At 31.3% G+C, this 144,179-nt stretch overlaps 3 protein-coding genes and 1 long non-coding RNA gene across 7 annotated transcripts; 2 read left to right on the forward strand and 2 right to left on the reverse strand.

Annotated features, from left to right (window-relative positions):
- The first annotated feature begins 22,541 nt into the window (after window positions 1-22,541).
- LOC105203941 (phosphorylase b kinase gamma catalytic chain, skeletal muscle/heart isoform) lies at window positions 22,542-32,024 on the forward strand. 4 transcript variants are annotated; one of them, XM_039448890.1, is made up of 10 exons: window positions 22,542-22,867; window positions 23,232-23,295; window positions 25,398-25,567; window positions 25,686-25,970; window positions 26,052-26,142; window positions 26,705-26,841; window positions 26,938-27,035; window positions 27,528-27,611; window positions 28,836-28,994; window positions 31,195-32,024. In XM_039448890.1, the coding sequence occupies exons 3-10, from the start codon at window positions 25,504-25,506 to the stop codon at window positions 31,327-31,329; spliced, it is 1,053 nt and encodes a 350-aa protein (XP_039304824.1). In that variant the 5' UTR covers window positions 22,542-22,867; window positions 23,232-23,295; window positions 25,398-25,503; the 3' UTR covers window positions 31,330-32,024. The 4 variants fall into 4 exon arrangements, 3 of the variants coding, with proteins under 3 accessions (XP_039304824.1, XP_011171176.1, XP_011171179.1); XR_851189.3 differs by lacking the exon at window positions 23,232-23,295 and adding an exon at window positions 28,080-28,104 and having other exon boundaries at window positions 22,776-22,867; XM_011172874.3 differs by lacking the exon at window positions 23,232-23,295 and having other exon boundaries at window positions 22,776-22,867.
- Window positions 32,025-35,840: 3,816 nt separating this feature from the next.
- On the forward strand, window positions 35,841-96,131 carry LOC105203940 (max-binding protein MNT). The gene is given in 11 exon segments (XM_011172872.3): window positions 35,841-36,852; window positions 39,855-40,361; window positions 46,440-46,511; window positions 73,132-73,489; window positions 76,963-77,131; window positions 80,831-81,008; window positions 83,116-83,390; window positions 84,658-84,906; window positions 84,908-85,160; window positions 88,911-89,048; window positions 90,411-96,131. Coding segments are annotated over 10 exon segments (2,454 nt in total). The 5' UTR covers window positions 35,841-36,852; window positions 39,855-40,006; the 3' UTR covers window positions 90,818-96,131.
- LOC120357688 lies at window positions 87,736-90,413 on the reverse strand. The gene is made up of 2 exons (XR_005574698.1): window positions 90,277-90,413; window positions 87,736-88,042 (listed from the first exon to the last, which is right to left on the reverse strand). It is a non-coding gene; the product is annotated as an uncharacterized LOC120357688 (long non-coding RNA).
- A 12,041-nt stretch (window positions 96,132-108,172) lies between the features above and the next one.
- Window positions 108,173-133,006, reverse strand: LOC105203942 (gonadotropin-releasing hormone receptor). The gene is made up of 6 exons (XM_026139403.2): window positions 132,737-133,006; window positions 124,991-125,675; window positions 111,672-111,855; window positions 110,801-110,994; window positions 110,552-110,679; window positions 108,173-109,605 (listed from the first exon to the last, which is right to left on the reverse strand). Exons 2-6 carry the CDS (start codon window positions 125,672-125,674, stop codon window positions 109,485-109,487), a joined length of 1,311 nt encoding a protein of 436 aa, XP_025995188.1. The 5' UTR covers window position 125,675; window positions 132,737-133,006; the 3' UTR covers window positions 108,173-109,484.
- Between the last annotated feature and the right edge of the window lie 11,173 nt (window positions 133,007-144,179).

The following is a 144,179-nucleotide window of genomic DNA, read 5'->3' on the forward strand; positions in this document are numbered from 1 at the left end:
ATACGAGATATAGTATTTCCACTATCTCATACCTAACGACCACTCTCTTTCCTTTATATAAATTCCTATTAACATTTTGCTTATATTTCTTGAATAAATTAAAATATTAAATGCTTGCCAGTAATTTGCATAATTTACAATTTGTTTTAAGAAATATTAATTTACTTTTTACAGGTTTTACGTGTGTAGGTAATAATTATTATTTAAATTTATTTTAAATTGAACATTATTGAAATTTTACATAAGTTAATATAAATTTATTAGAAATTATATTATTAATTTAATTATTGGCAAATTAGTACTATTATTTATTATAAGTACCCAAAAAGTTAAACATGCTGAAACATAGAAGTAGTAAACCTTATCAGATTTGCTTGCTGTTTTTGTGCCAGACTAACATTAATGCAGCATGTGTCGTATACGAAATTTATACAAAAATTTATATGTTTAAAAGTTATGATTTTAATAATAATTGTATAAATATTAACATTGGCTTGTTAATGATATTCCAAAATGTTATTAAATTCAAAATTATTTTAACGTAAAACATTGCATCAATAATTATCAAGATTGATGTCAACACAGTTATTCATATTAGTGATTGATAATCAACTTGACATGTACACAACGTAGATGATATTGATAGGCTGATTAACTTTGTTGTAATAATCATCCGTCATACGTACATTCAATATTTTACATATTGTTTTAGGCCCGTATTTAAAACACGCTTAAAAGTTGGTAGCGCCTTTTTGTCATTCAGTTCTTGTTTTACTGTAATAAACAATAAGGATAAAATGACAAAAAATGCGATACCATTAAGGTCTATCTACATCTATCATAATATCAATCGTAAGCTTCTTACGATGATTGTAACATTTGTCCATATCAACAGCCGATGATCGTTTACAATTGAAGCGTAACGACAAATATAAACGAACATTTATGTTTATCAGCGCCTTCAGAATACGGGCCATTAAATATTAGCGATGTATTAGTTATGTTTGATTAAAAAAAAAATAAATTTTAAAAATTATAAAATTTAAAAATTTAAAATATAAAATATAAAATATAAAATTAAAATATAAAATATAAAATATAAAATATAAAATATAAAATATAAAATATAAAATATAAAATATAAAATATAAAATATAAAATATAAAATATAAAATATAAAATATAAAATATAAAATATAAAATATAAAATATAAAATATAAAATTAAAATATAAAAATATAAAAATAATAAAATATAAAATATAAACATTTTTAAATATGTTGAATCTGTCAATAGAATACATATATGTTTTTTTCCATGTCGTTACTTATTACTATATAAATCCGAAAGCTTGCTAGTGTTGTGAAAAAAAATCATGTCGCAATATGTCAACAACGTGTGTTGCTCACATGGGCCTCATATGTCGACTTAATAAATATATCGTCGACATGTCAATGCGCAGACGTGAGTGCACTATGTCAGCTCAATACTGACGTTTTGCAATTTGAGTGTATATTAAAAAAAAAAAAATACAACCTGTGTCAAAATATATCAAGAAAATATATCAATACAAAAGTACTTTTAAGATTTATTTAAATTTAATCAACTTGAATCGACTCGATTAACGATATCTTATCAATAATTAAAATCATTCAGAGAACTTACACAATTTTATTTTATCTAACTCTATTTCTTGGAAATACAAAAATTAATATATTTTCTTTTTTTAATAATATTTAGTTGAAGAAACGTGTTTACTTATTTCTGTTCAAATTTGTTCACTGATATAAGAGTGAATCGAAGTAATTGCAGTGTGCGCGTTTACGTTAAATATCGGATTGTAACACAAATCGCATGTACTTTGCAGCAAGATTAGTAACATCCGAGCGCACGCGTATGCGCGTATCAGATCTGTATACATATTTACACAAAAAATTTGTGATCTTTATACTGATTTGCATTGTCTCACCATGATGGCTAAAATTAGCGGAAAAAAGAGAACGTATATTGCCAAAATTCATGGTCTTTTCAAAGAAACGACTGATTACACGATTGCGACTAATGCTTGGGTACACACACGCGCAGATGTACACATGTATTTGAATACATCTAATCCGAACAGCAAGGTCCTTTAAGTCTTCTTATACCGAGAAAAGACCAGACTCCACGGGAATCTTCTCAACCGGGAGTACAATCTGTATCAAAAATATCCAACATTCTAATATTGTTAGACTATTGCAGATCCCCATATTGTGAAAAATGTGCACAATGTAGTTTTCATTTCTGCATTAGAATATACTTGAAAGCCAATTATTGGGCCACATTTTTATTTTTATAATTGTTTGTTATTATAATTAATCTTGTCAATAACCATTAATGCTAAGTTAATGTTTTATTATTTTCTTCAATATTTAGGAACAAATTCAATTTTTCTACGAAATATGCTAGCGAAGAAATGTAATAAATATTACATTTGTAAAGTGTTGTTATAGGGGAAGGTGGTGCAAGACAGTATTAGTTAAGATTTGATGATGAATAGAAGTTTTCAATTAACTTTATTTATCTTTATTTCTTAAATATTCTGTGGATATCAGTCTCTTTCAATATAACTATCATTAAACAAAATCTTTAAAAAATTATAACCTTTATTTTTAAAAAAATTTAAAAAGACATTGTTTCCCGTCTTGTCCCACAGATGGAGTAAGACGGGGTACTGTCTTACCAGTGTTAAATATCGCTGTAATAACGTAGTAATAATAATTTAATGTTTACTGAATCTAGAATCAAAATTATATGACATACTTATATTTAATATTATAATATATATATATATATATATATGTATATAACATTTGCATGCTATAAAAGATTAAAGAGGAATAGGGATAGCAATATAACCTAACACAAAAACAAATTTTTAAAAATGATTTTAAAAATATAAATTTAAAAAAATGTTTGTTATAAAATTATATATTTAAATTCAAATAAAAAGAAAATATTGCAGAATTGCATGTACAAATGTATGACGTACACATGAAATCTTCTCCGCACATGGACTGAAAATCAATAATATAATATATGTAATGTATACTTATACATTAGCAGTAAAACTACACTCAACTTATCGAATAACTATTTGAATTATTTTAATCTAAAAATTTTGAAAATGAGATTAGGCCTTGTTAATTATTCTGTAGAGGATATTGCCACCTTGACCTTGACATATGTTGTCAAGCATTATATTGATACTGATCACAGTTCGAAATCGTAATAACTTGGTTAATTAAAACGTGGTCAATCGCGACAACAATTGAGTTATTTTACACCTTTTAGGTTTCGTCCTTCCGTAGAAAAAGCGGGTTAAAGCTCCAGGTAAAGTTTACTTTACTAAGAAATACACATTTATCAACTCTCCATGATCACAGTAATTTACAATTTAATACACATTTAAAATAAACTCATTAATAACTTTTTACTAAAGGATGAGCGCTGACTACAACTTTCTGAAGGTCACTAGGATCATCACCTTGACGACCCTATATGTCAAGGTCGTTGGGGCAGCATTCTCAATAATGCATATTACTTTAACCCGTTGAAATGTTAAAACGCCCGCCCACGTTATCAAAATCCCATTATTGTAATTTAGCATTACTCAAAAGTTAAATTATAAAGAAAAGTATTTTCGTCTTTTCTCTACGAATAGAGATATCGTGATGCAAAGTTTGAAATGTCAATTTTTCATATAAGATACGTCATTATTGCCCAGAATTTTTTCTCCCTTTCACATTTTCTACACCAGATAACACTCGCCTAACTATTACAACGCTTGCCTATTTACCGAAGTCATCGCTTAACCGCGTTCAATTAGTTAGCGTTCGCTGCAAGTTTGACAGTTGGTGATAATGAGGCTTTCCAACTAGGATATATTGAGTCCATTTCCTTCTTATAAATATGAAATGGTGTACACTTTCTGCACTTAAGTGAAATAGATATATGTTTAAAATTTGATAAAAGCGAAAAGGAAAATTCTAATGCAATCAAATGCAGTCCAGTGCAAAAAACAAACCTATTGACATGACAATGAGCTCCAATTGTTATGTAAGGTTTTTATTAAAATATAATTACAGCTCTAAATTTAATTTTTGATACGCTAATGACTAAAACATAATTTTATTTCTATTTACAACTTAAATGACGTTTATTATAAATAAACATAATTACCGAATGTTAAACAAAAAATATTTTTGGAAAATTGATGACACCAACTTATTTTACAAGTCCGTATTTAGCTTTTTATAGCGTCAAACAGTGTAATATTTTGTCGCAATTAGAACATTTTGTGTTGGACACAATGTTACACTGTGTCATCCATGTATGTTGTTGGAAAACAATCAATGTTGTTGTATGTACAAACTTATTAAAAATTATCTCGTACTATTTTTTAGAAAATTTATTTTGGTGCACACATGTGCACTTACAGACCCCGATAAGAATACTGTGCAAATATTTTACAACAATGATATCACAAATAGACGATAAAATTTTGCATTACTTAATTGCTCTAAGATACATTATAATGCAGGAATTTTATCGAAATAAAATTTCTCATTAATATTTGTCAATTATTAGACAAATCTAATTCAAGATAAATATTTTAGAATTATTTAAAAGACCGTTTAAGTCTTTATTTAATATGTTACCATGTTTAATGTGTATTATTTCGTACTGCAATATTTCTACATTACAATTAAAAATTATAATCATGCATTTTTGTAAACATTTATTTGGATTAATTACATTTCTAAAATGTTTTACATATAACGCAGCTAAAATTGTTTTTTTTTCAATTGTTAAACAATTTCTTTCTAAATTTAATTTTGCAAATATATGATCCCAAATAGCAGTATAATTGCAAGTTGTTGACAACTTGTCACAAATATTCTTATAGTTGTCAGCAAAGCAACAGAAGGGGGTATCCTCTTATCATTACGTTCTTGCCAGCAATAGTTTTCAAAATATAATACCGGCAAGTTTCCAACAACTTATCAGCATTATACTTATCACAAGTTACAAATGGAAATTGTTGCTCACAGATTGCTGTAAACAATTTTCAATATGTAGTAATGGCAAGTTTTAAACAACTTACGACAATATACTTATCACAGATTGACTTCAATAATTTTTCTACATTTGCTCGACAGTAAAACTCGGCATATTGATACTAAATTGACTAAAACGTTTGATTGCATTAAATAAAAAAAAAACAACGTAATAGCAATTAACAAACAGTTTAATCTGTGCAATGGTTTGCTTTAGATTGAGTTATCATGTTTTGCTATCTGGGATGCTACCACAAAGATGAGTTGACATACGAGGTGTGTTAGAAAAGTAATGAGACTGATACTTTGTGACCATAAATTTTATTTTTTTTACACATCAAGGTTGTCCCTTTCAAAATATTCTCTTGGGCAGTTAGACAGCGATGGAGTTGTTTCCAGTCTTTGTAGCAGTTCTGGAAGGCTTCTGCTGGAATACCTTTCAGCTCGTTGGTTACGCTCTTCTGGATATTATCTAAAGTACCAAAGTGGCGCCCTTTCAAATGGTTTTTGAGCCAAGGAAATCAAAAGAAGTTTTTTTAACGTTTTTTTAACGAGAAGTCCTTGAAAAACTCAGGAAAAAGGTGGCACGTGTGCGACCAGGCATAGCACGCACTTGGATGCTGCATCACGACAATGCGCCTTGTCATAATCTCCATCAATGAATTTTTGGCAAGAAATAATATTCCTGTAGTTTCTCAACCCCCTTATTTGAGGACAACCTTAATGTGTAAAAAAAAATAAAATTTATGGTTATAAAAAATTAGTCTCATTACTTTTCTAACACACCACGTAGTATCGTCATAGTTTTGCCGAAATACTATTTCGAAATTATATGCGCAAATAGTAATCAATATTTTATAAAAAATCAATATTTCTACATCTATTTTTGTTGTAAATGTATCTACATAATTGGAAATTATAATTTTCATGCAAGATTTTGTCGAAGGAATAATGAACAGAATGCAAATGAAACTGTATTTTTCTTTCTTGCTGGGTTACATAAAAACAACATAGCATTTAATGCAAATTACATCTTATTGCATCAACGCATTTCGTTTAAATTAATTCGGTTATTATTTATTTATAATTAATGTTGATCTTAATAATCAAAACCAACAATATCAAAAACACACGTACATGCTAAAAGCACATAAACGTTCACAAAACATGTAATACTTTCACTCGTTGTTCCTTTCATTCATCAACTCCTGGAACATATTATATAATTTTGCAAACTCTTTTTTTAGTAACAGAAACTTAATATAATTACAAACAGAACATTTATACATTGAAAAAATGTATAGTTAATGTAAGTTACTATATAATAGTATAGACGTGGATAATATTAATAGGCATTAATATCTATAAACGTTTGTTTGAAACAATTCAAGAATCATTGATCTTCAAAACTCTGTTACCATTTTATCTATTTACAGTTTTAATGCTACAAGATAGAAGCTAGTCAATTTATTCCACTCGTTTTTTATATTCAATGTGCCTAATGTATTCAATGATTTTATATGAAGCAATAGTTTAATTATTTTATTCAATGAGATAAATACATAATATTAATAATTAAAATTTAGGTTTGATAAGACTTTAATATGTTGTAGTATAGATTAAAATAAAGGACCCGTATTTTTTTATACGTGTCCGTTTTCACTTTTATGAGGTGAAACATTTCTTTGAAGAAAATCGGTTTTTTTCTTTTAAAGAGTATCATCGAAACTATGAGAGATACAAAAAAATGTTTTTAATGAAAGTTTAATAGTTTAAAAAGTACTTTATAACAGTGACAAAAAAACTTCTTTAATTAAAAATTTTTTTAATTTGTTTTTGAAAATAAAAAATAATGTTTGAAATCATGTTATAAAGTACTCTTGTTGTTATAAAGTACTCTTCAGGTCATTCAACTTTCATTTAGAACATTTTTTAATATCTTTTATAGTTTCGACGATATACGCTTCGAAAGAAAAAAATCGGTTTTATTCAAAGGGTTGTTTCACCCCCTAAAAGTGAAAACGGGCACGTATAAAAGAATACATGTTTCTTATTTTGATCTACTTATGTACTACAATATATTAAAGGCTCATTAAAATCAGACGCGAATATTTCTGCCTGTTTGCCTATAGGTCAAATATCTCGTCATGTTTTTTAAAACAAAAAATATACATGTTGTTCAATGCTATAAAATGTGTAACATCAGTACAAAATTAAAAAAATAGGAAAAAAGAATAGCAAGTTTGTGTACGTGAGTCAAAATCATTATATCATATATTTAATTTTTTATAAATCACAAAATTGTGTCTAATTCAACCTAAGTGATGTTTTTAAAAAAATAACGTATGACATTTTTAACTTACACCAATTACAGAGAGAACTTATTGTTTTTTGAAATATATAACTGTTATACTACTTTTAACAAATATCCAAATTGTAGTATTTTTATATTTCTGTCTAAGAATCTTCTTATTCCAACTTAAGTAGTATGTATTTAAGGTAATTAAACTGCAACGAAAGAGAGAGAGAGAGAGAAAGAGAGACAGCGAGTCAACAACAGACTCAAATACACCCCTAAATTTAAATGGAATATCGTTATAAGATGTAAAAATGAAAAAAACCTTTTGTACATTTACAATATTTAATTATAATGAAATAATTTAAGAAAAAAGGAAACCTGTGTTTCACATAAATAAAGATAACCTCCTTATCATTCCTTGATAATGCGACGACCTACTAGAGATTTTCTTAATTCTCACAAAAATTTATAATAAGATCGAAAATATTTACCGTATAATGTTAAAATTTAAATCAATAAAATATCTTGATTTTATTTTTGCCAAATAATAATAAGATGAAGTTGAAGATTGTAAAAATTAAAAATTATTATTTAACTCAAGAACCGCTGTGATTGACATAGCCTTCTAATTACTCATGTTTTAATTTCCTCAAACCGATACAATTTAACTTATTATTGTTTATTATACGTTGCCTGAAAAAAAACGTTTATTTAACTTATATTGATTATTACGAAAAAATATCATTACATACCTCGATAGTCTAATTGCCCGCGCGCATTTCGATAGATCCATGTTCGAACCCTGGTTGAAATGTTAATTTTTTGCAATAAAATTTTTTATTGCTTTTTCGGGGAAGAGAAATTTTATATATGCTTCTAAAGAATTAATATTATATATTCCGGCGTCACGACTGTGTTTCAAATACGATGAATATGCGGCGCAGTTTGAATAAGTTGGAGATTGTAAAAATTAATAATTATTATTTGTCATTAAGAACTGCTGTGATTGACAGAGGCTTATTTCTAATATTTCGTGTTAAAATAAAAAGATTTTTAATGTAAAAAAACTTGGCGCCGTTAGACCTCAAAACATAATAATGCAATAAAATATATAATAAAAGAAAGCAATGAAAAATTAAGAAAGAATGCAATGAATATAACAATATGAAGCGTATGCGTATGTGTGAGCAATTCGAGATAGGTATGCGGACTAAGAATTAAGTATAGGCTAAGATAACATTTATACGATGTGCGTTATATGTTGTAAAATTGAATAGAATTAAGATAACTTTAAATTTAGATATGCGTACGATTTTGCGAAGTAGGTTTCTTATTCATAACCCATTCATCATATAAAAGTTACATTGTTGAGTGGAAAATTGCAACTAAAATTTATATAATATTTATATAACTCGATACTGTAACTCGATGTTTGCTAGGAATTTAATATTCTTTAAAGAATTGGATAATTTTCAATTTCAGCAAAATATTAAATTATCATTCAGATATTATCGTCACTTACAGAGCACAATATATGTAATTGTTTCGATAATAACACACAGTAGAAAAAAGGTAGTATTATAGTCACTTATTTACATTTTATATAATAACTATATTAATAATTAATATTTTAAATTAAAAATGATTATATTATCAAACTTTTTCAGCAGACTCAAAGTTATGGCATATTTATTATATTAAGTACTATTTATAAAAATGTAGCGACACTGACATAACAAATCAAAGAGGAATAAAGGTGATAATATGGTCTACCACAGGAATAAATTTAAAAAATTGTTTTAAAAACAAAATTAGAGCGTTTTGTTATAAAATTATATATTTATTTAAGATAAAGAAAAAATATTGTAAAATATATGCAAATGTATACACATGCACATAAACCTTCCGTATAAACTTGCAACAATATTATTGCAACGTTGCAGCAATGTTACAACGTTGTAGCAATGTTGCAACAATATTTCTGCAGTCTTCTGTGCTGTATGGAATAGACTGTAGTACCAAACGTACTGCACTTCAATACTATAGTACTGAAAATCTATAATACATGTATAAATGTAAAATATAGATTGGCAATAAAACTACAAGCAACTTATCGAATAACTACCTAGATATGAAAACTTTGAAAAAGGGGCGTATTAAGTCTTTTGAAGCGTTAGTAAGCAAAATCCCATGTTATTATTTAACTTTGCATAATTCGAAATGTATACAACTGAATAACAAGTTAAGTAACAAAAAGTACTCAATTGTGCATCGCACATTCCACATTTAACCGAGCACCTTTAAAACATTGTTTTCAATTTTTTTTTTATTTGCTGATGTATTCTACAGAAAAAAAACATGAGACACGTGTTTCGCAAAAAAACATTAAAATTTTTTTTTTGTGAAATTATTCACGCTTGTAAGTTGCAAAAATTCAGAAAAAAAACATTGCTCATATGAACATTCAAATTACTATATCACCGAAACCGATGGTCGTACAAAAAATTGCAAAAAATCGATTTTGAAGATCTTGATTTATGCTATGGATGGATTATTTTTAATTTGATTGTTTTATATAAATAACTTTTAGTTTGTTTATAATTTTTTTACATTTGTTGTCATCAATTCACGGTGAGTTGATGAAAAATGTTTAAAAAAATTGTAGACAAATTGAAAGTAGTTTATATAAAACTATTAAATTAAAAATAAGCCATGCATAGAAAAAGTCAAGATCTTCAAAATTGATTGCTTGCATTTTTTGTACGACTAACGGTTTTAACAACATAGTAATTTGAATGTTCGCATGAACAACGTTCTTATTTTGCAACATACAAGCGTGAATAATTTCATGAAAAAAGTTTCAAATTTTTTCCGCAAAACACGTGTCTCATGTTCTTCTCTATAGAATATGTGCTAATAAATTAAACAAAAAAATAAAATAAAAATGACAATATTTCAAAGATGCTAAATTTAACGTGAAATAAGCGGCATACACATATTTGTGTGATAATACGCTCAAGTTTAAAAGAAATTAGGACATATGTGTAGTTTAATGTTAAATTGTATCTTAAAAAAATTTCGAAATGCTCAAAAATAAAAATGCTTTAGAATAAATGTCAGCTATTGTATTATATATTGACATATTAGATCCACTACATAACAGCAGGCTACTAAACAATTAATTCCATAAGTAATTGTTAGAATACGTCACCTAATAACGGAGATAATAAGCGTGGCCGTGATACTTACTGATAATATCTATTACCTTTTTTTCTATCTAAGAAGTCTTAGTTCGAAATGTTGTTCCCGTGTGGAAATTTATCCGGGCGTTCCATAAGTTAGTACTGGCCCCGTATGGGCATTACTGAGGCATCCAAAATAAGGTTTGCCAAATTCAAGCCCGTTTAAGACCCAGTTAGAATAGTATAACTTAAGCCCAGTTACAATCCGTATAGGGCCCAGTTTGGTTTAGATTTTTTTCCCAAGACACTCGTACTTAGGCTTGCCCAGTTACAGCCTATATAGGGCCTAGTTTGGTTTAGATTTTTTTCCCAAGACAGTCATACTTAGACTTGCCTAGTTACAGCCCGTATAAGGCCCAGTTTGATTTAGATTTTTCTCCCAAAACAGTCATACTTAGGCTTGCTTAGTTACAGCCCGTATAGGGCCCACTTTGGTTTAGATTTTTCTCCCAAGACACTCGTACTTAGGCTTGCCCAGTTATAGCCCGTAATGGACCCAGTTTGGTTTAGATTTTTCTCCTAAGAAAGTTATACTTAAGCTTGTCCACTTGCAGCCCGTATAGAGCCTAGTTTGGTTTAGATTTTTTTCCCAAGACACTCATATTTAGGCTTGCCACTTGTAGCCCGTAAAGTACTTTTTTGGATTTTACTTTTATTCCAAGATAATTATACTCAAAAAGTACGTTTAAATAAAAATTTCTTTTTTTTTAAATAAGCAAAATTTAACTAAATTTATTGTAAATCTAAAAATTTGTAAATCTAAAAAAAATTATTTTTTTTACAGACAAAAAATTACTTTTTGTTTTAACGCATTAAAGCTCACAATCAGACCAGCAAAGATGGCTAAAAAATAACAATTTGAAATAAGCCCGGATTGTAAAAAAACATTATTGATATAAAGAGCACATTGCAAAAATCAATTTTGCAACTCATTTGTTTATAACAATGATAACAACTATAACAGTAAAGAAACGTCATATCTGTTTCTTTAGTAATTTTTCCTGTAGAATCGATTGGCGTAATCAGTTTTCCTCTACAGTCAAATTTTATTAATTTGTTTATTAACAATTAGTTGCAAAATAAATTTTTGCAACGTGCTTTTTACGTTATTAATGTTTTTTTCATACTCCAACACTTTTTTTAATTGTTATTTTTTGACTATCTTTACTGATTTGGGCATGGACAAGAACAGATTTTAGTTATTTACATAGTTTATATAGTTCATTTTTAAAATATCTAAAGCTAAACAATCAAAGGGCTAGTGAGAGTGCACATACGCGCAATACTCAACACGTAAATTTCTTGCTATTTAAATCAGCTTTAGTTCAAATATAACTTTTTATTAACGATATTACAAATATATGATTAGCAGCTCATTGTCAGTGTCAGCGTATTAAATTATGATTCCGAAGCTCTTGGGTTCAAATCCAGGCGACGCGTTTTCAAAAATTGTAAAAAAATGCTCAATTGTAGTTAATAAAATAAAATTTTATATTAGAAACAGTAAATACAGATATAAGCTATAAAGATAGTAAGATCTGTTAAAAAAACTTGAAAAAATTTTTTTTATTTTTGAAACTAAAAGAAAAACGAACTCAAACTAGGGATGTTCGATTCTCTTATAAAAATCGGTTCTTAAATCGATTCTGCATCGAATCATAAAAATCGATTCTGCAAAAAAATTGGAATCAAAAAATCGATCGTGCTAGAATTGATCTAAAAAATCGTAAAAATTTATATATATAATTAAAACGTACATTAATATTTAATTAATTATTAACGTTTTATCAATTTTAAATTAACTATTAGTAGTTCTAAGATTTTAATTTTGAAAACTTTAACCAATAAATAAAACAGGTAATTATGTAATTAAGCATTAAGTTTTTGAAAAAATAAAAAATATTTGTTAAAAAATATAGGTTGTTTTCACATCATTTTTTGTTTACATACATTCCTTTTATGTACTTTTATATGTTTTATTTATAATATAAAAATACATAATGTTTTTATAATTACTAATCCTTAATAGACACTGAATTTAGAAATAACAGCATGGCCGCGTTCAGAATATCATACGTAACCTTAATTTCAGTCTCTATTGTAAACAACGCTTTAAGGGCAATAGATAAAAAAAAAAAATAATTTTTAAAAATAAGAATCGGTTTTTTGATTCTTAGGGTAAATAATCGATTTGCAAAAAAATCAAATACCAGAAATCTGATTTAAAAAATCGATTTTTAAACCAAAAAAATCGATCTTGTAAAGAATCGAATCGGAATCGAACATCCCTAACTCAAACTCAAATTTTTGTATTGGCCAAAGTTTGAAAACCAATATGGGCCCTGAAAAAAAGCATGACAATGGTTCAAAGTTGGACCAAGATAGGTGTTCTAACTTGGGCTTCAACCAAAGTAAGGAAAGCTAATCTGGGCTAGTTTACAGCCTAAATAGAATTTCCACACGGGTTATTTTCTATCCGATACTTGATCCTCTCTGAGGAAACCCTGAAAATTATTATTGAATAATTAGAATATAAGTACATACATTTTTTTAACAAAATAATGTTAGTGCTGTCCCATTAATATTTTCAGACAAATTAGATTAAACTATAGAGTTTGTGACAAATTTGAAAATATTCTTGATTTAACAATACATTGATCTGGAAAAATTAAAAACAAATTTTTTAAAATAAAGTATTACAAAAGCCTACGACGGCTTTTACTTTGTAAATTATCAAAATATCTCAAAGTGTGAAGACCGATAAGGACTTGCTTTACACGTAAAAACTGTTGGAATTTTCACGAATGCGTTGTTTATATTATAATAGATCACATATGCAAATCTTTTTACGAGAGAATATTAATCCTTTATTGATGTTACGGACTGTGTCGTGTTTAATTGTCGTGCATTATAACATCGAGCAAATTTTTATTCTTAATGTAAGAATATATAAATGAAATTTATGTGTTACTCTTGTCCTAAGAAAAAATCAATCTTATTTAATTCGATAATATTGCTTTATTTTTTATACTGCATCAGGTTGCAATAAGATTGAGCATGTTAAAAATACTTTCCGTCTTGTTACTAGAAATCTAGAGATTTTCTGAAAGAGTACGAAAAGGTAGCAAACACGAAAATCAATCAATTAAAAATAGTAATTATAGACGACTACATATCGAACCTATTATTCAAATACATTTAGCAAAAATTCCGTGGTATTATATTGAAAAATGATGTATCATCTCTCAATTATAAATTCACTAGCTTTAGCCAATAAAAAAAAGTTTTTCCTTGATCTTGGGTCTCTTCGTGAATATCTTTTCTAACATTTATTCAGTGGACACAGCTACTCACTTATACAATATACGCTAAATGTATAAACAGAATGGAAGTTATATAAAGATGTTATGAGTTTTTTTTCACTAACAATAAGCACGCAACACAAACTTATTTAATGTTTACAATTATAATAGATAGAATAGCACGTTTTTAAATATAATACAATGATAATAGATAGAATAGCACGTTTTTAAATAAGCATTAATAGTTTGAAAGAAGCTGACGCTTCGCAACTACCGATAAGATATTATAAATGCCTTTAGTTTATAACATGAATCATATGTATGTTTGACACATTTATAATAAAATGAGTTGCAATGAAAAGAGCGTATCATTAAAAAGACAAAATAACCACAAAAAAAGAAGAAAAGAAGAAAGGAAATAAAGATCGATTCAGACAAGTAGAGTGTTACAAAATGGGTGTAACTAATTTGACCTGCTCGGAGAAAGTAAAAGAAAAATATCATTTCTTATAGTTTTTAAAACGAGGAATTCGATGGTATTAGTTAAAATTACGTCATATAACGAGAACGCATGAAAAATCTAGTTTAAACTAGGGAAAGACATAGCACTGCACTTACTAACGAAATCAATGTGCTATACTGATCAATACGTTGTGTATTGATCGGTGATCGCATCGCATTTTGATATTAAAAAAATATAGAATATCTTATAAAAATGCTATATTTATTAGTGAAAATATCCGATGCAACGTACGCCTATATAAACATGTTTTCCCGCGACGGTTTCCCCTACCTAGCAGACTATCGTAACGCGCTTTCGTACAAACGTACAAATTGTTATTAAATATAGCATTTTTATAAACTGTTCTGTTTTTCATGTTAAAATATAACAGACAATATTTATTATCAATACATGTAATGTAGCGTTCTGTGAAATTAAAAAGTACGAATAAGAGATTGTAAAATTTTTCGCATGGAATCGTATTAGTCTCATATATGTTTGGTGTAAGATGATCCTTGAAAAATTATGAAAAGAAAAGAATGACATGTACAAAAGAGACAGACGTGCACAAAAAAAGAAGATAAAATAAATTAAGGTCGATTCAGGCGAATAAATTTCTCATGTTTAAATTCTCACAGATTTTTTTCAATGATTGTACAATATGTATATATAATAATAACATTTTTTTATTCGGTTGTAAATATAAATTGAATTTTTAAACAAATAAAAAAATATTTCTTCAGAAGAGTTTATGTCAAATTTTGTACATTCTTCAGAATGCACAACGTATGTACATTTTCTCGAAAAATTTCTTAGTGATGTTAAAATACAAATAAAAGAAAAGTTATAAAATTTCTCGCAAAATTGCTTGTATTAATTTCTTTACGCAGTGTACATTGTTATTTTAGCTTTTTGTTTTGCATTAGCCCCAATAAAAAGTTACTCTGCGTGACGGAAAGTGGCGAGGAGATTAGTGACGGCACTATTGAATCTGAGACCGAGAAACGTAGAATAAGCTTCCCATAGAAATCTAGCCGGTGTATAAGATAAAGTAAGCTGAGTAGGGTCGATAAGTGTCTTTGGAACTTTCCATCACCATAAATCATCAGCAGCTCCTTGTCCTCAACTTCTCGATATTCGACGTCGCGTCAGTTCGTTGCTTCCACTTTTCTTATTCTCGCATGTCCCGCTAATAACGCACACGTGATTCACGTTCGCACGTGACAATATATAAATGTTTAATAACGTAGCAAACTGCCTCGACGCAGTTTCAAATGTGCAAGGGATTAAATGTCACCCGCGTGACAAAGAGGAAGGCCATTTCTGTCATCGCATTTGAAATGATAATTCTTACGAGCAAGCGGGTACTTGGTCATGAGAAGATAAGACGTACTCTTTGTTCATTGCCGATAAGACCGTTTCTACCACATATATTCTTAAAATGTTCCACAAATTTGTGTAAAACGTAACTGTAGCACTTGCGTTAAAACCTTCTTTTAGATTGCTAAAGATGACTTTGACCAAACTTTGACTCAACTTTTTCGATTATTACACTGAAAAAAAAATCGATTAAATTTTTAAACTTGATTAAATTTTTTTAGTTCAAATATTTATAAAAACAAACTAAAGGCATTTGATCAGCTTGAAAAAGTTAATTAAATTAATAATATTTTTTTCTCGGTGTAACTTATTTTACTAATATTGTTATTAATACTATATTGTTGTTAATACTCTCTAAATTTTATACAGTAAAAATTAAGTTTGTGCAATTTTTCTAAATGATCTACCACTCCGATAAAAATTAAAATATTATTCTGTGCTATATACTATAGAGTGAAAATTAGGTTTGTACAATTTTTAATACTACGAAATTCAGAAAATAAAACAGTTAACTTTTTAATGTTTAATATCTGAAAAAAAGATTAAATTAAAGACAATAAATAAAATAGTCGAAAATTTTACTTTTATTTCTGTTGATTGATTGTGAGTCAATAACCGATTAAGTTAATTCAAAAATCGAAGAGCAATTGGAACAAACTCCGCAGCTCGAGCAAATTTCACTTTTATGAAAGACTACATCTAGTAAACTGTATATAATTATACGTAATTGTATACAATTGTATATAATTATGTATAATTACATACAAAAATTTTTTACCAGGTGAAGAATTATCATAGATGACGAAGTGTTTATTCATAGGACTATTTTTTTAGAATTATTTAACAAAGGTCGTTTTTTGTAAAGCAAATGAACAGAAATAAGAATTAAATTAACGAGCAACATACGTAATTATATTGTATTCTTATTCATAAAAAATAATAAAACAATACGTATCGACTATACTTAATGAGCACAAATTATCGCACATATACAAAATATAAAATTCGACGAGTAGATGAGTTAGTGAATGAGTCTAAATAAACGAATGATTTAAGTAACAAACTTTTACATTACATTTTACAATAGAAAAGTTTATAAATTTATACGAAGTTTTTTAGAACTATATATTTTCAGAACCAACTCATTAATAAATAGCAATATTGAAAAGTTCAGTGTTTTATTTATTATTTTAAATCTCGCTATTCCTTTACAAAGTCCAAAAATCATTTTTAATCGTTGTCAGATTTTATATATGCATATCACTTGATAGACGTGCATTGTGCACGTGTATCGCAGATTTTGTGATCATGTGCAAAAATTGTCGCGTTATTCAATTATCATAAACTACTTGTGTAATAAAGAAAGTTACATGGACTCTGCAATATGAAATATTTTCTAGCCATTTTGACGTACTTTATTTTTCTTATACATTTTCGTCTTGCCATTTTTTAATTCTTTTCTTGGAGAACAATCTTTTTACATAATTATATATAATTATATATAAAAATCATGTATAATAATATATAATTGTATATAAATATATATATTAATATATATATTTTAATACATATAGACAAATTTTATATATGATTATATATAAAAATTTTTTTTCGGGTTACTTATTTGTTCTTCTATTTTTATTTATCTATTATTTTTAGTTTTTTCTTATAAATAACACAGGAAAATATATAAACGCACTTATCTTCATTTAACTTGTTCACGACCTAGATAATGATATTAAACGATTTAGAATGCATGCGTGAAAAAATTATCAATGTGTGACGCATTAATCTCTATTCTAATGCAAAATCAGTTCGATAGCATTTAATTTCTCATGCTTATTCATATGTACATTAGTTTTATTATTCATGCAGTATGCATGCATTTACGTTACATTAGTTTTATTATTCACGCAGTATAATATACATGATTTTTGTTTGAATGCAAATTTATTTTTTTAATCATAAAACAGTATGCTAATTTTTTAGATTGGTATTTTGATTTCCAATTAAGGAAAATTGAGAGTGAAAATAATTGCAACAATAAAGCTATTAAATGTTTATTATTAACCCATATAGCAAAAAACATCACTGTGATGTTACAATAATGTTGCTGTGTTGCTTTTTTTAGCTATTAAATACATATTCGTATTTTTTATTAAGTTCACAATTTACGCTATTATATATATATATGCGATAAGACGATTTGTTCTAGTGTTCTTTTCACATAAATTTCACGAAACTTCTCATCCTCCAAGCCATATCGTGCGACTGCACTAGGATTAGTGTCACGTGATACTTGCAGTTCGTTCGCAATCTGGTTTTTAGATGCTGCGGCTACGAAACGTCTCGTCTACCAAGCTCTTAGAAGACAACCGACTGTGCCATGTTTCCAATGGAAATTTCCATTTCAGTTGGCATGCCGCGCACACGGCGCGACCGTACAGTCAACTGTAAAAGCGGAGTCTACCATAAATGCTTTCCCATTGCCTCGTCTATTTAAAACGGCTGTCACGGCGCTCTCTCTATCGAGTCCACGACAGTTACGTCCGTGCCAAAAATTTGCAGATTACATGTGTCCTATTCCCATATAGCACACTAATAGTATATCAACATCTCAGTAATATTGAATCGCACGATTGCGAATATTGCAGCAACATTGCGAAATATTGATACAATATTAATAAGACATTGCAGCAATATCTAATGTCCCTTGAATCAATGTCTTATATAGACATTGATTTCAACATTGATATCAATGTCTATTCAATATCTATTCAATGTATAAAAAAATATCTTTTTGAAATATTCGTGTACATATTAATATAGTTATACCACATCATGTTAATGCAAAACAATATTTTCGCATTTTAAAACACATTTCTTGCAATAAAAAAAATTTCTCTTTTTGAGAATTTTTTTCAGCCAAGCAATTATCCATCTAATTGTAAGTTGTAATAATCGCGCTAAACGTTGCTGGACCTCTGCGACTTCTGCAAACTGGTTCCTAACGATGATCTATGAACACTTTGTATTAATGCCTGTATACTTTGTATTAATACCTGTATACCACTGATAGATCATGCCAAAATATACATGTATGTTATCGAAAAAATAAAACATGTATTATTAAAGCATAATATTTATATAAACATATAAAATTATTGTTTTTACTGATTTTTACAAATGCGGAATAGCACATATTTGGAATAACTTTTCTATCAGTTGTATAAATAAAGAATACAATTAGAAAAAAGTCAATATAACATAATAATTAAATTAAATATAACAAATTTTTTTTAAACATTTGTCTGATCATTGAAATGTAAATCAAGATTTTTTAATCCACGAACTTATTTCGTATGTCGATAATATTTATGTTTTTGGATTTACACAATTGTTTATTTTTATTTTTTTTTATAAAATAAGAAAAATATTGATAATAATTTGTTCAATATTGTAGTTTCAATATTACAGCGACATTAACAATTAATGTAGAAAAATTAACATAAATTCAATATTGAAAAAAACCTACAACATCGCAATGTTTCTACAATATTTTTATAATATTGCATTGCAATTTGCAACATTGCAACAATAGGCTTGTTTTCTATTCCTGCACTAGACTGCACTGGAACGTTCCTTCTTGCTTTCGCTAACATTGAAACATCTATCTATTTCATTTTAAGTGTACACTTATTTAGAGAGTTCAGGAACAGAAAACAAACGGTATGTTTCAATGTTTCTACAATGTTCTGTGCTATATGGGATTATTGTTTTTCTTTTTTTTCCTAGATTAGTTTTCTGACTGCGCTAGCTTATATCATTACCATTTCTGAATAATGAAAATAATTATAATTTATCATTTTATACTAAAGTATAAAATTTTGTATGAAAAAATAGTACTTATATATTTAATTTGCCATATTAAAAACTCCAAACTGTAATACTTTTTTCTCTTATTATATAATATTAGTGATGTTTTCCAGATATCGTTTGCATTTATCAGTCTCGTTTTAATAAATAAGCTTATATAAGAAGATAAATTACAAATTACAACATTGCCTATACAAAATGTTAAATTGCATAATTGCGTAACAAAAGTTTTATTAATAACAATATTGTAATCATGACATTGTTGTAAATTGTGCCAAGCAATATCCTTTCCTATATATTTAATAGATTATTTATAAATAATAAAACAATAGGTGCTTTCCATTTAGTAACACAAGTCGACATAAGCATCATTATTCTATCTTTGTTAGTCATCATTAAATGTTCAAAAAAGGTGGAATGATGCTTGCGTGTCAACTTGTGTCAACACTAAATAGAAAACGCCTAGTGCATATGATCGGTTTTTACACAGTTTCGAATATTATATATTGCATATCACAGCATCGCTATTTATAACACAAAAAGAATATTATTCATCAATTAACTAAATAATTTGATTTGATAAAAAATATGTTGTTGAAGAAATGTAATATTTTATTTTATTCTGAGATTTGTTAGGAATTTAGTTTTACTAAATTAAAGTTTAAAATTTGTTACCTATTTTTCGATTTTTAGTAAATATAGGATTTATCGGTAATAGATCATGAGCTTTGTCACGACATTATCAAGAGGTACCAAATAATAAAATAGATCTAGAGGACAGCACTGATAATATCGTTTTTCTACAATTTCTTTGCCAGATGGCACGAGACATCCTACTAACATCCATTTTAAGTCTTTTCTTCGTCTGTATGTCCAAGGACATAAAATGTCCATCTCATATCTGACATATATTTTGAATGTCCATTAAGACGATGCTGGACCGGTCTGTATAGGTGCTTATTTTTGTGCACAGATAACTTACAATTGGCTTTACAGATCGCAAAATCTTTTTACACAATTAGACAAAAACACATCTTGCTAGCTATAATTTAATACACAAAAAACGAAAGTTGATTAAAAAATTCTATTTTAATTATTGGCTTCTGCAGCCGACTCATGACAATACATATCCATATAAAAGTTTTAGACATTGTGTGTATGAAATAAGTAGCTAGCAAAGTATGAATAAAATCAAAGAACAATATAGTACTTGCAAAATAATTTTAGAAGCTTTAGTATAAAAGATATAAGTGTATGAAAATTGTTTATGTAATTTTCACGTGTTTAGTGCGAAGAGCAGAAATTGGGTTCATTGTAGTTCAGAGATCTTGCATTAGAGACGCTAAAGTCAAAAAACAAGGACAGATGAGTACGTTTGACAAAGTGTGCTAGCCTATTCCCCTTACTCTTCGCCTCACGCGCGACCCATAGTTCGTCGAAGAAAAATCTACAGCAATCTGCAGTACCGACGTCGAGTGAGTTCCACCGTCAGTGCAATAACGCCTAGCCAATTTTTAGACACCCTGCACTCATAGAATATATAAATTTGGAAATTAAGCAGGAAATGCACTATTAGCACGCAGGCATAACGTTTCATACGTCGTTTAAATGTTTATTTAATATTTATTTATTGTTCATTTAATATTTATTTATTGTTTAACCTTTAAACAGATTTTATCCGGGGAATTATGTTAATACATTTCTTATCTAGATGACCTCACTCAACTTTAAAAAGCTATAACTTTAATTCCAATCAATGTTTTTCAATAATTTTTTTTTTTTTAGATGAAAGTTTAGAATCTTAAAAATGTGATTGTATAATTGGCTTTACCAAAAAATAATTTAGTGTGAAGTTATAAAGAAAAAACTGAAAATGAAAAGCGAATATTAATAATTGTTTAAAAATTCACTTTTTTATATATTATATCATTGCAATAAAAAACGATTCTTCCAAATACACCACCCTAGCGCTTCCACGATCGATTAAAAATTTTATACAAATTGTATTTAAAGTGAGGACTAAAATATACGGGGTGATTCAAGTCGCTCGCAACAACCGACACGTATTCCTCATAAAAAATTTAGTCGAAAATGTTAAGAGCAAAATATTGAGGGGTCAATAGTTTTTAAATGGTGAGCATTTGAAAATATCCAACCACAGAGCGTGATGTTCGCGCTGTCAAGGGCGGGCGCGGGAGTGTCCCAGTCACGTACGACCTAGTTGGACATCACCAATCATAGCGGCCGATGCTTAGAGTATTTCCGTTGGTTTGGTTAGATTAGATTACGTGATTGGTGATGTCCGATTGGGTCTGTGCGCAACTGAGCCTCACCCAAAATTAGCTCAACATCAAAATTCCGGCGGGTCCCGATAGCGCACATCCTGATAGCACACAAACCACTCACAATGGCAGATGTCTAGAGATTTTCCGTAGGTAGGGTTAGATAAGTCAAGATGATTGGTTGGTGGGCTATCGGGATGTGCGCTATCGGAACCTTCCCCATTAATTCCAGTGCTAATACAAAGTGTATTTATTTTAATAATACTGTAAAATTAGGTAGTATGTCATTTACATAGGAAAATTTTTCAGACAGCAAATTTTGCAAACAGCAATTTTTCAGAAAAAAACCGAATTTTTTCTAGCTTCTCTCCAAGAGGTTTGTTCATATATCACATGCTCCATTATACTCCTACTCCATCGCGCTCTAATACGTTTGCAAATATATTGGAGCGCATTGGTGTGAGTAAGAGATATGTTTAAGCACGACGCGAACAAACCTAAAGTTAAAACCGTTTTTAAAGAAAGTGCACCGATGCAGAATAGAGGTTTACAACCACGTGACGAACACTCCGACACGACATGAACGACAGTGCGGTCGCGCGATAGGAACTTTGCTCATTTACTAGTAGTATGTTTCGATTGCTCGGCTGCGATCGGTGAATTTTGTTGAGTCTTTCTCGGGAGTGAATTGTTCTCGGCGAATGCACCATCGTTGAGATTTGTGTGAGAAGCGCAGCGCGTCTCTTATGAGCGTCGTAGTGCGTCGTAGTGAAAACGACACGCGACGCGAATCATGGCAAAAGATGAGGCGGATGACGTGCTGCCAGACAAGGATGCGGCGAAGGGATTCTACGCCAAGTACGAGCCTAAGGAGATCCTGGGCAGGTGCGTTGCTCCGCGTTGTATTCGGACAAATCACGTTTGCCAATGTTATTATTAATTGTTGACTCGCGTTTTTACAGTGCCTCTCTTCTATTCATATATTGTGCATTTTCGCGTGACACCAGCGATCGCCGTAAACATCGTTTGCAATGGATCACCTTTCAAGTTGATGATGATATTACATAATTAAAACAAATTTCGACAAGTTCTCGCACAAATCGCAAATATCAGAGTTATCTCGGCGGATTGGGATTAACGTTATTCATATATTTTTTTTTTACATTAACACTACTCCAGCCGTTTGTTTTCTGTTCCTGAACTCCCTGAATTAGTGTGCACTTAAAATGAAAAAGATATATATTTGAAGGTTAGCGAAAGCAAGAAGGGATGTTCCAGTGCAGTCTAGTGCAGGAATAGAAAACAAGCCTCAGGTGAAAATTCACTCACATAGTTAAAGATTTTTTTACATTTTTCTGTTTTCTGTTTCTTCTGTACTTTTACGTTTCTTTTTTTATGAATTGCAAGATGTTAGAGTAACTGAACAAATATATTACATGTTATTTTAGCCGTTACTTGCTGCTATATTTTTCTTTTTTTAATACTATTCCAAGTAAAAATTCACTCGCAATTAATTTTTTTATTCTTGTTAATATCTATCGATCATTTAGCTGCTTTTTTGTAGCTTGCAAAGTATTAGACTAACTGAATTCTAGGACTGAATTAATACAGTTTTAATGTACAAAAATCTTATTAACGTTATCTTAACTTTGCTACTCATATTTTTCTTATATTAATACTTTCTGGAAGATTTACACACAATTAAGACTCTTTATACATTTTTAAATATAAATTAATAATATTTTGTACCCCAAAAGCTATATTGTACGAATATTGTATTATTTAGTAATAGCATCACGTATTGATGAAAATTTTGAATAATTGTGCTAGATGATACGTTAGAACAAAGCAGTTTTGTCAAAATAAAATTTCTAAATAGTAAGTATTTGTCAACAATTGGATATATCTAAATTTGAGATATAAATATTTTACAAAGTAAACTTACTAATATAACATATAAATATTATTTTAATCTTAGAATGTTATTCGAATTTTTCTTACGTTAACGTTGCTCTGGACAAAGATTTACAAAACTAATCTTTTATTTATAAAATGAAGATTTTGAGTCCCCCATTAAAAATTGATCAATCTATTGAAATTTCTTGTAACTTTTAAAAGTTTCCTACTCCTTATCTACTTTACAAAAAAAATCATAGTAGAGATTTTTGTGTGATAGGATCGAAACTATTAGTTTCCCTATGAACAGCACAAACTCATTTCTGTGTCAAACTCCAGTGACTTCATTTTGTATGTTCACAACATTGCTGTTTTGTGTTATTAAAATTTTTGTAGCTTAAAATAACACTTAATAAGATTTTATTTACATTAAAATAGTGTCAGTTCAGTTATTTTAACCTTCCAGCTTACACAATAGAAATAAAGGGTAATTTTTTAATCCTCACAATGTGAAAATCTGCATCTTATTTATATAAACTGAAATATTTTGAGTCAGGCCATTGTTTCGTGTATTAAAAGTGGTTAAAAAAATCTAAAAATTTATAGGTATTAGGCACATGAAAATAATTTTCAATAAGAGACAAAAAGTAAAATTTTTTATTTTGTTACAAACATGTTTTCTATTCATGGAAAAGTTTTAATAAAATATTGTACTCATTGTACTTAAGATATTGAAGATTGTAATTGATTATTATATTATAATTGCTTATCGCGGGCAACACAACAAAATCAAATTTTTTTTATCAATTTTATTGCAATAGTTACATCTGTCTTTTCTTCAACTTCTATTGTTATTATTGTAATTTTGGTTTTTTGATGCTTAAAATTGCACAAAAATATATCCATAATGATTTTTTAAGTTTTTCTAAGTGCTTTTTTAAATGTTCTGTTATAATCTGCTTTGCAGATGAAGATCAGTGACATTCAAGCTTTTTATAAAATAATATCTATATCCATCCATATTTATTTTCAATCATATAAAGCATTGCTGTTAACGACTCCTTGATCAAGCATACCAAAGGAAAGCCTCATAGTCCATCACATTGTTTGTCTAAATATCAAGTAGGATTTATACAAAGAATCAAAAGTATTGGTCCCACTTTTTATACTATTATAACAGGAAACCTCTTTCTAGATTTCAAGTATTTAGATCTGTTTTCTCCTATTATTTTTCTTGCTTATAATGTGACTCAATGCCTCAACCCTGCTCTGCCAGTTTATTTTTCTAAAATAAGTGATTGTTTTTAGAAAAATAATTTTTGAATAAAAACAGATATTCAGGTATTAATTTAAAATGAAAATAGAATATTTTTATATTTATTTTTGCAAAATTTTTATTTTTCACAAAACATTGACATTGTGTACTGTGCTACATGTATTATTATGTGGAATTAGCACTTGAATGAAAATTTACTCACAGTAGTGTTCCAAGATTAATAATCTTCATGAAATATTTCAGGGGAATATCTTCCACTGTGAGGAGATGCATAGAGAAAGAGACGGGAAGAGAGTACGCGGCTAAAATTATAGACATCAGCAATGAAACGAACGAGGATGGGCATACTATGAAAGATGCTACACTGCAAGAAGTACAGATACTTCGTAGAGTAGCTGGACATCCGTATATCAGTAAGCTTGCTTTACTCATTTTTACGAATATATTACAAAACAAAAAACTTGTTAATTTATTTTAAAAGAAATATAGCTATATAAAATCATATTATTTCTTTTCATTTTTCATTTTCAGTTGAGTTGCATGATGTTTTTGAATCTAGTACATTTATATTCTTAATTTTTGAATTATGCAAGAATGGAGAGTTGTTTGATTATCTTACATCGGTTGTGACACTTTCTGAAAAGAAGACGCGTTATATTATGAGACAAGTATTTGAGGGAGTCCAGCACATACACAATCAAGGAATAGTGCACAGAGATTTAAAACCCGAGAATATATTACTTGACGATAATTTAAATGTAAAGATAACGGACTTTGGATTTGCCAGAATATTGAAGCCTACAGAAAAATTGGAAGGTCTGTCAATTAATTTTTTTTACTTTTATATATATTCCAAGTTTTAAAAATTAAATTTTTAATTTTTTATATATTTTACAGATCTTTGTGGTACACCTGGCTATCTAGCACCAGAAGTATTAAAGTGTAGTATGTTTGAAAATATGGAAGGTTACGGATTTGAAGTTGACATGTAAGATTTCTTCAACAAAAGTACATGCTAATTCATAGAAATATATATTAAAAAGTTAACTTAATTAAATTTTTTAACTTAATTATATTTCTTTAGTCCAAAATTTATGTATTTCAGTTATATATGTACTTGAACATCAATTGTGAAGTGCAATGGAAATTTACTTAAATATATAAACATTTGAATTGAAGAAATTTAATTAAAACTTGAAAATTTTAGGACTAGTTTCACAATCTCTGGTTAACTTAATCGATTGATTTTTCTATTGATCAAGAAACGTGTTTGTCATTAAATAGGATTGATGAGAATCATAATACTTAATTGATCGATTATGTTAACCGGAAGTTGTGAAACTAGTTCTTAGTCAAGAACATTTTAAAATGAAAAGAAAAAGTGTAATTAATTTGATCGTATCATTTTCGTGTAAAATTATCTTACACGAAAATATATTTTGTAACTCTTCTTCGCTTTTTTTTTTAGCTAGAAAACTTGAAATATATATTGCAGTTTTTTACGAAATACAATTCTATTATATTTTCCATTTTCGTTTATGATGTAACAGATGGGCTTGTGGCGTGATTATGTTTACGCTATTAGTTGGCTGTCCTCCATTTTGGCATCGAAAGCAAATGGTTATGCTTAGAAACATAATGGAAGGAAATTATTCATTCACCTCTCCCGAATGGACTGATATAACAGGTAAATTGTAATTGATAAAAATTGTAATTACAAAGAAAGAATTGAATTTTTAGGTAATTAAATATGTGAGTATATGTTTTATAATCTTTATTTCAGAGGCTCCGAAAGATTTGATAAGAAAGTTGCTGGTTGTTGAACCTAGAAGAAGAATTTCTATAAAGGACGCACTGGAACATTCGTTCTTCCATACAGTTGTAAGTATTTACTACTGAACATGTTAAAGTAAACGTTAGCATTTATAACTTTCAATTTAAGATAAAAATAAAACATAAAGATAATAAAATAAACTTTAAAGATCTTTTTAAATAACTAATACATATTTTATGCATATATTTTACTGCAAAATTATGACATCTCGCTATTAATTTGTCTCGCTTTATTATTTTTTCTGCTCACCCCATTTCAAAATATACTTACACCCATCTAAATATGGGATATCTAAGAATTATAACACATACAGCAAAGAAAATACATAAAATATATCATAATGATGTAATATGGGGTTTATGGACAAGTATATGGTGTATATGAAATTATTAATTTTCTGTTTCATTTTTTGTTTTTATTTTTACAATAAATTATTTACAATAATTTATTTTTACAATAAATAAAATATGGAATTAGATTACCGCGTTTAATAGATTATCATATATATACTTATAAAGTACAAGTTATTGACTTTACAGCTGTGGGATCAAGACATCGCTCCTCTAAAACGTTCTCTGTCATCTAATTCGCGACGTCTGAGTAGAATATCTCAATTAGCTTTGGTAATTAATTAGTTTTCTTTTTATTTTGTCCGGTACCTATGTTTACTTTCCATTATCATTATAAAATTTACTGATTATTATAATATTTTTTATATTTACTGTTATTAATAAATTAAATTTGTTTTTACGTAACAATTAACATTTATTTTTGTAACAATTTAATTAATGAGAAACGACACACTAATCGAAAGCAGTTCTTAGTGCTCAACATTTTTCTATTGGAATTTTAACTATGGCCGCCTCAATAAAGATATTCCACGTCTGTGTTCATATTACACACTCATATCACTCATCACATTGAGTGTATAGTGTGAACATAGACGTGTGGAAAATTCTTATTGAGGCTGCTATATTGGACACAAGTTAAAATCCCAATGTAAATTTACAAACATTTACAAGATTCTTCAAACTTCGCGCCGAATTATTTTTAAGTGCAGTGGAAATGGCTAAGACACTCTTCCTGGATAGTTGCAGAATCCAAGTTCAAACCGAGGTAATATTTTTCGAAATAATTTCTTTACAGTTTTTCGGGATTAGGGGTTATATAATAGAGATGTAAAAAAATAATTAAATATACTAGCAATTTAACTTCGTGATATTACATTTAAGGTCCTTCTTTAAAAAATCTGTGTGTTAAGTCAGAAAAAATAATTCGAAGTATAATGCGCAGTTTGAAGATGTTTGTAAATTTACATAGAAAAATGTTGAGCATTAAGAACTGCTTTCGACCGGTATGCTGTTTTTCGTTAAATTGTTACACTTCCCGGTCATATTAGGATTATTTGTATTTATTTTGTTTTTTAGTCGTCATTTATTGATTATATTAAAATCATAAACAAGATTAGTAACATTAATGTTTGAAAATTAATTGAGGAGGCAAACTAAACTATTTGCATATCTAATTAATTGAGCTTGTGTGTGTGTTTACATTTGCATACGCGTATATAATTATCTGATGTACTTATTTCATACAAAAATTCATTAACAATATTAAGAACGTGTGTTTAGCTATGTACATGTTTGATATTAATTTTTTTTGGTAGTCTAAGTGTTGAGTATTGTATTCAATTACATAGTATTACAGCTTTATCTTTTATTATATTTAGCGAATAATATTCTTTGTTTGACATATGTATATATAAAATGTTAATTTAGAAAGTTTGTTACTTTTTGTTGAATAACCAGTACATTTTTATCATATATAACTTTTTATTCGTTACACAGGAACTGAAAGCGAAATCGTTCAATGCGAGGAAGAGATTCCAGTTGGCAATTATTTGCGTGAGAGCTGTTATTCGTATTAAACGACTTCACATCACACCTGAACCGCTTTCGACCCAAGTAGCTTGTACGGACCCATATAGAATAAAAATTCTGCGAAAGGTAAATCGCTCTATATGATAGAAAAATTGTCGGTATTTAAACAATTTAAATAATGTGTAAATATGGTTAATAAAATGAACAAATAGTTGGATGCCAGTATAAAATCTCTTTAATTCCACATTTAAAACATACGGAACGACATTTAGATTCTAAATGTCGTCCCATATGTCGGAGTCTCCTTTTCAGCACGCATATAATTTTACATTAGATGGGAGAGATACACAATGATGATTATTCAGTAATTTAAGTTAAGACACAAATATAAGAACAAATCATATTTACAAGTCATTTTACATATAACATTATTTTTTCTTTTTAAAAATAAGTCGAAACAGTCGTTCCGTATTTTTTGAATGTGGAATTAAAGAGATTATATTTATATTGACATCCAATTGTTTGCTAGTTTTATTGGCTTTATTAACACATTTAATTTGTTTAAATTCCTACAAATTGGTTCACTGTCAGTATTAATTATTAGTATTTGTATTACTTATTATTGTTTCGCCTTTAAATATATGGATCTCTCTGAAATATAAAATAACTCCTAATAAATTTAAAATTAGTAAGTGCGTCTGTTTGACTCCCATTCTTAAAGTAAGTAGGTGAGAATAACAAGAGCTTGCGGCTCCGGAGCCAGCATGATAAACAAATACAGCTCTGAATGCCAAGCAAGTAAATTCTCGCACAGATGCGGATCCAAATTTGCAGTAAACGTAACAATTTTACGAATTATTTGTGAAAAATGTTATTTTTGTTAAACGTCCCCTTAAAAGATTTGTTGTAAAAGAGTTTGTAAGGAGCGTGTGAAACTAGAATGGTTTTTATTTCCCAACTTTTAAATTTTTTCCGTGACATCCCCCAAAATGATTTCATTTTACAAAAATTAATCTCTCAAATTTCAGCTCGACTAGAATCCATGTCTCCGGTTCCTTGAATATTTGAGTTCCCTTACATTAAAATTTTAACTTTGATTTTTAAAGCATATTTTTCGCTAAAATTGGACTAGAGCACTTTTCTTCTTTTTAATATGTCTTGCTTTTCTGTATAGTTTGAGACTTTGTATATCTTTAAACAATTAGATAAATTGTTAATGGCTAAAATAAAAATAAATAGTTCTTACATTTTCTGATTATTTGAGGTGGTATAATTAACCCATGGACTAAAAAAGTGGCATTAGTATATTTAGGAGACAAAATTAATTTCAAATGTGATAAATTTCACATGTTTTTATTAATAAAGTAAGTTTTTACATTTAATATTATATAGTAATTAATAATTACATTATAAACGTAATCGTTAGTCAATGGCATCACCTTAAATAGTTCCAAGTCACTTCCCATACAGAATGAAACTTGTAGTAATATTCTAAAAATAATGTGAAAAATGCTTTGTTTTATGGATAGTGACTTGGAATTATTTGAAGTTGTGCCAGTGTAAAAATTGTGTTTATAATATAATTATTCATTATATATTACATACAGGGATGGAAAGTTACTTGTAACGAAGTTACAGTTAAAGTTACTTTTTTGGTAACTGTAACATAACTTTGTTATTTTTTTCCATCTGTAACTATAACTTATTTTAGTTATATTTTTTTAGTAACTAGTAACTAAATTAATCTAGTTGCTTTTATAGTTACTTTACATATTTCTAACTTATTTGTCAATTTAGGCCACATTCGGAAATATTACCTGAGTGCCATCATGTATAATTTTATTTTTGTTTAACATTTGGTGAACAACAAGAATAAAATGATATATGCGGGCACTCAGGTGATGTTTCCAAACGTAGCCTTAATGTGATTGATTAGATTTAAAGGTAAGATCGAATCGTAATCATGCTACTTAGCCAATTGTTAGTGACCAAGTGTAATTGAATAAATGTTTAGCATCGGTGATTCTGTAGTAACACTACTGACAATGAGAGAGAGTCTTCATGATGAGACAATTAAATATTAAATTCTTTTAAAAATAAATATAAATTTTTATTAAAATTCTAAAATTATATTCCTTCTCTGTGGCTTTACCACAGAATCATTGTGTGTGTGCGCGCGCGCGTGCGTGTGTGCGTGCGTGCGCGTGTGTGTGTGTGTGTGCGCGCGTGCGTGTGTGTGTGTGTGTGTGTGTGCGCGTGCGCGCGCGCGTGTGTGTATAATGATAAGAATATTTTTACTAAGAATATTTTTCATCATTGTTTGCAGGTGATCGATGGTTGTGCGTTTCGTGTTTATGGGCATTGGGTGAAGAAAGGAGAGGGCCAGAATCGAGCGGCACTTTTCGAAAATACTCCAAAAACGGAATTGAAGAACCTATATGTTAGTAATTTAAATAGATAACTATTACTTTGCTAAACCATTTTAGTTAAATTTACTGGCATCAGAATCTCGATGAGCCTAATGAAACATATATCAGACAGATGTAATTCTAAAATATTCGAAAACAGAATTTTTTTTTAGATTGAACTATAGTGGATATTAGTCTGATCAGATTTTTACTTAAACTTATATATAAGGTTTTCTCTCTGTAATACCTTTCATATAATTTATTAGTATATTGATTGAAATTAGAATAGGAAAAAAATTTTGAAGTATACAGAATTTTCTGATATTTTTAAATATATTACAAGTTTTACAATATATTGTTACAATATATATTGTTATCACATATGACAACGAAGTAAAGTAAATTATTTTATTAAAGATTATTTAAATCTTTGTTCTCTATTCAAAATGAAACATGATATATTTAATTATATAAAAGATATAATTCTATAGCTATGATACTTTGTGACATACTTATTACGTAATGCAGAATGTATACGTAATGTTAACATGATTTATTTTGCAGAATGTAAAAATATTCCAGGTTACAACTACGTGTAAAAATACGTTTTCAGAAATTAAGGCTCCTGAGTACTCGTCGCGGCCATATTGAAGTCGTGATGTCAGAAGCGAAAAATAGCGTATAATGACACGTAATTTTGTCCGACCATTTCCATTTGTAAATAAAGCCAATTTGGATAAAACACTAATCAGATGGCTTTGAAACACTTCTAAATATCGACCGAGACTATCCTTTTTCCGCCTAACAATCAATAAATAGTCGTAAAAAGCATGTAAAGTGAAGCTATTAAAACAGGAAAACACACGGTTAAGTTAAAGTTTCCGACGTGCCATTTGTGAATAAAGACAATTTGGATAAAACAGACTAATCAGATGGCTTTAAAACACTTCTAAATATCGGTTAAGACTATCCTTTTTTTCGCCTAGCAGTCAGTAAATAGTCGTAAAAAGCACGTAAAGTGACGCCTATTCAGACAGGAAAACACACGGATAGCTATTGAAAGAAGTGAAAAATGTGCTTTTATGTATAAAATTCAAAGAAACTTTACTCGCGGTCCATTTTTACGAATTTGGCAAATATGAGACAAGTCATATTTTCACAATAAAACACATAATAACAAAATGACATGCACGACAACATCTCATCGTCAAACTGTCACGTTTCACGTCTATTAGTTCTAATTTTGTCCGCGACGGAATGTCGCTACCGTCAATACGGAGTTCTCGGCTGAGGAGTTAGGAGCCTTAACTTCTAGATTAATTTTTATTAGAGGACATACTACTTTATGTAAAATCTAGTCACAATTTTTGTACAAATAAACTGGTCTTAAAACACACATGTAAATTGTTTCTGTAAGAAATACGCAAATCAAACAAAACTTATTTTTAGAATTTGTAGAAAATCAATTTAATTTAGTTGTTTTTAAATTTGTTTTACAAGATTTTTTTGTAAGTATAGTTGCCATCACATGTTATTTCTGTAATTTACATTATTTTATCTGCTCTTCATGTAGTTAGACTATTATATCATGCTTGAAATAGCTGTATAATTAAACTTTAGAGAGGGGAAAAGAATGCAACATAAAATGTATAAAAAATTTAACCACAAAGAACGAATCTATATTATCTACGTATTTGTGTTTCTTTCGATTTGTCATTCTTCCCTAAATCGATTAATATCATCGGCCAATTAATAAATATTTACAAAGAATTTGAGAAAAAATGTGCATGACGAGGTGCATGACTACACAGAAAAATAAACATTTTTATTTTGAGAATATCTTTATTCTTGAAATAATGTTAAAACGAGATTATATAAAGAATGTTATATAATTTATTAAAGAAAAATATTTTCGTTATTCAATAGTAATTTTCATTAATTGAGAGAAAAAAATATCAAATAAAGAAAATATCTGTAAAAATTAGAATTTTTTAATATTTAATATTATTATCAATATAATCATATTGTGCTCTTTAAATGACTATTGTAGCATTGAAATGGAAATACAAAAAATATTTTGCTGGAATTTAAAACTGTTAATTTTTGTAAAAAATATTAAATTATATACTATAAGCAAGAAGTCAAATTTCTTATATGTATATACAATGATTGTACGATCAACAGAATTTGAGAAAATCTTTAATTTGATACCAATATTTTCGATACCGTTAGGTATACAAAAAACCTTATTTTCAAAATTATTTCAATATTAAATACTGAAATGAGATTTTGTTAAACAGACGTAAACTTGTTTACATGAAACATTTGTATAATTTCATCAAGGAAATATGTTTTTATTAAGGAGAAAAATAACAAACGATATCTTTAAACCATGAATAAGAATATTTTAAAACTGTTATTATCAATTATTCATATTGCGCTCATTAAATAACTATTACAACATTGAAATAAAAATATAATTTGCTGAAATTTAAGATTATCAAATTCTTGAAAGAAGATTAAATTATTTATAAACAAGATAATATACATATTAAGTAGAACATCAATTTTAACCCACTCCAGACACCGCTAAATTTCACTAGTAGTAAACATTATTGGTTGCTAAGAGAACGATATTTTTTTTACGTTTTGTGTTCAAAAAAATCTCAAAAAATTCTGATATACTCTTTCAACATTTAAGCGTATGATTTTAATTATTTAATCAAAGAGAGTTTTCTTACTAGTTTTGTACGTGTTCGAATTTGAGGCCGAATAATTCTAAATAGAAAAATTGTTGGGATTTCGAAAGACTCACGGTGTCTGTAAAGGGTTAATTTAATATTATTTTTTCTGCGTATAGCATAATGATCTGTCTTGCGAATGACTGCGACATTTCGCGTTTCTCTGATTTAAACTTGACTTTTCATGTGTATTATCATAATTTTAACCCTACCCTGTCACCTTTATTTTTGATTATCTTTCTTGCCATCCATGGGTCTGTGGAACCCTGTAACTTTGTCACGCTGTATCTTGTAACAGAAAACATTTTTTAAATTTATAATATGTGAAATCTATACTTTAGAGTTAAAGGCGATAAACGAGATCCGAATCAAAAATATTTTACTCTGAAGTCATTACAATTGTTTAAAAGAATTGTATTACAAATATTACAAATGATAATTACTTTGAAAAAATAGAAAATCTCAAATTTTTTAATTTTACAAAAGCAAAAAAACCAGTGGGATTTTTAGTTTACAACAAATCAGGATTTTACAATTATACATAAACAAAATTTGAGCAATATAAAATGGTGGATAAAGAATGTAATAAATATTATTGTATATATAATTAAAGAGCACGGATCTCGAAGAGAGTCCCGGAAATTTCAGTGTTTGCATACATTTATGCAAAAAGTAAAAAAATATTACAATACACGTAATAATGTGTACTTATTACTCTAAAATTATTTTTTTTAATTCTACAATTTTATGCACTTTTATAAAATCTGGAACCCAGTAAATATGTATTTAATAAAAAAAATAAAGGAATATTCAGAACGCTGAAAACTTGAGTTAGGCATGGATACCAGGTATGTATTTTAAAATTTTATGCACTCCCGTGTTGAGAATAATGCAAAAAAGTAGGGTTGACGATTTCATCCAAATCTATGGATATTCGAGTATCTGGATAGTGATATTATCCGGATTCTATATCCAAATATTTCGGATAGAATATGAAGATCCGGATATCCGAATCAATCCGGATTATTGTTTTTCATCTTATCTAAAAAATATTCGCTTCAATCGGATATTTAATCTCGGATCTATCTCTATCTCGGATATCCAAATATCTGGATAAACAGATAATTGTCAACCCTACAAAAAAGAATACCTCTGCTTATAACTATATTACAGTTTTTTTAAAATCTCAACCCAAGTCTTCAAATTATATTATAAAAAAAATTATAGCAATGTAAAAAATGGCACAGAGTATGCTTAAAGTTTTTTCGAACCTCAATCCAAATCTTCAAATTATATCGTAAAGGTTATAGCAATGTAAAAAAAATGGTACAAGATACGGTTTTTTTTTTCGAACCTCAAATCCAAGTCTTCAAATTATATTATAAAAGTTATAGCATTGTAAAAAATTGCACAGGATGCGACGTACTCATAGACGACGAGTTAGAGTTAAGCATCATTGAATCTCTCGTCTTAAGAAGACAAAAAGAAATGTCTATTGTATTTTTCCTGAGTACAGCAGAAATAAATCTTTTCGTAACACCCTACTTCTTTCATATGCAAGAGACAATGATCGTTAAACAGAAGATGTAAGTTTTAAACTTGATACTAATGATTGATACTGGTCCTTCTATGTGCTCTGTTCCCAGCAGCCGCGGTCATCTCGCAGCCTCTCACGACCTCGTGGGCGCGTGGCGCGCGCGCGCACTGGCGAAAGTAAACAATAGAGCGTAGCTCCGTGTCCGTCCGGCAGACGGTAGAGTAAGCGGCAACATCGCGAGCGGCGGGCGGGCGCGCGCGCGCGCGCGCGGCGTCGATCCATGTGACAGAGAAGGAACGTAACAAAAGGTGGCGGAGGGTGACGCCGCTGCCGCCGCGATCGGAGGCGAGTGTTTGCCCGGGCGAGCCGGGTGTCGGATGTGCTCCGCGCTCTCGTCCGCGTTCTCTCGCGTTCCCCGCGTACGTGCCTGGCTGCTCGTACGCCCTCGCAACGTGTCGCGCGACGTACAAAGAGGGAGAGGAGCGCAGCAGTGTTCGTGTCGTGTCGTGTCGCGTTCGCCAAGAGGTTCGAGAAGGTAAAACGGTCGGCCGCGAGACGCGAGTGCGCGAATTCCTCCGCTGATTCGCACCGCAGTGGCGACGACGAGACGACAACGATGACGATGATGACGATGACGATAACGATAACCGATCGACGGCGCGAGTGAACGACTCTCTCTCGCGAAGGGCAGGCGCTCCACGACAAACGTCTCACACGCCCAGCGGGACTGCTGCGTCACATGGGTCGCGCTCATTCGTCGATACAGCCGGGTGACGTCACGAGCCGCGCGACTATTGGCCCACACCGCCCGGACACGTGAATCGTGGCCGAGCAAGCATGGCAGTTTGATGCGCAGTGGTTTTCAGCACTTGTAAAATGCCACCGCCACGCGCCAGATCGATCAGGTTATAACCCGCGTTTCGCCGCGCGCTCCGAAACGGTCGGCACGTCGCGCGGTCGCGCCTCGCGATCGGCGGGCATTCCTCACGCGCGTCGGCCTCTGTGTCGCTCCTCGTCGTCGGCCGCATCCTCGTGGCGGAATCCTTACGACGGATCGGGGGCAGCTAGCCCGATTATAACACAGGCTCACATACACAGCGCGCGCGCGCGCGCGCGCACGCTGACAGGATCGCCGATCACGTTTTCAACGGCGGAGTGACTTTTGGCGGCGGGGGACTGAGAAACCGAGCAAGCGACACGATTGCCTGCTCAACGCGCTTCGTAGTGTCGTGTATACCTCGCCAGCGTGTCTGTGCACTGGGACGTCACGCAACTCGGATCGCAACGTGTTTCAACCTGTAAGTTTTGGCGGATGTATCAGCCCTTTCTACCTTTTATTTTTTTTCCTTCTATCTCTATTTATCCCCGTAGACCGTACCTTTCTCTCTCGCTCGAACCACCACGCCCGTTCAAGAGAAAGAGCGACAGGGACGGTGCGGGAGGAAGCGGGCACGCGCGCGCGAGAGAGAGAAAGACAGTGAGAGAGAGAAAGAGAGCAAGCGACGGAACGCGAGCGCGGGCGAGCCTCGGTGAACCATTATCTCCGTTACTAGCGCCTATTTAATTAACATGTGTATAGAGATGGTTGCGTGGCGTGTTTTCCATGCCATAATAGAGGTGGCCAATGGCGCGACGTCGGCTCGGTAACGTCACGGGCCGCGAGCCTCGTGATTGGCCGGCATTGCGTGCATCGTCGACCGCTCTAACGTGCGTGTTGCGCTTTGTCAATTTTTAGAGCTCGCCACGCTCCTTCGAATTTTCGCGAGAACGTACGCCGCTTGGACGAGCTGACTGCCGTTAGTGCACGTCGTCCCGTCTACCGTTGTCGGTTGTCGCATGTCGCTGCTGCTGCTGCTGCTGTTGACGACGATGGCGACGGCACCTCCGCTGGCTGGCTAATCGCCGCGCTGCTCCGCTCCGATCCGCGCGTCCGCTCTCCCTCCTTCCACTATTTTCGCGTGCCGACCCCGCGCGCCTCTCCCGCGGAGAATGCGAGCGCGACCGCGCGTCGCCGACGTCGTCCGCTTTCGCGATTCCGTCCGTTGAGATATGTATACCTCGCTTTTAAATCGGCACACTGAATCTTACAAGCTTTATTCCATTTCTAATGGCCTTTCTATTTTTTTTTTAACAGCTTATTTTGTTCGCGACAAATATAGTTTTGACTCTCGATGAACCGTACACGTATGTTTTTAGGAATTATTTTCCGTCTCCCTCTTATGTCCATGAGATTCTTTGCACAGTAAAGTGTCTCCGCGCGGTACCGTTGTTCGCACGAGGGACATACATTCGTTTTATTTTTGTAATGCGAGGATTGTACGATTTCATGCGCCGATACGACGTAACCGCGTGCATTCTCGTGGCCGTTTCGCGCACGCAAACGGCCACGTAACGAGACGCCACTGCCGGTCTCCCCTTTCTTTTTTTTCCACCACGCACGCTCGTGCGGCGGCGGGGGAACGAGGCGATCCGCGCGAGAGCGTTGCTACGTTTGCACGATCCCGTGAATTGTCGATTTCCGATCGGCCGCGCGATATCAAGAGCTCGTGCACCTTATCCTGAGAGAGGCCTTTATAATTTTCCAATTAATGGAGAGGCTCTTTGCCTCGGTAGATTTATATAAAGTTCCACAAGAATTTAACTATTTCGAGATAGAAAGATCGAATAACGAAACGTGAAAATCTGTTCAGGAAAGAACAGGTTTATACGCCGAGGCTGTGCTTTGTGTAGATTTGTCTGGGATTTGAATGGGAGGAGGGAGGTATTTTATTACAAATTTCATTTTGTTAACTTTCAGTGTCCACACTAGATCAGCGTAACCCAGGCCTATTTTCAAAGTTTTTTTTATTTTTTACTTATTGCAAAATATTTTTTTGTGCTACAACCTTTCTGACACCAAAAAATTCTTTTTTTTTTCAATCTCTAAATGATCAATTTAAAAGAAAATTAATATTATTATATATAACCCGAAATATAATCACACAATATTCCTACAATATTATACGAATATTATTAAAATAATATTAGAATAATATTCCGAGAATATTCTCAATATTATTTTAATATTATGGGAATATTGTATTAATATTATATGTCCATTTTTATTTGATATTCGTGGTTTTACTTTTTATTTGATATTCGTGGATATTACTTTAATATCCGTAGAATATTATGAAAATGTTCCGTGAATATTACTGTGGTCAAAAATTAATTATGCATAAAATATTCATAAATTTTATAATTATTTCATTTAAAAGTTATAATATTCTCAATAATTAAAATATTGAAGTAAATATTATTGACTTCTCATAGAATATTAATATAATATTATCAGGAGTGGACATACATATAACCATCTTTTATTAATATTTTAGGAATATTATTCAACAAAAGAAACTTTTTTTGAAGTGTGGGCACTGAGGGATAATTGTTAATATTACGGGAGATTTTTTTTTTGAAAGGATAAAAATACTATAGATCTTTTTATATCTTCCCCCTTGGAAATTTCTCTAAGCTTATTAACTCTGAAAAAATCCCGTGATAATAACAAAACTCAAATTTGGAGTAATGCCCAATCTGACAACTCTGGTCTCGTGTGCTTTGATAATATATCGGAAGTCGATGCGTTTGAAAAGCTGACTTCTTAAGTGTCCGATCTATATCTAAATTCTCAAGTGTCCAATCTATCTCGAAGCATCCTCGCCGTTTTCGAGCAGCCTGCCCGACTCGGCTCCAGCGAGCCGAGCCGGCAGCACGAGCTCGGGGATACGTGCCGTCCGTTCTGCGCTGCAGGAAAAAAAAAGAGCCGCCGACGCGCCTGCGCGATGCGCTCTGTCCAATGCGCTGTTGCAACAGCGACGACGTGTGAGTGGGTGGTTAGGAATTGTGGGGGAACGGTGGGGAAAGGCTTCCCGCGCGACCGCATTACGTCACGCATGTACGTCACGTGACGTACGTCGTAGACACACCGGTCATGTCCGCGACGTCCACGACACCCTCTAGATAAGCCCGATAACGTCGATTAGTCCGCCGAGCTCCAAACAAAACGTGGTAAATTGCGTCGAGATTTTCCCTCTCGGTCGCTCTCCTTTCATTTTTCTCTTGACTTTGGCAAAAGAGAAAGAGACACTACGTGACCGTAATCTTTCCTGTTTTCCACTACCTTGCGAAAAGTTATCGCCTAAATATTTAAGATTACAATTAACGAGAAGACTTTTAAACGCCTTTGAAATAAATCGTCACTTTTATCTGATACGAGTAATGCTTGTTTATTAATGATTCGTTTCTCCTTTGCACGCAGGCTTGTCACCCGCGTCGAGCAGCACAGCGGCAGCGTAGGAGGGGCGAGGGCAGGGGGGTCGGGCGTCGGGCTTGCGACTCGTTCCTGTCGATTCATCGCCGGCGTCCGGACCCGACGGCGGCTGCGGCCGCGGCTGCGACGCCGGCGGTTCGATGCGACGGAATCAGGACGATCATTTGGCGGCTGTTTGTGAATACAGAGACTCAACGGAACAGCAACAACAACAACAACAACAACAACAAACACAGCACCAGCACAGCCGCCATCGTCATCATCATCAGCAGCAGCGCGTACCCCACCCCTCTACGCCCGTCGGGATAGAACAGCAAACCGGCCGCAGGATGAGCCTGGAAACGTTACTGCAAGCGGCCTACTATGTCGAACAGGAAGAAAAGAAGCGGGAGCGCCTGGCGAGCACCTCGTCCTCCTCCTCCTCCTGCGATCAGCACTCGTTTGCGCCTGCGCCGACCCACTCCAATCACACTTATGCCTCTAGCGAGCCACGTGGTGAGTACCACGCGCCGCTTCTCCGGCGCGACCTTTTATGACGAGATGCAATGGCGTTACATTGCGTCGCGGTCATAAAAATGATTTTGATCTCACCAACTCCGATCAAGTTGATCAGGTCTGTTTGCATTAATGTAGATTATTTTTTTAATTTGGTTCAATTTATTTTCTATCTTTTTTCAATTCTTACAACAAAAAAGATGGAAAATAAGGTTAAACCAAGTTAAGCTACATTGGTGTAAACGCCTATTAAATTATGAGTTGTTAACTGCAAAACTTCAAACGGATAATATTTTATTTTTTTATCCATTTTCTAATTTATATTTACTTATACGTTGTGTGAGATGTGAAACATTTTATTAATAATGAAGTAATTTTTTAATTGAAAATACAATATAATAATTATGAAATAGATTAGGAATAATCAGTTTTAAGTTTTGCAGTTGGTAATTCATAAATTTTATTGTTCAAACGAGAGAAACGAAGAGAGACTTCATCGGAGTTGATCAGTCTTTGTATGTAGAGTTGCTTATATAATGCATTGATCGTCACGTCATTCGTGTAAAAATCATTTTAGTGTAAAATATAATACTGTAACATGAAATTTGAAATTTCATTTTTTTCCTCATTCGTCAAATATAAATTCCAATGTCGGAAATGAGAAGGATTGTGTATGAAATGACGTGAAAGACGTGGTCAATGCGTTAAAATTCTTTTAATCGCGTTGTTTTTCCTCGCAAACATAGATAACGATGTGAGTGCCATATGCGTTTTCGCTGCGCCATTGCATTATCAAGCGCGACAATTGGTTATATATTTTTCTGTGCCACGGTAATAGTCTCGTGGATGTAGTGAGTAATCTGCCGATAACAATAACGCTTCTTTTTAAACGCGCAGAAATATCGATCGAATTATTACGCGACAAATTTTCAACGTTTCAAGATGCACTGTTGTGTCTGCAACGTATTATCTTTATCTTTCCCCGATAATAAGACAGAGAAGTTTTAACAGTCGCATGTAAACGAAATATACGCAAGCAACGCGTTCGATTAAAGTTGTGTTGGTGCTCAAGCAGGCTCGTGTACTCTGTTATCAAATGTCTGTGAATAAGAATCACAATGTGGAAGGTAACGCATTACCCTTGTCTCTTTGATTAGATTAGATAGAGAAATCGATGGCATCGATAAAAGGAATTGTACAACTGCGAAACTGTGCAACATTTCGAGAGACATCTATATGATCTTCTGAATAATAGAATTTTTAGTTCTTCAGATATATAATAAATATGTATATGAGAGAGAGAGAGAGTTGTCTTTTTGAAATGATAAACTTTTCATACGTGCGATTCAGTTTTTGGTGATATTTTTGTTCCAAAGTTCAGTTATAACAGTTTTATCGCGAAATATTGGCAAAGTCGATTCAATTAGAGGAAATAATAAATATATTTTCTTAATCTACTCCTCTCCCCCTCCCCCTTTCGTCTCACTCTATCTCGCTTTCTCTACATTTCACATATAACTTGACGAAAACAATAACACATACGTTGACAGTCTGCTTTGAGTGAGAAGCACTGGTACACGCAGTTGCATGTGAGGACCACGCGTTCACCGCCTCCAAATTAGGTATGATTTACCTCGTGACAGTGTTTCTCAACCGTGATAAACGTAGGGAGAAAGTAACGAGGACGAACCCAGCACGTTGAACGATGTGCCGATCTACCTTGGCCTTGCATTACTTCTGTTCTTGGAGGCGTTCTCTATTTTTTTCCTATTTATCTTTCACAAAATAAAGATGTACAAAATGGTATAAATTACGTATTTTTGCGACTTATATTAGCTTCGCCCGCAAATTATTCATTGCTTATAATTTAAGCGTTTGTGAACAAGAAACTTTATTAGCGTCGTATTTTTTCGATTGTTATTATATTCTCTTAAATTGACTTAATTAGCCGTAAAAAAAAACTGTCCAAATATAGAGTCACTATGCCAATCACTGAACAATTGCCAGTAAATGACTAAGAAAAATGTTAACATAAGACTTTGAAATAATAAATTGCATATTAATATTTCTTAGATCTATTTTTCATACAGATTTGATTAATATCATTTTTTACTTGAAAATGTAATTGTTCTTATTTGTTCGTTGACTGGTTCAATGACCCTACGCAAAACGTGATGACGCGCGTTAAATTGTCGCTTTCTCTCTCCGTCTCTCTCCATCTTATCTTTTAAGTTTCGCGAAACGTTACAATTTTAACAAGCAAATGACAGTTTGAAGATTTCTCGCAAAACATGATTTACGACAAGGAAAACACCACTTCGTTATCCTACAACGATAATAATATCGTGAGTACTATCACGCGACATATATGCGTCTTGCCATTTTAACGTTAATCCCGTGTTACGAGATGCGGTCGTTAGTAAGTCGTGCTTATTACACTTCTCCCCCAAGAGCACCGAGGACGGTGGAATTTTCCCTTTCTCGTCATGTTGTAGCTAGACACGCGCGAAAGTGCATCGTGGATAAAGGTGAGTATTTACAGGGGTTACGAGGGGAGACAAAGAAAACGAGATATGTGAGAGGGGAGAGCAGACTTTAGGTTTACTGCTGTGATGACGGAGAGGGGAGCAGCGCAAGAAGCGCAAAGGATTCGACTGATTCGCCGTGCGCTTCGCATCTTTCTGCTTGCGGCGAAATCAACGTGCGCGCGCGTTCGAACCACTTGCATGTGGAGTAATGGAGGGGGGTGGGGAGAAAGAGGGCGAGAGTGGAGTTACGAGCGGCGCGGGAGGGAGAAACCTCGGAGGGTGGCGGAAGTCAGGCGACTCAGATGGAGGGAGGGGATAGACGGAGAAGTGCCGTAGGTATCCGACGAGGTCGAAGTCACGAGTACGTGTGGTGGAAAAGCGGCGCGAAACTCAGGGGCAAAGAGGAGAACTGATGGTGACCGTAGAGACGATGCAACGATGCAATGGTAGAGAGGGGGGATAGGGGTAGCGCTATAGTAGTGGCAGCGATGGACAGTGGTGGGAGTTAACCCGGGATCGCGCGCGTGTTCGGTCGCTACACGAGGGCAAGATAGGGAGAGGGGGGACGATCCGGTCACTGACTCTGAAACTACGGTGCGGTGGCTACTCGCGCTTCATTCATGAGCGCGCCATCTACTCGTGCGCGCAGCTGTTATGTGCGCTCTCTCTTTCTTTCTGCCTCCTCCCCCCCCTCTCTTCACTTTTTTTAATCTTTCAATAATATCGTGTAGATGACCCTGGAAGAGATTATTTGTCTATTAAAGTTAACAAAGCATAATCGACAAATCTGATGTATTTGTACTATTTGTATTTTGAATTATAAATATACAAGTTTGGTTAGTAAAACCTTTAGATGAAAAATTTTGCTATCTACTCGTGCGCGCACGCGCGCGCGCACTTCTGGCTGTAATGCGGATGATTTAAACGCCCTAATTCGCTCTCTATCTTCATGCATCCGGTCTGTTATCCTGGTGCGCGTGCTGCGCTGGTACTACGGTGCATGATTATACCTGATGTAACAAGCAACGTGTGTTAAACGACCATTTAAGACCATCTATCGTGCACGCAGCTGAAGGATGCAGTTCCACTTTATAACGTCGTAATGCAACTGTCTTCTTCCATATTTTATACCGTGTTAGGCAAATGCTGTCTCTATGAGAGAGAGAAATTATACAATTTCCGACGTCACCCTCAGTTCGTTTCGTTTATGTCTAATGAAAGACATGCAGTTAAATCTTAAATCCAAATGGATATTTGATTTCAAAAATGTTTTTATTACACATGTAATGGTCGGTCGTGAAACATTCATATAAATCAAGTTAAAATTATATATATATATATTTTTTTAAATGAGATTATTAAATTTTTTATTTAAATAGAGTTATACAGATCTCATCACGTTGACATAATATAAATACATACTTGGGTGCGCATAGTTTGAAAAAAGAATTTGAAAGAATCGATAAGCTAATTGTAAGTACTAGATTACTACAAAATAGATAGTTAATATGATGATCAGTCTCATGTATCAATTTCATTTTTACATAAATAAATAGCACAGTCGATGTAACTGCGATTGAAATAATCTCTAGAAAATTTCATTTTACGATAGTAAATTTTCCACTGTGTACATGTGTGTATATGTGAGACAGCGAATAACAGAAGGAAAGTAGTATGGGAACACGCAGTCAACAACGAACGATGAACACGCGGACAAATCGGCCGCTGGAATACGCATGCGCGTCCCCGGCTAAATCCCCACCCGGCGGTGACGGCCGCGTGGCGTCCTGATCAATTGCGGCGTTGCCAGTTTCTGCGCGGCTGTACAGGGGCGGCGGGCGAAGCGAATTGAAGCGAGACAGAGCTGCTTCGGCAAGTTGAACGCCTTCCCACCCTCGTGCCTGTTACACGCTCGTGCGGCCCCTACCAGCTTGATCACAGCTCCCACTCGTCGCGTTGTCCGGACCTTTCTAGGGGATTCTCCTCACCTAGCCCCCCAATCTAACACGTGGAGATACGCTTCTTTCAATTTTTCATGCTTTATCGACCTGTGGATTCACCGGTCGTCTCTATGGCGTGAAATGCTCTCACAAAAATCTGGGATAGATAGGGAGAGACGAAACACGTAAAAATACGTACGAGAAGATGCGCCCCCTACGCTTGTACGTTTGTGCGTATTTTCGCATCGATCCTTATCATCGGAAGGGAAAGAGAAAAACACTCTCATATAAAGGAAATTTAAACAATACAAATTTAACTTGCAATAAACAACCGTCCTTATTTTTTTTTTATCTCCATCAGGATTGAACAGCAGGTTTATGTTTATAAATTTGTATAAAATGTCAATTTATGCCATTTGAAGCTTTAGCTTTAATATTTAGCTTTAGCTTTAATAGAGTACATTATTAGAATTAATTCTGATTAATGAAACTTGACTGATCACTTTTAACGATATAATTTATCTTGACGCTGAAATTATAAGCATTGAGCATGAGCTCATGAATGAGCTCATGAAAAAGCATCTATATCGTTCCTGTTAATAATCATAGCATAAATTATGTTTGTGGAATCTAATGACAATTGGTAAAATTGAAAACAAATTTTTTTTAATTAAGTAATATGATTTTAGCATAAATACAAAACGTTTTCTATATTATAAATGTTATGTCTGACTTTGACCTTATCTAATTATCATCAGAAACGTGTAGTAATTATATTCGACAAAATATGACTAGAGTTAATTAACACATGATCACTCAGCAAGCCAAGATTTAGGCCAGTATTCACAGTTGTTACTGATTTTAAGACCGCCTTGAGTAATGTGTGCCTCAAGATGCTAATGCAGCTCTCTGATTGGTTAATGACATTTTGAGATGATACTTAAGACATAAATATAAGAATCAATTATGAATACCGATCTTAGTGGAAACAAATTGCATAATATATTGTACAGTTATGAGCTAAAAGGTTGCAACATATTTTCTTCGATGGTTTTTGGAATGTAAACTTGCTCATCGATCGGCAAATGTAATTGATTGGATCCACAGGTAAGAACCAATTACGTTCGCCGTTTGATGAGCAAGTCTACATTCCAAAAACCATCGAAAAAAATGTGTTGCAACCTTTTAGCTCACGACTGTACAAACCCTTAATATAGCCTCCAGACGGTCAGCAATATTGCAAGATCAAATAATTGTATAATAATATTGAGATTTAAAAATCGTTTAAATTGAATGAGAAATAGTAATATTACAATATCTAATCGACAATCAATTTAATAATAATGATGCTAACAAACATGTAGTATAACAATGCCAACAAGAAACCTCTTACACTCCATTTATTGCAAAGAATTTGTTGCGAAAAATAATATCTCAACCAACAATCGAATCTAAAATCCCTCGACTTTCTGAGACGAGTGTCTTTTATATAAAATACATAAGTTTTAATTTAATACTAATGTTTGATATTTTGATATTCTGTAATTTTTTAATTATGTTATATTATTGAAATACAATATATAACAAATAAACAATTTCTGTGTTCTCAGGTGCCAAATGTAAAAGAGAACGCACAGAGTCAGACGATCTCTTTTGTGAAGAGAAGATGTTGATCATCGATGGTGAGTATATCTCGTATTGTTAAATATTCAAAACAGCAATGTAAATTGAAGATGATAAGGGATGTTAAAAAATTAATTATTTTGAGGTACATAAAACATACGACAACATAAAGTAGATTGTTATACATCAGAATTTTTTCTTGGAAAAAATGCGACTTGAAAAGTATTGAAAGTCATGAAGGCACATTTCAGAGATAAGAATTATTAATTTTTGTTTTATCAAAAATTTGAAAAAACAATTACATAATCGCATTGAAAAGAGTCTTACACAATTTAAACATATTTTAAATGATTTTTCTGTTATTTTTTAAATATGCATCTTTTTTACATTTTTTAAATTTTTGATCCGCCATATTTGGTCAGCCATTTTGAATTTTGAGTTTTTCACCTCAAATTTGAATTCTATGACTTCAAGAATCTATAGATACGTTTCAGGAAAATGAGTTACAAAAAAATGTATGTGACCATGAACGGTGTTAATGCTATCAGAAAAACAAAATTTGATAGTAAAAGAGATCAATGCCGCTCAACGAGTTAATGTCGAGCTTTCCAAAATTCCCAAAATACATATTTAGATCTCCCCATCGTGTTAATAAAATTTGGTTAAATTTTAGTGAGATTTAACTAAATTTTTTACTAATTTTTACTAAACTTTACTAAATTCAAGTAAAATTATTCGAGATCCATGTTGTCTTACGACTGCCATGATTTTTGAGGATAAGAGAAAATTCTCTGCGTGTGGAGATCGCTGCAGTGCCCTAGATAGTATGCGCGCGACCGGATTCGGAATTATCTCGAGTGCCGACGTGTCACGTCGCTACGGAAGAGGTCCTTCGCGCGATAAGGACAGAGTGATCGCGTCGAGCGGCGACTGGAGGCGATTCTCGCGAAGACGTGGATGTCACTGTCGCGAAATGAGTAGGAGGGGAGTCGTCGCGCCGTTCGCGCCGCCGCCGCCGCCGCCGCCGCCTCCGCTGCCTCCGCTGCCTCCGCTGTCACCGTTACCGCCACCACTGCTGTCTGGCGAGAAGGGAGGCACGAGGACGTCATCCTCGGGCTGGAGGCGGCGGCACACAAGTTTAGATTTCAGTCGGTGCCCGCGACTCACGCGCGGTACGAGTTTCCCTCGATCGCCGACGATCGACCCGGTCGTGATCGTCGAACCTGGAACGGAGTCGCGAACAGCTGACTGGCGCTCGGACATCGCCAATCGCCAATTCATAAAGTGGCGCAAAAAGTGCGAGATCGGTCAGGCCAGTTTCTCTGGTTGCGCAAATCTCCCTCCGCAAATTGCAAAAATCCTTCCTCGAGTCCCGTTCCACATAGAACAATCTAATGCGTAGGATGTTCGACTGATGCAACGCTTGACCTCGACATGGGCCTCGCAGTTTTTATCGGGAAAGTCGCGTTGAAAGATGCTCGTTCGCGGATCATCCCCGAGGAATGAGGTGGACGAGCGACGGTGCGACCCTCGAAATCGCTCGAGCGGCCTTGCCGCTCCGCGGCGAACGGGTTTCGAAAGTTCAGGTTTTTCCTAGCGCGCCAGCGGCTTCGCCGTTGCTAGCCCTCACCGTGCCCTCCCTTCTCCGTCGCGGTCGCCGTCGTGACCGTAGTCGTCACCGTCACCATCGGGCGACGTCGGACCTCTCTCCGCGTCATACGTCTCGCATTCCCGTGACAGTTTCTCCGCGCGGCTTTCTCGTTCAGGTCCTGGACGAATTTGCTCGACGCGAGTCGGCAGTGACAGCGTTATCGGTCGTCGCGAAGCCTAACGATTCAGCGACGACGACGACGACGTTCGATGTCGCTTGCGATAGTAACGAGGAGACGGATGTAACGTCCGGTCGATCGATTTTCTCTGGAGCGAAAGCTTGAACGAGGAGTAGCTTAAACGGAAGTTCGTGCGCGGCTCAGAGAAGATGGGTGTTCTTCTGCTGCCGGATGGTATCACGTCGCAATCGGTAATGCAATCGCGCGCGAGCCTGAACGCCGTCGTCGACGTCGTCGCCGAGACGAACAACAACGTGAACGGCCTGACGGACGCGAATAACCCACCGTCGCCGGCGGCGCCGACGCAGGTCGTCGGTATAATCGACATCGTCAACGGCGTTGAACCGCCACCGCCGCCTCCGCCGCGGCCGCCGTCGTCACTGTTGCCGCCGCACAGTAGCGATTGGACGCCACCCCCGCCGAAGAAAAAATGGATACGCCACTACCTGCTTGGTGAGGTCCTCCCCACGTGCGTTTCCGGAAATGTTCCATTCAAGTGCCGCCCGAGTGCGTGCCGACGAGCGAGTCTCTCTCCCTCGTCCCTTTTCGTCAATGGTCTTTATGAAATTATGTCCGATTGTACTAATGCGGATTCATTTTAGTCTTGGTTTAACTTGCGTTTTTTATCAGTTTCTAATTTTTAGGACTAGAAAAAGATAAAAAATAAGTTAATGCAAAATTAAAGTTAATCTACAGAAAAAAAGTTTCTGATAATGACTATAATTTAATGGCACAATAATTATGGTTAGAAACTCCATTTTTATAGTTATTACTGCTAGGATTTTAGTAACGATAACTTTACGTTTATAGTTGTACTAACTATGAAAAAACTTTTACTATAAATTATGATAATTTTAAATATTGATATAGTAAAATATAAAAATAGCGAATGGTAGAAATAAAATAAACTTTGTAGTAAATCGCAACGACAGTGAATATTATTTTTTCGACAACCGGTTACTATTTGCGCAGTAATAATAACTGTAATTTGCATGTTAAAACAACTGTAAATATATAGCTGACCCTGAAAATGACTGAATTATAGTTCTAGTATGGTAATTATATTTTTTTCTCTGAGTGTACATTGGTAAAAATAAACGCTAAAGTAATTTATCCTCCGAATTTTCGGAACGACGCGAACATTATAAATATTAATTGCTTGGATTGATGTAGCCTAGAGGTATATTCAAACAGGTTGAATCGTTCGATTTTATTTCACGTGTTAAATGAAAGGACTCACAAAGAAGAAAAAACATTAATATCAAATTAAACCTAATATATTTTATTTAATAATGTATAAACAAGAATTGCTTTCTTATATTTGAAACAACGGTAATACTTGCTTATATGCATATAATTTAATCTTTAAAGAATTTGATAATTTTAAATTTCAGCAAAAACACATTTTATTTTTATTTGAATATTATCTTAGCATTTTATAATAGATATTTTGTAATAACATTATAAAACAATATAGTATTATAACAATATTATAAAAAATATAACATTAAAAAATATAAATCTTATTTCAATATTTTATATTTTGATAATAATGGTATTCTAAAAATTACAATGTTCTTTTTCTGTGCATTTTGTTATAATGTCCTAAATTTTTTGGAGTGGAATTTCATCCAAAAGAGTGGAATTCTACTCTAAAAGTGCGAAAATCCTGCCACTCTTTATCAAGACTGGCAGGATTTTCATACTTTTAGAGTGAGATTCCACTCAAAAGATTTTAGAGAGTCTATTTATAGTAAATACTACTTTCGCTGAATTTTTTAAATGTCGCCGTATTTTAAGTAAATCTTTGATTCAATCTGATGTAATCAATCGATTATAAATTACTTCGATGTGCAAGTTTATTTGAAATATCTAGTTCTGCCGCTTGACAGAATATTGATCAACTCTTATTTTTCGTACGCTTCTCGTGAAATAGTCGGGAATAATTTTGGAAACTGGTTTGGAGATGATAGAGCGTCTACCGTTTCAAAGATGTAACGGGATCTTCCAATGATTTCACACCGAAGATTTATTCTGTTTTCAATCGTTTCGCAAACAAGACTCTGATCAATGGCGTACTACCAAAATTTTATCTTTTAATGGGCACTGAGCGATTCCCGCCGTAACTTTACTGTCTAAAAACGTTTCTCTCTGCGCTCTACGTTAAAACTTTTCTCCGAGCATTTAATGGCATATTTGATTGCTTCGAGAAATTTTGCGTATACGACACAGACAAACTTTAATCGTTTGTCACGTATACAGTCTGTTTTTTTTTTGAGAGGCGTTCCTACGTTGGAAAAGTCGAAGTGAGATTGGATTGGGAAATTGACTCGTAACGTCACGTGTCCCAATATAGTCACCTCGATATGGACACTGTAATATAATCTATTGCGTTTAAAAGTATTAAATAATACTTTGAAAATAAATTTAAGCATTAAAAATATTTTTGTGAATTTGTATAATTCATAAAAATTGTTCAGCCTTGACATGTAACTTTTTGAAAATGAAAATGTGTTAAATTGTGGTCATTATTGGTACGTGACATAAGAAACCTAAAGATTTTATAAATTCATAATCTTTTGTAATGGTCGTAGAAAATGGGTTTTACAAATTTTTAGTATATTTTTAGCACGATTTTAGTATATTTTATTTAAATTTTTTAAACAAAATTTTATATTATAGAATAATTTAGATTAAATAAAGTCGAATTATTTTACAATACATATAAAATAGTTTGATTACTTTTTGCTAAAATTTTATCAATTTAATTTTACTATAATTTTACTAAATATTTGGTATTAAAATTAATCCATAATTTAATCAAATTAATTAATAACCGAGTTAATAACATTTTTTGTAGCTCATGATTTTGAGGGTAAATTCTAAGAACATTTGCACTTACAGACAACTCAGTTTTAGTGATGGAATTTTTTTGAGCCTAAAATTCATAAACAGGAATATCCTTTCAGAATTATTATTTCGTGCGTTGATAGTGTCTTATTTTTACATCATATAATTTTAGAACACATTTCAAAATCTTTTTATCATGGCATTAGTTTTTAATTAGTTTTCAAGCTATCGCATTTACATTTTGACGAAAAGTTTATTTTAATTTTTGATGCAGTTCCATTTTCATGAATATTTCACTTGACTGAGCTATTGATAGCATATCAACTCATTAGAATCTTATTTAAAATAATTGTAACATACCTAAAAATCGACTTTTAAATGCAATTTTTTTATTTTAAATTCCATATATTTTACTTTCAACAAAAATACGTACCGACATAACTTTGAACGCCCACTCTCTCCAATAATTACAAACTTGGTTTTATGTGATTCTGAGAAGAGGACATTTGAGACTTTAAATTTTACTCTACCTTTTTACAAAATACATTAATGACATAGCGACAAAGAAAAGACTATAGTTTTTTTTTTAACAATTTGACTAATAGATTATCTAATGCAAGACAGAACAAGAAACAACATCAAAGAAAAAATTCCTTGGTTTGTTATGCCATATATGTTCCTAGAATGTCGGTATAATTACCATGGAGCTTAAAACAAAAAATTTCATATTTTAGTTTTAATAAACTAGAATGTGTTCTCAAAAGGCAAAAATATGTTTTGGACAAATTTTCTAAAAAGAACGTTATTTATAAGATTAATTGTAATAATTGTGACGCGTTGAGTACACTAGCAGACAACTAAAAATAAGACTAAAAATAGAACAAAAGAATTTTATTAAAAGAAACTCTAATCTTCATTCAGTTATTACTGAATACAGAATTACTCACAATCAGGATTTTAGTTGGAATGGCATTTAAATAATAGATAACGAACGAATTTTAGGAAAAAGACTAGTATCAGAAATGATATTAACTCTTAAACGTATTAGGGGATCAGGGAGACCTTCTATGAACGCTTGCTGTGTGAAGACGGAATTAAATGGGAGATTCGGATCAGGGGATAAAGAAAAGTTTGAAATCTTCTTCAATTTATATGGTTGATCAACTTTATTGGTCAATTAGAATTTGAACGACACAGCAGCAAAGTTTTGTTAGGGTCTGTGGGACCACCATGTGACTGTAACTTTTTGTGAATAATCTTATATAAAAAAAAATCGGACAAAACACGTTCAAACGGATCCATTTGCGTATGTTATTATCATATACTGTCTAAAGTTAAAATACTATGTGCCGTGGAAAAGAAGGCTTCTGCGCGGGGTCCGAGATATATCACGAAACACATCAATTTTTAATTTTAGACACCTTGAATTAATCAAAAGTACCTCATTCGCCTTGTTACATAATTATACCTTTTAATAGGAATGACAGTGGCATAATTTTTTTTTTTAAGTATGACTTTTTAGTTTTAAATCGCCGTAACTTTTAAAGTTCTTAAAAGTTTTTTATTTCAAAGATGATTAAAAAAAAGTGGATTTTTTAACAATTTTTTAGTTTTGTTTAATGGTTTATCCTTTATAACTTTACAATAAATTATTTTTCGGCAATATCGATTATGTGGTCACATTTCTGAGATACTGAATTTTTATTTGGAAAAAAAAGATTGTTGAAAAATATCGATTGAATCCAAAGTTATAGCTTCTCAAAGTTGAAAAAATTTCCCAGACTGGAAAATGTGTTTCACGTATTTTACGGGATCGGTGTGTTTGAGGATTAAAAAAGAAAAATAGGTTAAATTTACAGTCTGATACGGAATCATTACAAGTTATGTTTCGTTATCTGACTGTTATAACGGAAACTTATAACAGAAAAATCTGTGACTCGTATACATTTGCATACTTTCTCTTTTTGTAATTGAATTCAAATATCAGAATTTGTTTATAATAATCCGTACATTGTCCATGGCTCCGACGTAAGTCATACTTAAACAAAAAGGTGCTTATATGTTAAACTGAATTGCTTCGTCCATCGCGGCGCACTTTTTGTATCGTCATCACTTGACCATGTAACCACAACGTACGCGACAGTTAATCTTTTCGAGAAGGACTTTATGTAGTAGCACGGGACAATTTGCGACCCTTTCTTCGTACATATTATGACAATTTGGTTATAGCACACTGAAGATGACTCAAAAATAAGTCGAAACGTTTATATGGATTTATGTTTTTGATTAAAATTATCAATTAAACTGTTGCGCCTTAATAATTGCGCTTCATACTTTTATTTACCCGCATTTTTGTATATTTTTAAATTCTAAGAAAAAATTCTCTCCAAATATATTTGCTGTTATGAGCTATTGAAAATGTCATAAAATTTATATCTTTATTTATTTATTATTATTAGTGAACGGATTTTCTTACATCACGTTTGATGGAATGGTATTGGGTTATTTCTCGGCTTGTGAATACGTGAACATCAGAAGTGAAAGAAAGAAATAAAAAAAAAACTCAATAAATTGAAGTTTATATATGAAAAAGAATACTTTGAAAAATGACAAATTTTTTCATATAATTAGATGAAGAATTATTTCTTTCTGTATTGATGACTGATTTGTTAAACACCACGGACGTTTTTATCTTCTGCAAGGCTTATAATTATCTTCGACACTCGGTCACTGGCGAAGTAAACAGCAAAGAGTATTGGCATGCATTTTCATACTTACTGTTATAAATGATATATTTCGCGAGAACTAACACAAAATCAAGTGTCGCGCGCGCGAATGGACGATGCGTGTCTGCAATATTATTTTCGCGAATCGTGCGAAAATAATATTTCGGTCGAAGCTGGCAGTGACAACGTTCGCGCGGAAAACGTGGTCGAGATGTCTGCAGAGAATCGTCTTCAATTTTATCGGGACTGAAAGATGGGAGAGCGACTTCTCGGATTTCATCTCGCAGGCAAATGTCGCACGTTACTGTGTGCTCGCGTTGAAAAGTTAAATTGTTATTCGCGAGAATTGCGTCGAGAATCCTAAGGCTGTGTTCATCCATACACAGTTCCTGTAAAATAAATTGAAATTGGACACGTGTTGGTAGCTGTACGCTAAATAAACTATATATACATGAAAATTGTGTAAATATTATAGTTTAAGAAAAATTAAATTATTGAAAAATGCAACAAACATTTTTTACATATTAAGTTCTCTAAGTAGTATTCAAGATGTTTTTATACAAAGTATCGTTGCGATTCTGAACTCAATTGTTTTTTGTAAATAAATAAATAAATAAATAGTTTATTTACAGAACAACTAATCTCTTATATCGTAATGATACTACATAAATTATCTTTAATACTTAAGGTATTTATACATTGAGAGAAAAATGTATTTGGTACTTGTGATTATAATTACATAGTAAAATAATAATGTTTATAAGCTCCACTTTTATAGTTTTGCTATAATGTTAGTAATAATAACTTTCTGTTTACAATCCTATAAAAAATATATAAGATTTATAAAGTCATAAAAACCCAACTAAAAAATTTTACTAATTATAATAATTTCAAAGATTAATATAATAAAATGTCAAGATATGCATGATAGAAGTACAATTTTAATATAATAAACGTAACACTATTATATGTATTTTTTAAACATTTGCTTACTATTTACATAGTAATAATAATTAATAGTTATTTGAATTACAGATATGTTTTTAGACCGATAATGTAACAACACAATGATAATAAGAAAGCCTTCTTCGGTCGTAGCTAGATCTTAGTGCCTATATTTATTCGTGTGATTTTATATACTTCGAATTCAACCAGAATGTGCGCCGAATTTTTTTCCGATCGTAATACAGCATGTCGAATAAGAATTAGTAATATCACGATTTTCATTAAATTAATTAATTTAATATAATAATTGATGCTATTTTGCATCTATATGCCCATTCCCCCCTGAAAAAAGTTATTATTTGTCTGATTAAAACAATTATAAATATATAGTTAGTATCGACAATAATTATAAATTGTGGTTAAAATATGGTAATTACATCCTTTTCTTTCTCTTGTTGTATAAAGAAATTTAGACTTTTTTTCATTAGTTATTAATTTTTATTATAGCGTATTTTTATTTTTTATTAAAATAATTCTTGACCTAAGTAGAAAATTATCACCAATTTTTTTTATATTTCTTTCAAATGCGATATGGGACAATTTTTTCGTTATTTTGAAAATATGTGTAATATACGTCCCAAAGAAATCGACGATCACTTTCGAGTTAGAAGTCATCGCGCGTCTATCCCAAGCGAAGAGTCGCTTGTTTAGATAATTGCACCCGTTCTCTCTATTACTAATCTCTTTTGACGAAACGTAATCTAAGAGAAAAGTCTATCTTTTGAAGAAAATACCTTCTGTTCACGCACACACAGGAATCGCTTGTATTTCTAAATATTTTCTTATAAATTTTACATAATGTCACCAAATAGGTCTATAATATTCCTTTGCGAATTTAGTCATTTAGAAGGATTATTGCACAGATTATCAAGTCAAGCGGACGATTTCACTGTATCATTTCGAAAACGGCCACGATTTCGAAAACGGCTTCGATTAGCATCTGATTATTATTTCTTTCCGCTTGTAGATCCGATTTCTTGCTGATCTCACAGCTGACGCTGTTATCACAGTCTTTCATCGTTGTTTCTTCGAATTACCTAGTTTGATTTTTACTCTCCTTGTTACCTATCGATAAAACATGCTGCAATATCTAGATAAATATTACTTTCGCTATCCTCAAATCTTACTTTCAGTTGGAAGTTTCGCTCGTTTTATCGTTACCTTGTGATGCAAGCATTTTCTAAAAACGGTACGAATTTGCCAGCGATTTCGACGAGAATCGTCAAGGGCCATGAATTTGAAGTATGTCTGCGGATACAAGATATGGAAATCGGACTATTTATAGTTCGTAGAATATTTCCAAGTCAAATAGCGTCTCTACCTTGCGACTATCGGATTGAGCGTGCGAGAAATGAGATATGCAAAGCGTAGAAAATGCGAGGAATGTAAATATTATGTTATACGTCAGTAGGCAGTAACGACTACCAATTTTTAAGAAAAAAAAAACTCAAGTTGGTTAAACGAAAGGAAAGAGGAAAAAAATTGCTTATTTGAGCTCGATATTCATAGATGCAACACGCTTGTGCCAACACTCGTGAATAATGCGAGATATTTTGTATAGTGCGAAACTGTTGGTGAACAGTTTCATCCAGCCTACATAATGTAGCAAATAAAATTTGTTTATTACTAATTATTTATTGCCAAGCGCAGAGTAACGGTTAACACATGTCTTTCGGTCTCTATTTCTTCTCTTCCTTCTCTCTTTAGCCTCCGTTCCAGACGTGTAAACGTATTAAATTTTTGTAAATTATTGCAATAATTCAATGTTCTGTTAATGTGACGTAATTGCTGACGGACAAATCAAGAAGACTTTTATTCATATCTTTTAACACAGGAGCTTTTGGCATTATCATCTTCAAAATAATAAATAATGGACAAAATTTCAACAGTGAGAATGATAATTTATTATTTAAAAATATTTTCTTTATATTGATATACTGATAAATATTGATGTGGAAAAAATTGAAAAATGATTGTTTATAATAATGATTTAAATGTAATAACAAGCGATATATTTTTACCCGTATGACGTCATATTTAAAGATAATTATATAATTGATAAACATTCTTACACGAAAATAATACGATAAAATTTTATTTTTTTAATTCCAAAATGTAAACTTTCTTTTGGACATAGTTTTTCAAAATTGCTACATTTTGTTTGCAATTGAATTATTTAACGACTTTTCCGTATTTCTTCAATGCTATTTTAGAAAGTAATTTAAGAAAAATCGATCAAGAATATGAAAAAATTAGAAAAAAATTTAGAAATGCCGTATATATTAATTATAAATTTATTTGATCAAGTTATATAATCTGAAGAGACTGCAAAACTTTCTTAACACAATAATGTACGAATTATATATTTAGATACAATTCGCGATTTTGTAATTTACAGAATTACACATATTCAGGTACAGAGTCCACAACAGTTTATACAAATTTTTTGCAGCAACGGATTTCAATGTAAATGGTGTCTCGTTTAATCGATAACCAACACACGTGTACTACAACTGATTATCTAAATACACGGATTATTCGCAAATACGCACCTATGATTGCAAGTGCACGCGCATTTTTTTCTCGTTAAGTGGAAGGAAAGGGAGAACGGAGCTGTTTTCTGAAGGACGTTCTAACCAACTCGGTCATTCTCACGAGGAAATCACATGTTACGTGAGCGCAAATGACGTGCATTCTCGAGCATTGCTCCCACGAACGGAATTTTTCTCGGTGAAATAAAAGTTTTGTCGATTGTCGGTAAAAATTGACGATCCATCGTAATTTATGAATGTCTTACTTTTGAACTGTCGACAGACTACACGAACAGTTTTTTTCACATTCCGTGCCCAATCTATTTTTACATTTACGGAGAACGTTGATTAACGGACTATTGATTAATGCATGGTATCTCGGACAACTGATATGATTGATAATATCCGCGCAATCTGATGTATGCAGATTCGGCATTGTTCTCATCCACTTATTTTACGTATTGACGTATTTGTGTCATCGTATTAGTGATATGTTGCATCAAATAATGTAACACGTCCTTGCATGCTAGAATCAGTTGTAATATACTGTAAAAATGGTTTTTGACTTAACTAAATTTTCAACTTGATTAAATTTCTTCGGTATTTATATTATTTAACTAAATATATAAAATACTTAAATTGAAATTTAAGTATTTATATATTTAATTTGAGTTTAAGTATTTATATATTTATTATATAGATGCTTATAATTTATTTATATAAATTATATAAATAAATATTATTTTTATATATTTATATATATGTAAATATTTATGTACATGTTAACTTAAATACATATATATTCGAACCGATGAAATAGAATTAAATTAAAAAACTTTGTCAAGTTAACAACTTTTTTTTTCATGTATGTGACACTTGTCAATTAATAAAATTTGCAATGGAATCACAATTAACATTTCACAGATAGATTTGTCAGCAAAACATGACTTGATTTTACGTTAATCCTGGTTTAAGAAATTTTTATGCAATTTTAATATATCATAATAGTAAAATGTTTTTTCCTCTCTCGCTCATCACTTTTTAAAAGGAGTTAGTAGTTTGAAAGGAAAATAGCTGTTTCTCTCAGAAATTTTTTTTAATAAAATAGTAATGAATCAAATCAAAATTTTCTTTAGTAAGCTTTCTTAGAAGTGCTCTATTTATAATATATTTAAAAAATTTTTTTATTTAGATTTATTACGAATAATAATTGCATCAACTTCCGATACGAATCATATTTATTAAAGATGTATATGTCACATCTCAAAGTATTACCGAAAACAGTAATAAGTTGAATATTAGACCAATGAGTGAATGATACAAAAAATAAAAGGAACTGCCATTTCTCGGTTGAAGCGGATTTTGCCGTTTAAGATTTCCATTATTAAATATATTTTTTATTTCTATAGACTGCGTATTGATATGATTTGTTGAATTTGAAACGCAATCATAAATTGAAGCTAAAAGTAATATCTCAAATTAATTTGATCGTTGAATTTTAATAACGATGCTATAAACATTTTAAAGGTTATAAAGAACTTATTGTGAAAAATATCTTAAGCTAGAGTGATGGTTTCAAAACGGAGTTCGAGTAATCGCGAGCAAAATTTGTTATTGATTAAATAAAATAGAAAAAAAAGTTTGTAGTTTGAAAATTTTCATAACTTTTAATATAGAGCTAAGACATTGTTAAAACGTACTTTTATGTGATTATTGTAACATTTCATGGAATATTTTAAAAGCAAAAATGCTTTAAGAATCTTAAAAAGAAAGTTTAAAAACTTGTCCATTATGGAATATTTTTGATTTAAGAAATGACGATTGTTTGAAGCAAAAGATGCGATTTTTGTCTAAAATTTAAGATTATTTTTATTAATAAAAAGACGATATTTTTATTTAAATATTCTACGAAGAGGACAAAATTAAATAATAAAGAAAGTACATAGAAAAAAATTAGTATCAAATTAACAATTTATTGTTTTATATTGTATAAGCAAAAATATAAAATCTTGAAGGAATTTAATAATCTTAAGCATACATAATTTGCTTGCATGAAGAAACAAAATATCTTTATATCAGCAAAGGTTCATTTACATCTGTCTTTAAGGTTTATCTACATCGATCGTAACGTTTTATTAACAATTGTGACAGTAAAGAAAGAAGCCGTTGTAAACATTAGGGGAGACCGGCTATTTGGAACACTTTTCTTTTGCATCTCTTGAGTCCTGTAGTCATATAAAAAATGTATTTATTAGACGGTTTGAAAGGTAGAATCTTGTCCTTCATAATGCCGTTATAGATAAAACACGGAATCGTACAGTGAGGTGCAATGATTCGAAGAGCCTAGTAGATGGCTGACTTATCGACGCCACAGTCTAACATTATATATGTTAGACTGTGGCGTTGGTAAGTCAGCCATCTACTAGGCTCTTTGAATTATTGCACCGCACTGTACTTGTTTTGAACTATGTATGAAAATGTCGAATAGTGCGAAATGTTTTGGATACCTTCGAACCCGGGAAAGTTCGAAACAAGTCCGTGATTATTCGGATATTTGCGTTTTAAAATCAAAGAATGTAAAAAAAAACTGTTTCTAGTTGTAAGACTTTATTTTATTAAGAAAAGGATATATAGTATTATTAAGAAAAGTTGCATACAATAAAAAAAGCTCTTAATATAGAATTTTATTGCTTCAGCGTTTTTGGAATAAGTCAGGGACGTCTATTCGTATTTCGTGTAATTACACCTGTTGAGTATTAAATTGTGTTTTTTGATACATAGAACGCGAATATGAGAGAAAAAAGTCATTCGAATAACGATTCGACATTCGATGTTTTGAATATCAATCGTGGCATCAATCCTGCGCATTATTGCGTATGGTCTACAAAAAATAGACATTGCACAGTAAAAAGTAGATACGAATGTAAATATATTCAAATAACACGATATATTCAAAGTTTTCGAAAAGAATTTTATTTTTCTTAAATTTTGAAGAAATGTTGACTGTCAGAAATTACTTTGACTGTCGTAAAACACATTTTTCACTGCCATGACTTCAATATGACGCCGTCGCCGACAAAACTTTATTGGCAGCGTCGTTAAATTACGACGCGTTTACAGTATTTAAAGTAAATTTTTAATACAAATTGAACAAGAATGCCTTTTACGGTCGCAGCTAGGTCTTCGTGCTTGTATTGTTTGTGTGATTTTATATACTTTCCTCAAGTTCATTAAATGCAAGTTCAGTAAATTTTTAACATGTATCTATACAAAGATATTTCCATTGTTTCGAATTGCCCCGTGTTCCGGATAACCCCGGTCTCCCCTATCTGTTTACAAAATCGACAAGGCGATCGTATGCGATCACTGTATGTATCATTTTGCATTATGAAAAGAGATAAATTAATTATTGCGTATTTTGTAGTAGTGATACAACTCTGTTTGATAAATTCAAAGAAAACGTCACTGAAGGTAGCGGGTCTGACTTATTAATTAATCTCGCAATGTTTTATCTAACCTTATTTTGTGATACTTTTTTTTAAAATAACAGATGAACGTGTAATCATAAGAGTTGAAGTTAAGTCAACTGATACGTCTGATAATACGAAGAGCATTACGATCGTTCCTGCTAAAGGTTTCCGATAGAAAAAATCCCATTGTTTTGAATATGGATTTTGGTTCGTAAATTATTAATATCGGAAAACGATAGAAAACGATCTATATTATTGAAATTTTCGATAAAAAGTGATAGAATAAAGACCTTATCGTTTTGAATATGGATTTTGTTTCGTGAATTCACAAATGTAAATAGTTTTCTATCGATTTCTGTTGAAAAATTTTACTAAGAGTCGCAAGGAATTTACGATAAACACTACGATAGATATAGATGGACCTCTATGGCTTTATGTCACGTTAGTATTGTGTTATGATTTTAGATTTTTTTATTATTAATATTGACGAATCCCTCGTCGATTGAATCTATTTCTTAATGTAATAGCGCAATGTATTATGACCTGCTTAAGGGTATGCTAAATCAACGGGCATTAATGACGTTTTGCCAATAATGAAAATCTTTAAAGTGACTTTATAAATCACAAAAACAACTTTGAAACAACAAAAATACGCACAAAAATAAATTTCGGAATACTAGATTTTATGAGAAAATCAAAAGAAAAGTTAAAGATTTACTTACCTTCGGCTCGTGCAGTTGTCACCTGAAGTTTTAATCCCGTGTTATAGAAGATTTCGTATCAGTAGCTCAAAATGTTTAAAATGAGAGACATCCGGGACTCGTGTAACACTCAGGAAGAAGGTTGGGCAAGTAAAATATTTGATGTAAATTACACAGTTTTATACATGTCAAATTTTACATTCTTAATTTTTTACATGTAAAATACATCGTAAAAGTTGTATGTGTCCTCAGACCGTTGCTGAAACTTTATGCCGTTTGTTGCCACTATCACATGTGAAGCCTATTGCACATGAATTATACAGTACAGCATATAACATAGCATAATAGCGCTTTCGAGTACAGCGGGTTTTAACTCAACCCGAGTCGAGTTAATGACGTCACATTGCTCTATTTTAAGCTTTGATTGGATGATTCTAGCATACGGCGTCATTAACCCGACTCGAGTTGGGTTAAAACTCACTGCACTTGAAAGCGCTGTAAATCCGCTGGACCAATGAACATGTAAAATAAAGTCACCATCTTGATTTACATAAGATTCTTTTTGGTCCAGTATCTTGTGCTGTGCTCGTGCTGTACTATGCATTTCATGTACGATGGAGTTTTGCTTTGCAATATGTCTGTTCATGTTTCGTCAGAGTCTCGCTGAAACCGTGGACAGGCACGGATGTGTTTTGCCCCGGAATATATTTTTGTAATCGTTGATTGCATCACAATCGGCTGCCATTAAAGCTTTCGATTTTCCTTTTATACATTCGAAATATGATTGTATTGTTTCCGCGACACGTTAGAAGGACAGGTAACCACTTAATTAACTGTCCGTGTTGCAGTATGAAACTACTTGAAATGAACTCCGATCGAAATTATTCTGTTTTCCCTGGGAAATATAATAAAAATTTAAAGAATAATTGAATAATTTCAATCACGGAATTCATTCCGAACAGTTCCATAATATATGTTGAGGTTAGATTTAAGCTTAAGCAGAGTCTACAATGCGGGATGCGTTCCACTTAATTCGCAACGCTGTGGAATAGTTGGAATTATTTTACCTTGTTGTTTTTTAAATACAAATAATGCTTGTCAGTATTATGAGTAGCGTATATTATGCATTGTATGTTATGTAATTGGCTGCTGCTCGATGTTTGCCACTTGCTGTATGCAATCTAAAAGCTAGTGCAAATTACACGCAGCAAGCGGTAAGCGTCAAGCAGCAGACTTCGTTGATTGGCTGCTGCTTGCCCAAAATTCAATAGTGTTGGGTTTTGGGCGACCAGCGGCCAATTAAAACTTTATAAAAACTTTATCTTTCGCTCGATGCGCGACCGCATGCCACTCGACAAAAAAATCTGTAATACCAACGTTGAAAAAGTTCAACTTTTAGGTTTAGCATTCCTTTAAGGGGATCCCAAAGTCGTTTTTTTTTTACCGACTAAACGTTAATTTTTGCACACGCCATTTCTTCTTATTGCATTTACAGATTTAAAAATTCTCTACAATTGAAGTATACACAGTAATGTATAACGGACGCAACAATTTTATAAGCTAAACGAAAAAGATTGGAAATAAGTTGAAGAAATCTGAAACTAGTTCTGGTATCGCAAAAATCAATCGAGTCCTTCCACTAAGAATTTTGGAGGCTCATCTCTTAGATGAATGGCTTATTCTTCAGCTTCAAGATGTGCCTTACAGAACACGAGCGAATAGATCATTATTGAAAAAAAATTTTTGGTATAAAAACTTGATGGGAGAACTGAAATTTCTATTAGTAACGAAAATTGTGAAAGCTAATTTGAGTCTCGTACGTGGTAGTGCTGATGTAGACAGACGTTTTAGTGATTCTGGTAACCAATTGACAGAAGAAAGAGCCTTAATGTCAATAAAATCACTCGACGCCAGAATGATATAATTTAAGGATTGTTTGAAAAAATATAATAACAAGCCCGACCGAGTTCTTATCACGAAACAATTTATTACAATGGGACGTCTAGCACACAGTAGCAATCAAAGCCTATTGAGAAGAACAAAAAAAAAATAAAAACTAAAAAAGAAAGAAAAAAAAGCAGAAAGAGGAAGAAAAGAAAATGCAGGAACAGTTTATGAAAGTCCAGATAAAAAGGAGAAATGACATTTCTGTACTTGAGGTTCAATATAAAAAAATGAAACAAGAAAGTGATAACAATATAAAGGTTCGAGAAAAACTACTCGAAGAGAGAATTAATAGGCTTAAAAGTGCTCTAAAGGAAAAAGACTTTCAAAAATTACAAATTGCTCACGGATTGCTTGAAGGGGCTCTGGCAATGAAATAAAATTTAGATAATTCTCAGGTTAAGCCACTACATAAAAAATTAGAGACGTATAAACTACTCTTATAACTAGTTTTTTTTTTAAGTAGGCTTGAATTGAGAGTGATATTATAACTAACAATAATATATGTACATGTACCTGATAATTCTAGTGAAAACGTAAATGTTTATTTTTATAATATATAATAAAAGTTATGTTATTTTTAAAAGATACGATTCATTAAATTTTAGTTTGGTTTTTTTTGTGATGAAATATGATACCAAAAAATTGTATTTTAGAATGTGTACTAGATTTTCGTGTCTAGTACATAAAATACATATTAAATTGTATTTATTCTTAAAGTATTTTAAGCAAAAACTTCCTTTGTACTAAGTGTGATATCGAAAAATAAGTTATGTATGAAGACCTTTTCTTCTCGTAGAAATAAATACGTGTTCAAATTGTTTTTAATTTTGTTTGTGTATTGAATTCGATCAAAGTAATAATTAAACGATACTGCCATATATTTTATTTATCGTCTCTTTTGTCACTTTTTTGTGAAAAAGATTACTTTTTCTTCCTTTTTTTCTCTTGGACATCGCTAGCACCCTTGCAATTGAAATGAATCTTATTTCCTTGTTCTCCACCGATTAACAAACAAAATTAAGAACAAACAGTAAAGAAATAGCCGTATCACGACACTTAAAAAAAAAATACAAATTAAAATAAAATTGATTTTTTTTAACATTTTCAACCAGTTATCTCTTCATACACGTGAAAAACAAAAGTTTTTAATAATTATTAGGAAGAGCTTTTAAAAGTTTTTAAATTATCGCTTAACAAATTTTTATTTTAAAATATTCCCTTTAAACGCACCGAAGAATGCGTTGTGTTTGTGTATCCTCATACACTGTATGTGTCTTTAAGAAATCAGACATAGGAGATGACAACGATAATAATACTTTTCAAGTAGCCTCGTGTGAATTTACGTGGATACGGTATTACCTTGTAACATACATTATACATTCCTCACGCCAAATAAACTACTGACACCCGTGTGCGCTCGCGAAAAAAAAAAATCCCGTTGAACCGATTGGCATATCATTTGAAAGGAAAATCACGTCGCGATTCCGCTCGCACGTGAACATGCAAATGTGCCAAGTGCGAAATTTATTACTTCAAACTACAGAACGAGTAGCAATTCGCTTTGGACTCACTAATGTCTGATGGCGTTTTGTGCATTTTTGTCTGTAAGATTGAACATATATGCGAGAGAAGTTCTGTAATTTACGACGTAAAATGTCGAAGACATTGTGTCAATTTAAAGTTAAGGAATTTTTTCAATTATTATCTTACAGCGACGATTTGTTAGGTATTGACACTTTAACACTATGTTTTATAATTCACGATTTTTAATGTCTGATAAATTTGAAATTCCCTTTTAACTAAAATATATCAAAATAATTTTCAAATTATAAACAAAAAATAAAAGTATCTTGAAAACTCATTGCAAGTTTCAAGGAAATAAGTTGATAAAAATCATATTTTACAAATGCACTTCAATCTTGATTAGCGCAGCTTTGGTAACAAAGATGTACAAAAAAATATATAATTAAAAATTGTAAACTTTTGCTTTGATAAATATTGATCACCTTCGACATTTTCGTCGATGAACAAACTGAAAATGGTTCATATGAAAATCTGTCGTTAAGAATGTTATCTACATTCATAATTACAAAAAATATGAGAAAGCTTGGTCTGAATATTGCATTTGAAATTAATACATAAAAATTTGATGGCAATTTTCTACTTGAATCTGATTCAGACTGCACGCAGCAAGCGGCAAGACTGCGTTGTTTGGCTGCTGCTCGACGCTTGCCGCTTGTTGCATGCATTCTGAATCCAGCTTTCGATCAAAAATTATTTTCATAAGAAGTTGAAATGTGTCGTAATGTGAAGAACGGTTTTACTGATTTATTTAAAATTGTAGCTAGATACAAATCTGTATGTGTGTGAAAATAATTTTATTTAATTCTATATTTGACATTTAAAATAATTATGAAGGACATTAAGTCTGACAAACAATATAAAAAGTTTTGACATTCTATCAATTATTATAGTTTGAGCATCTTACATAATTATTTTGATAATCTAATAAAATTATTTAGAGATCTGTATTCAGCTAAATTTTTTAATAGTTTAGTGAAACTGTCGTTTCCGTATACTAATGTATTAGGAAATAATGACAAATCGTCTACATTTTGTAATAAAATAATAACTCCGATATATATGCTGCACTTATCAAAAATTTTATTAATTATTATTTCCTGTGTTTAAGGAAAATGAACTGTACTGTATAAAAACTTCATACTATTTGCTACTATAAAAAAATTAAAAATATGAAATATTTATTTTCTTATATTTGTGAAAATGAAATGTTCAAAAAGAAGTGTACGGAAAAGAAAACTGAATTTTTTCTTTTGAACTTTTTAGTTTTTTTTTGATTTTAAGTAACGATTATCTTTGCAAACACTATGTTCTTAACAATAATTTTAAAATACACTTACTTGAAACAAATAAACTTGGGTGTAAACACAGAAGAATATAAAGTTTAATTAAATAAATATTACTTATTTTAAATATTTGATTGGTTTATATAATCGCAAATCTATCATGAATTTAAGTATAAGTATCAAATTTATTCAAAATATACTTAGAATCATAGTAATTTTATATTTGAACCAAGAATATTAAATTAAAAGGAAAATTTAATTTGCTTATTATTCTGACTTTCCTTTGATACAATTTTATAATATTCTTTGAAAGAGTATAATTTTTTTTCAGCATAAGATAACGAATTTTTCTAAAATTTGTAATAAGTACAATTTTAACCTTTTGCGAGGGATTTTCTAGACAGATGTCTTTCAGATGTATCTAAAAATGCAAAATTTTTGCAAAAAAATGCAGCGCCAGCGCTATGCCTCTGTCAACAGTAAAAAGAGAAAAAATAATATTACATTTGTACTGAATCTGGAAAGTTTTATTTCTCGTGAATTCCATGTGATTGAATTTTTAACTTTTATCGTTTCTCGCAAAAGGTTAAGACAATTCAAGAAAATGTTCCTTGTTAAAGAGAATTGTTACGAGAAAAAAAAAGGTAAATTGAGTAAACGCTTTGCTTAGCAATAGAATTGATATTTTTTTCTGTGAACATACTATGAAATAATCGCTAAGCCTTTTACTGTTCTTACAATAATTAGTTTGCGTAGTTTGTAACGCATGATTACATTATTTACTACATTAACAAATCGATTGAACTGATCATAGTTTCGTTAATATTAACTGGTTTAGGTTCGCATACTATACGTAGTACTTCGAGAACGGATTAATATTTTTTAATAAATAAAGTATCATTTTAATCTCGGGAGTTTAGGCTCTACATTTTGATGCATGTCATCACTCATTTCCATTATACTTGCAATTTTCGATTTTCGAAAAAGCCGCGTTCGCTTATATAGTCAATTAATAAAATACAAAAACTCTTTCTATTTTCACTGCTTAAGTTTTATTCAAAATGAGAAATCTTCGATATCCATTGTTTCCTAATTTTAAATTACAACTCATTCAAAGAATTATTGAAAAACATGGTTTAAAGCATAAATCTATAGTTGGTAGACCTCGATTATCTAATCACTTTAATCCTTTTCGTCTGATAATTGGACATTTTTCTTCTTATATTGAAAAAGATGAAAATTATTCAACAGAATAAATAAGATATATTGTTTGTACTACAAGAGCAAAAAAATTATTAACTAAAGATCTAGATTTAAATGTTAAGAGTGTAATGTCGAACTCTGTATAAAATGATTGTTTTCAAGTTTATAACACAAAAATAAACTTTTAATGCATTATTATATGTATATACTATATAATCTATAATCATCATTTGGAATAAAAAGTTCAAAAAAATCTGTCCTGAAAGGATTAACAGTAAAAAATTGATATCACGATGCTATACTAATATGACATAATGACACATAGCAAAGTAGTTGCGTGTAAATTACTCTCACTCCTATTTTTTTCTTCTACTTCTGCGATGTAATCCTTGCGCGACGTAAATACTAGAGCGAGGGGGTAACCACTACCTAAAATGTTGTCCCACAGATTACATGATTTCATCTGATTGCAAATGATTTCTGCTAATTACATATGACTTCATCTGATTACACAATAATGTTTGTAATTGCATATGTAATTACCAATTTTTTGTGATTAAAAATTATTTTATTTGACTAGAAACGCCATTAATATTGATTGCTAATTTTTTTTAAATAAAATGAAATTGAGGAGTAACCACTTAGAAAATAGATATGTACGTGACTGCTGGCTTCAAAATTTTCTTGGAATTCATTCTGATTGGTAGAAAACTTTTGAAAAAAATAAATATTATAAAAATTTTTGATAACTTTTTTTTTAGAAACAGCATGGTGTGATTTGTAGTAACTGCTGATTTTATAGTAAATTTCATAATGATTATACATGATTTCCAATGATTACACAAAAATCCAAAATGATTTCTGATGCTTTCATTATGATTTTTGGTGATTTTATCTGACTTCATGATTACATCTGATTGCAAAATGATTACATGAAGATTTTGTAAAGATTTTATAATGACTTCAAGGACACTGTCCTACGATTACATTAAGTGGTTACCCCCTCGTACGGGAGTTACTCTCTACATATTCAAAATGATATGTAAAATTTTTTTACGATGTAGAGTTGTAGAGAGATTACTTGTTTTGCAATAAAAAAAATTATTTATTTACCAAACAACTAAATTTAGAAGTTTATTACAATGAAATTTTATATAAAAAAATACTTATTTGAATACTTGAACAGAAAAATTGATATTTTTCTTATTATTTTTAAATATTAAATTTTAATTTAGTTTTAATAACAGAAAAACAATAACAAATAAAGTAAGATATAAAAATGCAATTTTCAATAAAAATAGAATGTTAATGAACATAATTTTTATATGTACATAATTTATTTAAAGTAAAAGTATTAACATATTTTTAAAAATAAAGGTAGTGTATCTTTAAAATTAAGTGTTACAAACTCTGTGAAAAACCCTTTGCACATCTGGATGCTACTAATAGCGCAATATCGAAATGTTAGTTTAATAAATTACTCGACAAGTACTCTTTCTAGAGAAGATTTCTCGACTGCAAATCGACATAAATCGACTCAAATGCGTGCCCACATTTGTAAAACTCAACTATTCGCATTTAATTTCGAGAAGCAATGATTTCGCGTGGTACGCAATGCCGTCGTCAGTTACTCGATCTCTTGTTGTCCTCTCTCGCAGATATACGCACACGATGCACGTCTTCGAGCGTTAGGAATAGATTTAGGAAGAGCGAGCTATGCGACAGGGCGGCCGCTGCCAAGTCGACTCGCACATGAATGAGTTAGCTGCATGTGCGTACACGTGCTACGCTAATTTATCGTGCCGACGGTGAATAAAGCGAAATTAGAGGATGGAGAGAGAAAGAGGAAGCTACTCTTCGTGCTCGGTAGCGAGACGTTGCGGCCGTTCGCGAATTTGTTATCTTTTCGTCCAGACGCGTTAATCCCGCCGTTCGAAGATTCACACGATATTCTTAACAGTGTTAGATATTCCATAAGCATTTACCTGCGAACGTTCTGTTTCTGAGCGCTGAGTAACACTAATATTCGTACTTGGATGCCTGTGATGATCATTGAACGATTTACACAATGGAATTAAAAATTATTTAGAAATTATTATTGTAAAGTAACGAAGGAATGTTATTCAATTTTTAGAACTAATTTTCTTGTACATAAATTAAATCTTATACGCGACAAAATTATATATTTACTGTTTCATGTATTATATAATATACTCGTATTTTTATTATATTTACTATACTTTATTACTACTACTATAATATTATGCTTGTTATATTTCAACACGAAACTAGAAGGCTTATTATTGCTTATTATTGTATATTTTATTATACTTAATTTTATATATATGATATATGTATATACACTCATACACGTATACGCATACAAAGAATTTTTTCTTAGAATTTGAAAACGTGATAATTGTGGGACATGAACATCGAACAAATATATTATAATTTCAACAGTATTTAGTAAAGTTTTACTAAATTAAAATAAAATTTACTAAATTAAAGTTAATCTAAAGTTCTTCGATATTCACCTTATCGTGATTTTATGGGTAAGCTTTAAAAGAAAATACTTTTCGTGTGCCTGCTTGTCTTTTTGTAATAATTATTCTATATAAATATTAGAATGTTATCTGGTATTATCCTACAAACTTGGTCAAGTAACTTATTGATAATTTTCGGTATCCTATGCGAGAGATAAGTTGACGAAGTATTGGTTCGCTCGAAGCCATCGCCACTCGAGGGAATATCTGCTAATCTTAGGCGAAAAGCTCGGCCATTCAAGCTCGAGCGTAGAATAGAATGGCAAGCCGGGAGCTTTGTCGTCTGCATCTGTGGAATGCCAGGAATCGTAGTGCCTCCGTGAATGTGCCTATATCCAGAATGAAAGTTTCGGGACGAGACGCGACAAAGCCGCCGCAATAAAATTTTGGTCTCTGCAGCACCGAGAACTTTGAACGCGTAACGGTGTATGCCCTCGACAATTTAGACTGATATAACACATAATGTTTGACCGCTCTTTTCTCACATTATATATTTAATCAAATATCTTATTGGTCAAGGATAAGTAATAAAGGTTAGTGAGGGAGTATTCGCGCGGTAATCAGTATATAAGTTTCTCGTTCAAATTACCAGTTTTATTTCAAATATAAAATGAACGTTTTGGCACCATTTCAGTATTATTTATTGGTATTTCAGAAGAGAACAAGTAATACTCAAGTGTATTATTTCTAAATTATTTTAAATTTGTACACACAGAAAAAAGCAATCGTGATTGAATTAAGAGATATATTTGTAAACATTTGTGTGAAGAATTTCTGGTTATCCAATGTTTTGATATACAACCAGAATATTTAGATAATTTAGATTTGATAACTAAGAATTTGGTAAATACTTTCTGATCGGAAACTTCCACAAAACTACTGGTATATAGGCAATGCGCGGCACCAATATCAGACGAATGTCATAACGTTTTATTTCTTGTAAGAAGAAAACCACACAGAAAGGCATAATTATGTAAAAAGATAGGTAAACTGTCCCGGTGGAGGATGCACAATGGATTGAAGGTAGTGAGGATCTGTCAGTTAATCAGGTTTTGAACTCATTTGCAGAAATTCAATATTACCGACAGTGTCAATTGTGCCTCGTACTCCGTCAATAGTTCGCACCGCAAATAAGCTCAATTTCTGGTTGGTCGAGATCACGGCCCTCCGTTATTATGCGCAATGGTTCATCTTTCTTTTGACACCATGGGTGCAGTATTGTGAGATTTTTCACCGATATTATGATAAAATGATTTCTTTTGCAAGTCCCAAAATTGGGTTCAAAAACAAAAGCGAACGAGAGATGTATCATGACAGTACAGTTTTTAGTTCTGTATAAAAAATAATTTCAAATTCTGATAATTCCTGCAAGAATTCTCAGACGTTTCGAATAGACGAAAAAAGTGTTTAAAATAATTATGGATAAAAACTCCATTTTTATAATTATTACTAGAGGAAAGAAGAAGATGATGAAATATCTTTTTTTTTTAATTGTACTCTGTAAATATTAACGCGACACAATTTTTATCAACATCAATTTGTTAGCTACATTCTACTAATCACTCTATATGTAGAAGTTCGGATATATAAATTGAAGGTAATTTACAATTTATTAGAGAGGGAAAAAGAAAGCGTTTGTGAGATAGCAGAGATCGGAATACTATTAACTAACGTTATAAAAGGCACTTTTAATTATAAAAAATCATTTAATTATAAAATTAATGATCCTTCGTCAGATCCTTTTTACACACTAATAAGTGTTATGCAACATGGTTTTATGAACATTATAAAATATATTTTATTTGAAAAATAAACAATTTTTAAAAATAATTTCTTTGCTACTAGTAAGCATTATGCAAAGTCCATTATGAGGTTGTAAAGTTGCAAAAGTGGTATTACGCTCGTAATGCAAATGGCTCACGACATTCCTACTACATGATATATAACTTTATATGCCTTTATACACATATTAAATTCAATTACATTATTTGAAAACTAAATTCAATGCCTTCAAGCTAAACTAAAGTTAAAAAAAAATTAATAATTAACACACTTCTTAAAATTATGTACAGAGTATACATTTGTAAAAAACGCTGCAAAACTGAAATCTAGCTTTCATAAAATTGTAATAAATACTAAAGTAAACAAATCAATAACTATTGTACAATGTCTAAATAAACTATAACGAAGTAATTTTAACAGTTACTCTTGGAACTCAACGCGAGTTATATGAGATATGGTATCTCATCATCCCATAAGTATCTAATGATTCCCATCTTTTCTTTACTATAATTTTAATAATAATAATCTTATATTGCGTTTTTACTATAACAAAATTTTATTATATTTTATAAATTTTAAATATCAATATAGTAAAGTAATAAAATATGTAACAAAATATCAAGATCTAGATGCTAAAACAAAATTAAATTCTATGTAAATGCAATTATAGTAAATATTACATATAACTATTTTTTGAACATTTATTTGATATTGACATAGTAATAATTACTAGTAGCTCTAATTTTCGTAATTAAAACAACTATAAATAAATATGTAGGTAGCACCGAAAATGAGTATGAATTATAGTTAGTTTATAACAATTTTGTTTTCTCAGTACAGGCAACTAACTGTAATTCTAATACTCGCGATAGAAAATATTTTACAAGAACGATCTGGAGTAAAAACCCCATTACTCTTGGGAACGAGAGATCGAGAAGTCAACCGACAGACATGATAATTGTAATTCAGACAGACGAATTGTATCTCATTTAAATAATAAAGTGTTAATCTCGTACTGACTAATCACGACGCTTTAATTCTAATTAAAAACAAGACATTGTCGATCCTTGACTAAAATATGTTACAAAGCAACGAAACATTTTTTTTAACTTTCTGGAACAAATAAAAATTTTTATTAAAATTTATTAAAAAAAAATGCGGATTCAAGTTCTTTAATCGCCTTTTTAACGATTTGACTAAAGTGATTCTAATGATTTTTCAGAAGAAGAACCGTTGGAGAATAGCAGAATGGGTCTTTCGATAGCTTCTCGAGGTACTTCTGTGGTCTCCAGCACGCGAGTTACGCCGTCGTCAACGGGGTCGAACTCCGTTCAGCTGACTGCACTTCATTCCTCCATGCCGCATCATCAGCATTCTCATCAAACTCATCAACAGCAGCAACAACAACAGCAAGCGCAATCGCAGCAACATCACCAACAGCAGCATCATCATCACAGCGATCATCATAACACACATAATCATTATATGGAGAATCACAATCCGAATCAATCCCAGCAAAGTATAGGCAATCTCGTTGTCGACGTCGAAACGAGCCACGACAATAAGAAACAGCGAACTGGGTGAGCTTGCCTTAATTTCTTTCTTCTGTATTTTATTTTCGCATCCTTTCAATTCTTTTAGGGATATTGTAAACTCATTTTTTTAATATGACAATATTTAGGCAATTTTGTTTTTAATCATATCACATTGTGAAAAAAAGTTCTTTACTTGACTAAATTTTTCAACTTCATTGAACTTCAATATGTTGGTAGCGTTTGTTGTTTGTGGCAAAACAAAATATAGCAGAGAAAACGAAATAAATCTATTATTACAAGTCATTTATGGATGTAATTTTATAACAATGGATATTCCTTACGAAAATTATACAAGTACATTTCAATATACTTAGTCCTTCATCAACTCGACAATGACAATAATTATTTCCTTTTAAAGCCGTATTATATTAACCGACAAATTAAAACGCGAACATCGTATCTTTTAAATTAGTGAACGCCCATATCGCAAGACTTAACTTTTGCAAGGAGATTATTTTGTCGCATGTAGTTTATCCGAGGTCCGTCCGAAGGTAAAAGTATTAATAACCGATTCATCGGTCAGAAGCGAAAATTTTGTTAAGTCCACAATAAAGCTCGTGTGGAAAATCACGTGTTACAAGTCGTATTCCAAGGAATCACATAAAGAACATGAACGGTCTGACAATACAATTTTATTTTATCTTATTTTATTTGATCCCAATCTGATTTAAATCTTAATCACATTAAAAGATGCTTGAAGATCATTTATTTCTATCGATTTGCGGTTTTAATTTTATAACGTAGTTTTCTACACGAGTTTTATCGTTTAGCGGAATTCTCGTTTCTGACCGATGAATCAATTATTAATACTTTTACCTTCGGACGAATAACCATATACGACAAAATAATCTCCTTGTTAAAAGTTAAGTCTTGCGTCGATATGGGCTCTTATTAATTTAAAATAAACGGTATTCGCGTTTTAATTTGTCGATTAATATACGATTTTTAATAAATAATTATTATTATCACTATCGAAAAAAGAGAGAGAGGCTGATGAAAACTTAAACTTGTAGGTTTTTTTTTGCTATATTTTGTTTATTAAACTTTACTTTAAGTGTGTATATATATATTTTTTTTTATTATTTTTAACTTAAATACATAAAATATTTGAATTATAGTCCGACAATTTTATGTATTTAAGTTAAATATATAGGGTGTCATTCCCATTTCATACAAATTTGGAAACGATTTAAAATGATAAAAAGCCATAAAATACGTGTTCGATTATTTTGAAGAGCTACTCTTTTAAAGGAGTTGTAAAGATTGCTACAATCCTAAGGGGATCTCAATTCAAAGATTTCAACTGAAACTCTATTGTAGTTAGAAAAGATATCGTTAGAAAGGACATAAAGAAAGAAAACTTTTAGTTCAAAGCGAAGATTGAAACGTTGACTTCGGAATTATTTAACGTCAAAGTTTGAAAAAAGCTAATTTTCAAAAAATTTCTTTACTATCATTCAGAAAATCTTAAAAAAACATTCAAGGTATGAAAGTGTTCATCTTTTTAAATTTTTTCCATTGTAAATCGCGCAGAATTATAAGACGTAAAAGGCGCGAAAAAGAAAAATTTTTGAAGCTCTGGACGTAACAAAATAAACGAGAAATACGAAATTGAGATTTATTGTTCAACGAATTTAAATTGTCACACCGCTACATCAGTTCCGCTAGCTTTGCCTTTTTTGTAAATAAAAAGTCGGAAAAGATAACACTAGCGGTGCTGCTATGACATGACAATTTGTCTTATAATTTGCAGTTTTTGCACTACCTGCTCGTTTATAATTTATCGAACATTATCAAACAACCTCTGTTATTAATCTCCGCTTTGAACCAAAAGTTTCTTTCTTTATGTGTCCTTTGTAATGTTAATGATATACTATTAAGCAAAAAAGTCAGGTCAATATATCATTGAATAAGTTTTTGCTTTGTATGAAAAAGTTGCCTTTCATTTATATAGAAAAAACGACATGACTTTTTTGCTAATCTAATACAATATGAAGGGGAGAGGGCGGGTTTCATTTGAAATTTTTGAATTGGGTTACTCCTGCTGGAGTAATTATCCTTGAGGGTGGCAACTTTTCCAATTTCTTTAAAAGAGTAGCCCCGGAGTGTTCACTCAAACGCGTATACCGCGGTTTTTTATAATTTTAAATCATTTCCACAATATATGAAATGGGTAACAAATTTTTAAACACACTGTATAAATACTTCAACTGAAATTTAATCAAGTTGAAAAATTTAATGGAGTTAACAATTTTATTTCCGTGTTAAATATATAACTATTTGAATTAAAGTTTAATTGCTTTAGTTAAATTTCACTTAATATTTATATTGAAGTTCAAGTATTTTATGTATTTCTGTTAATTTAATACTTGAACTCAAGTTATCTCAAGTATTTTACATATTTATGTTAAATGAAAACTTTATTAAACGTTTGAGCTTTAATTCAAGTATTTATATATTTAATTCAAATACATAAATATTTCAATTGAAGAAATCTACTCAAGTTAAAAAAAATCTATTCAAGTTTTCTTTTCAGTACACGAACTAATCTGGATTTGTAATATCAAACTGAGAATTAAACTAATTGTAAGAATTCAGAATTGTACTGAAGATTCAAGCTGAGAAAAATCTCTATTAATCTATTAGTTGCATTTTACTTTATCAATGCCATTACATTTCGAATTCGTTTAAAATATATGCGATAATGTCCGTCTATAATGGACACATCTACTTACGCGGCGACACCGACACATTCCATCACGAGTCGATACGTCAGCCTGTTGCTTTGCGCGTTCTCGCCTCATCTTCTCTCCTCGCCACTCCTCTCTTCTCTGCACGAGCGACGCCGTCGCCGACGTTACAGACGGCTATACCTATTTACGCCGTGCACGTGTCCAGGGTGAATGGCACGTGCACGACGCGTCGCTCGATGCGTTGCATCGCACGGCGATCGCAACGCGCGGTGTTATGCGATCGCGTTGCATAGTGCACGGCTTCTCTCATAGAGGAGCATCGTAAAACTGCTACACCTGTAAAATTGCTACGAAATTCGTAAATTTACACGTGGGAGAATTTTCTCTTAGAATTTACGTTCATAATCATGACATTCGCGAGACACTACTTTTACTGTAACTTTGCTATAATTTTGGTAAAATTTGCTAAGTTTACTATAATTTTAGTAAAAGTTAGTGTAATTTTAATAAAGTTTCATTAAACTATTTTATATTTAAAAATAGTTCGGTTAAATTTCACTGGAATTCTACGAATCTTACTATTATTTCAGTAAAATTTAACGAAATTTTATTAAAAGTGTAGTAAAATTGTAGTAATTGTAGTAAATTTGGAGAGAAAATTCTCTGTGTGGGGTTGGGAGAAGAGAAAAATGAGAAATAATCCTTTCATTTATTTTCATTTATGTATGTGCATATTGCTTTATAATTTATATTTTCTCATTCTAGAACATGCGTACTTCGGTCTGGTACTAGGGAAGTACACAATAAGCTGGAGAAAAATCGAAGAGCGCATCTAAAAGAGTGTTTTGAACTATTAAAGAAGCAGCTGCCATCGCAAGATGAGAAAAAGTCTTCGAATCTCTCTATTCTCCATGCAGCGAACAAGTATATACAGGCAAGTTTTAACCTGCTATATAAGATACATATTTATTTATAGTATATTCTATATTATATATATAGTATAGTATAGTATATTATTAGTAAAACTAAACGGCAAAGGAACCTTTCTCTTAGAATTGATAATTTTAAAATAGTAGCCGTGGGGCAATATGATTATTGAAGAATTTAGTGTAACTTTAGTACAATTTAATATATTTTTTGTAAGATCATAATAAATTTGACTGAAACTTTAGTATAATTTTGAGAAAATTTTAATTTTGGTAAAAGGTGAAAATTTCGAATTTTGTTTGCATTTTTAATTCTAAGAGAAAATTCTATACGTGATCCCCGCGTAATCGCAAAGACTCGAAAGGTGCAGGGAAACGATACTCGGAAGTTACATCCTGCACTACATTTCGCACCATCTTCACATGAAATTTCTCTCCCCCTTGTCTCGCGTCTCTTTAATCCTTCCTCTCTCGGTGTTAACGTCCCCTCCTCTGCACCGCAGATTCCTGTTCCCTCCCTTCTGCCGCGTACGTTGTATCATCTTTGTGCGAGTTGCATTTTTCTACGAGAGACACTACCTATATTGACTCCACGTGACCGCACGGCCATCGGTGTCACGCCGCACGGCACGTACAGCGCACGGCTACTCTCTGGACTTTTATCGTCCAACGCCGTCGCTGTCGACCGTTACGCATGATACATCTCGCTGAGGCACCGAAAACGGCAAGGGCGTCAACACCAAAGCTGCTTAAAACGGATTTAAGCTAGACGCTGCTTAAAGCGCAGATGCTCAGTAATATTGTATAATATTTTTCGAAACAAACCCAATGTAGTTTCCAAACAATTAACAATAATCAGAGTGCGGGAAAGTAATTCGTTACCTAAAATAACGAATTATCCTTAATTATCCTTTTTGGGTAGTTATAATTTAATTTAATTTCTATAATTAAATTTACTAACATTTTTTTGATAGCTATTGACTAATTTAATAGTTACTTTTGTAGTATTTTATGTATTTTAAACTTATTCGTCAACATATGATTCAGCAAAATAAAGTGATAAATCACTTTCGAGAATAACTATTATGTAAATATTAAGAAATTTTACTATAAAATATGTTTTGGACTATTTATTAAGCATAATTTTATCACAGAGTTTGAACTTGGCGAACTTTATAATTTGGCGAATTTGATGAAATTTGATGAAAAATATTAATTCACAATTGATAATACACACATACACACGCGCGCGCAGATTATGTATTAATTTGTTACATAAGTAATATACTAATTTTTAAAATAACTAATTTATTATATTCAAAATAATGCAACATACCGACTTTAATGTAATAAGTAACATAATTTAGTAATGTTAGAAATATGAGATTCTTATTTAAAAAAATAGCATAAACATTACAAAAATGAAAAGAAAAGTAATTGAAAGTTAACGATTCATTATTCTTTGAACATTTATAACTGTAATGTGTTCCTTTTTAAAATTGGTAACTTATAACTAGTTACTTCTAATCAATTTTCTCAATTTTGGCAATATTAAAATATTATGACAATAATATTGAGCGTCTATGGGCCGCCTTATGCTATTATTTAAACATATTTTGGACTCGTTATTCGAAATTTTCTTTACACACATTGGGTCACCATGACACTTCTCAGTTAATTTTCATTACTTTTACAAGTAAAAAAAATTCTTGACTCTTATTACATACACTTTAACTTTTGAATATACTTCTAGAAAGTGGTTACTTATTTTAAAAAATTGTATATAAATGTTATAACTAATTACAATGCTTTTAGTTTTCTAAAGAAAATAAATTCACTGAATAAAATTGTCGAACGGTGTGTATAGAGTGCCAAGTAGATTTTTGTGTCAGAAAAATAAGATTATTGATTCTTATTGAGCGACGAATAGACAACCAGTTCCACGTGCCCGAAAGCCTTTTTGGTGTCAATAATATTTTTTAATATATTTGTGTAGATTTAAATATAACATTGTATGTTGCGCAATATTTGTTAACAAAAACCAAGTCAAAATATATATAAATAAAAATTAGAAATGTTTATCCTATGCGCGCGTGCGTGCGTGCGTATATTTCAGTTTATTATATTTTCAACGTGTATTTTTTTTTATAAAAACGTTTTTACTTACAGTTAATAACGAATAATTATTTAACACAGTGAAAAAAAAACTGCATATTGAATGAGAGAGAGTAATCCAAATTTTCTGTTAAATTCGAGATTTATTTTAAAACAAAATAAAACAGATGTTTTAATCAAAATACATATTTGTCGTGTTCTATTACTATAAGCCAGCTTATGAATTTTATCTCAGAAAAATGCAATGTCTTTGGATGCGATAAAATCGTCAAGCCATTTTCGAATTCTCATTCACTGATTGGAAATGTGTACTGGTCAAGGCGCGTTGCATCGATCAAAGTAAATGACAATCCAAAGATGTTATGTCTCGTGAATATGCTGAATACTGCAAGACATCTCAGCCAAGACTCATTATTCTTCGGTGTTAAAAGAGACGTGTAGTCTTATTTGTTTATCGTTATACAGCAATTTCACAACACGTTCTCCTTTGCCAATATATGGCCGTTTTCATTCCAATTTTCGACTCAAACGGATTAATTGATGTTATAAGTCTGCAGTAATTGTTTCACTCGATTCCAGCAGCTCATAATAATAATAAATAACGCCATTGATATACCAAATGCAGAACCTTCTTTCCGAAACGCTTGGGCTTTACGACCGATGTTGATGATTCGTTGGGATTTATTCGTAATTTCTTGCGTTTCGGATTGTCACAAAGTATCTACTTTTCATCGCCAGTAATAATTTTCAACAAGAAAATTTTTTACGCTGTTTATTGAGAAGAGAAACCCACGTAACCACTTGCTAATTTTCGTTGGCTGCAGCGAGTTTATGCAGAACCCATTTCTCATTTTGTGAAGATGTTTGGAAATGATGTATTACTGCTAATTGTTCCACAAGCTCTTTTAGTGTTTGTGCCGAATTTTCGAGTAGTTGCTTCAAATTGTTGTTGCACTTCTGAAGGCTTTGTTTGTCGATCAGACAGAAATTATCGCTTTTAAAACCGTTTAAATCGAAGTGCGCATACATTTTTACGATACAACCTTGGTGAGAAAAAAATAAATCGATTTGTACTATTTTTTCCATGTTAGAATTCGTAAAGAATACAATATTGGATATGCTTTATTTGTTGCCATTTTTGCTGCTTCTAAATTGAATACTTTTTAAGGTTTTGTCAAGCCTTCCGTCAAACAAAGTTGCATTTTTAATAACTATGACTGTGTTCCGAAATTCACTGCAACTACTCAAAATCTATAGTTTATGTTACATATATTATAGATGTTTAGTACTCTAAGTAACAGAACCCACCTTATATGTCATCACTACAAGAGAGTGTGAAAATTAATTTTAAATTAATTTTTTAACTGCTTTAATTTGGATTATATATTCATTTATATATCTAATATTTGAAATTTTAATCTAATATTCTAAATTCTATTTAATATTCTTTTCAATGAATAATTTTAATAGTTCAATGAATATACTATTTTGATATAATATATGGAGGGGAGGGAAACCAGATTACGTTTGTTATGTAACATAAGAGAGAAGGATTTTAATAATGCAAAATAATGCTGTTTGCTGTACCGCAGGCATTGCGAAAAAAAGAACGAGATTACGAACATGAGATGGAGAGACTTGCAAGAGAAAAAATCGCAGCACAGCAGAGATTGGTGGCTTTGAAAAAAGAGCTCAATGCAACTTGGGATCACATCGACATCAATTCTCTCTTATTGGAGCAAAATCCTGGGACGGATGCAGCAAAAAATGGTGAGATACATACAGGATGTAAATTAATATGTCAATAAATTAAGTGTCAAATATTCGAGGAATGTATTCTCATGAATGAAACATTTTAAAAAATACTGGAACCAAGACCGCGATTTTATATAATGTAATTAATTCTTACTAGACAACGTAATTTTTTGTTTCTTACTAGCCAACGTGGGCTCACTCGGGTTTTACGCTTCTATGAAAGAATATACTGTAATGAGATGATTTTCAACGATAATTTTACGTAGTTTCAACTTTCTAGTTTACGATTAAAAAATGAAATGGCAATAACAATTGATGGAACTATGTTATTTTGACACGTACTGTATCGATGTATGTAATGCGGGAAATTTTGCTCGGACGCACGTTGGCTAGTGAGGGTTAAAATCGAGAAAAAGGCCCATAAACGGTCACAAGATCTTGTACCTCTAAAATAATGTTTCTGGTGTGATTTTACAAATTTACATACCATTTCTAATTCTTTCAAAGTGTGCGTCGTTACCGGTTTCAAACACGGTTTTAAATTGAATTAGAAAGTATTACAGAAATTGATGATCAATTTAATATTACTGATGCTATTTAGCATCTCTAACAAGATTGAGGTTGAAACCAGTAGTAATGTCGCACAGCTCGAAAGGATTAGAAATGATATGTAAAATCACACAAGAAACATTATTTTAGCAGTAAGAGCTTGCTATGACCATGTATGAACCTTTCTCGATTTTACTTAGAAAAAAATTATTTAAACATATTTTTCGGAACGCTTACTTTGAGATAAAGGAAATTTTATTGTGGAATATCTTGAAAATGAAGTAATCGACAAAAAAAATGTTTTAGACAAAAATTGTAATTCCAAAGAGAGATAATAAAAATTCCATTTTTTTTTTGAAAGAATCAATTTTTCAAAATTATCTAAAGATTTTATTTTTTTAATTAATGATTTTTTTATATAATTTGTCTTATTATTCTGTTTATAAAGTAAAGTTATTAAAAAATCAACAGTTTACAAAATTTTTATTTTATATTTTAGGGCCTCTTTCACCCATTTTCGTTTAGCTAATTGACCGGTTAGTCTATTAGAATTGATTAATCGCATTTGTCATTTCATGTAACAGGCTATTTGATTGATCAATTCTAATGGACTAACTGGCTGGTTAGTTTAATGAAGATTGGTGAAAGATGCCTTCAGTCTGATATATTTCGATATATTAAAGTCAATTTTCGTTTTTAAGATAATCGATTGTTTTACAATAAAATTTCTTCTCTCTAAAAAAGATAAGCGTTTCTAACCGATATTTACATTGATTTTTTTAAATGTTTGGTCGATGTGAATACGTCTGTATTTGATACTTATTTATATCTTGGATTTGTGATATTTATGATATACACCATTTTATGCTAAAAAAATAGATAAATGCGAGGGGAAATTCACAGCCGGCATTGGTGTACAAAATTTCGGCAGTGGACTGCCGAAAAAAGTAAGCAGTGATCTATAATATTGACGGCATTGTCGTCAGTGGTTGGGGAGTGGTGAGCTCACTTCAGAGTCGGTTTTTCGATCATGGGGTTGAGCACAAAAATTTTTGAATACTTCGGGAAAGCTTTAGAATTCTTGTGCAGGCATTGGCGTATGATAATGGGCACGCGGTAGTGTTCATAATTGCATGGCATTGCCTTAATTTTAATATAGGATTGACGGCATTGTAGGCATTGACTAACAATAAGCATTGTCGGCAGTGTACAAAAATGTCGGCAGTGTTTTACAGCAATGCCAAAAATCGGCATTGGTGTACAAAATTTTGGGTTGTGAATTCCCCCTCGGATAAATGTTATTATATCAAAGAAATTACTTCTTATTTCATAATAAAAGGATTTGTCATGAATCAAACTCTCCTTCATTTTTTGTAAACAAATTTATTTCAACTTTTTAAAGTTTAAAGGCAATTAAATGGAAATTTTATTTTGAAAAAGAAAAGATTTTTCTGTAATATTTTCTATGCTACTTTCTCTTAAATTTTTCTATATTTTTGTTTCATTTTTTATCTATTCTCATCTGAGAAAATTCTTTAAACACTTTATCTTATAAAAATCTAACGAATTTCAGAAAGTACGGAGGTCGACGTTACTGGACTCCCACGAGGTGGCACGAGGTACAGCAGCACGAGTAGTCTAAACAGCGTAACGACGGCCAGTTCCCCGCAAACGTTACAGTCCACTAGCACAACCTCCAATATTCATAATCAAGCGGCGAACGCAGCCACGGCTGTCGTTTGTCAAACGCAAGATGTGACTCTTGCTGCACGAAGCTCCAGAGAGAGTCCACCCGCGAGTTCGACTGCTGGAACGGTACCCGCGCCCAGTATTTCTACTTCAACGCAAGTACGTTTTTCCCTCTCCCTGAGCTAAACGACGAAGTTATTTCCGCACCATATCCAAGGCGAGATCGCAGATATTACGATTTTGCAACAAATTGGTGCCAAAACAAATCACACATTTGCAGAGCCATTTTACAGACTGTTACTGGAAACGGCTTTGAAAATGTGTAACATATTTTTTTATTCACTTTGTTTCTTTCTTTGGAATTGTTTACATTAGGATATGTTCGTGTATAATTGTATTGAAGATTTAAAGATGAGAATTTTTTTTTTTTTTTTTTTTGTAAATTTTAAATATAGGTATATATGAACAAATGTCATAAAAGTTAAACGAGTCCAGAAATTTATCATATGTTTATTATAGTATCCTTACAACTACAGCAACTCCTACAATTGCTACCTAAATGCAGTGCTTTCTTTAAAAAATAAGTTCTTATTCCGTATTAGTAGTTTATTTCATATTACATGCCTTTACTTTATGTCCTGATTTTTCCAAAAATTCCTATTTTTTATAAAAATAAATGTTGCAATTTTTTTTGAGCTTATTTTAAAGATGAAGGATAAGACTAAAAAATTATCACGTTTATGAATTTTATCTCTTAATTTGCTTATTTTAGGCGCTTATAAAATAGAGAAAAAGTTAAAAATACATATATTTTTTACAAAGAAAATATAGAGTTTTTTTTAAGATTTTCATTTTGAAGATCAAGATAAAGGCTAATTAATTTAGATAGCGGATTTATTGTAACACTTCAAAATATTAAATTTTATTTATAATACATGTAAAATGATATTATATAAGTTTTTTGATGTCGCTGATGACGAATCTGCAGTAAAAATTTTAAAATTAATGGTAGATTTAAAATGGCAGATCCAATATTACGGACTAAACTGCTAAATTTTGGATTGAATAAAACTTAACTTTCAGAGATTTTTTGAGTCGCTAATTATGAATCTAAAGTTAAAATTTTCAAGTTTAACTAATGAAAAGTATCTATGGAAACACCTGATATTTAAGTTAGTAATCTAAAATGTATGCTCCTGGATAGTGAGTTTCATTCAAATCCAAAAAAATTTTATATTTTAATCTGTTATATTGGATTTGCCATTTCAAATTTTGACATTTTTAAATTTTGATTACAAATTTATAATCAATGATCCTCAAAAATCTTTAGTAAAATATGAATTAGATGTTAATTATTTCTAGAAAAAAAATCACGAAAAGGTTAAAGATTGATAAGCAAAAAGGTTAAATAGAACAACATTTTCAGGAAAAGGTCACCACATCACCCACCACCAACATAGTGCAGCAGCCGCATCAGTTGCACTTGCCGATCGGCGCCCAGGTGTTAAACAGTCAGGGTCTTGCGACCATCGTGCCAGCTTTGCAGCACATCGGACCAGGACTTAGGGTAATACCGGGTGATACACGGCAGCTTTTGGTTACCCATACTACTGGCAACAATGAGTCCAGACCTCTGACATTAGCGGTACAGAACTCTTCGGATCAATCCAGGCCGCCTCTCATCGCCTCTCATCGCCGTGCAATCGAACACCGGAAACGAGCCGAGGCCAGTGGCCCTGGTCGTTCACTCATCCACCGCCAATGATAGACTGACATTTGTGCACTCTAATCTCTCCAACAATGATAGGCCGTTGGCCTTAGCCGTGCAGTCTTCTGCGAATGAAGTTAGACCTGTCACTTTTGTGCACTCGGGAAACGAAGGTCGATCGTTGGTCCTCGCCACGCATTCGCCCGCACTGAATGTGTCGAGTGAGTATATGCTTTTATAGACAGGTTAAATTTTGGAGTGCTACTGCAAATTTTTACCCAAGTGCTAATTCAAATTTAGTGCAGTTGTTGTTATTAAAGTTTTGATGTTAAAAATAACATTTTTAATAAGATTTTATTTACATTGAAGTAGTGTTAGCTATTCTAATACCTTGCACAGCAAAGTAGAAAAAGGATATAAAAGAATTCTTAAAAGAAGTGAAAACAAGTTCTTAATTTTGTAAATAAATTTTCACCCAGGCATTAATTCAAGTTTAATACAGTTTTTAAATTTTGATAACTTTTACATGGTGTCTAGCGATCTTTGAATGTTCTTGGATTCTGAAATTTATTGTATACTCTGAAAAACTTCTGGAAAAACCCCTGGAATAGTCTGGAACTTTCGTTATTTTTTTCATTCTAAAAGTCGTAAAAAAATTAATATTTCCCACGCGTAAAGTATGTCAATATCTGTAGCAATCTCTTACGTTAATCCGTCGGTAGCTGCTAATAAAAGTGTCGCAAAAACACGTCTGACTGCCACATTAGAGATATTTATGAAATGTAAAATTATAACAGGAGCACAAGCTGACCAGATTGCAGGCGAGTTCAAACAAATAATCTCTGCGAAAATTGTTAAGGAATGGTTTGAACTTTTGACAGAAGTGAAACACGATTATTTTTGGAGAGATTTGATTTAAACACTTGACCCGTAAAAATATGTAAATTTAACCGGTTTTATTCGTAAGGTATTAATCCTTTCGCAATGCTGACCCCGAACAAGACTTTTCAGTTAATTACGAATATTTAACTGATATTCAGAAAGAAAGATTGTTAATAATATATCATCCCATCATTAATAATTCATTTCGAATTATTCATAATGGGATGATGGTAAATGGAAAAGATAAAAACAACTTTGAGATTACGAAATCTATGGTTCATTTTATACTCAATGCGTATAAAGAAACGATTGCAAAAGAAAAAGGAAACTAAGCGAAAAAATTGCGTAATATTGAAGAGTTAAAGAAATGTGATAAACTTGAAAAAATAAATTTTAAAAAATAAGGAAAAAGTAATTTTGTATAGTTTTTAAAGCAAGTGCGGACATTAAAAATCAGATTGATAATTTAATGAAACAATAAATTTATATTGTTATAATAAATGTTTAATTATATGAAATAATTAAAATTATAAGTCAAGTTTCAAGCTAATAAAAATATAGTTAAAAACAAAAATTCTCTTTAATCACAAGTATGTATTTAAAAAGATTTGATACGTTTCGGATGTACTAATCTTTCAGCTGCAAATTAAACATATAATCAATATAATCGCAAAGAACTCGTATTGAAACGTTATAAGTTAAACAGGTAACGAAAGAATCGAATTAATTACATAAAAAAAACGCAATTAACAGTTCAACTTGGTCAAGAAGTTAATATAGTCAGGTATATTAATAATCATGTTAGAAAAACCTGTTTTTCTTGTTTTTTTCATTTATATGATTAGTCCTCCATGACATTTTTCTATCGAAGGCCAACAGCAGACGTTGATCCTTAAGGGGATGCTAGACCGGTCTCTATACGTAAATATTTTTGCAGCAACAAATCTTTTTATTAAAAACACACATTAAAAAATCCTCCAGAATTAAAGTATAGACAATAACGAAGTGCGATGGCAACAATTTTATATGAAAAACGAAAAAAAGGAACAAAAGTTGCAGTTTAATTATTAGCTTCTGCAATCAATTTGTGACAACATTTGCTGCATATAGAAGTGAGTTTTAGATTTTGTACGTAAACTAAGCAGTACTCGCATTCAAAATTTGGAAAAAAGAAGAATATTGTATTTTTTAGAATGAGTCTAGAAGCTTTAGTATAAGAGAAACGATGTTTTAAAAATTTTGTGTTATGCGGAATCAATGTGAAGAGTAGTAATTGTGTAACGTGATAGTTGAAAGATTTTGCATTAGATGACGCTGAAGTCGGAGACAAGAACAGATAACGTATTCATGAGTGCGTTTAACAAAGAGCGCTAGCTTGTTCGCCTGATCTTAGTGCTATTTTCTTTACCCTACGCCCCGCGCGTAACCAGGAGCCGTTCGACTTCTGCGTCGAAAAATCTGCAATATCAATGTGGAGTGAGTTTGTCTGTCACTCCAGCATTACTTTACAATTCATAATCGCCACAATTTCATAAATTGGAGCTCATGGTGCGATATAATAAACGGATCCAAAACGTAAGGTCCAAACAATTGATAGTGTTAGCCGATAAAAAAGAGTGCAAGTCCCGTAGTATAAAGCATTCTAATTTAAATAGAATGCAAATGAAGAGACACAATAAAAAAGTTATTTTTGAAGTTATAATTTCAATCTAAAATTGTTAAATAAACTCACGCTGAGTCTTCAAAAAGTTTTGACCATAAAATCATCACTGAAAATCCAGCTGATCTCGTCATCACAGTAATCTTGACGTTAGCGCAAACAAAGTGAATAAAACAAGACGCCAAATTCAGAAACATGTTATGTGTCATATATTATTTGTTTTGCAATTGAGACAAGTAAACAAAAGTATGAACTATCTAGAAACTTATTAATATGTTCCTTTATTCTAGTCTTTAGTTGTCTCTTTGTCTCACATATGAGGCATTACAATCCTTACAATAGATTTTGTAGACGACATTGTTTTTACAGTCAAATTCAGTTTTACTTTTGTGAACTTTGATAACGTTATTAATTTTATTAAGACATCTATATCCTATCGTGAAAATATTCTTATTTATTAAAGATGTTGCTCTCTCAGATATATTCTTCCGGATGTAAGGAATCACAAAATACTTTCTGATAATTTGCTCATCCTTCTCCCAACCCCGAACAGTAACATGTCTAGAAAAATTTTTAATTATAAATTTTAATTTTAAAAATGAAGTAGGGCCAGTTATCAAAACTTAAATTTAATATCTTAAATTATATAATAGAATATAGCAGAGAAATTATCATTTTCATTAAATGTTTGATATTTTTATGAAACCTTAAATAATATTCTAAATTTGTTTACGTTTTTTAATTCATTTAAAAATTAAATAATGAAAATTAATTGACTTGAAAAAATCAGTATTTTTATTCTGGTATATCCTTGAATTACTTATATCTGGCTATTCTAGCCAGATATCGCTAAACACCATGATTTAATAAGATTTAATAAGATTGCATTAAAATAATATTAGGTTAGTTATTTTAATACTTTGCAATCTACGAAGTAGAAAAAAGGTGAAAAAGAATTATAAAATTGTTAAGAAAAGTTCTTAATTTTGTGAATAAATTTTCACCAAGTGCTAATTCAAGTTTGATACAGTTTTCTTTTTTATTAAAATTTCTTTTGTTATTAAAATGTCTAACTTAACATAACATTTAATAAGATTTTGTTTTTATTAAAATAGTGTTAGTTTAGTTATTCTAACACTTTGCAATTTAAAAGATAGAAACGAAAATGTAAAAGAATTCCTAAGTGTTAAAAAAATTCTTTTCAAAGTGAATTCTTAACCAGAGCAATAATATAAGAGCGATAATGTAAAAAAAGCAATACTCCAAAGTTAATATAGATATTATAGATATGTGATCTTGTAAAAATCTATACTCATAATTTTTCAGTACATATTTCACAAGATGATTTTTACTTTAGAATTTTCACGCGCGAAACAGAATATAAATAAACTTTTATAATTTCTCAAATAAAAATGTTTTGTCGTTGTAGACGCCCAGACAAGAATAAGAACAGGAGATGCGCAGAACACGCATAAGATGGTCGGTGGCGTAACGCTTGTCGGTGGTAATGGCTCAGAATTAGCAAGACTTCCCGGTGGCGCAGAACTGAACATACTTCCAGCAAATGGTACGTATGACAACACAATATGTGTATGAAAAGACTAAAGTTAGTTTTTAGTTTTGAATTTTTACAGACAAAACTGATTTATCGAAAGAAAGAACAAATCTTATGTCAGTTATTAGATACGGGCTATCTAATAATATTTTAATAATAGGTAAAAACTTATGATATAAGAAATAAATGTTTTTCGAATATTAAATATTGTAGAATTTTGTTTAAATTTTATTTTTCTAACTTAACCCTTTGTAGACCAATCAGCGTCGTTTCAAATCTTAGACAATTTTCCCATTTTGCCCCTTCTGCCTCAAATTTGGACAAACACAAAAAATAAAAGCATTTTAGGACATATAATTGTATAATCTTATTTTTAAATGTTAAAAAAATACATCAGACTTTTTTTAAATTTTTAGAACCCAAAATCCATAAAAAAGAATACAACTGTTTACCAGTTGACTAATCAGTGAAAAGGGTTGGTCTGCGGAGAATTAAAATAATTAAAAAATCACAATGTATATATCATAATATTTTTAACTTATTACAAATTGTTTGCTACATCACTATCAAAAATGTTTGACATTTCAATCATAAAATTTGATTTAGGGTTTTAATAGGGCGATTACACATGCTGAAAAAGATTTTTGCTCTTGATTTTTATCTAAAGTTGTCCCAGAGAAAAAATGGATCAGGTGTTAATAAAAAATTAATATCAATTTTTTAAATTGCGAACTAATGTCTCTTATTTTAAATATTTATTTCTAGTTTCTGAGCTTCTTCTGACATTTGTCCTAGATGTCAATATTAAATTACATATTCATTTATTATGCTAAATATGTCTATTATGTATTTTATGATATCAGCAAAAAGGACAAGGAAGGCAATTTCTTCTTCAAGGAATTTAAAGTTAACGTTTTAGACATTTTACATATTAAAAATGAAATCACAATCAGACATCATCAAATTTTTTGTGTAGGCCTGTGAATGAAATTACCGAATCGGAAGTAATAAAATATATTAGAAATAAATATCATCTAAATATTAAATATCAAAGCTTATTTTGACTAAATTTTTTAATTTTTGTATAAATATTCAAATAAAATAAAATAGATTACATACAATACATATCTGAAAAAAGAAACATCCTAAAAAATATGCTTGAAACTTAGTAACGCTACAGAAAAAGTAATGCTCTCTGCGTTCTATTCTTTGATATAATGTTATTATAAATAATTATTACCATTATTTGATGATTAAAACTTGGCCATGATTTATGGGATTTGAAATCACTGTGCCTCGCTATAAACACTGTCACACACTATAGCATTGTATAGCATAGAAAAGCTTGATGTATTCGTTATTTTGTGATTGCAGGATTGACTTTAAGTCATGGAGTGTCACTTCAAACCGCTGCAGGCAAGCCAGCCTCGACAATGATGCAGAACTCTCCGTCCACGGAGAGTATAGCTCATATCGTTGGTCAGCACGCGCCTCTCTCCGGTCTGACACCGATTGTCACGCCGATGACTGTTGTGTCTCAAGGTAACCAGGTAACCGCTCATATCCTGGCGCCATCGAGTCTTGCGGGAAAGATGATTACCACTCCAATTCTCAAGTCTGTGGGGCAAATGCCGCTTGTAAACGCTCAGTATCTTAACACCACGACTTTAGTGAAACCTGTTGTCGTGGTGAGCTCACCGTCAACGTCAGCGGCGTCCCCGACGACGGCAGCGACAGCTTCCAATACACAACCTTCTTCGACCTCAAACTCGACCGTCTGACAGAATCAAGGGAAGGCAAAATTAATGTGATCGCGCTGGAATATCAAAATACAATTTGCTGATATATCGAGTAAATCTTTATATTTGTCCAAAGTAAATCTGTCTTTTGTTTTCTATCAGAATCGCTTAGATATGTTAATGATGAATAGTGAGCGATTTCAGTTTGAATCGTCTTATGACAAGCAGTAAATACAACGGGAGAATTTTATGTGAGAAAAATTTTCGCCTATTGTACCATTTCTAACATAAAGTAGTCTTGCATTCTGAAACTTCGTTTGTGTCCCATAAGAACACAAACTGACATTTCTAAGATATGAGCTCTTCCGCAGAGTGAATCGACTGAGAAAGTATGAGAAAAAGTCCTTGCTCAACACATGCGATATATATTGTACACAGTACCTTGATTTTATTAAGGAAGATAGTTTGTCGTGTAAATTAAAGTTTAATAACAATTAATTTATAACAATTGCTTGAGAATGAGAAAGCTTTCGTGTTAGTGTGTTGACGAATTGATGCTTTTAAAACTTTTAAGGCTTATGGGCTCGTGTGCTATTCGGATCATTGTTTTGTCGTATTCTCAATTGGGAATTTCGTTAGTGCTCACCTCTTGAAAAGTGACTTTTTTTAAAGCTGTTTTATGTTACTCTGTGAATTCTAAATATTTTTCTATAAACAAAATGAAAGGGTTTGACTTGCAATAGAACAAATTTTTGCATAACTTTTAAATTGTTTGACTATGTTTTGTGAGACCTGTAAGTTGACAAGTTTCATCATATCTTATTTCAATTGAAAAGGGGTATCACAGAAAGTGATAATGATGGTACACTTAGAATGATATTAAATTAAAAGCTTTGTAGCTTTTTAAAACAACATAGAATGTATTTAATTGTTTTGCGAGCGGAGGTCGGAAAATCGAAAATTATGATGAATTCTTTGTCTCAAATAAAATTTATAAAACGGCTGTGCGGAACGGATATTGAACTCTATAAAAGAGTCTGTCTGTCTCATTTCGACAATTCAATCGCAAGATGCATTAAATCTTGTTAAATTGATAAAAGCGGATGTTATTTAGAAACAGTGGCAAGAGATGATATAGTTTGTAATGCTACATATTAAGTATTTATTCCTCTGTATTTATTATATGTTTATATGCGTATTATACAAATTGCTATCGCGCTTCTTACAAATCGCATGATCGCAACGTGCTACAAACATATTAATTTCTTCATGCCCAGATTTCGTTACATGGAAGAATTCAGAAACGTATATATATTTCAAGTCACCGTCATCATTGTGATCTATTTCATGAATACGTGTATTGTTCCATGCACAACGTTCCATGCTTTTACAAAAACATTAATTTCTATAATGCAAGCTTTTTGCATAATAACCGAAAATGGCTCGAGTAGAATAGAAGGGAACGATAATGCTCACAATTGTCTTTGAAAAGTTCGAACAATTGCACACATTTATCTAGATATCTATCTAGATATCTATTTTTCATTTTTTTTCATTATATACGAAAATCGTTCGATAAATAAATATAAATCAAAATTGTATTAAAAATTTTGATGAAACTTTTATTTCCAACTAATTGGGAAAATATACTATAAAATCTACTTAACTGCCTCAGTTTTATATGAAATTCATTGGAGAGTTGAAAGTTGCGAGTAAAGAAATTATGTAATGAATGATAAGCTGTTCATTCTGGAAATCCATTTTTCGCATTTCAATTTTGACATTGTTTTGATCTGTACTTTATTTGTCAAACGATCCTTTGTACATTCGTTCGCTTCTGTTGTAAATTCGTATTGTATGCTTCTGTTTAGTATGTTAGTAATGAGATTGTCAACAGTAATCACCACAACAGTAATCACCACAACAGTGAATAATGATAACTCGTTTTAAATACAGGTTTATCACATGAGATCACCTTGTGACATTTCACCATTGACAATTCTCATTAACGAGGCATTTATATCAAAATGCTTTTTTGAAATGACTCGATGCGTAACGCGTAATATAACCAATATTTCCTGCTTTTCCGCACGTGCAATTGTTAACGGTCTCTCTCCCTTTCGGATACCAGCTCTCGGTTTGTATGTATTATTAGTGCTGCTAATCCTTATGTATTTGTATAACACACAAACACTTGTTTTGTATTCTTTAAATTATTTAATCGCGAATGGTATGATTAGCGATTCGAGTTAAGGATGTAAATGCGTGCCTTAACAGGCTAACAAAATCACACAAATGTATCTGGGTTAACGACCTTTATCATTTTAAGGCAGACAGGTACTTTGCTAACTTGATAGAAACTCGATATAAGAAAAGTTAAATTCTTTAATACTGTAGATTACACATTTTATGTTAATCAATCTGTATAGACTTCCTTCTTTTTTTTCAAATCTTAGGTCATTACACTTTAAATACACGAATCTCTCGAGTTTTCGTTTAATCTCGATGCCGCTGGCGCCTCAATTAAAAGAGAAGAGTTTAATTAGTTGAATTGATGTGTTTAATATAAATTAAATCATCACGCATCTTTCAGTGTTCGGAACACAACGGGAAAATTCAATTTGCAACAAAGACGATTAAACATCGAACGAAAACTTGAGCTCCGAGTTGGGCCCACTGCATCAGTCACTGAACAATCGCCAATAAACTGTTTAAAAAATATATTAAGACAACTTCAAAGTATATTGTAAATTGATTGTTTTATTTAGATCTCGGATTTTCATATAGATTTGATGGAATTTTTTACTTAAAAATGTAATTATATATTGATTTCTTTTTATTTGTTCATTGACTGATTCAATTTCTTATTTGTTCGTTAACTAGTGCGATAACTTGCTACTAGTAAGAAAAAAAGTTCTGTTGAATTATTTTCGACGCAGCTTTTATTTAACGAAATCTCGAGTCGTGTGATGGATGCAAATGATTGTACCGCATGCTCTGACACATACACAAACACTTACACAACAATATGCAAGAAACAAAGCTGTGAGCGGGACTGGAGCAGAGAAAAGTAAAAAAAAAAGAAAATGATTGAGTGGGAAGTATCGCGATATTTTGCGATACTTTGCAGTCAGCCATTTATTAGCCGCGACTGAAACCTCTGTCGGTTAACTATTTAAGCGATGTAATAGCCTCATGTAAATAATGAGTTTTGTTAGTTGAAATAAGCAAACACGGATCGAGGCGGAAGGTTCGCGCGATGGAAGAAAACTAAAGATAGTATAGCACTGAGCACTCTAAATGAATAATGTCAACATTGTGATATAAATGATAAATAAAAGATTAATTAGCACAGTAGAGTTTAAGGAGAAAAAAAATCAACTATTAAATCGTTTACGGTGTAGATAGACGCTGGTAATTATCATTTACTAATATCCTAAAAAAAAGAGAGAATGTCAAAAAATTGAATTGTACATAGGAAATACGAGAAAGAGAAGAAGAGCAAGAGGAGAGAATGAGAAGAAAAGAGAGAGAAAGAGAAGGGGTGATTGTAAGATATTGTATAAATATATTGATTATTGAGAAAAAGAGAGAAGGGACAGAGGAAGACGAGGGAAAACGAACGAATATAACGTGATGGACTGTGCCGGATGTCACGCTCGTCATGTCGGTGATAAAAACCGCATAATAGAGTCTACTGAACGGCAACGTAGAGAATAAGTGTGCGTGTGATTTTGTGTTCACAGAAAAAAATTACACAAAAATATTAGTTCTATTGTTAAGAAAAGAATTTATTTAATTTACTTTTTTTCTTCTTGTAAGTAATGATTATCTTGAACAAAAAATATTTTCTTGATGCAGTTGCCTTAAAATATACTTATTACAAATTTAAAAATTATTAGCTTTCATATAAAAAAGAATTTATAATATTCTTTTGAACAGTATTGTAGAATTGTATCGAAGAAAAGTTAGAATAATAATCAAATTGATTTTTAATTTAATAATCTTAATTGAAGTAATAAATTAGTAGAATTCAAAATATATTTTGAATAAATACATTTTGATATTTTATGATGAATTTATGATAGATTTGTTGATATATGAATTCATGAAATATTTAAAATAAATAATATTTATTGAATTCAAATATATTTTTTTCTATGTATATACACAGAAGTTTACTTTTAGATTATTGTTAAGAAAATAGTCTTTGCAAAGATAACTGTTACTTAAAAGAAGAAAACTAAAATTTGAATAATTGCTTTTCTCAACAGGAGAATAACATTTTTCTGTGTGTAGTATAAAATCAACAATCAATTGTTTTGGACATAAACAAGAATGTAAAATCTTTTAAAGATTTTATAATTTTAAAACATATAATTTGCTTGTGTGAAAAAATATTGTATTATATTATAAAAAAAAATATATTCATCTTTATTAAATAATTTCCATGAATTGAAAGAAATATCGGAGTAGTGATAATATTTCCAAACCAAGAATTAGAATTTTTTTAAGATATCATCAGAACAATCGCTCTTTAAATATCCATTATAATAATATGAAATAAAAATAGAGTATTTAATTAAAATTTCAGCTGATGAAACTTTTTAAGGAAGATTTTATATTCTTGCTAGCGGGAGAAAATTTAAGGAATAATTTTAAATGATGAAAATCAAAATTAAAATTGCGATTAAGACTTTGTTTTTAATTATAAATATTAAAATATGCGCATGTCTAAGACACTTTACGTATGATTATACGGAATTATAAAATAAAGGATAACTAAATTTTTGTGGCTTTGTTTTTTTAATTGTAATATTTAAATATCCGCTTTTGACAACTTTATGTGGACATTTAAACATTTCTAATTAGAAAACGAAGCCTTAGACATAGTTTTATCTCAATTCTTATCTTCTTTTATTATCTGGGATACGTCTTAAATTTTGTCCACTTGTTGTTGAAAACCTTATGCGAAATAATTATTGTTGATTTAATACTAATTTTTTTCTGTCTTGAGACTGCATGTGTAAAAACGGTATGTAGTAAAAGAAAACGTTATTATTGTTGTAGTCTATATCGAATTTTGTTATATGACTCTCGACTGGCGTGCGAAACAATGATACGTGTTACGACGCGATTTAATTGTTGTGCGTAAGAAGAGTAAGGTGGAACAAAAAAATGAATGCTATGTGTACGAATGAAGGAGAGCGTGAGAGGATGGCGACGAATGGCAAGCGTCGCCGAAGAGGTATTCGTTCTTTTCGTGACACGCGACATTTTTTTGTTAAAGAAACGCGAGAAGAAAAAGTGGAATTCAGTACAGTCTATTACAATAAAGATTAAAATGTGAGTGTGACGGTTGCCCAATTCTCCTTGCAGTTGTCTAGTATCCTCACCGTTTCGAGACTCTCGGTTCGATCGACGTCTGCGTGACAAGAGTGACAAGATCGTACAATTTCTTTGCAGTCTGCGAATTTTTTTAAGTAAATTTTTAGAAAAAATATGTTTTCTTTTTCTTATATAGTTTTTACAGAAAAAATAATTAAAAGAAAAATTTTACATTTTTTTTCTTTAAAATGAAAGAATGAGGAAAAAATGCCCATATATAATTATACGTATACATGAATGCATAAAATTGTATATATAATTATATATAAAATATTGTATTATGTGATAACAATTTGACTTTTTGTGATAAAAAACTATGTAAGAGTTATTTTTCTAGTTATTTTTTTTAAATATACATATGTAGATTATATAAAAGAAAGAAAACGTATCATATCATATCATATTTTATATATAATTATATACAGAGTGAATTATAATAGTTATACATTTTACCATAAGAGATAACTTACCAACTGCAACTGTAAGATTCACCCTGTATGCGTGTACATAAATACACATAAATACAGGGTGAATTTTACAGTTGCAGTCGATAAGTTATTCTTATGGTAAAACGTTGGGACAACTATTATAATTCATCCTGTATACAGTCACAAAACTTTTGCTCCGGATACAAGCTATTGAAATTTTATTAAGTATACCATAAAATTATCTTGTTGATTATTTCATTTTATTCTGCCACAATTTTACTGTCTTTCAAATATATTTTCAGACTGAAAGAGAAAATTGCGTTAACTGCATGCACAATATCTCTAATGAAGATTTTTTTTCAATTTTTTGTCATTTTTCAAAATTTTGATATATAAATTGCAAAATTTTTGTATAACTTTATTAAAAAAATTTTTTATTTTAATATTTCAAAATTTTTTATTTTATAATTTCTAAAGAAAATTTATAAAAATTTAATTTAATAAAGTTTAAGATATTTTTCAGAAATGCGTTCATAAATTTAAAATAGAAAAAATTCTTAAAAATGTTATAAGATATGAGATTGAGATATTACGAGTACTTTTTTATCAGAGATGTTTGTTGAAGAATATGATTTTGCGGTAGTTTGGAGTGAGTTCTTTAATTCAACTAACTCGACGAACTTTGAGAATTGATGTGAAAAATTGCACTTGAGGGATCGGGTCGAGAGTAACGAGCTTGGCGGGGCCGTCGTGCGCTTCTACCACGCATACGAGATAAGTAGCGATCGAAAGATTTCAAAAAAAGGAATTCGTAGTAACGAATTATATCTCTCCTCAAATCGTTGGTGAACGATCGCATAAGATTTGGCGCGGAAAGCCATTTTTCCAGACTGCGATCGCAGCCACATGCCAGTCGAACAAATCGTCCTCGAAGGCAGATCGGGCCGAGTGCGAAAATTAAAATCGGATCTGTCTTTTCTAACGGTTAGTGTTTAGGGATAAAAAGCACGTTCAGTTGCGAACGTTCCATCACGTCGGCTCTTTGCAGGAATTAGGCACGAGGAATCGTTCTAAATGGATTATAGTAAATTAAAATTGGAACACACGCAATCTCAGAATTGAAAAAGATTTGTATATCTATTCTCTATAAAGCGTTAATGAAATTGCTTTATTATAAAAAGAAAAAAACAAAGCTACACGAAAAGAACTGTTTTGAAGTATCTACGCGACATAAAAATTTCTTGTCTCAAGTAAATGAATTTTCTTAAATTACAATTTATTAATTCACAGAAATAATTATAATAATTTTTCTTAATCAAGGTAATATTTAGAACAAAAAATTATTGTATGTATATGTAATTATTTTTACAAGTAATTTTTATAATTCAAGAAATTTTCTTGAGTGTAAAAATTTAGCCAAATCTAATTTTGTTAGATCGTCAAAATAATTATGTGAGGCTGTCAAGCTGGTTGCTAGAATGTCAAAATCTTTTACAACGCTACTCGTGCTTAAACAACCTTCATAATTATTTTGATAGTCACACAAAATTATTTTCAGATGTATCCTGCAAAACTTTTAAATACTTCAGCAAAACCTTTTCATGTATAATTTGTTATTGAAGTTTAACATTTGTAACTGTAAGCAGATTTGATAGTACAGAGAAATTACGTCTGAAAGCAATTATAATTGCTTGATTGCAATTAACTATAATTGCTTTTAGTCATGATTTTTTTGCTATACCATCGAATCAAATTTAATATTTATTACTAAAGAGATTTTGATGGTATATAAACTTACGATTGAAAGCAATTATAATTGTTTTCAGATATAATTTCTTTGCTGTACCATTAAATCTATTTAATTATAAATGTTAAACTTGCATAACAAGCAATTTCTTTGCTGTATCAATCAATTTATAATTTTTCCTCGTACCTGTGGTCTTGCTTTTGCTATAATTATAATAAACTGTACTTATTGATTCTATATTTAATGGGAATAATTTCGTAGAAGTCTGCATTTTTTAAAGTGTTACAGATTTTGAGTTACATAATTTCAAGTTACGCTTTTACAGAGATTGCCAAATCATTCGAGGCATGAATCGAATAGTACGTTCGCGCACTGCATCTGGAACTGTGGATTTCTAGAACAAACTATTTAGCTCTTATCCGATTCATACATATGTAAAATCGAACTTTGGGATCTGTCTCTTCGTTGAATCATGAAATCGATCGACGCGTCTTTTCTTTGTGGCTGACTTGCACACAAATAAATTGATGAATAGTTTAGTTGTTGTTTCTTTAAACTATCAAACCCACAAATTTTTCTTGACTTCCCAAACAGTACAGAAGTTTACAGCATTACATATTACAATACAATATTTAGGGATATTGCAAAGATATTTTTTACTAGTACTTCAACAATATTGCATATCACAATATTTCATAAATATGTGAAAAATATTTTCTGGTTCACCTGCGAGTAGATGGCCATGCCATTATGGACGTGGTGGAGTTTTTACTTTTTGTAATTAAAAAAATACTTGTCCCAAAGTAATCAATGACACACTTATTCTAGTAACACTTAATTTCTTCTTTTTTGCTTTCTACTTTGTCCAGTGACTGTATGGTAAGGATCGAGTCAGTACATGATACAGTGCGGTGCAATAATCGAAGAGCCTAGTAGATGGCTGACTTACCGATGCCACAGTCTAGCATATTATATAATATTAGACTGTGGCGTCGATAAGTCAGCCATCTACTGGGCTCTTTAAATCATTGCACCGCACTGTACATTTAATAAAATCTTTTCACTATCAACGATAAGCTGTTGTGTTTTCTCTTTAAGGGGATGCTAAAGTCGTCCTTTTTTACCGACCGAATGTTAATTTTCGGGCATGCCGTTTCCCAGCAAACAAGAAATAATTGAAAAATATTTAGGATTATTAAATGGAACGAAATTAAATCCAGTTTTTGGATTTTTTGAATCCGTTTTCTATCCGTAATCCATTTGAATCAATAATTACGGATTGGCTATTTGCTTTCTGTATTTTATTCAATATACATAAAAGTAAAACGTGCGACCTATTTATTTGAATCCGTAATTGTGGATTGGTTATTTGTTTTTGATATCATATTCAATATTCAATGCAATGAACGTGAGTCTATTCGTTTGAATCTGTAATTGTGGATTAGCCATTTGCTTTTGGTATCATATTATTCAATGTACAATGCAATGAATTATATTTAACTACCCTAACAGCACAATCATCTATATGTCAACTGTAAATCGACTTTTCTAAGTCAGGCCTTCGGAATTGACTGCAAGTCGACTTTGCATAAACGTCTGCAGACGTCTTTCAAATGACTTTACGACGTCTAGAAAAAGACATGCGGTCCTGTAGTCCTGTGTACATCATGTATTATTGAGAAACATAAATATTTATATCGATAGACAAAATAGGTCCATATATGAAGAAACCTTGATTTACATCCCAATGAACAAACAATATTTTTTAATTGGTTTTTTAATAAAAATTTTTTCATATTTAATTTAATTATTGTATTATATTGATATATATTTTCTAATTGCATTCTTATTTAAACAAATAACAGAAAAATTATTCCAGATGCTATTTTACATTTGCAAAATTAGTAAAAAAACTATAATTTTATATTTGTTTATATAAATAATATGCTTTAATTTAATTATACATATTTCATTTTTTTGATAACGTATATTGATCTGATCTAACAATTATATACACATATCAGTATAAAGTATTCACAGGTCATGAGGGATTAGTTCGCAGCGATCACGGAGGTCGAACAACGTTCACCGGAGTCGCGACTTGGATGGGTGACTGCTTGAAAATTTCCGGAAAAAATTCCTAAGAAATTGATTTTTTTTTGCAAAAATTGTTTTTGAAACTATTACAAAAATGTTGTTTTGCTCACGTAGATTCCATTTGAATGATTTACGTAAAAAAAATGCAATGAATTATATTTAATTAGGGATATAGGAAACGGATTCAATGTGTTCAGTTTCTATAAAATTCAATACTTTTTTGCGGATTCAGAAACATGATTCATATGGATTTATCCAATCCAATCATTTCTCGTTTGCTGGGTCTTCTAATTGCATTTACAGATTTAAAAATCCTTTTCCACAATTAAAGTATAGACAGTAATGTATAATGGACGCTATATAAAGATAATAAAAACGAAAAAAATTGGAAAATTATTCTAAATTTTTTTTGTTTTCCTTATCCTTATATAGCGTCCATTATACATTACTGTCTATACTTTAATTGTGGAAAAGGATTTTTAAATCTGTAAATGCAATTAGAAGAACGGCATGCCCGAAAATTAACATTTGGTCGGTAAAAAAGGACAACTTTAGCATCACCTTAATTCTTTGAGATTAAAGCTCCTAAGTACTCGCCGCGGCCATATTGAAGATGTTAGAAGCGAGAAATTGCGTGAAATGGCACATAATTTTGTCCGACGTGCCATTTGTAAATAAAGCCAATTTGGAAACAGTCTAATTAGATGGCTTTAAAACACTTCTAAATATCTCACAACTATTTTTTTGCCTAGAAGTCAGTAAATAGTCGTAAAAAGCACGCCTAAAGTGACGCCTATTTAGATAGGAAAACACACAGATAGCTATTGAAAGTAGTGAAAAATGTACTTTTACGTATAAAATTTTAAGAAACTTTACTCGTGGTCCATTTTTACGAATTTGATAAATACGAGGAAAGTCATATATTTTTACAATGAAACACATAATAACAAAATGACATGCACGACAACATCTCGATCATCGTCAATCTGTCACGCTTCACGTTTAGTAGTTCTAATTTTGTCCGCGACAGAATGTTGCTACTATCAACGCGGAGTTCTCGGCTGAGGAATCAGGAGCCTTAAATGTAATATATTTTATTAAAACTTTTTTAAATTACATACATACACTTGGGTTAGAACAGAAGTATTTTTAAATGGAAATACACAGATAGTACTATTTGAATTTTATTAAAAAAAAAAATTATAGATATTACTACTTGGGTTATATTAAAAATATAAAAATACTATCACTTGCATTTTATTTGTTAAAAAAAGTATAGCAGTTATTTCAAAGAGCAATATATTCTTTTTATAATTGGCGCAATTTAAAGATTTTGTACATTTTTTAGAAAAATACATTTAGGTTGGATTAAATTACTCAATTTTAAGATATTTATTTTTAAGTAAATATTACTTGGGTTGAAATAAGATTTTTCAATAAAAAGTTAGGTTGTGTATAGAAACTAAGGGGTAACACCACTGTAGAATTTTCAAAAAATTGATTTTCTTTTTTTTGCTTAAATGATGTTTTAAGGTTTAGAAATAAGGTACAAAAGGTCTAAAAGCTAAGTATCATTTTTGGAAGTTCAAAGCATCGTAATTTTCGGTAAGATTTGAAGCGTTTGCGAAGGGATCCTTCTGAGAATAATAATAGCGATTTCGGCTGGGGTACACCGGTTGCACATTTCAGGTGTCGGTGCAGCTTTTGTGTTTGGCTAGTCAAATAATGCAGTCTCTCAGTGGTGCCGCGTGTTCGTCTGGGCTCGATGCACCTCACAAATGCATATTGAGTGTACACAAAGTGGGCCTGAGAAAATAGTCGGGGCCAGTTTGTGTGTCATCGATAAGGTGGCGCACCGATGTGCCCCAGCCGAAATCGTTATAAGAGAATTAGTTACCTACAGTGAAATTTCTTTAAAAGTCGGCCAAGAGGGATCAGGAAAAGACGAACATCAGGAAGGCTAATTGAGGCTAATTGTATGGCAGCGCACATTAAAGGTAAACGACAAATTTTTATTTCTGTTATATAAAACTTTAAACGCGTTTTTCTCGAAATCACTTTTTTTAAGCTTGCCGCACTCATAAATCTTGACCGATTTACTTGAAATTTTAAGTGTAGCTTTTAAGATACATTTGTCAGCGAAGTATGTACGGATTTTACGTTTTGTTGTAAACTTTTTTTTATAAACAATTTTCTACAAATTTTTTTGCAAAAAATGAATATTTTTTTTCAAACTTGTCATTTTTACAAAAAAATTATTTTTTAATTTCCGTACGTACTTCGCTAGCTAATGACGTAAAAAATTAAAAAAAATGGTTTTTTGTTCTAGAGCAAAAATTGTAGCAGATTTTGATGCGGCCGTAAAGCACCTTCCGAATCGAGTAGTCATTGTTGCCAACCTTTGTCACTTTGTCATTTTGTCATTTTGTAGTGAAAAGATGCAAAAAATATTTTTTTTAATACTTCAAAGAATGTAGAATAAGGTACTTAAAACGGATTTTGCGTTACCGTTTTTGTTTTCCTGTAAAAAATGATAAAAAATAGGCTTTTTTGGAGGCTTTACAGTGGTGTTAATCGTTAAAGAGGGTTGTACATGGGTTGGATTGTAAACACCTGGAACTGTTACGTCCAGCTTTGAAGAAAAAATATTTCTTTAAAAATATGTACTTGGAATTTGGGTAAGGCACGAAAGGTTCTTGTAGATTATTAAAGAAACGTGTGTCCCAAGTTGAATGCACTTATAATGATTCGATCTGGAATGCGTGTTAGGGAGATGCCTATTCTTACGAGTCGTGCGATCGTCCTTTGATCGAGTGCGAATTTTTTTCTTTTGAGGGTTTTTAGAGAAAATTGAATATGAAATAACTTTTAAACGTTATCTTGTATTTAATTTTTTTTTACATTATAAAAATACAATTTTACAACAAACGAAAAGGTAATTATTATATTATTCAAATGAGTATACGTATTTAATGGACATTAAAACTTATGTTGAAGAAATTACATTTTTAAAGATTATTCTTAAAAATTCGAAATTGGGAAAAAAATTATATTCGAAAAACTAATCTTAAATAATATCTGTATAATCCAATAATCACAAAAATTTTAATTACATTTAATTAATACAATTATCTAAATTTAACCGTATTTAATACAGTACAGAATTATCTTTTTAAAAAAGAGCAAATTTTTAATATATGTATTTCTTATGTGATTTTACATTTCCTGATGTTTTTAGTCTTGCAATTTTTAATGCAATTCTTAAATTGAATCAGAATAACAATATCAAAATATTAAATTGATAATCAATTTAATAATACTATAAACAATGATTGAAATAAATTGGAAAGAATTGAAAAATTTGGCGCTGCTTGATAAAAAAAGCAGTGAAAAGAATTGAAATGAGAAAGAATGCGCACGTACATACACACACTTGGCGGCTTTCTGTATTCTTTATTTTTTTATTTTTTTTGAAAAGGTAATTTTGTACTGATATCATGCATTTTGTAGTGTTAGACATTATGTATATTCTTTGTGTACCACTACCATTTCTATCGATTTCATTCATAATTTTTACTATGAATGACTGAAAAGTAAAATTTTTAAACAGAATAATTTTTTTTAAATAATCGATTAATCGCACTACACAAATGTAAAATGTAGGATAAGTAGAGAGACGAGATGCGTGTAAGAGAAGTGATGAGTAGGGAACGGGATAATGAGAAGAGGGAGAGACTAGAAAAACCCGAATCCCGAAATCGAGGAATTTATTTGGAACTCGAACCATGTTCGAAAGCGATCTACCAAGTCGTCTATTAGCAGACTGTGAATCTGTTGGACCGACGGGAAACTCAAACGGTCTGAGAGTCTTGGAGAACAAAACCCTAGAAGCAGAAGAGACTTTCTGAAAATAAGCAATGAAGATTTAATTTTCACGACTTAACGGTCATATTAGCGGAGGATTCTATATTCTATAAAGCGTGGCTCACTTTGAAGGCTAGCTCCGGCAACATTTGAGCAAAAGGTACCCGCATTTCATTCGTCTCCCAATTAGAAATAGTTCCTCGAAACGACGCCGTTTCGATGTCGAAAATGCAAGTCGAAAATTTTCGAAATTTTTGTTAATTTTGATGGATTTTTGACTCCAATTTCGAGTAATTTTCGACTTTCATTCGACATCAAAACAATATCGTTTCAAGGAACTATTTTGATGTTTAAGCACAAAAAAATAAATTATTTTTTTTTCTTTTTAAAGAATTATTTCTGACTACGTAAAATGATTTAAAAATCAAGATTATTTCGATATTGGTTCGAGGATTATTGTCAAAGGTATTCTTTTTTATTTTTGTTTATTTAAGATAATAACGTTTTTGATTGAATTTATTTTTTCAAAAATAGCATTATTTTTATGTTTAAAAATAAAAATAATTTTTACATTTTAAAATAATTATTGAAAGAATTATTTTTTTAACAAATGAAGAATGAATAAAGAAAACTTTTCTTGGAATTTTTTTAATTTTCTGTATAACATATTTTTTAAAACAATTCTCAGATTTTTTAATGTAAACCTTAGAATATTTTAAAATACACACACACACACACACACACACACACACACACACACACACACACATATATATATTATGTGTAAATATAATACTATGTAATTCTACTGAAAAGTGTCGATAATCTCTACATAATGTTGAAAACTTGAGTTTTGTCGAAAATTAATTTTATCATTATTTATTTCTTTCCAAACCATACAACTTTTGCCTAAAACATTTTTCTTGATAATACTTTATTTTCAAAATATTTGACCATTCCGGAATTTTGCTACGCGCTATATAGAGAATTATATCATGTTTATTAGTATTGATTTATTACATTAAATATCAATTTAATAATAAATTATTAATATATCAAAATAAATATTGATTTGTTAGCAATCATTTCTGTCATTATTTATATAGTGCATTAAATATACTAATTTATTATTTAAAATTTCACAAATCTGCTGGCTTTTGTTTTGTGCATACACGTTGTGTGCAAAAAACAATTGTCAGTAATAACATTATAATATTATAATGGTGATAATCGACTATGATCTAGCTTTGTAAGAAAAAGAATATCCCTCATTTTGTTAAAAAATTAATTTTATAATCTGTATTTGTCACGTCGACTTCCATTTTAACGTATTGCTAGGGAAATCAGTCATAATTGTATCACAACTTCAGGGGGTCGATCATGAAACTTTTTCCCTAGAGCGGAAACGTGAAAAGTGAAAATCTTTACCATTGAAGTTAATGGAGAAATTTTTCACTTTTCACGTTTCCGCCTTAGGGAAAAGGTTTCATGATTGACCCCCAGACGCTTTATTGCAAAAAATATAATAAGTGAGTGATATTACCGACACGACCGAAACGTACGCAGTTGTGTACCACCATGCGCGCCTGTATGAATAGCCAACCATGTAGACCAACATGTATGTGAACGCAACACCCTGTACATATATTAGGTGTAGTAAAAAGAAATCCATTATTTTGGAAATTCTATTATTAATGGAAATCGTCGAGTCCGACCGTTATGTAAGCACTGTTTTAATTGTTCAGGAGCTAAACATTGCACGAAAAACCGTTTGGAACCACTTAAATAAGGCTGGAAAAAGAAGCTCGATGTATGGGTGTTACACGAGTTAACGCAAAAAAACTTCATGGACCGAATTTCCATCTGCGAATCGTTGCTGAATCGCAACAAAATCGACCTATTTCTGAAGCGGATGGTTACTGGGATTTTTGAAAAGTCACTTACGACAACGTCAAGCGAAAACGGTCGTGGTCGAATTGCGGTGAGCCGGCGCAAACGGTGGCCAAGCCAGGATTGATGGTCAGGAAAGTTTTGCTGTGTGTTTGGTGGAATTGACAGGGAATTATCTACTATAAGCTGCTCCCCTACGGTCAAACTCTTAATTCGGACCTATACTGTCAACAATTGAACCGTCTGAAGGAAGCAATCACTCAGAAGCGACCAGCTTTGGCCAATAGAAGAAGAATTGTATTCCATCAGGACAATGCCAGGCAACACACATTGATAGTGACTCGCCAGAAACTCCGGGAGCTTGGTTGGGAGGTTCTTATGCATTCACCTTATAGTCCGGACCTGGCACAAAATAATTACCACCTGTTCCTGTCTATGGCGAATGATTTTGCTGATGAAAAATTCACCTCAAGAGAAGCTTGTGAAAATCGACTGTCTCAGTTTTTGCCAATAGGGACGAGGGTTTCTATGAGAGAGGCATAATGAAATTACCTTCAAAATGGCAACAATTAAGTTATCGAACAAAACGATGCATATTTGACCTAAATCGGATCATTCTAACTATGCTAAATAAAGCCTTCAATTTAATGCAAAAATAATGGATTTCTTTTTACTACACCTAATATGTATATATAATTATATATTTGAGCAGCGTCTCTACCTATAGTGGATACCTGAAATTACTACCTGAAACCACTAGATACTAACTTAGTACCATGATGAGTTTGACTTTAAATATATTTTTCTCCAAAATCGATGTGCGGAACGTTTAAACCTTGTGTAACCCCCAAAGGTTAAAAATTCTAGAAAAATTCTGGAAAAAGAAGGAATAACTCTAACTGTCCATTTTGTGTGAAGTAACTAATGCTGCAACAACTTAGAATTATGTAATCCAATGAAAACTCACAGAGTTTCAAAAATAGCCTGAAAGCACGATTTATAAAAGTACTGCATGGAGGCACGTTAACCTTACTCTGTTGATTTTTTGTTCGTAAGTTAATCGCTTGCTTCTCAATTTCACCCACTATTTGCGAAACCAATTGTAAATCGGAATTGCTTACTCCGACCACTTACTATGTTGTTCACAGTTTCAAAATTGGAATCGCTCACTCCAAATTCTGTAATATTCATGAACCTGTAAAATCTATGTACACTTATTTACACTTGTTTGTGTAAATAACAAAATATTTCGTGTAAATAGATTATTTAATGTTAATGTGAGAGTAACTTGCGTTAAAAACTGTAATTACAACATGCATTCAAATTGTTGATTTTGCGTCATAATTTCCGTGAATATTCTTTCCAGAAAATTTCAAAAGTCACGACGCAGAAAAGTATTACTCGGAGATACATCCTTCTCTTTTTGCATTTAGTATACGAAAATGCGAGATTTTGTTGTAAAAAGCAATATGTGAAACCAGAAGACTGTGTTTAAAATACCGATAAAGTTGATATCTATAAAGTTCGTTTTTATACTAATGCAATTCTGTGATTGGTTTATTTTACAACTATACTTAAAACGATTTTAAATATAATATAACATTGAGCTATGAATATTGATTGAAAAGTAGAGACTGAAAATTATATCATAAATTAAAAAGTAACGATAAAAGTAACTGTTAAATTCGTTACCGTTACAAAAAATAAAAAGTAACGCCGTTACCGTTCGTTCTGTCCACATCTCTATTATTTTGTACACCTACTTCGTGTAATTTATTGCTTCAAAATTCTTTTCCGTGTATTTTAGTATTTCTTTTTTATTCAATTTTCGACATTCAATGTTTTTACATAGCGCTATTCTTAGAAAAATATTGTACATAATTGTTTTAGTATGACTACTCAAAAAACGTTTTATGTAACGACGCAGACCGTAACGCATCATAAAACCCACATTGGCTGCAATTGTACTGTACCATTTTTGACTGACAATTTTTGTACCTGCGCTACACGAGCTTGATTATCAATCATCATGTGAAATGAAGTATTAATTTTACACTGCATATGATCCAAAACTGAGGATTAAAACGTCTGTAATAATAATTGCTTGTTAATTATATTAATTCGTACATGAATGTCTTATCTTGGCTCTTCATCAGCATTAATTCATATTCTGATTTACTTTTTTCAGAGCCTTTCCTAGTTTAATTTTAATTACACGCTGGTTGAAATAATTGCGTTTCCACTCGCAGTTTTCTTTCTTTAATTTTGTTAATGTAACCTTCGGTTTTAATATTGTTACAATGCTCAAGACATGGATTAATTGGAATCATTGGGAGTCGATTGCAATTGCTTGTTTTACTCTTTAAACTTGCCGTGCCCCTCGGAATTTTGTAAAATTTGTAAAATTTTGGTAAAGGACTTTTTTACTCAATTTGACTTACTCAATCAGTTTATGAAAGGTGCGGCGGTCATTATCGGACACCCTATACATTGTTATAATGTATAGTGCAATTTCGTCTCAAGATAATACGTAGAGTAATTAATAAGTAATGTACATGCGTACAGCATGTATGTAAAAAACCAGTAGCAATGTATGCATAACTTTATGAATTTGTAGGCACATTCTTTAGCGGTAATGCAGCTGGAGAATATTACATTTATTTATTTTTTCTTAGAGCGGATTAATGCGTATGGATTAATGCGTATTAACATATAAGCGTCATATGATAAGAATATGCGTTAACGTTTTAATTCAACCAACATGCAATGATTGAATTTTTAAAAGCTAAAATACAATTCTTTTTAAATGTTGATATTTATTGTACTTATTACGTGTTTTTTAATTTATTTGATAAAGCTTTTTTAGGTTAAAATTATGAAATTCTACCATCTACTATAAATATTAATCTACTGCAGGCCTATCCAAAATCCGGCTCGCGAGCTTAAGTGTTTCCATCTCTAGATCTAAATCAACACGTGCGAATATTTTTAACGCTTTAATTTAAAAATTAACCTAACATTTCTATAGATTTTTATTAACATTTCTCTAATACAGTGAAATAAGTAAATTTACTTACATATTTAAGTTTCTTTTTTTCAAATAAATAAAAATAATAATTCTCACTTACAAAAATTTTTAACTATAGGAACAACATTTAGAAAGAAAAGTACAGCAATGCTTTCTTTCTTATCTTTTGCTTTTGCCTAGTATTTTTTCTTTTTATATTACGGTATTACTTCTTGTTACACAACGTCGCTTTAACGTAAAATATAACACAAATTTTATAAAAAATTATTATATTTGATGTTGCTGTGTATCTACAATCACTTTGTTGCTACTATCCTGATAAGAGAGGAGCGGCATTTTCGTTTCGCGTCTCTTCACGTTGTTTCGATGACTCATTGAATTCTCAGATCTGTAATTTTCAATAATATCGATAATTAGGATCGTTTTATGTAAGATATCAAGATCGGTTTTATTTTCTCGATCATGGAAAAACAGATTTGTTAAAACAACTAGAAACTTCACTGATTCAAAAAATTCGTAACGGATGGCCAGTTTTTTTAAAAAAAGTTCTACAGCCGCGTTAAATTAGCAATTACAACTAATCATATTTATTATAATTACAAGTTTGTTAATACAGGAAGGTAACTTTCTGTCAAAATTAACTGAATATGTGGATTAAATTTTTTAACAAAGCATACTAGTTAAAATGGTACTTGTAATGAGAAAACATGTTAGATTAGTAATTTTTATTGCAGCAGAGAATTAGTTGTTCTAACAATTCATTCAGTGCTTAATATTAATTATTATTTCCTTGTTTGAATTTAAATTTCCTTAATTACAGATATTGAACGCGTGTAGCAAGCTATAGCTTTGTTGAATCAATCTATTTTTTTCTGTGGTTAGAATGTTAATTTTTTTTTATTACAAAACCCGGCGTTTAATCACGCAAAAAGTTTGTCGCGTTGCGACACGTGTACGTATTATGTTCACTGCAAGATTGTGGTTAAACAATTTGCGTCCAAGCTAGGACTTGTAAATTTTGACCGTTCCAATCTAGCGTCTTTTCTCTCCCCCAGTGAATAAACAGTATATAATTAAGTTGCGTTCTTAATATTTATTAAACTACTAAAATTTGTTTAGGTATAAAAATAAATAATTAAAAAATAAAACATTTCTCTTTATAAAAACTAAAGTGCACCTGACACTTCGGTGCTATAGAGACTCCAGTCCCAAAAGCTCATAGGTAAACGTTGGTTCACTATAACTCGCGTGCTGCGAGTCACATCAGAGCAAAACGCGAACGGGATTTCGCGAGATATGGTACACATCGAACCGATCTCGTAAATTCTATTTACCTATAAGAAGAGCCATGCCTCTGCCGTTGTTTCTGCGGCCAAAGATGAAACGCGCCATATATCACAGGATTTATCAAGCTGTTGCTCATTCCGAAGAAAAATATTCCTTTCTGTAGCTCCTCGCTGAGCTGAAAAGATATTTGTTTGTTATTTCGTTATCATTTAGCTTATGAGCAACGCGACGTTGCCTTTTTCAATGTAGCTTAATTTAATCCACTCGTATTGTTGAGGTAAGAAAATTATACTAACGTGATCGTCCGGGTTCATAAACAAGAAAATTATCATCATTGTGTAGTACGGCGTCCAACAGATAAGAAATGCCGCTACTATGACGACGCTGATGCGTAGAGATTTCGTTTTCGCCCGGCTCATCAGTCTTCTCCTATTTAAGTCGCTGTTTCTGTATGTCATCATTTGTTCTGTTTTGAAACTTTTCTGACTTCCTGGAATAAGATATTTTGTTAGATATATTATTTAATTTATGTAATTGCTACTGTAATGACCATAACTGAATTAGATATTTTCAATTCACTTTTTCAATTCTATTGAGTTGTTTTCATATTGATGCAATTTTATGCTCATAAAATTTAGAGCTCAATACAAATTTTGAAATATTTTCAAAAAATAATAAAGTATGGTTCTTGCAATGGAATATGCGCGATTTATCATTAATTATAATTATAATTTTAATTGTAATTTTTTGATAAACTTATATAGGGTGATTATTAATGAATGTCCCCACTTTTTATCATAGGAGCATGCATTTGTAATTTCTAATATAATATGTTAGAAATACGTATCCGTCGGTAAATTGTGCTCCTATGGTAAAAAGTAGGGACATATATTAATAATCACCCTATATATAATTTTGTATATTTGATAACATATATACACACACACACACATATATATATATATATATATATATATATATATATATATAAAAAGAAAATTTTTTGAATAAAAAAATACGTTTCCTTAAAATCATATATTTTATCTCAAACATTTTTTTGTTTTGTTCCTCCCCCCTTCATAAGATTTTATAAGATTATCGAATAGTAAGATTAACAAATCGCACATGTTTTTACACAATTTTGTGAGAAACAAATAGAGAACTTACGAGAGATAGTGAGCACCGTGGATACGTGTGTGGTGATTAATATTGCTAATGGCAGGATGAACATCAAGAATAGGCTGAAACCTCCGTAGAGCTGTTCCTGCCAGGGCTCAGTGTAAACACCGTATGTCACGCATTGCGTAAATTCGTCAACGAATGGTCCTTGCGCAACATGAAATACCGCAATCTGAGAAAACAAATTGAAGAAAATACATAAATATGCAAAACATTAATATTAAGTATCATAATGACTGAAATAATGACATTTTGCTGATTAAGCACATCGTCTATGAGATTCGAGAGGGAATATAGAATTCACGGAAGTCTAAAAGTTCAAAGATTTGTGCGTAAAGATGTGACACAAATAAATTAGTTAGGTAATAAAATACGTAAGGTGTCAAAAGATATTCATAAAGTACCTGTTTAACAGGTTTTCTTCATATTATTTTAAATGAAGGATTAAAATAAACTGCGGGCTGCTGGGCAATACGCACGTTCGCAATTTGGTTATTTTGAGGCTAAATAATTTGAAAAATTCAACTGTAATAATTTATTCTAAATGTTTATACATTTTTATTTAAGTATATGCATACATGTATAATTATATATTTATATATTTTATATATAACGTTAGAATTTTATTGTATTTTCGTTTCCTGTGTCATTCCGGTCTATTGTCCTGTAACATTTTTTAGATTCCCGGATCTGTAATTATCTTTTATGAGATTCATCGTTTCATACATGGAAAGAACAATTTTACTGCAGTATCTAAAAATTTAACTAGATACAGATCAGAAAATAATTGTATGTCTTATACTATCAAAATAATTATATGAGAGGTTCAAGCATGATGATATTGATACGAAAAGTTTTAACAGTCTAGCAATCAGCTTAAATGTCCAATATACATTTTTTAATGATTTAACATAATTACTTTAGATCTGTATTTTAACAAAATTGTCTTTTTTGTGTAATCAAATAAGTTGAAATGTCAATCAGTCTCGATCTACGTATTCATACGATTGCATATTTTAAAAATACCCACATGGGTTTGAAGGCATCAGAATGAATATGTAAATACTTGTGTGTGTGTGTGTATCAAATCGATATATAAAATTACTATATGTCTATTTAGTCCAAAACCGTGATTATTGCCAGTTCATTGAAGGTCATTGAATTTTCTATTTCTTTTAGCATTAAAGATAGCCTAATATATGGCCAAAATGTTTATCAAATTTAATATTGTAAATTGATATATCAGCTGATTTCAAATTTGTCGTGTAAGGCTAGAGAATCCCGAGAAAGGAAAGATGGGACAAAGGTTATCACGCGAAAAGAATTCTCACAGAACGGCGCATTAATTAAACGGGCCGTTTGTCTCTCAGCTTGTCAAGAGATAAACGTTTGTCATCAATCTGCATGGCATGGACCGCAATTTCTTTCATCGTGACGACAGCATTGTTCCTTGGTTTGCAATAGCTCCGCGAGCTTCGTTCTCTTCGATCCTAGTGCGTCGGATGACCTCGACGAGGAGACAGGAACCGATCTCGAAGATTCAAGACACTGCACCTGCCGTGCAGCCGATGCATCTGATACTTCATTAAGGGGGAAATTCAGTTTTTTTTGGGCCGAAAACATAGTAAAATTTAGGAATTTTTTTTTCAGAAACTAACTATTCAATTAATTTGAAATTTGCACTATGTTTTTATCCATGTTTTAAGAACTTACAGTTTTGTTTTTGTTAATTTTTAATTATAAATAAAGAAGTTATATATGATTGAATATCACGCTGGCAAAGTTCTTCATCTACTAGTGCACGATATTGATCTTCCAGGTAATCTGAAACAGAAAAATAAAACGGCGTTTTATTTTATACACATGTAGTTTCAGTTTGATGAACCAAAATTAAAAACGAAAGATTATTACGGAAGTTATTAATTTTAAAATCAAAACCAGTTTTTACTATCAAAATTTGTCCATTTTTATTATGTAAAAAAATCTATGTAACTTATCAATATTCTGGTTCATCAGACGATAAAGTAATATTTACTGAACATGCAGGCCAAATTTGAAGGTAATCGGTTCAATGATTACAAAAATATCATGTACATCATTTGCAAAAATGCTGTTTCGAGAACACAGCGTTTAAAGTTTTAAGTTTAGTTTATATAAATATATCACGTACTTACATGTTTTTTTCTGTTACTCAGCTATTCCAGGGCCATATAGTAGTCCTTTCTCTTCTTTATAGTATTGGTTTTGAGCCATTTATTTGCTTCTACGCTTTGTCCGAGCATTTTTAGAACCTCGAGGCTTCGTCGCGCTGATCTTTCAAGCTGGTATTAATCTCGCTCTTCGGAATATATTTTGGCTTTTTTTTCTATAACTCTTCCTATCAATGTCACAGTTTTAAGGACACCATAAAAATCTTTATTAAAAATTCCGGTTGCTACATAAGTCGCAATTTCAATTATTTCTGATTCACAATGAAGGTGTTTAGTCGCGAATAGTAGATAGAGTAAAAACTCTTGTTATTATTTTGAGTTTTACCACCCAAACATCTTTCTAATAATTCTCTTGTTGATAAATCTTCGAAAATTGGCTTTATGGTTGTTGCTGAACATCTTCACATAGTGGCGGTTCATGATCGAATTCATCAAGACCTACGATCGAGTCAATTAAGACTGACTCATAACTCCAAAAGTTTAACGAATTTCGAAATGAAATTTTCTGGAGATATTCTTGAGATGTGTTAAATTAAAATATTCCGTAAAAATAAAAAAATCGATTTTTTTGACCCAAAAAACTGAATTCCCCTTTTAAATCGTGAGCTTTTATTTAAAATCGGTCTCTCTCCTGTAGGAGACTAAACCCAGCCTAATAGGCTCGATCAAATTTCAACGTCTATCTCATGCTCGCTACAGTTCACTAATTATTTTATAGGTATAAAAAAAACAAACAGAAAGAAGTAATGAAGAACATTACTGATTCAGCAGCACTGCAGCCGTAATAAACAAACAGTCGATTTTTTATATTTAAGTTGCATACAATTAAGAATTACTAATTATATTTGTTATAATATCCAGTGTTGTATTTAAATAACTTAAAATTGTCTAGATAAAATAAATTACATGTAAATGTATCTTAGATATGATAAAAATAATTTAATTGAAAATTTATCTAAGTAAAGATAAAATTATATTGTTTCATCTAAATAATTTTAAGGAAATATCGTTTCTGGGCAAGATAATGCAAGACATTTAAAGCAATACATTCATATTTTATAAATCTTAATTTTTAAAAGTAAAAATTCTTCAAATAATTTAATTTGATAAAAAATATTTCTTTTTTTATTTGGCTCAATGCGCAAATAAAGTTTAATGTTGAAAAATATAGAGAGAATATATGTATAACTTGTACAATGGTTAACAAAGTTTGTAATTATAAACTTTTCATTTAGTTACATTTATAATTATAACGTAATATTTAAGTTATTATTTTCTGATTTGCACAATCTGTTGTTATCACTTAACAAAATTTTCTTGTAACTTGAACGTTGAAGTGCTAAACAATACTCGTTCATGTTAACTTATATAATCGATTTGTATCACATTCTGGACATTCAATATAAAGTAATTATGTTGATGAAAAAATTTAATTGACGCTTCAAAAGAGTCATTATTGAAGTCTTTTTTACACGAAAGAGACGTCTTCAGTGTATTTACAGTGAAGAAGATAAGAAAAACAGAATAGGTAACAAAGATCACATTACCTTGGATAATATTACTTTTATCTAAAAAAAATATGTGTATAATGACAAAGATATATATAATAATAATCTAGATAAAGATAAGTTCATTCCTTCATTTAATTATTTAGATAATTTTATATAGATAACTGAAAACACTAATAATAGCATAACAAATGTTAATACAATAAGACAATTTTCTGCGAAAAACAGTCAAATATATTACATTTATTAACAAAACATACCAAATATGTTACATATTTTTCTGATTGCAATGAAGAATTTTTGTTACATTAGTAATTCTCATAGTAATAAAAAATTTGTTCAATGATCATACTAATAATTGCTTTGAAACGTATAATTTCTTTATTTATTTAGCAAATCTTCTTATAGCTGTTGAACTGGCGCAACAAGCTGTTGCTTTGCTAAATCATCCGATCTATTTTTTTTTCATGACACAATGTACGCGTACTGATCTTTGTTACCTAATCCTGTTTTTTTTTATTTTCCACATTGGAGACACACTGGAGACTTGTCTCTTTCGTGTAAAAGAGACATCAATAATAACTCGTGTCAATTAAATTTTTTATCAGCATAATTACTTTATACATTGAATGTCTAGAACGTGATACAAATCGATTCTGGATTACTGAAGAGTTCTTTGATTAAAACAATTAGAAATTGGAAATGAGGCCAATGAGGGTCAGCGCGGGTATAAGTGCGCAATCACAAATATTGTGCAAATATTATACCAAATATTTATTCATTCTAAATTACAAAAACGAACGTTTCAACTTTCAACTTACTTTGGAGTCATCCTCAGCGTATCAAATAAAATCTTGAAAAATATCTATCCAACATCAGTCCATATTGCAATAAACATTCAAGTGACCAACGGTTTGCCAAATCCGTAGTGGCATTTTTATCACAGTGTCGACGAAATTAACTCTTCTCTATATAATTTATGTGTGTTATATTATAGAGTTTCATTAAGTGGCACATACAGTTTCATTAACACTAGTGGCTCACTCAATTGGAACTAATGAAGACTTTGTGAAGCTTTGGATAGTGTTTTTTAATCGGAAATAATCTCCCGTCAAAAGTATCTAGCCGAGAGATTTTCGCTCCGCAGCGAAACGTGCTCCTCGTCTCAAGTAAAACCGTCTACTGATTACATTAAATCTAGTTTAAACGATATTGACGAAATATACTAATTTAACGGCACACAGAATGTCAAGCGGTCAAAATAAAGATGTGAATAATAAATAGAGAAATACGGAGAAATAATGGAACCAAAAGGAGTCGTGTAGTGTAAAACTACATAAATAAATTGAAATAAACATATACATAAATCACAATTATAGCATTCAGAAAGATATAGATTCTCTTAAAATCTTTTCAATAATGAAAGATACGCGTGATGTAAGCATTCCGTGTCTGTTTGCAAATTGAGACTATTATCTCGTAATTGGATGTGGAACATTTCCGATATTAGCCGCCTGCTTAAGAATCTAAAGTTTGTTATCTAAAATTTTTTTATGTTCTCCCAGTCGAATTCGTGATTGCATTCTATAATAGTCTGCGTTCGGTAATGACAGAATGATTGTTTGTGTGATTACGATGTTCGGTAATTCTCGTTTTTAATTTTCTAACCGATTTGACTTACGTATGACGCATCACAACCTTTACATATAATTTTGTAAACATATATATGTTTCATTAAATTATTAAAGAGAACATCCTTCTGTACTTGTATCCGCGTTGACTCTCATTATCCTCATTTCTAATTTTTAATTGTTTAAATTTCGAGAGTCCTGAACTAATTTAATCGTTTTTCTTTGATTAAGTTGCAAAGAAAGCGTCTAATTTTGTCGATTTTGTTAATTCAGAATCTCATCGTGATCATTATGGTGCACTTGACCGCGAAAATATGTAGTTTAGTGATCTCTGCGATTAAAAGAATCTTCGCGAGCTCAACTACATCACGAGAAATTCTTCACTACATTTCATCCGTTTACAAGATCCTGTGGCACGACATCAGGTTTATATTAACGATATTTTTTGTTCCCTCTCCCTTGGTTATTAAATAAAGTAATATACGAGTAAATTATAATTCATTCAAAATTTTAAAAATTTAAAATTAACTGTTCTTTAATTTCAGTCAATAATATTATTTACATCTATTTTGTATTTATAATATGTAACTGCTTATTAATAACTTAAATATTAATACAAATCATACGAGTCGAAAAATAAGATAGTGATAAAGATTATATATATATATACATATAAATGATTGTTCAAAAAAATTTTTAACTATTCCATACGGCGTGTATTACGACGTTGTAAACAATACATAGTGCATAATTTTTTCTAGTATTTATTAAAATGGATAAGTTTTTTCCGCATATCATTATTCATTGTGACGTCAACTGATAACGAAATAAGTTTTGGAATCTTTTTGCCGCGATTTCTGCTTTTGCGTTACTCATTTAGTACTGCATAATTTAAACTACGAGTATCGCAGCAAAATTTTTCGACAAAAGAGTACGTTTTTATTGATAATTTAATTCTACAATGATTTATTAGTTTGTTAATTAAAAAGAAAATTTATTGCGTATTTTTTGAATCCAGCTTTACAAAAACGACTACAACATTCCTGCAGTCACTCATGATTACTATCTTACAGCTTATGAATCTGTTTTTTTGTCATTATTTAAATCGTCTAACGTTATTTATAATTTTTAATTGTATATAAATAGAACAAGAACACAAGGCGTTCTTAAATAAACGAATCTATCTGTAAAGCGTTCTTTATTATTTCCTCTCTTCTCTTTTTCCTTTGTTTTATGTACTTTTTAGTAACCATCACATATATATATATATATAAAATCAGAATTTTTATTTAATATACAAATATCATATATATAATATATGTTGACAGCGGACAAAGTGTGGAGTGTTTTTCAAATTTTTTTCCAAGACAGTCTGAACGCCAAATTAATCAATTCGTAAAAGGTTCCTGTGCAATATTGCAAAAGTCACTTATGTAAGACTGTCTCTTAATAAATTATTATGATTTATTGTTCTAAAGTCGATAAATAATATCTTTTGAATCACTCAGATAGCGTGTGCTGTGTGCAAGCCCCCTCTTTTGGCATATGTATGACATTATGTATGAGTAATTAATAGCTGTTCGAGCAGGGCTAAATAAAGATGATTTTTATATTTCTTGTCGTATCAAATAGTTCTTGATGTGAACCCTTCCATAAAATACAACATTAATAATAAAAAATATGAAAAGATTTATATACCTGTTTATGAAAACGCTTGTTATCGCAGATGCAATGTTTTAAAGCGCGGACTCACTTGCGGTATCCTGAAGAAGACAGACTGTCACTACAGCCTGCCGACTGACAACGAAGTCGCACGGCAGGAGATGATTGTTCAGAAAATCCTGGATTTGCTAGCGGAAGGTTCATCAGCTGCATTCCGAATTGCGCATAAAGCGCGTAGAGTGCATAGAAAGTTGTTCCGAATTAGCTATTGTGCGCTTCAAAAGCGCTTCGAGAGAGCTTTAAATTCCCTAGAGTGTACTAACTGTCCGTTTGTTTTTTGTTCCTGAACTCCCTGAATTAGTGTGCGCTTAAAATGAAATAGATATATATTTGATAGTTAGCGAAAGCAAGAAGGAACGTTCTAGTGCAGTCTAGTGCAGGAATAGAAAACAAGCTTTGTATTGAATTCTTAGCACTCCATCCAGCGCATTGACTGTTTCTTTTGACTTGAGATAGTTGATCCGTTTCATGCGTCCATGCAGTCTATGCGTTTCTTGCATAATTCAAAACGCAGATTGCAATGCAAATAAATTTTATTGCATCGGTTGCATATTAAACACAAAATAGACGAGAGAATCGACAAATTTGGACACATTGGATCACAAATTATTTAAAATTTCTGTTTTTATCGAAAAGAAAAACAAAGTAGTTACTTATTTTTGAAGAAATCCGTAAAAAAAAATTAATACGTTTTAAATAAGGCTTTTATTAAAATTTTATAAAAATCTTATTAATTTATTTAAGATCTATATTTAAGCGCTACAATATTCCTAGAATATTATACAAATATTATTAAAAATTAAAATAATTTTATAATATATTATTTCAATATCCGTGGAATATTACGAAAATATTCTGCGAATATTATTTTAAAAATTAATGTAAATTATTATGCAAAATATTCATAAACTTTACAATTCTGACATTTAAAAGTTATATAATATTTACTATAATTTAAAACAACATTATTTACTTTTAATATAATATTCTTACAATATTTATATAATGTTATCAAGAGTGACACATAGAACCACTTTTTATTAATATAAAATAACATTTGATAAATATTATTTAATATTAAACAATATGCGCTTATAACAAGTTTACTCAACGCATATAGGTCGCACAGGAGACCATTCCGAAATTCTTAAGCGCCCATGCGTTTTATGCGCGCATTGAAAAAAAAACGGAACAATTTTGAAGCATTGCGCATCAGTATTACATTCTACGCGCTTCATGCGCAATTCGGAAATCGAGGGGCGACAGGTCGCGAATAGAGGTGCTGGGCGCAGTCGAAGGGTCACCTGCAGGTGCAATAGCAGAGGCGCGCAACGAAGGTCACGAGGGGATCAAGGTCTTGCAGGAGAAGAAGAAAGAAAAGATGCAACGGCTTTGGACGTGTATATGACGGGACGACGGGCCTAAGATCGAACTTATTCTGGACGCTGACAAATTGATTGACAGGTCGACTGGATTGAATCGAACTGTCATAAGTGATTGGCGGCATTGAGGGAACCAATCGCTGAAACATGCCTTCCGAACAATAGGATCGCAGCATACCGTTATCATGTTGATCATGCTTTTTAAATTGGTGTATTATTCACTCAAGTGTATAGATTTGATTTCAATGCTATACTTATAATTATATCAGCGATACATGTACTGATGTCTCACAATGATTGTATTAGGTGGTAAACTTAGTTTCCGAGGTTTTTTTATTAAAAAAATTTATTTATTTCGATACCAAAAGCAAAAAATACGTCAATCAAAGTATTTGCCCTCTCTAGCTATACATATTGCCCATCTCTCGGGCAATACCCTTGTAGAAAAATACTACTGTGTAATACTGCACTACAGGAGTGTAATAATGTTACAATGTCGCAGTGCAGTAATATAGTGGTAGTGCCTCAAAATACTACTGAGCACTACTAGTGCGCAATAGTATTTTGAGGCACTACCACTATACGATTTTTCTACAAGGGTAAGTAGATTCCGCGATGATAGAACGATTGGTCTTTTGAAGCAATTCATTCATCAATCCGTTTTCGCACATTCTCGTAATTTCTGAAACGTGTATCCACCAAACCGTGCTGCATCGATCGTAACAAATAATAATCCGAAGGAGCTAAGTCTGGTGAATACGCTGGGTGCGGGAGAACTTCCCACTTAAGCTGCATCAATGTTTCCTTGACGGCTTTTGCAACGTGTGGTCGAGCGTTGTTGTGCAATGGTATTTTCGGATAATTCGCGTGGTATCCATTTTTCTTTCTTTTGAATTTTGCTCATTGCATGTAGACGTTTGGAAACAGCCATTGGAGAAACATTTAATGCTGCAGACAATTCTTTGAGCGTTGAAGTTGAGTTTTCGTCCAATAATTCTTGCAATTTGGTGTCTTCAAACTTTTTTGGTCGACCTGAGCTCACTTATCATTTACATCATAATCACCATTCTTAAATCACTGAAATCATTCTTGGTATGTTCTTTCTGATGGAGCATAATAGCCATAAGCTTTGACAAGCAATTTGTGAGCTGCAGCTGCAGTTTTTTTTTCAAATCGAAGTAATGAAGCAGCATATGTCGGAAAAATAACTTATTACATTCCATCTTTAACCAAAAGAAGAAAATGGCATAGCTTGCTTAAATGAAGTTTTTCGCACTGAATTTTATTGACAAATTTCTAACCTCTAAAATGAAGCCAGTTTCAGATGTCAAAGTTTTTTTTTTTATTAAAAAAGAGCCCCTAGGTACACGTTTATTGGGCAGACGTCAAAGTAAATTACACCTACAACTAGTCATCTAAAAGTGAGCTGCGAAAACTAAGTTTACCACCTAATTTCGATTTCAAAAGAATACCCTCTCTCTTAATTGAACTCACTGAAAGTAAATATTCATTGATAATCACAATTAAAAATATAGCATTGAAAATCAGTAAGATTTTACTGATTCAAATTTATAAAGTAAAAATATTTTACAGTGGTATCGTCCCTTAGGATTTTCAAATGTAATACGATTTTAATTTTATAAACAACGAACTTGAATCGTTTTGGGAAATACATGTTTCGCAAATGTTTTTTTCTATTTAAATCTTTTCTGCAAGTTTTTCCAAGCATGCTAACTTTTCGATACAGATGAATATATACATTGAAAAAAAAGTGGCATTCTATTTGTATAGACAAATGTTATATTTGCGTTTTTTACTGCTGTATGTTTTTACTGCTACATAAAATATATCAAACCAAAAGTAAAATTACAAAACAATTTTATGATTTAATGTGTGTTTTATATAAAAGTTATTGTTTTATATTAAATCAGTTTGAAAAAAGATATATTCACTAAATAAAATTAATTATGCTTTTAATGAGCAAATTTTATTCCGAAAAATACACTTAAAGAATTGACATCTACAATATTATAATTAGACTTCTACAATATCATAAATTATAAAAACTAGAAAGAATCAGTTACGAGTACATTAATCAATTCAACGCGTTTCTTACTGCACAAAGCCTTCATCAGTGAACTTAAAAATTAGTACATTTCAATAAATTAACTGTAATAATATGTCTAACAATCTCTCGTGTTGATAATATAATCGCAAACCACAGAAATTCTATATGATCCTTTGATCCAAATTTTGGAGATAAACACGCAATTAAATGTGAATAAATAGTTAAACAAATAAATAAATAATAAGTAAATAAATAGTAAATATATAATTGATAAATGTAATGCGATCCATGTGCTTTCATTAAAAATAATTATAAAATTGAAAAAATAAATTAAGTTAAAAAATACTGTGACTGTGGTCTTGTGATTAAAATAATTGTCTTCAATAAATTCTTTTTATATTCAACTGTTTTCGTTTTCAGGCGAGTGGTAAATAAACGAAGATTATTACCACTCGCCTGAGACTATTCTAAAATAACCGCGCAAAGAATTTTTAACATATCGGGCTTCCATACATTCTCGCCTGAAAACGAAGAACAGTTGGATATAGAAAGATTACATTGGACAAATTTATTTTAAGCATGAACACCTAATCACAATTACAGTACTTTTTACCTTATTTTTCAATTTTATAATTATTTTTAACGAAAGCACGTGGACCGCATTTATTAATTATTTATTACTTATTTAAGGCTGATGAATACTTTTTTGTTGGGTTTTGAATAAAAATTGAATTTTGTAAGAAAAAAGGTTAGAACTTTTTTTGCGCATTTTATATATTATTATATTAGATTAACTTAGAATATTATATATATTAGATTAAATTTTTTTTTATTCTCTTTATCTTCTGTAAATTGTTTTTTGTCTAAAAGTGATAAACAAAATATATTTAATTCTTTGTCCTTTCAGTCATAACTCATAACAAAAACTTGTTTGTTACGTCTAGTTCATGTGATCTCCGTTATTTATTCTGAAATCTTTAACAGTACAATCGTATAACCTCTTTAGATTAAATCATTACTAATGCCATTAAACTTTAACTTTTTGTTCTTGTTTGAAATTACGTAAGAAATTAAATAACACAGGCGCCTAACGGAAAATTCTTTAAATAGTATTTTCAGTTTTTATGCGAAACTGGTTTATTGGTGAATGGACATTTTCCTAGCGATCAACTGACTTGACAATTCAGCATTAAATAATCGCTACTTAATATTCAAGCGAGAACAATTCGTTTGAGTCGGCGATATAATTTTCTGTTGTAAATAAATGTCAGGTAAAAGGTTGATCTTCGAGAAAATCAACACATATGACATTTTAATGATTGATTGTATCTTCTTGAAAACATTTTTATAACATGTTGAAATGACAGATTAACGATGTAATAATTAAAAGAATGAAAAAAAAATGTTTGGTTTATATATAAAATCTAAAATAAAGAACATATACTTCAAGATAAGTATATTTATATACATTATACTTTATATTTATATTATACTTTGTAAGCATATATGCTTCAAATATATAATAGTATAATTTTTCATAAATCAGGATCATAAATCAAGTTTCGAACTGCGTATTTTACATCATCTTTTTCTGGACAGTGTTTTTGTGACAAGATTTATGTAAAAAGTAATGATCGGAATAATATGAAATTTAATATACATATTTGTTGGATTTCGAAAAATACGAAAGGAAGTATTGTGAAGCTTATGAAAGTTTAATGTAACTATTTTATATTGTTGTTTGTAATGCACTGTGCGCGAAATAATCTAAGAGTTTGTGTGACATCTTATAATAAAAAAAATTTAGAGGCGACTGAAGAATATATATATTCTTATATAATATATAATATTCTTATATAATAATTAGATTACTGATGTAAAATACGCAATTTGAAACTTGATTTATGATCCTAATTTATGAAAAATTATACTATTATATATTTGAAGCATATACATACATACATACACACACACACACACACACACACACATATATATATATATATATATATAATATTGTAAAATAAAAATCCAAGATATGAAAGTATAATTTTAATCTTTTTAAAGGAATATATATAAGTAAATTATGAATACGTAACGATTTGCGTGCATAATGTATGTATATTATTAAAATACTTTTACGATGTATAAAATGTAACGAATGCAACTTATAAAATTTAATTTATTTTGACAAAATGATATTGTCTTTCTTCACAAATGACACAACTCAAGAAATTAAGTTTTTCGAAAAACGAAGAAAATTACTTTTTTTTAACTCAGAAAGTTATTGACTATAACAATTATCTACAGAATAATGTTTGCTTAATTCATTTGTGATAGTACTTCAAAAATCAAGTTCTTTGATTGTGTCATTTTTGAAGAAAAGGTGGGATATACAGAGTGCTTCAAAACTCACGAATTAAAATATTATATCAATAGCGTAAATTAGTAGGTTAAATAGTTATTTGTTTTTATTTGAAATAAATAGTAGAGTTTTTGAGATATAAGAATTTAAAGCTGGTCAATTACAAACTAGATGATTGCATGTTTGCGAATCGTCGCAACCGTCGAATATGAAGTATTAGTGACTATATAATCAGAAATGACCGTCTAAACGTAATCTTTGATTGACTAGCTTCAAGTCTAAAAAATTATTACTTGAAATAAAAATTTACGAATAATTAATTTACTTAATTTTTCGGGAACTTTCTTGCTTTAGTATTTTGATTCGTGAATTTCGGAAACCCTTGTACGTACATATGTCTACAAGTGAAATGAAATCTTACCTGTGGAGTGGCGAATACAAGAGCCAGCAGCCAAGTGAAAGCGACGTATCGCGAGCACTTCTGAGACGAATTGAGGCCCTTCATGGGATATCGCACCGCGACAAATCGGTCGACACCAATCAGCACAAGCACAAAGGTACTAAGGTACAAGCTGAACAATTGTAGGAACTTGAAGCATTTGCACGCGGCATTGCCCCACAACCACGCAACGTTGTAGCTCCAGATTGCCTCGCCGGCGAGGCAGAAAACGGTGACCAGCAGATCGGCCACCGACAGGTGGAGGATCAGGGTGTAGACAGTCGAGCAGCCACGATTCTTGCGACGGTTCTTCGTGATCGAGTATATCGTTGCCAAGTTGCCGACTAGACTTAGAACCGACATAACTGTCAATACGATGACTTTGATATATACCGCCCTGGTCAATTTTGGCGCGTGTTCCAGACACGTGAAGTTGGTACCCCATTCATATCCGGTCGATCGTTCAGCGAACACATCAAGGTTGATGAAATCGGTGAGATTCTCGCAGGGATTCGGAAAAGGAAACGAGAGATTGGTGACGCTTGACGAGTCGATGCTGTTGCTGCTACTGATCGTCGATGGCTTCATGGTTCTCGGCTTCTCGTACATGGGCGATGTTTCCGGTTCATCGGAGATCCGATGTCTACGGTCAAACACCTCCTCCATTCTCCAAAATCGCATTATCTTAAGAGATGCATGTGGGGGTAGTCAAAGTGGGAAGGATGAGCTCAGGAGTCTCACCAGTTCTCGCCTTTCTTTTTTTTTTATTCTCCATTCGCCGATTCTTGTTGTGCGATTGATCGCTTTATTATTCAGAAGATGGGGAGAAGGAAGAATGATAAATTATAGTCTCGCGTGATGAGTAGCTACTGCTTGTTTTAATGGAGACTCAACAACTCAAACAATTAGAGGAAGATGCCTGAGAGATATTTCAGAAGATTTGCGTAATAAACGCTGCATAACTAAGTCAAATGTCCATGCTAAAGGTGTGAATGGTTTCGTATTTGGATGACTTATTATATTTGACATTTAGATACTCCGAGTTTCCGGGATGTCCGACCTGTCAGTCATAACGAGAATTGGTTAACTGGAGAATTTTAATTCCGTTTATTTACAAACAAATTTACATGTCTCTTATCAACGGTCTCTATAAACAACGAATTTAATTAAACTTTATTAAATTGAATCATATTTTTAATTAATTTTTACAATTTTTAAAATTCTTGTTCTTTAATATCATATATAATATTAACGATCAGTTTTTTTTTTCGAGAGAGAGAGAGAATAGTTGGATTTTTAGTTATCGACCAAATTATTTTATTTGATTCATTGACTAAAATAATGTTTATACGTGTAAGAATGTAAAAGAGAATTTGATCACTAAAGTATAAATTTATAATTGTTTCAAATATTTAATTAACTATTAATTTTTTTATAAATTTTTTATTTATAATTTTACTAAGAAATATTGATCTTCTAAACTAAATTGTACAAATTGCTTAGATTTAAAAAAAATAAATCAACTACGTTTTGATTAAGAATAAATCAATATTTTGTTATTTTGTTATCTTTTGTTATTTACAAACAAGTAATTTTCAGTAATTTAATTCAGTATTTTAATTTCAGATTATGCACGAGTTTTTTTTACAACAACCTAAACTGGTTACGAAAGAAAAACCCGACTTGAATAGTTTTGCATATTAATTGTACATTGTTTGTAAGAAATCTAAAACTAAACAATTTGTCCATTAATTGACCGCAATATCTTTTTTATGGATACAATATAACATGATTTCAAAAAATTCCATTAGAAAATAACTGTGTTTGCTTATATATTTTATGTCTCTACTTATTTAAAATGTGTCATCAGTTTTTTCTTAAAAAATAGAGATGTACAGCAATTAACAATGTAGTTTTTAAATTAGTAACTTTACTTTTGCAAATATTGTCAAAGTATTGAATGTAAAGCCTGAATATTTAAATAACTGCAGTGTTATGATTGTTAACAAGACATTTATGAAAATAATAATTTTACTATTATATCGAAAAATTTAGCTAGAAACAGAATATAAATCAGAAAATAAATTTATGTTGGATTATCAAAATTCTTATATAAGACATTCAAGCATGATAATACTGTTGCAAAAAGTTTTGACTAGCAAACAGCTTAAATGTCAAATATAAATATTTTAATGAAACGTAATTATTTTCAGATTTGTCCTTCAGCAAAATTGTTCCTTCCGTGTAGTACTAATACCTTCTCAAAACAAGGTAAGAAAAGACGTCAAACGTGTGTATGTATATACTCCTTAAATCTATATTTTTTCTATAAAACCCAAGTAGTACTATCTTTGTATCTAAAATTTTCCTATTTTAACCTATGTGGTACTTTAATTTCTATACAAAATTTAAGTGATACTATCTTTGTATTATCATTGAAAAGTCTTCTTATTCCAACCCAAGTGGTATTTACTTAAAAACAAATATCTTAATTTAATACAACCTAAATGTATTTTTCCAAAAAATGTATGAAATCTATAAATTGCGCCAATTATAAAGTGAATATATTTCTCTTTGAAATAACTGTTGCACTACTTTTAACAAATAAAATGCAAGCGATAGTATCTTTATTTTTTTAATTAAACCCAAGCGGTATCTTTAATTTCTTTCTAAATCAATTCAAGTGGTACTATCTGTGTATTTTTATTGAAAAATCTCTCTGTTCTAACCCAAGTGGATGTATTTAATTTAAAAAAGTTTCAATGTAATATATACATTTAATCTGAAAAAATTAAAGAGGAAACAGAAATGAGAAAGTTTTATTGAAATAAAAAAATTTTAAACTACAAAAATGTGACGTACAGATAAGGATATTGATTTGTTCATAAGTATTGACAACCGGGGAACGGTAGAAAAATCTTTGGGAAAAAAATATGTTGTCGATATTATGTTCAGATACACTTTATAAACAAGTCTACGTGATAGGCATATATTTCGGAAAAGGAAAACAGGATAATCCGAATACATTTTTAGAAATGTTTGTAAATAAAACAATTCAATTAATTAATAATGGAATTTAATTCAATCATAATTTCTATAATATTGAAATCGAAGGTTTGATTTGCGATTCACCGGCGAAAACGAACGTTTCACAAGTTAAATATCACACTGAATTCGATAGTTGCACAAATTGCATTATAGAAGGCAAACGTGTCGAAAATATTGTGTATTTCTTGAATTTAAAAATGTCCTTTTAAGAACTGACAAGATGTTTAAGCGTTATGCATAGCGTCTCGATTATCAAACTGGAGAAACAAATCTTGTACAAATCCCCGCATTTAGGCTTACAATTAGTAAGTAACGTCGTACTCGATTATATGCATCTTGTATGCTTGGGATCAATGCATAAATTAATGTCTATGGATGTCCAGACCACTGAATGTACGATTATCAATAAACAATATTAAAAAAATATCGGAGGAATTAATTAATTTAAGGAAGAGCATCTCGTCCGATTTTTCTAAGAAACCAAGAGCGTTGATCTATGTGAAATTATGGAAAATTACGGAATTTCGTCAGTTCTTATTGTATTTGGGGTTAATAGTTCTAAAAACAGTTTTAAGAAAAGAGTTGTACTAATACTTTTTAACGCTACACGTCGCAACGATAATCCTAGCAAATTCAAGTTTTAGTCATGCTGATGTTGCAAATATTAAATACGCGGAAGAACTTTTAAAACAACTTGTTGAAAACTTCAAAACATTATACGAGGAAAAATATGTCAGTCACAATCTATGTATGTATGTACATAATTTACTGCATCTCGTAGTCGATGTTAGACAAACCTGTAAATGGTTTTAGTGCCTTTTCGTTTGAAAATTTCCTTGGCATTTTGACGAAATTAATTAGTGATAAAATTTGAGCTGAGTTTTATTAAAAACGCAGTGATTAATTTGCCAAGTAAATTATGAGCTCTTGTGTCATTATAAAGTTCGATTTAATAATTAAAATGCATACACATATACTTAATATGTATTCTCTTTACATAAACATACTAATTTAAAACTATATTTTAGGTTTAGTGTTATTTTAGTGACACAACTCATAAAATATATCCATTTCATGAACAGGAGAAACAACAAAAATTTAAAGAATATAATTTAATTTTACTTAGAGTTTGATTATAACACATTTTAATAAATAGAGGAGAAGAGACTACTATCGACTATTATCGACAATATTGCTACCCCTATTATTTCCGTTATTAGGTGACGTATTCTAACAATTACTTATGCAGTTATTTGTTTAGTAGCTCACCGTTTTTTAGTGATGCTAATATGCTAATATGCTAATAATACATAATAACTGACAATTGTTATAAAACATTTTTATTTTTGAGCACTTCTAAACTTTTTCACTTCTACACTTTTACTCTTTAATTACATAGACTTCCTTATTATTCTTAAACTTGAGTGTACTATCACACAAAGGTACATAAATATGTTTTTTTGTTATTTAACTTTTATTCGGCCGTATACATTTCGAGTTAAAGCAATAACATGGAATTTTATTAATTTGGCTTTTTAAGTGAAATTTTTATATCGAAATATTTCTTCAATAAATCGATCGTCATTCTAGAGAGCGGTATTTAGAAACATTAAAGACATTATTTTATACTTGTTGTTTCATGTTAAACAAGGATAAAATAATATTTCTAACAAAATTTTTAATGGCATTTCTAAAGCTTCTAACGCAGGAAAATTTTTAATCAGAAAAATTCTAAACAATAGAAAATTAAAAATATATGATTTTGTAACAAAGTACTGTGTTTCTTTTAAACTAATTTTTTAAAATTATTTTTATGAATAGCCATATTACAACCACTTTTTCTCTTCCACCTATTATGCAGTGCATTAGATTTTTATAAATCACGTCCTAACCCAGGTAGCAAGATGTCGTCATTATGACGACGATTTACGGTCAGTTTTCGTCATTTGACGTCAATGGACTAAATAATGACGTCAAATAAATGTAACATTTATCACGAAACATTGTCGTCATAAATATATCGTCATTTGATCGTCATTTTCAAGTCATCTTTATAACGAATAACAATAAATATTATTAATTAATATATTTCTTAATTAAGTAGTACTTTTAAGTAAACAAGTCTTTTGTATTAATATATTTGATTTTTTTATCGTTTTTTTGATATTGCATGACTACATTCAACAAAAAAGAAAATAAAGTAATTCGAATTGACAACATTATTCTAAATTCAGAAAACAAAACATTTTTATTAGAAAAACAATTCTATTCTTATGAAACCTTTAATAATTACTCAATCAATTCTAAATTGTTAGATATTTATATTCTACATCAATTATCACCAAATTTAGATATGTGGTTTATTGACAGCATTATGGCTAAAGTTATGCTATTACCTTTTAAAAACAAATGGGTGTGTTTTCCTATAATTCATAGCAATGTATAATTTTTAATTTTGCTTTTGATATGAGCGTTACATAATAAAGCTTAGTAGCACTGTCCATTAATTTTTTTATGAGTTCATACTATTTTTTTTTTTTTTCATATACGTTTCTTATATTCCTATTTACTAATACAAATATATATATATATATAAAAAGGATATATTAAATAGATACATAGTTAATAAATATATAGTACTTAATAAATATATAGCATTAGAAAAAATGGAAAATCATAAATTATTTTTGTTGGTTATAGTGTGTTAAAATTTATACTCATTAAAAAATACACATGTTATATTTGTTATTATACTATAATAAATAAAGAATTTATCTTTTAAAATAGCAATGGTTATGTACATTATTTCATATGCTAGTAAAATAAGATCCTTGTTTTCTTATCCTAAGAATTCTTATCCTATACAATTTTTATATTATATTAAATTCACCAAACTACGTATATTTCTGGTCATAATTATGCCGTCATTTTGTCGTCATAAATATCACGTCATACATCTGTGACTTAGGACCGTCATTATGACGTCATTTATGACGTGAGTTTAGTGATATTAATGTCTTAAAACAGACGTCATATTGACGACACCTTGCTACCTGGGAAATAATAAATATTTCATTACTTTGAGTCTAGAATCCGTCAAACAACACTCTGATGACTGTAGTCGTTCAAGTTTCAATAGAAAATATTAATTATAAACGAAGTTATAAAATGAAATAAATCGTTACTAAGAGATTTAAAAATAAAACGCATTATCGATAGATTAGTTATGCAATCTATCACAACTAAATCAGTTTTAACAACTAACACTCCCAATCTGATTTAGTTTCGTTACAATTTTATCTTTTAATTTAATAAAATTATTTACATTTAATGGTTTAGTAAAAATATCCGTCAATTGTTTTGTAGTTGGACAATATTTTAAATTAATTATTTTATCCTTGACAAGCTCGTGAATGAATCAATAAAAATTGATTATTTCAGAAATAATCATTCGTACGTGAATATTTCATGATTATTTTATAAATATAAAATTTATGTTTATTTTATAAATTTTATTTTAATTCATATAAAATATTAACTAAAAAAGTCCAATAGAAAACAACATTATTTAATTTGTTGTTTTATTATCCTTTAAAGCATTGACAATAACACACAGTTACACAATTCAACGAACAATTTTAGACAATACAATGGTAGATTATTATTTTTAGTTTTAAAAGAACGAACCGGAACATTTGGTGTTAGAATACAGGAAACAATGTTTAGAGAGAACAATATTTTTGTTTTGGCTTCTAAATCTGGCAAGTTTACATCACATTATTTTGAGATATGTTTAAGAGAAGTTCTTTTTCTCAATGTTAAGCCAAAGTCGGTTTTATTATTGTATTTGTGAATTGGCCATTGTCTCAATGTAATTGCAAGAAATGGGCCAGAAAATGCTGAAGATATTGATTTTTTTAACTATATCAGCAGGTACAACAGATCAGAGACAACCATTAGACATTTATGGAAGAATTTTATAAAACATTTTTCGTATGTTGTCATGCTTCTAGATTTAGAAATCAAACTACATTCACGAGATTCTATTTTAAAGTTGCAATTATTTACACATTTTCAATTTTTATCGCCAAGATTTAGAAATTTGTTCAAATACGCATAGTACAAAAGTATATACAGGGTGATTCAAAATAACCTTATGTTCTTGAAGAGACATATTCTTGAGGTTATTCTGAAACAACTTTTCTTTTGGCAAAAACTTGTCCAAAGCTTAGTTTTTAAATTATAAAAAAAAATAGTTATCCAATAACCGGGCGCGTATAACGGAAAGACAGGGCCGGCGCAACTCATCGTTTGATATGGGCGATTACGTGAGGCAATCGCAGTGATCAGCTGACAGTTCAAACACTGCTTTTTCTCCTTTCCCCTCCATTTCTCTTTCTCCGGCTCTCTCAAAATCTTTATTCTATTCTCATTCTTTTTTTATTTATTTATCAGCTTATTCATTGACATTGAAATAATACTAGATTTAACAACGACATTCATTTATTCGACGTTTTGCTTTCAATAATTCTGTACGTGTAAAAAGATACTTTTTTAAGTCAAAACTAGTATATTTAAAATGCGTGATTGAGAAATAAACATGCAGAGAGAGAGAGAGAGAGAGAGAGAGAGAGAGAGAGAGAGAGAGACGTATCCGATCAAGTTTGAACGTATACTCACTTATGATCCTGCACAGCGTTTAGTCTTTATCTTCACAAAGATAGAATATCCATATTAAACTCGAGATTTTCCTCTTTTCTTTTTAAATCACATTACTTGTTGTCACGTTGACCGCAATCATTCTTTTGATTGAAAAGTATTAACACATTGCTTTTATACAAATCACTATCGTCAATTACTATTAGTCACTACTAATCACGCGTGAGAGTTACTCAAAGAAAGAAACACGTGTTTCCACGACAAACACACGACACATGTTTACAACAAAGAGGTTGGGTTATATCCTCTTTTCTTTACGAGCGAGCAGTTGACTAGTTTTATTGTTTGCGGTAACACTGCGCGATTGACGTTTTAAAAGTCAGAATGCGGTAATTAAAAATTAAAAATATTGTTGCGCACGTGTGTCATGCCTGTGATCGTAAACTCGAAGGTTTCATGGTCATCCCAGACGAGCCCCCAAATGTTGCACTCGCGGCGCATTTACGTCTTGCGAATCTTATTTCAAATTCAATCTTCCGGCCGTCAAAAACCGGGATGACCTTGAAATCTTTGAGTTCACAGTCACATGCGCTATACGCGGGCGCAACAATATTTTTAATTTTTAATTACCCCATTTTGACTTTTAAAATGTCATTCGCGCAGTGTTACCGCGAACAATAAAACTAGTCAACTGCTCGCTCGTAAAGAAAAGAGAGTATAACCCAACCTCTTTGTTGTAAACATGTGTCGTGTGTTCGTCCGCGTAGAAACACGTGTTTCTTTCTTTGAGTAACTCTCACGCGTGATTAGTAGTGATTAATAGTAATTGACGATAGTGATTTATACAAAAGTAATGCGTTAATATTTTTCAGTCAAAAGAATGATGACAGTCAATGTGACAACAAGTGATGTGATTTAAGAGGATGCTATAGTGACGGGAATTACCGACACATTACAGTGTTCATTAATTTTTGAATTGGCTCTACAGATCACAAAATCCTTTTACAGAATAAAAGTACGCACCAAAACAAAGTGCGGGCTAGTAAATTTTACGAGAAAATCGAACAAAAAGTTAAAAATTTATTTATTTTTGGCTCGTGGATCTGTCAACCGAGGTTAACTTTTGTCATTTACTAACGTTCTGTAGCTCATATGTATAAAATGAGACCAGCACTTTAGAAAACTCTAACGAACAACAATGACTCTATGCCATTTCAGTCAAAAGCCTAACAAAAAAGTTTAACATGTAAACAGCTGTATAGTCGTAAGCTAAAAGATTGCAACACATTTTCTTCGATGGTTTTTGGAATGTAGACTTGCTCATCGATCGGCGAACGTAATTGGTTAGATCCACAGATAAGAACCAATTACGTTCGCCGTTCAATGAGCAAGTCTACATTCCAAAAACCATCGAAAAAAATGTTGCAACCTTTTAGCTCACGACTGTACGTGTACAAATTTCGCTTAGCGCACGTAAACAATGGCAAGCGGAGTAGTGACTGTAGTTGACAGGTTTTTTCGCAGATGGCGAAATAATCGAAAAACAAAGACAGACCTATGCGTTGGACAAAGAGCGATAGCCTGGTCTCCCTCGAAAAATAATCTGCAATGCCGACGTCGAGGAAGTTCTTTGGTCACTATAGCATCCTCTTAAGAAGAAAAGAGGAAAATTTCGAGAAAGACATTAAATAGTTGAATATTGTTTTTAAATCAAACATTATTTCAGTGTTCATGGATAAGTTGATAAATAAATTTAAAAAAATGAAAATAGGATAGAGATTTTGAGAGAGTGAGAGAGAGAAAAAAAGAGGGGGAGGGGAAGGAAGGAAAGCAGTGATAAAACTGTTAGCTAATCACTGCGATCACCTTACGTAATCGCCCGTATTGGCCCCCCCTCCACTATTAAAAATCTAGTAACGATCATTACTATTCGATTGGTGGTCGTTTGGTGGTGTTTGGTAGTCCATTCCCGACGATTGGTAGTCGAAATTTTAATTAATAATACAAAAAAAGACATACTCGCGTGAAGTTGGCCTCCCTTTCATAAAATTCGACTTTCTAGACTGCATAAAAAATTATAACAGTAAGCATTTGTTTGGTGGTTGCTTCCTGACGTTTGGTAGTCCATTCTTAATGATTAGTAATTAAAACTGTAATTAATAATACGAAAAAAGGACAAACTCGCACGTGAAGTTAGCTCCGCCTTCGTATAATTCGGCTTTCAGACTGTATAAAAAATTATAATAGTAAGCATTGGTATGGCGGTTGCTTCCTGACGTTTGGTAGTCTATTCTTGATTATTGGTAATTAAAACTGTAATTAATAATGCGAAAAAAACGTATACTCGTGTAAAATTGGCCCTACTTTCATAAAATGCGGCTTTTCAAACTGCATAAGAAATTATAACAATACGCATTCATTTAGTGGTTGCTTACTGAGATTTAGTAATTAGAATTGTAATTCATAATGCGAAAAAAAAGTATATGGTATCTAATTTTTAATGTTTATTACTATATATTAATGTGATCCAAGAAGTTGTGTGATCTTACTTTTGTTAAAATTTTTATTTTTTCTTATATTTTCGGTCCAACTTATGGACCGAAATGTAACGAGCTATGGACTCAAAAAGATACGTGGTGAGTTTGGTTAAAAGAATCATTTACCGTAGAACACGGTGACTTTGGTACGTGAGATTACCATAGTACATACAGTAACACCTTTCAATTTCAAATTTTATACTCATATGTTCTATTGCCACAAAAAATCGTGATCTAAACTTAACAAAGCAAATTTCTTTGTTTCAGCAGTTAATATTACCCCTCTCTGAAATTTTTAAAATTTAAGAAGTGTTGTATCAAAGTCATTTGTTTTATAAATAAAAGCATTTTGATAACATTATATACCTTCCATTGCAGAATGTATATATTGTAATTCTTTGAAGGGTATTATTTAACATCTCTGACGAAAACCGAAAAGACGTTATCAAATCATGAAGATATTTTTTAGATATATTTTGAACGTCTTTGAAATCTGTCATTTTTCAGACTTTTGTATATATCTGGAATATAGTATATTAACTTTATTTATTTTAAGTTAAATGCATGCAACCATCTTCTTTACGAAAAGAAGCTAATGTTTTACTAACACACGTAAATACTTCTAATGAATTTTTGTACCATTGACAAGAAAGCGAAAAAGTCCGCGGAAGAATTGAAAAAAATCAATTTTTTTCCAAACTTTAAAAACTATAATTTTGTCGTATATTTTTTTGATTCATTTTTTGTTTGTTATAAAATAAATTTTGTATACTAATAAAATTTTTGAATGCGTTTTAATATAGCTGTACATGTATATGTATATATATATATATATATGGGGCATTCTCCGTCAAAAAGGCCACTCCTGCTGCCCATTTCAATTTTTGAGATAAAATGTTCGAAAAGGGCTTAAAATTTTCGTTGAAATGTCTATTTTTCGATGCCGTTTGGCCTTTTGGAAAATTCAAAATGGCGGACCTAATATCACGGCTAGAATGAAAAAAGCCTTTGAAAAAATACATAATAACGTGAATAAATGTGCAAGATATGACGTAGCAGAGGTCTAATCCTTATGTGTAAGTGTGTGTGAGTGTGTGGGGGGAGGTGGGGGGAGGGAGGGTACGCGCGCTCATACGCGTGCGTTTATAAATGAATCACGTAAAAATCCTTGCTCAACATGGCTATCAAGACATTTGCATACAAAATTTTGAATCATTTCATCATCCTTGTCCTGAAAAAGTACGTCACAAAAAACCTACGGTACAGAAAATATTGTTCTTTAAAAAACATTTTTTCCACAGAATAATAGTAAGATTACTTAAAATTACTTTGAAACTTATACTATACTTATATTCCTCTTTTTGAGATAGTTGATTTATATTAGTCACTTTAACTCTTATGTTTGAAATGCTTGATTTACGCGAATCCCTTAGCCTCTCACATTCGGGATGCTTGATTTACGTGAGTCCCCTTGCCTCTCACATTCGGAGTGCTTGATGTACGTGAGTCCCCTTGCCTCTCACATTCGGGGTGCTTGATTTACGTAAGTCCCCTTGCCTCTCACATTCGAGGTGTTTGATTTAAGTGAGTCCCCTTGCCTCTCACATTTGGGGTGCTTAATTTACGTGAGTCCCCTTGCCTCTCACATTCGGGGTGCTTGATTTACGTGAGTCCCCTTGCCTCTCACATTCGGAGTGCTTGATTTACGTGAGTCCCCTTGCCTCTCACATTCGGGGTGCTTGATTTACGTGAGTCCCCTTGCCTCTCACATTCGAGGTGCTTGATTTAAGTGAGTCCCCTTGCCTCTCACATTTGGGGTGCTTGATTTACATGAGTCCCCTTGCCTCTCACATTCGGGGTGCTTGATTTACGTGAGTCCCCTTGCCTCTCACATTCGAGGTGCTTGATTTACGTGAGTACCCTTGCCTCTCACATTTGGGGTGTTTGATTTACGTGAGTTCCCTTGCCTCTCACGTGTGTACGTGTGTGCGTGTATGTGTATGTGTGTCTGTATATGTAGATAGATGTTTCATGAAATATTTTTTTATTTTTATCCTATATTTCTTACTTTTGTTCTCATAACTGCCATAGTATTCCATTTGTATCATTGGAATACCTTTTGATTAGTACTTTATTCTCGTCCACAACTATAAACCCATGATTTTTAAGAATTTGCGGTACAGGCGGTGCAGTTTCAAATCTCTTCTTAAGTTTTCTTTTTACCTTCTCATGGTCAGTTTTTTTTTAATAAAAAATCTTTATGTTCTTGAAATGTTTTTTAGCCCAATTAAAAAGAACTTGAGATGTTAGTATTGCATCCTGTGGTTTAGCAACAAGACTTGCTTTATATGCCTCTCTTTTGAAAGTAGCACCAATGCCATCATAAGCACTTTTACCGTGAGCAGTCGCACTGTAATGCCATTCTGCTTGAATATTGAAATCATGTTTATGATGCACTAAGTTAGCAATCTGAAATTTATTTTTAAAATGCTGTTTCGCCCCATCCGTCATGTATAATACTCTTTTAAGATTTTTGACATTTTTTAAAATCTCTGGAATTAATAATGTTTGTACAGTGTAAACGGCAGCGGTATCGTGTTTCAAACTCTCTAATAAAAATACATTACTCTTGTGCTTCAATTCAGAATTTTTTTTATAATAGTAAATAACAGGAAACACAGTACACTGATCATTGTTGAAGTGAAATGCTTGTGAGGCATTTTGACAAACATATGAATAGTTTTCAGAAAAATCAAACATGACAATTACTTCATCTTCACAAAGATTCTCTTTTTTTTCTGAAATGAAAAGCATTTGTTGTTTGGCGATAAATGAAAGAGATTTCAGAATTTGTAATTTGTTGCATAACTCGTTTATGAACTCATCAACTTTTAACTGTTGCGTTAATAGAGTTGATCGATCAGTTCCGGTCCATAAAGAACATTGAACATGGGAAATGCATGAATCGTCCAATAGTTTAGAAAGCTTTGTAGAAAGCTCGCTAGTACCTGGGCATTGATCACCTTTATCAAGATAGCAATCAGGATTCGATTCCTTACATATAATTTCATTCAAACAATCTTTATAATTGGAAAGTGGCTTGTCTATATTTTCTGTTAGTTTCCGTACATCAATTGCATCAATCATTAACTTGACATTTTCATGGATTGTGCAAACACAAACGGAATGTGTTCCAGAAGCCCCAGGGAGTATGCAATTTCTAGGTCTAAGTTTAGCAAATGTACTAAAGCTAACATCATATTTTGGGTTGGATTCTTTAAATAAGGCATGCAGTTCTTTTAAATTTAATAGTAAACAACGTTTTTGCACTATTATCCGTTTATTATTAAGGAAATGGCATTCTTCATTCCAGGCATTATCCTGCTGTTTATATAACTACTATAAAACTCAATTACTTTTTCAACAGTAATTTGCGGTAAAACTTTCCCAACTCTTTTAGTAGTATCAGCTAATACGCCATGGTTGAATTTCAATTCCTTAGATTTTTTTGCTAAATATCGTGATGCACCAAATTCTTTTACTATTTTTCTCACACTCCAAGACGACGGAGCTATAGTGAGAATTCGCACCCTTAAAGGATCATTGTGTTTCAAGGTGGAAAATTTTTGTTTAAGACCATCAAGCATTTCTTCCAGTTCAATTTCTCTAGGTGATCGAATGTTATCTTCATTATAAGAAATCTCTGAGTTATCAATATCCATTGTTAATGAGCTTCCATCACATTCCATATTTGTGACACAATCATTAGATTCATTTAAAGACATATCAACATATTCAGTCCTACTTTTTTTCCTACATGCACAACAAATTTTAGAATTAGTCGGTATCTCAGGAAATTTGTCCCGAATGAATTTTGGTATCGCTCGTAAATCTTTACCACAATGTCCTTTTTCACCAAGTTTCTTGAATGGATTCATACATCTATCTGTACGAGATTTAGCCGACATTTTTTATTTTGGATGTGGTACAGGTAAGAGATAATTGGAATAATTGTAGAAAAAGTAAAAGTCGATAAAGAAGAGACAAAAACGTGAGTTGAATATTCTATTTAACATAAAAAAACTTATTGATTGACGGAATTGCAAACTATAATTAATTAACTCGATAAATTCTGTGACTAATAAATGTATTGTGATGAGGTTCTCTAATCCAAAACAAGACAAGAAAATTTGAAAAATGAAAAAATATTGCTGTGCCTTTTATTCCATATGTATAGTTTTTTATGTACGAGATATAAGCACTGCCACATCCATCTAGCGGCGATACCGCGTACTACTCGCAGGTGTACGACTTTAAAGATAGATCTTTTGGGTTCATGCAGTGAATATGTCGTCAATATATTCGATTGACTTGTTCGCTATCGACTGTCAATCTTATGTATTTTGATCAACAGATGCTCCTGCATTTTACGTGATGTTTGCTAACACTATTTGCAATAAAAAAACTGCTTGGCGTTTGTTAACAGTCTGTCATCAATATGTTCGACATTTGCTTACTGTTAACCACTCTGTCATATATTTTACCAAGATTATTACATATTAACAAAAGTGTGCTACCATAATTGACTATAACAAAGTATGTTTTCTGTTTGCGGTTTTTCTACTAACTAATCTGTTGTCAACATTTGCAATTGTAAAAAATGTTATGAGGGATAATATAAGTTTCAAAGTAATTTTAAGTAATCTTACTATTATTCTGTGGAGAAAATGTTTTTTAAAGAACAATATTTTCTGTACCGTAGGTTTTTTGTGACGTACTTTTTCAGGACAAGGATGATGAAATGATTCGAAATTTTGTATGCAAATGTCTTGATAGCCATGTTGAGCAAGGATTTTTACGTGATTTATTTATAAACGCACGCGTATGAGCGCGCGTACCCCCCCCCTCCCCCCACCTCACCCCACACACTCACACACACTCCCTTACACATAAGGATTAGACCTCTGCTACGTCATATCTTGCACATTTATTCACGTTATTATGTATTTTTTCAAAGGCTTTTTTCATTCTAGCCGTGATATTAGGTCCGCCATTTTGAATTTTCCAAAAGGCCAAACGGCATCGAAAAATAGACATTTCAACGAAAATTTTAAGCCCTTTTCGAACATTTTATCTCAAAAATTGAAATGGGCAGCAGGGGTGGCCTTTTTGACGGAGAATGCCCCATATATATATACGAGTATATATATATATATATATATATATATATATATATATATATACATACATATATATGTTCATTATTTAAATTTATATATATTACTCCATACGGTTCTATCTTACAGTCTTCATGACAGTATTGCACTGAGTTTACTAGATCATTATATATACGAGATGTGATCAAAAAGTAAGGTAACTTTTTGAATTTTGCGCGCTCTGTATATACACTCTAGTTTCAAAATTTTTTTTTTGTGTTGGTACACTCGTCACTATCATATGTTCACAGTTTTGACTATATAGCATGTGTTGTTTTTACGTGAGAGGCATAAAGGTTAGACTCGTGTTTGCGTGCTCGGCGATTTTTTGCTGTTGAAAATAATGGACCAGAGAGTTTGTATTAATTTTTGTGTAACAAATGGTATTAAGTGTTCAAAAACTCTTGAAATGTTGATAGTGGCGTACGGTGAGTCAACTTTGAGCAAAAAAAATGTTTATAAATGGTATAAGTTATTTCAAGAGGGCCGAGAAAATGTTAACAATGAACCTCGCTCTGGACGACCCAGCACGTCAAAAACCGACGAAAATGTTCAGGAAGTGAAAGAAATTGTGTTGAAAAATCGTTGAATCACGATTAGAGAAATAGCTGATGATCTTAACATATCGTTTGGCTCATGCCAATCAATTTTAACGGATGTTTTGTATATGACACGTGTGTCAGCGAAATTCGTTCCAAAACTGCTTAATTTTGATCAGAAGCAGCGTCGCATGAACATCGCCCAAGACATGTTGAACGACGTCAATGATGATCCTGATCTGCTCAAAAGGGTTATAACTGGTGACGAAACATGGGTATATTGTTATGACGTCGAAACCAAAGCCCAATCATCCCAGTGGAAGAGCCCAGGAGAGCCAAGACCGAAAAAGGCACGCCAAGTTCGTTCGAATGTGAAGGTTTTGCTTACAGTTTTCTTTGATTACCATGGCGTTGTGCATCAAGAATTCCTACCACAAGGTCGTACGGTAAACAAGGAGTATTACTTTGAGGTTATGCGGCGTTTGCGTGAATCAATAAAAAAAAACGTCCGAAAGTGTGGAAAGAAAATTCATGGATTCTGCACCATGATAATGCGCCTGCGCACATGTCGTTACTAGTGAGTACTTTTTTGGCCAAAAACAATACTATTATCATGCCTCAGTCACCGTATTCACCAGACTTGGCCCCCTGCGACTTTTTCCTCTTCCCAAAATTGAAAAGGCCTATGAAAGGACGAAGATTTGCGACGATTGAGGAGATTAAGGCTGCATCGCTGGAGGAGCTCAAGGCAATACCCAAAAGTGCATTTCAGAAATGTTTTGACGACTGGAAAAAGCGCTGGCACAAATGCATTGTATCAGAGGAGGATTATTTTGAAGGGGATAACATAATTTTGGATGAATAAATGAATATTTTTTTATAAAAATGAAAAGTCACCTTACTTTTTGATCACACCTCGTATTTAGGGTTGCCAGATCTAATATCAATATTTCCGGGACATCTCTGAGACGATGGTTGAAAAACGGATATTAATTATTATTAAAGAGTTTTTGTATCAGTAATGTCTCCACATAAATCATAGTATACTGTAATCTCTTTTTAAAAAATAATTTTAAACTAAAGTAACTTTTTTTTTAAGATAGAAAAGCGAGTTAAAAAACTAAAATGTATATTTCTTTTAAAAGTTTTTCTCTGATTATTTAGAAAAAAACTAAGAAAACTACATATCCTAGTTTTGAGTCGCCTGATAACGGTGTATATGATTTATTTAAAGGAAATAATAAAGTAAAAACTATTATATGAAATTTTTTTTATTTATTATCATAAAGTATAATTTGTACTTTTTATTTGTATTATTCATATCAACTTTGAAAAATAAATTATCTTACTATCATTTCTACATGTGATCATATTAAAAATATCATTTCCGGGACAAAAAACTTTAATTACTGGACACGGGACCAGTCGACAAATTCCGGGACAATCCCGGAAATCCCGGACATCTGGCAACCCTATATATATTCCATATGCCGTGTATTCTTCTTGCATATGCAATATAATGCTGATTAGTATATGCATATACTAATCAGCATTATAATAACATGCTATTATTCCAGCTAACCTATAAATTCAGTATAAAGCGATGAATTATAAATATATTGTGAGCAAGTGCGAAAAAACATTACAAAATTACATAGCCATATTTTAAAAACAATTATGATTGCTAAAGCTACAATATATTATCAATAAATTTAAAAATACAAAAAGCACAGAATATATGTTTTATATTAAATAAAGAACTGCAACTGATATGTGAAAACACAATATAAACGAAATGCTTTATTGGTTATTGCTAAATCTTAGTGTTGATTTTTATTGTGTGATTTTATATACATTTTTTCAAGTTCACGAAATTGCATGCCGGATAAATTTTTGGTCTTAAAACACAATTCTAAGTTAAATAAGAAACAATTATTTCACGTTATTAAATTGGAAGAGAGAATTTATTCGCATTTAGTTTATTTTACTATCGATATAAACAGAATTAAAAAAAAAAATTAGGTCAACCTTTTATTTAGATACATTACTTCTTTTTGTATTATTACAATTTTTCGACTACCAATCATCGGAAATGAACTACCAAACGTCAGTAAGCGACCACCAAACGAATGCTTACTGTTATAATTTCTTATGCAGTCTGGAAAGCCGAATTTTATGAAAGGGGAGCCAACTTTACGCGACCATGTCTTTTTTTTGTATTATTAATTAAAATTCCGACTACCAATCGTCGGGAATGGACTACCATACACCACCAAACGACCACCAATTAAATAGTAATGATAGTTACTAGATTTTTAATAGTGGGGGGGGGGGCAACTTCACGCAGCTGATGGAAAAACCTATTATGTCAATTATTGTGGTTCTTAATGCTGAATAATAATTTTTAAATTTTACAATCTTCAACTTATTCATACTGAGCGCCGCATATTCGTCGGACTTGAAACATAGTCATGAAGGCGGAATACATAATATTAATTCTTTAGAAGCTCCTCTGGCGAGCAGGATCTTATATATGTTTCTATTTGCACAAAAACAGTATTAATAAAAGTTAAGAAGTTAATAATATTGATAAAAGTTAAATAAATTTAAATTTGATTCGTTAAGTGTAACCGTAAGTAATATATTCAACAGCAATGAATCGTTATAACAGGAATACTTAAATTAAATTTTTTGGCTAACTGATATCAAATAATTTTAATAAAAAGATATAATTTCTGACAACATAAAACAAGTTGCGTAAAAAAAGTACTGTTTAAAAAAAGAAAATTACTTATTAACTGATAGTATAATCACAGGAATGATCTTATCGATACTCTTATCGAACTAAGAAACACTCATAAAGATTAGAACGTTAAAGGATTTAATAAGCCAAATGATTCAACATTTTTAATGCATAAATTGTTCAATTTGTATTTAAAAAGATCAGAATTTAATTTGTTAAAGCAATAAATTTAATAGTTAAAAATTAATCATAATAACAAATAGAAACTTTTAAAAACGTATAAATTGCAATTTTAGTAGTACCACAAGCAGTTATATTTTCTTCACGGTTGGTTACGAAACTTCTTGGTTGGTAATGGTTCTACGAAATCTTGATACATCCGGAAGTACAAGATAGACTTAGAAAAAAAATTTTTGGTGCGCTTTACAA

The sequence above is a fragment of the Solenopsis invicta genome, chromosome 5 (assembly GCF_016802725.1).
Source record: "Solenopsis invicta isolate M01_SB chromosome 5, UNIL_Sinv_3.0, whole genome shotgun sequence".
Taxonomy (NCBI): Eukaryota; Metazoa; Arthropoda; class Insecta; order Hymenoptera; family Formicidae; genus Solenopsis; species Solenopsis invicta.

Excerpts from the sequence above, each read along its gene's own strand:
- LOC105203941 (XM_011172874.3), top strand. The coding sequence starts at position 22,776 with ATGGCAAAAGATGAGGCGGATGACGTGCTGCCAGACAAGGATGCGGCG. Across the intron at positions 27,036-27,527 it reads ATTCGTTCTTCCATACAGTT|CTGTGGGATCAAGACATCGC; the intron begins GTAAGTATTTAC and ends TTGACTTTACAG. Across the intron at positions 28,995-31,194 it reads GAATAAAAATTCTGCGAAAG|GTGATCGATGGTTGTGCGTT; the intron begins GTAAATCGCTCT and ends CATTGTTTGCAG.
- LOC105203942 (XM_026139403.2), bottom strand. The coding sequence starts at position 125,674 with ATGGAGGAGGTGTTTGACCGTAGACATCGGATCTCCGATGAACCGGAA. Across the intron at positions 111,856-124,990 it reads TTGTATTCGCCACTCCACAG|ATTGCGGTATTTCATGTTGC; the intron begins GTAAGATTTCAT and ends TTGTTTTCTCAG. Across the intron at positions 110,680-110,800 it reads TTATGAACCCGGACGATCAC|CTCAGCGAGGAGCTACAGAA; the intron begins GTTAGTATAATT and ends ATATCTTTTCAG.